The 131,524-nt window shown below is 39.9% G+C and overlaps 2 protein-coding genes and 1 pseudogene across 4 annotated transcripts; 2 read left to right on the top strand and 1 right to left on the bottom strand.

Annotated features, from left to right (window-relative positions):
• The first annotated feature begins 11,586 nt into the window (after positions 1-11,586).
• On the top strand, positions 11,587-47,455 carry PEDS1 (plasmanylethanolamine desaturase 1). Of its 2 annotated transcripts, XM_074288584.1 has the most exons (6): positions 11,587-11,896; positions 22,963-23,082; positions 42,172-42,263; positions 43,150-43,294; positions 45,181-45,393; positions 46,252-47,455. In XM_074288584.1, exons 1-6 carry the CDS (start codon positions 11,692-11,694, stop codon positions 46,371-46,373), a joined length of 897 nt encoding a protein of 298 aa, XP_074144685.1. In that variant the 5' UTR covers positions 11,587-11,691; the 3' UTR covers positions 46,374-47,455. The 2 variants fall into 2 exon arrangements, with proteins under 2 accessions (XP_074144685.1, XP_074144686.1); XM_074288585.1 differs by lacking the exon at positions 22,963-23,082 and having other exon boundaries at positions 11,588-11,896.
• An 8,173-nt stretch (positions 47,456-55,628) lies between these two features.
• UBE2V1 (ubiquitin conjugating enzyme E2 V1) lies at positions 55,629-79,244 on the top strand. Of its 2 annotated transcripts, XM_074288586.1 has the most exons (4): positions 55,629-55,745; positions 70,251-70,399; positions 74,649-74,774; positions 76,928-79,244. In XM_074288586.1, the coding sequence occupies exons 1-4, from the start codon at positions 55,724-55,726 to the stop codon at positions 77,072-77,074; spliced, it is 444 nt and encodes a 147-aa protein (XP_074144687.1). In that variant the 5' UTR covers positions 55,629-55,723; the 3' UTR covers positions 77,075-79,244. The 2 variants fall into 2 exon arrangements, with proteins under 2 accessions (XP_074144687.1, XP_074144688.1); XM_074288587.1 differs by lacking the exon at positions 74,649-74,774 and having other exon boundaries at positions 55,640-55,745.
• Positions 79,245-87,164: 7,920 nt separating this feature from the next.
• On the bottom strand, positions 87,165-99,608 carry LOC141552731 (methyl-CpG-binding domain protein 3-like; annotated as a pseudogene).
• Positions 99,609-131,524: the final 31,916 nt, after the last annotated feature.

The raw sequence follows: 131,524 nt of genomic DNA, 5'->3' as shown, positions 1-131,524 counted from the left end.
CTCACCACTTCCCTTTGGTGCCCACCTTCCTTCCTGAGAAGTCAGGGAGGGCGTGACCACCTGTGTTCTACTTGAAGCAAGGGATACTTACACAGGGTGCTTATAGTTAGCACTTAGTGATTGATGAGATCTAATTGTGCATATTTAGTGGGCTGTAATGATGTAATCATATTGAGGTATTTAAGGGCTGAGAGTACTGGAAATAGGAGACTCCATCCTTGACCATCCTTGTGACTCTCCTGTCTACTTCACCCCTCCACTAAGACCAAGGCTGGTCCTGAGATCCTCCTGAGAGCTAGTCCAGACACTACAGAAAGTAGATTTCTCTCTTCTCTCTCACTCTTACTAGCTTTGTCCTGCCCCTTCACATGTATGTATAATCATTATATTTTAATTTTAATAATTGAGTAATCAATTTCTACCATTGAGGAGTCTTAGGCAATTGGCCCCTTGAACAAAAGATAACATTCTTTTCCTGCACCAAAACTATTTGCAGTTCCTAGCAAAGATCAGCTGGCACAAGTTAAACTTGAAACCTGTAACTATACAATACAAACACATTTATCAGCACTTTAAAATATACAGTACAAATACAATTATCTGCACTTTAAAAACAAGAGGTAATCTCTCAGTATGTTGGGTAACTGATCTTGGGTAACTGACTTAGGATGCCACTGAAAGTATAAGAAAATAAATTGCAATAGACAAAGCATTATACAGCACACAGCCTGAATGGATCCTACAGTGACAACATGTCTAATTTTATAAAGGACTCAGCACAAGCATACCTCTAAAGTACATGCATATCTGTAATATATAGCAGATCAATCAAAAGCAAAACAAAGTTAGCAATATAGTCAAAAGAACATAATAGCAAAATGAGAAACAAACGTGATCAAATATTACATATGAGGCATGTTTCACATTGACGTCTTCTAATAGTATTTCATGATACATGTGTAACTATATCTTCAGATTTACCTTAGCATAACTTAACCTAGTAAACTATCTGATACTCCTCTTGTTCATCATCTTCTACCTCAAATCAAATCAACGAATATATTTAGCTGCACACCCTTCTTAATACGGCCTCTTTGAAAGCTTTGTTCAAAGCTCCATCAATCACTGCCTTCCACAGGAAGTCTATCTTGATGCACTTCCCTGTTAGTGCCTTCCCTGATTATACCTTGTTTTTACTTTGTATTTATTTTGTATAACTTTAGCTGTCTGTATTGTTTCCTTTAATGGAACATAATTTCTTAAAGGCAGAAACTTGTTCATTTTTTACTTTGTATCTTCAGTGCTTAGCCAATTTCCTAAAGTGTCTGATACATAGTAGGTATTTATTAATGTTTATTGATTGATATAATGTTCAAGGCTGAAGATATAGAGATGAGTAACAATCCTTGCCTTCAAGAAGTGTATACTCTAAGAAAAGATTGTTTCTAATTGGATGGGCTCAGAAAAGACTTCAGAGTCTCATCAAAGCTATCTTAAAAGATTTTAAGGAATGAAGAGGCAGAAAAGAGTATAGGAGTGCAAATGAAAAAGATTCTTAGAGATCTAATGGATCTTATTTATAGATGAAGAAATTGAGACCCAGAGCATTTAAATGACTTGTCCACTGTCAAATAATAATTAGGAGAGCTGGAATTCAAATTCAGCTTTCTTGGATCATAAAAGAATGTCCTAGGGGCAGCTAAGTGGCACAGTGGACAGAGCACCAGCCTTGAATTCAGGAGGACCTGAGTTCAAATCTGACCTCAGACACTTAACACTTCCTAGCTGTGTGACCCTGGGCAAGTCACTTAACCCCAACTGCCTCAGCAAAAACAAAACAAAACAAACAAACAAAAAATGTCCATTACACTATGCCATGCTGCATCCTAGGCTGGGGTGGTCTTCATAAATGAAGAGGGGTGGAAGAGGGTAGTGACAACAAGATCAAGGAACAGTCTAATTTGGCTGGAACATAGAGTGCATGAAGGAAACAGATAGTAAATTAGTCTAGTTTGGAGGCAGACAGTAAGTCTTAAACTTCAGAATAAAAAAGATAATATTTTCAACAATGAGGTATATTTCATCTAGAATCTTAGATTTAGAAACTTAATGGTACATCAGATTATTGTGTCCAATCCTCTCATTTTACAAATAGGGAAATTGAGACACAGGGAAGTAAGTAGCTTGCCTAAATCAGAAAGGTAAAAGTATTGGGACAAAGATTCTGACTCCAAAACAAACTCTTTTCATTGTGATAGTGATGAGGTTTAGATTTTGGGAACCCAAATGAAATTAGGGTTTCTGATGGTTAGGGAGTTAAATGAGGTTTTGTGGCAGGTTCGGGGTTCAGGATAGGTTTTGGCACAAGGGTAGGGAGTTTTGGGGATTCCCTTCTAGTGGCACAGAAGCTCTCTGTAAAGGAATTTACAGACTTGAAAACCTCGATTGATAAAAGAGGTTTATTATGGAAACTGGAAGTAAGATTTAAAGTCTGGTTAAGGAAATAGGTGAGGATAAAGAGAAGAGGACACTGGAAAAGAGTATTCCAGTGGGCAGAGGCTCCTTAAGATGCCAAGCATGGTATAGGTAGTATGTTTGGAATCTCTGTAAAGAGAGGATTTTAGTTTGGTTCTTTTTATAATGAGAGATTTAGCTAAAGGGAGCCTGTGAGTCCCAAGTTGGCGCCTCACTGGGTTTCAGCTAGGGCTAGAATTTGCTTGGTGGGGGTTAGGAAACCCAAGTGGATCATCAGAATGGGGGCTGGGACAACCCAAATTGGCTCAGATCCGATGGGGACTAGGATAAGCCCTGATCTCCTATTGAAATTCAAAGGGGTGCTTTTGACCAGGATTTGTGAATCAAAGGTCCTGGCATCCTGGATTGATAATGTGTCAATGGGATGAGTGTATTCCAACAAGAGATCATGTTCTTGCTAGAAACCCAAGAACTAACTCTGAAGGATTATCTTGTACTGACAGAATTACTTCTGTAGAAAGAACTACCTTGTATTCATTCCATTGTTACTTTATGTAATATGGAGATTATGGTATAGATATCAACTCCTGAGGCTATCTTGTATAAATAGAATGGGCAGACCACCAGTAGATTTACTGAAGCACAAAATTAGCAAAGTTAGCACACCTTGTGGGTTCTTTCCAGTTAAAGGTCTTACTTCTTCTTCCCTTGTTAATTTTGAGTTCATTAGGAACTTTTTCAGCTTGTTAAATTTCACAATAAAGCTTTGTCCTTTGCCCTGAAAATGGTTTGAGGCTATGAATTCATTCCAAAAGACTTCACACCTTTCTAACTTAATTGTATCTCATCAATTATACCATGATACTTCCCTTAAAAGGGGCTTCCTTCCTATATTCTTTGTTGTTGTTCAGCCATTTTAATTATAGTTGATTCTCCATGATCCCATTTGGTATTCTCTTGACAAAGATACTGGAGTACTTTTGCCATTTCTTTATCCAGCTCATTTTACAGATGAGGAACTGAAGGAAATAGGATTAAGTGATTTACCCAGGATCATATAGATAGTAAGTGTCTGAGGCCATATTTGAACTCATAAAGATGATTCTTTCTGATTCTAGATTAGGTACTCAATTGTGCCATCTATCCCCCTAATCATTTTTTTAAAAATGTTTAAATATTATTTCTCCCCCAAATATATGCAAAGATAGTTTTCAACATTCACCTTTGCAAAACTCTTTCTCTTCCCCTTCCCTCTTCCTCAAGATAGCTAACAATCCAATATAGGTTAAACATGTTCAATTCTTCTAACATATGTTGATATTCATCATGTAGCACAAGAAAAATCAGATAAATTAAAAAAAACATAAGAAAGAGAAAAATTAAGCAAACAACAACCAAAAAACAACAGCAAAAATATTATGCTTTGATCACATTCAGTTGTCACAGCTCTCTCTGGATAAAGATGGCACTTTCCATCACAAGTCTGTTGAATTTACCTTAAGTCACCTCATTGTTGAAAAGAGCCAAGTCCATCACAGTGGATCATCACATATGCTATTACTGTGTACAATGTTCTCTTGGTTCTGCTCACTTAAGTTAGCATCAGTTCATGTAATCTTTTCAGGTTTTTCTGAAATCTGACTGCTCATCATTTCTTATAGAACAATAATATTCCATTACATTCATATAGCATGGCATACAACAATTGATAGGCATCCAATTTTCAGATCTTTGCCACTACAAAAATGGCTGCTACAAATATTTGTGCATATGTGGGTCCTTTCCCCTCTTTTATGATCTCTTTGGGATGCAGACTCTTTGGGATAGAGACACTGTCAGATCAAAGGGTATGCATAGTTTGATAGCCCTTTAGGCATAGTTCCAAATTGTTCTCCAAAAAGGTTGGATCATTTCACAACTCCACCAACAATGAATTAATATCCCAGTTTTTCCACATCCCCCTCCAACATTTATCATTATCTTTTCCTGTCATCTTAACAGTGTGAAAAGAAATGTGAAGTACTATCTTAGAATTGCCTTAATTTGCATTTGTCTAATCAAGAGTGATTTAGAGCATTTTTTCACATTATTAGAAATGACTTTAATTTTTTCATCTGAAAATGTGCTTATATCCTTTGACCATTTATCAATTGATTTCCCCCTAGTCATTTTAAAGGACTTCCCTAGAACTTCCATCTCCACTATTTCCTTCATTAAGTTGATCACCCTAATAGCACATGGTCAAAACAAATTAGAGATTTCACTGCTTCTGATTTAGAGATCAAGCAGTCAATCATTAATTACACAAATGCACCATACCTGTAAAATTTTTATTCCTTTACCAAGGGCTAAAGTGATCTCACAAAACAAAACAAAACAAAAAAAACTATCAAACATTACCCTGTCCTTAAGAAACTTGTAGAATGAGTTAGTCCTGGGAAGAAGTTTCTCTTGAAATAGAAATAAACTTCTTGATGTATAAGCTCCCACTACAAAAGATTTTTATTAGTCCCTTTGTCTTCTATAAACTCTTAATCTCTTGAAAGATCAAATGTAAAATCCTCTGTTTGGCTTTCTACCTTAATCTCCTTCACATGTTCTGCTATGTAATGTTACTGGCCTCCTTGGGATTCTAACTCCCAACTCCTTCCAACTACCAAAGTTTTTTCACTGGCTGTTCCATATGCCTGGAATTTACTACCTCCTTGTCTCTATCTCCTGGCTTCTCTGGCTTCCTTCAAGCCTTAGCTAACATCTCTCCTTTGGTAAGAAACTTTCCCTAGTACTCTTTAATCTTAATGCCTTCCCTCTGAGATTATCTATTAAATAATCCTGTTTATATCTTATTTGTACACAGTTATTTACATGTTGTCTCCCTCTTTAAATTGTGAGGTCCTTGAGGGCAGGAGTTATTTTTGTCTTTTTTTATATTCACCTTGTATTTTTTTTTTGTATCTTTTTCTATTTATCAGACACTGTGTTTGCCTGGCATATAATTGACATTTAATAAATGCTAATTGACTGACTGGCTGACTTTATAGTGAAGAAAAAAAGTGAAACATGACATTGGCTAAATGGGTTTTTGTTTACACTTGATTTAAAAACAAACAAACAAAAAAAACTTTGTGTTGTTTTTTTCCCTACTGGTTTCACCAGTTATTTATTCTGACGTAGGAAAAAATAAGATTGTAACATATTACTGAATCCTTTGGAATACTTTGGGTCAATGCAGCTTTTATTGAGTTCCTACCATGAGCAAGGAAAAGTCTTGTTCTGGGGCTGGGAGAGCCAAGGAGATTTAGTTTTAAAGATCACAGAAATTTGGTATCAGAAGATCTGAGTTGGAATCTCAGTTCTACTCCCCGTATGGCTTTTGAGCAGATTCCAATCTGAGCCTGTTTCCTTATCTATAAAATGAAGAAACTGGAGGAAGCAATCTCTAAGATTTTACTCGCTATAAATCATATCAATTAAAGTCCCTTTGTCCTCATGCAAAAGGTTAGTGAGAAACTCTACTTACCACAATTCAGCAAACATTGATTAAATTCCTATTATATTTAGAGATGTGACAAAGGTGAAAACACCATGGTTACTGCCCACAAGTTGTTTACAATTAGCTGAGAGAAAGATGTATGCTTAGATTACTTTAATGCAATGTGAAATTTAAATGAATAGAAGAGATCTTTCTTTCTTTCTTTCTTTCTTTTTTTTTTTTTTTTTTTTTTTTTTTTTTGCTGAGGCACTTGGGTTTAAGTGACTTGTCCAGGATCACACTGCTAGGAATGTTAAGTGTCTGAGGTCAAATTTGAACTCAGATCATCCTGATTTCAGGGCTGGTACTCTATCCACTACGCCACCTACCTGTCCCTTAACATTTAAAAAAAAAAAAAAATTTTTTTTTTGAGTTCCAAATTTTCTCCCTTCCTTCTTCCTAAAATGGTAAGCAATTTGACATAAGTTATATATGTATAATCATGTAAAATATATTCCATATTAGACATGAAAGAAAAAATGGGAGAAAAAAGAAAGTGAAAATTGGATGTTTTGATCTTCATTCAGTCTCCTTCAGTTCTTTCTGGAAGTCAAATGCACATTTATCAAGCAACACTCTTTCTTCACTACTCTTCTAAAAAAACTAGCTAGTTTTCTTCAAAACTTACCTCAAATGACACCTCCTACAGAAAGTCAATACTATGGTAGATTTCTTTGCCATCTCTTGAGGCAACTCTTAGATATCATATTAAGAACACCTGATGTCAACAAACATCTTTATTTTACAGATGAAGAAACAGACTTTTCCTTAAGTTGTGACTTGTTCAACATTAGGCAACTAATAATTAGGGACAGGTTTTAAAACTAGGGCTTTCAGCATCCCACAATGTTGCTGTTACTGTGTAACATAGTTCTTTTTCTGGATGCAGATGGTGTTTTCTATTCAGAGTTTATTGGATTTGCCTTGGATCATTTAACCACTGAGATGATCCAAGTCTTTCATAGTTGATCATGACATAATTTTGTTATTGCTGTGCACAATGCTCTGGTCCTGCTCACTTCACTCAGCATCAGTTCATGTAAATCTTTTCAGGCTTTTCTGAAATCTGCCTTCTGATCATTTCTTATAGAACAATAATATTCTATAACATTCATATGTTATAACTCATTCAGCCATTCTCTAATTGATGGGCAACCTCTCAATTTCTAATTCCTTTCCACTACAATAAGAGCTGCTACAAACATTTTTGCACATGTAGCTCTTTTCCCCTCTTTTATGGTCTCTTTGGAATACAGACCCAATAGTGGCACAACTAAATCACAATTTCATAGCTCTTTGTGCTTAGTTCCAAATTGCTCTCCAGAATGGTTGAATAAGTACATACCAACAATGTCATAATTTTCCACATCTCCTCCAACATTTATTATTATCTTTTCCCATAGTCTTAGCCAATTTAATTTCTTTATCTGAAAATTACTGTTTATATCCTTTGACCATTTATCAATTGGGGAATGACTTATATTCTTATAAATTTGATTCAGTTCTCTATATATTTTTTAAATGAGGCCTTTTTATGGAATATTATTATTCTGTAAGAAATAACCAGCAGGATGATTTGAGAGAGGCCTGAAGAGACTTACATGAACTGATGCTAAATGAATGAGCATAATCTCATTTATATATGGCAACAAGACTATATGATGATCAATTCTGATGGATATGGCTCTCTTGGACAATGAGGTGATTCAAATCAATTCCAATTGTTCAGTGATGAAGAAAGCCATCCATCTACACCCAAAGTGAGGACCATGGGAGCTAAGTGTGGACCACAACATATTTCCTGTTGTTGTTTTCTTGCATTTTGTTTTCTTTCCCAGTTTTTTTTTTCCTTCTTGATCCTTTTTTTTTCTTGTGCAGCAAAATAACTATATAAATATGTATATATATATTGGACTTAACATATATTTTAATGTATTTAACATGTATTGGACTACCTGCCATCTAGGGAAGGGGGTGGAGACAAGGAGGGGATAATTTGGTACAGAAGGATTTGCAAGGATCAATGTTGGAAAAGTGCCCATGCATATATTTTGTAAATAAAATTTAAAAAAAAAAAAGCTTTAATAAAAAAATTAAAAAAAAAAAAAAAAGAAATGAGGCCTTTATCAGAAAAAAAAAAAAAAAAAAAAAAACCTGGCTGTAAAAATTGTTTCACAGATTTCTGCTTCCCTTCTAATCTTGGTTGTATTAGTTTTGCTTGTGCAAAAATTCTTTAATGTAATGTAATCACAATTATCCATTTTGTATTTCATAACATTTTCTATCTCTTGTTTGGTCATAAAGTCCTCCCTTCTCCAAAGATTTGACAGGCAAATTATCCTTTGCTCTCTTAATTTGCTTATAGTATCACCTTTATGTCTAAATCATGATACCTCTTTTGACCTTATCTTGGTATGAGGTATGAGATGTTGGTCTCTGCATAGTTTCTGCCATACTATTTTCCAGTTTTTCTAACAATTTCTGTCAAATAGTAGGTTCTTATCCCAGAAGCTGGAATCTTTGAGTTTAACTGTAGATTACTATAGTCATTTACTATTGTGTCTTGTGTACCTAATATATTCCACTGGTCCATCACTTTATTTCTTAGCCAGAACCAAATGTTTTTAATGACTGCTGCTTTACAATTCAGTTTTATTTTGTTATTATTTTTTCTAGCTTTATAAAATAATTCTTCAGCAGTTTGATTGAAGAATTGTCATTTTTATTACATTAGCTTGACCTATCCATGAGCAATTCATACTTTTTCAATTGTATAGATCTAACTTTACTTATGTGAAAAGTGTTCCTTTTCTGCATTTTTCTTGGCAGTTAGACTCCTAAATATATTATAGTCTTCAGCTATTTTAAATGGAATTTCTCTTTTTATCTCTTGCTACTGAGCTTTATTGTTAACATATAGAAATGCCAATGATTTATGTGGCTTATTTCATATCTTTCAACTTTGCTAAAGTTGCTAATTATTTCAAGTTTCTCTAGTTTCATCGATTCTTTAAATTCTCTAAATATAGCATTATATTATCTTCAAAGTGATTGTTTTGTTTCCTCATTGTGTACTCTAAGTGCTTCAATTTCTTTTTCTTCTCTCATTGCTAAAGTTAACATTTCTAATATAATATTGAAAAACAGTGGTGATAATAAACATCTTTGTTTCACCCCTGATCATATTGGGAATGTTTCCATTATAGCTAAAGCTTGGTGATTTCAGATAGTTGATACTCATCATTTTAAAGAAAACTCCAATTATTCCTATACTCTCTAGTGTTTTTGTTAAGAATGGATGCTATATTTTGTCAAATGCTTTTTCTGCAATTATTGAGATATTCATATGATTTCTGTTAGTCTTGTTATTGATATGGTCAGTTTTGCTGATTGTTTTCCTGATATTGAATTGGCCTGGCATTCCTTCATTTTTAACCTTAAGCCACTTAGTCATTTTATCCTGATGATAAATTTCTGTAATATCTTTGCTAATATTTTATCTAATATTTGTGCATTTATAAATGCCATTCTTCTTGCACTTTCCCTAACATTGCCAACATTTTTCTATTTCCCTGTCTTTGCAGTTGCTGTTCCCAACACCTCTCATTTCCCCGACCTTCACCTCCACCTCTGAGTTTTCCTGGTTTCTTTAGGGTTTCAACTCAAATCCCACTTTTTTTGGGAGGTCTTCCCTAGTTTCTCCTCTGCCCCACCAGGTGTTAGTTTTTTCCATATTCCGATTGTCTTCCACACACTGTAACGGTTTTGTATAAGGCAACCTAGGAGTTGAATTGTCTCTCTCATTAGAATGTGAACTCTTTGAAGGCTGGGACTCTTTTAACTGGGTATCCTTAGTCCTTACTTAACACAGAGTAAGTACCCTAATGAATTTACTTGTTGACAGTTTAAACAAGTTTAAAGAGGGAGGCAATTTTAGGGCTGAGAGAATGGGTTGAGACAATGCTGTTTAATAGAACAGGAAGAGATTAAGCTACGGAAAATCTGAGGATGGTAATCCATTTATCTTAATGAGAAGGGCGATGTAAGCTGGGAAAGAGATTTGACTTTAGAGGACTATGAAGGCCAGAACGTTTGGACGTAGTGACTCGGACTAAATTCTCGGGGAGAGGACTTTGTTTGATAGGAAACGTAGAAAAGAGGAGGAGCTGGTTAGTCCCTAGTGTGAAGTGTCAGTTTTAGTGGGAGTTCGGAAGAGACCGGAGAGTAGCACTTATCTTCCGAAGCACCGCGCCCTTCAAATATCATTCTGTATGCTATGATAGAATTACATCTAGCCCTTCTTGCAGCACGGTATCATAGAACTCACTTAGAGATAACCATTTCATAGATGAGGAAATGCGGTTCCCATCAATCAGAAACTTGTTTATAACTAAAGAGGTACTGGGGAAGAAGAGCCCTCCCTGCCATGTTCCTTGTTTGGAGACCAAGTTTGTTGTCCCGGTGACGACTGTATGATGGAGCTAAGAAAAAATAAGTTGGGGATTAGGGTTGGGGAGATAGGGGCTTTAGGTGACTTTCTGTGTCCCTTTGGATCATACTGTCGGCAGGGTTCCTGGCAAGCGCAGAGAAATGAGGGGTTTGCCATTTCCTTCTCCGGTAGATTAGATTAAACAGACGTGATGTACTCAGTCCGGGCGCACTCTAGCCGCTTCCTCAGACCCGTACCTGCCCTCTATCTGCTGGCAGACCCGTCCCTGGGACTGCTGGCTCTGGGCCCCTCTGTGTGAGATAAGGGATTGGGGCTGTGATGATGATCTCGGAATCCTCCCCCAGCTTCAGATAGTGGATTGGAGTAGAAATCAGAGACGTGCCCCCCTAAAGGAGGCAGGGGAGGACACAGGCCCTTTACAAACCGGGACTGGGAAATGTAGGGGGGCGGGGGGGGGGCTCAGCGGGCCGGGCCTGGAACCGGGAGAATGGGTTCCGTCACGACCGGTAGCGCCCTGGGCGAGTCCCACAGAAGGAAGCGCCCCAGTGTGTGCTATGGTCCCCGGAGTCCCAGAGAGTCGGACACAAGCTAGGGCAGCCCCGACAGCCGCACCAGTCAGAGACTTCCAGATTTGTTCTTAGAATCATTCTTCCAGATCTTCTAAAGCAGCCCCCGCCGATACTAGAGGGGAGCTGTTACCCAAGGTCACAAGGTAGCCGCGGCGTTCAGAGCCTCATCTCCTTTGACCGGAGAGCTAGTCGTCACAGCAATCTATGAGTCCGGAATTGTTAATGCTTTTCTCTCTCTCTCACGAGGCTGTGGGAGCCCCCCGAACTGAGGCTCCCCTAGAAAGACTGCGGGGAGGGAGTGTGGGGGAGCTTGCTGAACCAGGGGCAGGGGTGGGGGCGGGGGGCGGGAGGGCGCCAGATGTGCCTCAGGGCGGCCCCCAGATGTGCCCCTCCTCCTCCCTCACCCGAACGGGCTGGATTGGCCAGCTTTTCGATCGCGCCCCTAGCTCGCTCCCCATTGGCCGGGACCGCCCCTGGAGAGCACTCTGATTGGCTATGACGCACAGGGGTCCGGGCGAGGCCCAGTCGCGGCGCCGCCGCCGCCGCCGCCGCTTCGGCCCCTCCAGTTCATTAGGAGACGATCGCTCCATGCGGCTCTGGCGGCCGGAGCTCTGAGCTGCTAGAGAGCAGGGGAGGGGTCGCGGGGCTGAAGCCGGGACTGGGCCATGGCGAGCGGCGGGAGCGGCGGAGAGGAAGGAGGCGGGGAGCGCCGGTGTCCGGAGCCCGACAAGTCTTCGGAGCCGGGACGTGGCCCCGAGGGGGAGAAGGCGGTGGCGGCGGCGGCGGCGGCGGCAGCAGCGGACGGCGGGGGACGGCGCTGGGGAGCGCAGCACGCAGGGGCCCGCGAGCTGGCCCAGCTCTACTCTCCAGGTAGGACAGACAGTGCCGGGCCCCTTGCACGGCCCGGCGCGTGCATCCCCGCCCCTGTCAGGACCCCGGACCTAGCCCAGCCCCCCCCCCCCCCCTTCTGCATCCCCATCTCCGGGAAGCGATCCTCCCCGCAGCCTGCCCCTGTCTCGGAGAAGGGACTAGAACCTTCCCTCCGCAGCGTTCGCCCGTGAAGCTTTCCGGGACCCGCTGAAAGACCCTCCTGCCTTCTCCCCCGCATAACCCGTAATTAATCTCAGGGGGGGAGAAGGAGGGGAGAAAACGATGGATGCCCGGGCCCTCCGTAGTCTGGTGAGATTCAGCATTGAGGGTGCAGGCCGTCTCCCATCCGGGACCCCCGCTCCGAAGAGGTTTTGTGCCCGAGGAGAAGCCATTGCCTGTCCGTAGTCCGGGAGGTTGTGGGAGAGAGCGTGGTTTTTTCTTCGTTCTCTGGGGGGAGGGGCTTTCATGGCTTGTTCCCCTAAAGGCCTGAAGTTCATCCAGCATCATCATACCCAGCCCTCCTTCCTTTCCCAGTTTAGATAGGAGAGCTTTCCTCCCTAACTCCCCACCCATGGGCTGCTCCCCGGGACATCCCCCTGGCCCCTGGGCCACAGATTCCAGCCTTCCTGCAAAGGGCAGCAGCAGCATCCCCAGAGCCTCTTCAAACGCCTTACCTCACTCTTAGGTTCTTGTACTTTCCTACCCAGAGGTTTCCAAAGCTTGGCCATCATTATGTTAGGGACCCTACTTCCCTCCTCCAGGGAACCTCCATCCTCCATTCTTTGGCCTTTGCTCCAGGCCTAACCCTTTTTCCCTACTCAAAGCCTCTGGGGTCTCTGGCCTCCTCCCAGCAGATCTCAAGTGATGGAATTGTGGTACCTGAAAGGGGAGAAGGAAGCTGGGAGGTGCTGCTGGAATTTCAAAAGCTGGATGCTTACACTCCTTCCCCTGTAATTAACGAGGAGCGTGGGGTCAGCGCTTTAATAAGACAGCATGACATTGGGTCAGGTAGCCAAACTCAGTTCCTTCCCCATCCTGCCCAAAGCTGAAATCCACACAGCTGCGCTGCAGTGAGACAGTCCTTTGTTTGCAAAATGCCTTGTCATTTTTTCCCTCATTGGTCCCTCATCCAAATTAACTGAGCACCTACTGTACATGAGAGGTCTGCGCTAGCTGTTGTGCAGGAGGAGGCCTGGACGTGGGGCTGGTATCACTGACCCAGGGCCCTGGCTCAGTTAATGGCACCCGCCTCTTATTCAGCTTTGCAGCCCTGAGGCATGTTTGGACTCCCCCAAGTGCATAGGGTCACTCAGGTAGACTAATGCCAGTGTCCCCCACCTCCTGATAGTAGTTGTGACAAAAATGAGTTCTTTGAAAACAATCTAGATAGGCCAGGTTTTTTTCCTCAAGCTCTGTGAGGCAAGGGCTATGTCTTATCTCTTAATGTTCTGCACAATGTTCTGGGCATAATAGTTCTTAGAATAAATGAATGTTTGAATAAATGAGGTGGGAGCCCCCAGCTTTCTTCTGGGCTGCTTATCACTCACTACCTTTAGCTTTGAGTAGTGGAAAGAACATAGAATTGGAAGTAAAAAATCCAGGTCCTACACCCAGATTTGCTATTATCTAAATGAATGACCTTGAACTAAGTCCTTTGTTCTTTTTGAACCTCAGCTTTCTTTGTTAAAATGAAAAATTTGGACTAGATTCTACCTGAAGTCCTTTCTATCAGCAGCTGGTCTAGGATTCTGTGATCATTGGGCTGTGACCCTCTGCCACCATTCTCCAGCCTAATCACAATACTTCTTAACTCCTGCCTCTTTCCACCCTAGTGAAGTAGCAAATTTCCCTTTCCCCGGGCCAGGGCTACACACCAAACTCTTGCACTTTGGTCATCTGGTGACTGACCACTGTTCTCTTCACTTTAAAGCCTGCCTGAATTGTGATCTTTCTCCAGCCCTCCCAAAGGGAAATGCCAACTTGCTTTCTTCCCTCACCTAGTTTTCTGGTTACTGTCTGTGTTTTACTTTGACTACTGCCCAAGTACCTGGTCATCTGATTTCACCAAGCATAGTCCCTAGCAAGGGCCCAACTCATCAAAAAAATGACTCTGATGTTTTCATAAACCTCATTACCAGATCTGAAGTCCTAGACTCCAGGAACCAAGATAAATTTGGGAGAAGACAGGCTAGGGCAGAGTTAGAATGAGAAATGTGTTAGTACATTCTTGCTCCTGACTTTTGGTCCCTGGTTAGTCTGGTTTCTCTGAATTATTTTTTAGTAAGATCGCCATCCTGATAATGACTTTTTTTTTTCCCCCTGACCTTGAAACTACTTTGTGATCAAGTAGTTCTTGAGTCTGCAGATAATCCTTATAGATCAGGGTAGGAGATGAGTTTTGAGATAGTATTTCCCCATTTTCTTTAGAGCATCTATTTTTGGCATGTTTGGGGATAAGGGAAATCTATGACCCAGGAAGTTTAAAGGCCTTTGGAACACTTTGTAGTTTATCTTCCTGACATATACCAGTGGGGATGGTGAACAAACTGGATTACTCCTTATCCCCTCTCTGGGCCTCCCTGTCACCTTTAAAACTAAGAGGTTGAACCAGAAAATCTGTCAAGAGTTGTTTAAGCATTTTTTTTGGTGGGGGGCGGGGGGGGGAAGCTAGGCAATTGGGTTAAGTGACTTGTCTAGGAACACACAGCTAGTAAGTGTCAGATGTCTAAGGTAGAACTTCAGTTCAGGTCCTCCTTACTCCAGAGTCAGTGCTCTACCCATTGTGCCACCTAATTACCCCCAAGTATATTTTGTGATGGTACAGAATAAGCAGGTAGTTGTCCAGGATAATCATGGCTGTGAAGATCTCCTTCTGCACTGCCACTCTATAAGGGTAGGATATTGATCAGCAGCTGGGCCCCCACTTCAACTCTCCAAACAGTTAACATGCTGATACACAGGATTCTGATTCCACCATGGGAGTCATGGAATCATGTGTCAGAACTAGAAGAGACCGTTAGGAGAATGTTATTACAACTTCAGAGATCATCTCTTAGAATCTCGGTCTTAAAGGCTTAACTCAGTTCTTAGCTCCTACTTAAAGCCTTCCCTAAATCTCTTCCCCAGCCCTCTTCCAACTCTCCCCTTTCAGTTAAGTAGTCACTCCTCAGTTGTGGAGTTATTCAGTCTTGTCCTACTCTTCATGACCCCATTTGGGATTTTCTTGGCAGTTACAGGAGTGGGTTCCATTTCCTTTTCCAGTTCATTTTACAGATGAGGAAACTGAGGCAAGCACAATTAATGGTCTTATCCAGCATTACATAGCTATTCCAGTGCTCTATCCATAGTGTCACGTAGTTGCCCATATTATTTACCTTCTGCTATATTCATTCAAGGTAAGAGGCTAATTCATTTTGTTCTGTATCCTCAGCGGCTTTGAGGATATATAGCTTTGCATGTAAGCATGTTTCAGAAGCCCCTTTTTTTAAGAGAAGGAAATTTATTCAGTGATAGATTAAGATGCCACACATATAAGCTAGGTTTTTAGTCAAGAAAAAGGAAGAAGGTATTTAGCAAAGGGCTAGCTAGTTCTAGCCTGACTCCCTTTTTCTTAAGATCCCTAAGACGTTAGATCATTTCTGTTATAGAGGTAGAGAGGATCAGCCTAAGCTTGACCTTTAAACTCAGGCTTCAGTATTAGTTCCAGGACTGCTTTTCAGTCAGACATTACCTAACCCTTGAGAGAGGCATGGAAGTTAGAGGATGATGAGAGTGGTGATTGCCTTACTTCATTTTTCTTCTCTAGTGAGAGAATTTTCACAGGGCTAGGAGGGACATCTTAGTGGCCTGCCTGACTGGTATTTGCTAGGGTAAAGTTTGTTTTGTACTGTTTGCACAAGTCTAACCCTGGGGCTCCCAGGCACCTGACCTCCCTCCTTCCCTCTAAAGGCTGAAACTTCCTTTGCTGTCAGGCCCAGATCTGGAGGAGTTATGAGAATGCTTGGCCTCTTCAGGGATGAGAAACCTAGGCTTCAGTCACTAGGGAATGAAGAGCTGGGTTCCCTATTTCACCTTGCTTTCTATCTTCCTGCAGTAGGAAGTTTTCCTATGACTGAACCTGAGGCCAGTCCAATCCTCAGTTTCATGGGGATTTGAAACACTGGCAGGAAAGAGCTTCCAGAGGAAATATATTGGTGACTCAGCCAAGTTTCTCCTTAGGGTTGGGAGGGTTATTTATTTTTTTTGTTCAATTACCAGCAGGGTGAGACAAACTATTGAGACAAAAGTAAAGTCTCTTGTCCCAAGGTGCTACTTCTTTTGATTACTGCAGGTAGATAAATGCTGGACCAGGTGATCTTGGAGGTCCCTTCCAACCCTGGAATTATGTGAGACTGCATGTTTTAGTAAAAGAGGATTGGTTTAGTGTCAGGAGCTAGATTTAATTCCCAGGTCTGCTAATTACTGCCTGTGTTCTTGAGCAAGTAACCTCACTTCTCTGGAGCTCACTTTTCTCATCTGTTAAATGAGGGAGTTGTACTGGATGGTGTCTACTGTTTCTTCCAGTTCTAAATCAGATGATTTTTTGAATAAGTGGGTTGAGGCCAGGAAGGAGAGGGTCTATTTTGATAGAGAAGACATCAGACACAGCTTCCCTTCCAGCCTTGTTACAGTCAAACAGCTACAACTTCTTCCTGCCACCTTTCTGGCTCAGTATCTTCTTTGAAACTCAGCAGGAGGACTAACAAACAGAAATCCCATGTATATATCTCCCCCACATCCTATCCGTTGGCTCCAGATCTCCTTTCTTTGTTATTGTTGTTTTGTTATTAGATTTGAAAGCAAGATTTCTAGATGAATAGGAACCAGAAAGGGAAAAGAACAGGTTGGCGGCGCTCAGAGATGCCTTCTAAATGCCAAATGGCCCAGCCACCCCTTGGGAAATGGTGAAAGTCAGGGGTTGGGGGGGCAAATGAGAATTATAAAGCTGCCTCTGTATCCCAGAGGCCATTAGGCCCCCATCTAGCTATTCAGGTCCCTGCACCCTCGTTTCTGGCATTTCCAATTTTGTTTGTTTAATCATATAGATCCTGTTAGATTGAGGGAAAGTTAGCCAATAATCAGTCTTCTGTCTCTAGAGTCATAGAATGCCAGGATTGGAAGTGTGAGGAATGTAGAAGACCCTTACCCAAAATAACTACTCAGAGATCACTCAGTAGAAAGCAGAAAGGTTGTTTATTAAAGCCATCCCATCATGAGATAAGAAAGAGAAAGCTCTAGGGAGGAGGGCTCATTTAGATTTAGAACATAGAGCTAAGAGAGGAGACATGACTGTCTTAACTGGTGAGTAACAGCTAGAATTAGAACCCAAGCCTCCTGCTTTACCCACAGCTATTCTGTCTGTTCTTAGACACTCTCTCTCTGCTCTGTCTCTGTTTCTGACTGTCTCTGTCTCTCTGTCTCCCTTTCTCTTTTCTTTCTCCCTCTCTCCTCATCCCACACAACTTCCCCTCCCTCCAAAGAAGAATTATTCCTTTCTCTTCTAATCAGAGATGTGAGGTGTGAATAGGTAATTGTTCTAATTGTTGTTCATTTGTGTCTGACTCTATCAATTATACCACGAGTTGTTGTTGTTGGTGACCCTATTTGAGATTTTCTTGGCAAAAATACCAGTGTTTTGCCATTTCCTTCTCCAGCTCATTTTACAGTTGAGGAAACTGAGGCAAACAGGGTTCAATGACTTGCCCAGGGTCACAGCTTTTCTCAGGCTGGGTTTGAACTCGGGAAGATAATGTCCTGATTTTACATTCACCACTCCATACATTGATTGCATCACTGAGCTGTTCCATTGTTGTCATACAAGAATATAATTTTAGAAAAGTATGATGGGAATTTAGAGGTCATTGAAGCTAAGCACCCATTTTACAAATGAAGTTGAGGCAAGACAGGGAAAGTAATATATCTAAGGTATGGGAATATGGATCAGAATTATGGTTCTCCTGACTGCAGGTGGAGTTAATCTTCATTTTCTACCAAAGCCAGATTGGTGAAGACTCCCCCAGTAGATGGACACAAGCTTAAGCATAGTCAGAGATTTCTTTAGGGCGTTTTCCTCCTGGAGCCCATGTTCCATATTATCAACCTGAATCTTGGCCAGCCTCTGCAGAGTTCCATTGATAAATTGCCTGTGAATCCTTCCTTTGTCCACACTGATAAGCTGCCACCTTCAAATCAGTCTTTTATCATTCATTGTTTCTGAACTGCTCTCTCAAAAAGCTATATGGTGTAGTGAAAATAATATTGGATTTAAAAATCATAAAATCTATCTCTGCCAGTTACTAGCTATATGAGGGGTGTAGGGGATATTCAGAGAAGACTAGCACCTTTGGTAAAAAGTCCACCCTCAGTGTCTTATCTTTAAACTAACTCCCACCTGTGGCTTCAAGAAGCTGTAGCATGCACAGCAGCTATCCCCTGATAAAGCCATCTCAGCAGACGGGCCTAGGTTGAGGATATCTATCTCACCCTTTGGTGAGATAGAGGGATATCTACCCCAGGCACATGAAGACTCCCCACCCTTCTCACAGATGAAAATAATTTGTTCCAATGACCATGAAAGGCAACTGAAGCAGGTGTTATGGAGCAATTAGAGATTGGTAAGACCTAGAAAAGTCTATGGTAATATACTGCATCCCAAACTATCGTCAATGGTCCCGATTTCTGTCTTTCCTCTGGACTTTGATAAATCTCAGTGAGGCTTTTGACTTTCTGCAACTCTGCCTCACTTAGATCCAATTGGCACTTGAGTTAGGACATCACCTCTAATGCATCATTGGGTCTCATACAGCAATAACAGCTGCATGACCTTGAATCCCACTTTCTTCATCTCTGGAATGAGGAAATGGGACTAGATAATCTTTAAGATCTAAATCTTATTATCTTTTATTTACCAGAGTATTTACTGTTCTAGTTATTCTAAAACTCTGGAATAGCTTTCTATTTCCGTGTGTATCTAGCTGCCTCCTTAAATCACTTATTACTCACTGTTTCTGAGCTGTGTTCTCAGAATTATCATGTCCTTTCATAGTGGAAACTTAATCATTGATGGGAAATAGAAAAGACTAGAGTTAAAGGTCAAAGAAACTGAGACCCTAATGCTTTGTTGGAGTTGTGAACTGATCCAACATTCTGGAGAGTAATTTGGAATTATGCCCAAAGAGCTATAAAACTATGGATAGCCTTTGATCCAGCAATACTACTACTGGGTCTGTGTCTCAAAGAGATCATAAAGAGAAAAGTACCTACGTGATCAAATATGGCAACTTTTTTTGTGGTGGCAAAAAATTAGAAATTGAAAGGACTCTCATCAGTAAGGGAATAGCTGAACACATTGTGGTTTATGATTGTAATAGGATAAAAGTATTGCTCTATAAAAAATAATGAATAACTAGATTTCAGAAAAACCTGGACAGACTTAAATGAAATGATACAAAGTGAAGTGAGCAGAATCAGGAGAACATTGTACACAGTAACATTATAAATTAATCAGCTTTGATAGACTTTGCTCTTCTAGGCAGTGCCATGATGCAAGACAATTCCAATAGACTTGGGATAGAAAATACCATCCATATCCAGAGAAAAACTATGGAGTTTGAGTACAGCATACTATTTTTACTTTTCTTTTTTTCTTTTTTGTGGTTTTCCCCTTATCTGAATTTTCTTTTACAATATGATTGATGCAGAAATATATTTAACACAAGTGTACACATATAACCTATTGTTTGCTGTCTTGGGCTGTAAAATGGGAAGGAAGAAAAGGAAGGAAAATTTGCAACTCATAATCTTAAAAATATGAATGTTGAAAACAATCTTTACATGTCATTGGGAAAAAAACGAGTAAAAGAGATTCATTAAAATTAACCAAAATGACAAGTGCAAGAATTGGAGAAACTAAAAGGTGACCAAAGTCAGAAGGAATGGACAGAGCTATAGAGCAGGAATTGGGAGAACTAGGCTCTGACTAGAACTTTGCCCTGATATTCTGAATGAGCTTTCCGAAGTCTATATTTTGGGGTTAATATTTTCTCATTTTGCAAATGAGTGGGTGGGACTAGAATGATCACTACTTCTCTGGCAATTCTGGTAGCCTTGCTTTTAAGGCCCTTTCTAGCTCTGGAAAGGCATTTGGTGTGTCTAACCAGGTATACTAAAGCCTGAACCTAAGCAAGTCATTTCTTCTTCAGCTCCATTGGCTTCATCTATAAAGTAGAAATAATATTTGCCCCTCTCTAGCTCCCAAGGTTATTATGAAGACAATGCTTCAGAAATTCTATAGAAATGTACATTATTTTTCCTAGATAAGTTCCTTGAGGGCAGAATTTATATCTTGTTTGTCCTTGTTTTCCCTCACTGTGCTTTATACCTGGTAGATAATTAATAAGTGGTCTTTGTTCTTGGGGGTTCACCTTATGAAAGGTCTTGAATTTAGAGTTTAGGTTGTAGGCAGTTGGAGGGTAAATTAGAGGAAGATAGTAGAAAAATGAAAATTTTTCTCCGGAAATGTCAGTTTTGTACATCTTAAGATTTTATAAATGTTTATTAATTTGTAAAATATTTTGAGGGCTGTATTTCAGTAATAATACTGTGTTTATTCTGTGCATTTAAAAACAATTCTGAGAAGTTTCCTTAAAAAACTTTGATAGGCATCCACACAAAAAGTTAACAACCTCTGGTCTGGTTCATACTCCTTTTAATATGCTGTTTTTATTTTCAGTTAAATGTTTTGTTGGTGACTTTTTAATATTACTGTCACTTCCTGTTGATACTCTTCCTCTGCATCCCCTATCTTCCCAACCCACATACACAACTCAGTAGAACTCTACCAAGTAAAGAGAAAGTTCAGGAAGCAAAACAAATCCATACATTAGCCATGTCTGACATCATGAGCTCCATCCCACATTTCTGCTCTTCTACCTCCTCTCTGAAAGGAGAGAAGCATGCAACTGCATCAGACCTCTGAAGTCATTAGTCACAGCCAGTGGTGTGTGACAGTTCCGATTTCTTTCAGTGTTGTTTCCTTTGACATTGTGTGGATCATTGTGAAAATTATTCCACTAGTTCTGCTTACTTTCTTGTGCTGTAATTCATACCAGTTTTCTCTGAATCCTTCATTTGTCATTTCTTACAATCTTAATATATTCTGCTATGATCATATGCCACAATTTGGACAGCTGCACCCCCTCACATTCTGCTTCCAGTTGCTTACTACCACAAAAAGTGCAGATGGGACTTGAGGTATACCTTGAAGTGGTTTCCCTACATCAAAGGGTAAATACTTTTTCCTTATTCTAGTGTTCAAACCCCTCATTGCATAGAGGAGGAATAGAAGGAAAGTGACCAGAGTCTCTTGGGTAGTAAGTCAGTATTTGAACCTTTTTAGGAAAACATGTCTGAAAGTATTGTTTTAGGGAGACCTCTGTTAGGCATCTATCAAAGTGGTACATACAATCATGGGGTGATGAGGGCCTGGACAAAGATGCAGCTAGTGGAACAGGAAAAAAAGAACCAGTGGAGTGACATTAAAGGACACAGTAGGAGGAGCAAAAAATTCCAATTCAGTTTTTAGTTCAATAGACACCTATTGCATGCAAGAGGAACTGGAGAATTAAGTTGCAGTTGACAGAAAAGGTCCAGAAGGAGAGCTCTTTTTTTCTTTCCTGAGACAAGTGGAGTAAAGTGACTTACCCAGGGTCTCACAACTAGGAAGTAGTTTTGAGGCCAGATTTGAACTCAAGTTTTCCTGACTTCAGGGCTGGTACTCTATCTACTCTACCAACTAGCTTCCCCAAGGAGAGTTCTTTTTAGGGGCCTGTGCATGAGTTTGAGGTCCTGGTGGGATGGCAAGGCAGAAATATCCAGTAGGCATTTAGAGATAGAGTAATAGAAGTCAAAACAGCAGTCAGCTATGTGGATATAGATCAGGAGTCACTGCTGGAAGTGGCAATGGTTAGTGAGATTGAAAGAGGGAGATAAGGCAAAAATAAAAGGGCCAAAGACTGCATTTTGGAAGCTGTCTGCATTTATTCCAAGAAGTAACAGAACAGGCCAGAAAGGAGTAGAACCAAAAGGATGCTTTATCACTCAAAATAGGAGAAGGGATGGTCTGTACATATAACCTGAGAAAAATGTTTTTGGATGTGATCAATAGCACTTGCTTTCTAGAGAGAAACTATTTTCAGAAAAGTGGAGTTCATAAGAGCTTATGATTTAGAGCTTGAAGGACCTCAGAGATATTTAGACCATGCACTTATTTTGCATTAGGAGAAAGTAAAGGTCAAAATAGAGGTAATGATTTACCCACAGTCATGAGTAACACATAGCAGAGGCAGGATTTGCATCCAGGAACTGACTCCAAATTCAGTGCTCTTTTTACTACCTTACATCGATGCCTCCTGGAAGCCAAAGTGTAAAGGGTTAAGGTATAAAGTGAGAAAGTAGAAGCAGTTAATTTTGGACTTCTTTTTAGACGCTTCATGGCTGGACTGTCCAGCGTCTTTTTACATTGAGAAGAAATAATGAACATAACAACTCCTTAAGTCTTTAAAGTTTATTAAAAAATTATTTATCACAGCCTTCTAATGTAAGAAGTACTTGTAACTCCACTTTTCAAATGCAGAAACTGAGACTCAGAAATTGATTTGCCTGAGGGAGGTTACACAGCTGGCAAATATCAAACCCAGGTTTCAAACCAGTGCCTGCTAACCAAGTCCACTATTCTTTTTTCCACGGGGGCAGGGTAGGAAGGGCAGTGATTTCTGTCTCCGTCTGACCTCTCCATGGGAACACCCAGTTCTGTTCCAGCCTCCAGAAGCTACAGTGCACCCTGCTCAGCTCCTAGCCGACAAAGCCTGCCAAAAGTCCTCCCTCTGACATAGGGGATAACCCAAAACTCTGAGGGGGAGAGAGTGCTGGCTGAGTTCCCACTGCAGTCATCCCCAGCTCAGGTCTGTGTCCCTAACGGGAATGAGCTTCAACCTGCTTCAACAGCCTCTCCTCTGTGCCCCCCACAGGCAAGCGGCTCCAGGAATGGTGCTGCGTGATCCTCTGCTTCTCCCTCATCGCCTTCAATCTGTGCCATCTCCTGCGGCTTGCCAGCATGGAGCACACACACCTGGTGCTGCTGGGAATATGTGAGTGTATGAAGAAATCAGGATTTTTTATGATCTGAGCAGGGGAAGAGGGAAGGGAATGTAATTTTTGTGGCTTCAATCTGTGTGCAATGTTTACCTATAAAACTGTATAATGGATCATGTGACACTAAGCCCTGGGAAAGGTGGCTAGGGGAAGGGATAAAGAAACATATTCATGGAAAGGTCAGGGTGGTGTGGTAAAAAGAACATTAGATTTGTCATGGATCTTGGCAGTGACCTTTCTCCCTGCTAGTTACTGTGTGACCCTGGACAAATCAGTATACATCTTTGGACCTTCTCTTTCAGAGAGAAAGTGATCACCTTCATTGAACTCTAAGGATTCTTCTTGCTATACTGATGATTTATGTAACATGGTCTGCAAAGTACTTTTCCTCAATTGTGTAATGTCATCAAGTTATGTGGGCCAGAACAGGAACCAAGAATCTAAGATTTTTTTTCTAGATAAGATAGATTAAGAAAAGCTGTTCTGAGTAATTTCTTCCCTCTAGCTATTTCATTAATGTTAGTCTCAGATTACTTCTGAATTTAGACTTTTTTCCTTTATAAATCAAGATAAATTTAAAAAAATTAAGATGTCTCAGCTGTGCGTGAGGGAAGGAAATAAAAGATTCTAGTGGTTTGGGTTGTCTAGCATCCAACCTCTAGAGAGTAAGTAGCCAGGCTAGATAAGAGTTCGGGTCTGGGAGCCTGAGAATGGGGGGGGGGGTCAAGTTCCTAGTTTTAATATGTATTTATTGCTTGGAAAAGGGGTGTCAGTATGGTATAGAGGAACGAGCCCTGGATTCAGAATCTGGTCTTAAATTTCTGCAACTTCAAACAAATCACTTTAATTTAGTGCCCTAGAAGTTTCCTAACAGCTTTTGATCCTGTGAGCATTCCTTTGGGAAGATATATCTTGCAGCAGGGCATAAAGCAAATCAGAGGGAAAAGGATCATTGAAAGGCTTTTGCATTTGTCTGCGTATGTGGTGATGAAGGCCCAGACAAGAGTTGTGATAGTGGGTTGAAAAGGAAGTAAGAAATGTGGAGTCATTATAGAAGAATTAACAGGACTTGTTTGGGGCTCCTGGAAGCCAGAAACCAATATGGCATAGTAGAGGAATGAATCCTGAATTGGGAAAAAGGGAAGCTTTTAATCAAATCCTATCTTTTTTTTTTTCCCCCCATTAATTTGGTGTTTTTGGATTAGTCACTTTTTTCTCAGTTTCAGTCTAAGAAATTGGGCTAGCTGAATTCAAAGATCTCAATAGAGTTTTGAGATTTTCTGATTCTATAAGCTTCTTCCCCAATGTGGAGAGGACAGGGACTCACGGGCTAACTGCCCAACCACAGCCTCCCAGGCATTCACTTCCTCTCATCTCCCATGGATACTATGCTGGGCCTTTAATGCATGCTTTTTACACCTCTGGGGCTTACTGTCTATAGGCCTTTATGTTAAACCACTTCCTGCCTCCCTCTTTTTGAAGGACATGATAGGACTGCTGGTCCTAGCTCTATTAAACTGAATAGTCGACTTAGGTGCTGTGTTGGAATAGACCAGGTGAGAATTGAGATGTTTGGTGTGGGGCTGGGAGGAGGTTGTGTTTTCTCTTTAACTCCAAATTGGTCTGCTTGAGTTTTATGACCTGGGGACTTAGATAACTAGATCAGGGTTCTGTCTCTCTTGTTCTGTAGTCCCTGTAGAATAAAAATTGTGGTTGTCAGAGTACTGGAAAAAGACTTCTCTCATTCTGATAAGCTGACAGGCAGGAATTTCCAACCTGAGGTTAGAATGCTGGCTCAGCATAGTTTAATGGAACAGAATCTTGGATTTAGAAGAGCAATCCTGGTTCTGCAAGCCATTTAATTGTGGAGGGCTCAATATCTTTCTCTGTCCAGTGAGGGGATTCTCCTAGATTCCTTCTAACATTTTGGAGAACAATCTAAAACTATACTAGTATCTTGAGGCGATTCAGAGGTCTCCCCTTTTTCTAAACTCATTTTTAAAAGTTCATTTTTCTTGAAGGAAATTATTGATAATAGATTGCACTGACCCCAATATTTACAATATTACAAGGAATTTAATCTAGAGTAGGGAAGCCCTTGTCTAGATAACCCTAGACTTCTAGTAATCTGAATCTTAATCTGTATATAGTTTGCTTTGTTTTTTCTTTTAAATCATTTCTTTACATTTAACATTCATTTTAAAAAATTTATTTCTAGGGGTAGCTAGGTGGCTCAGTGGATAGAGCACCAGCCTTGAATTCAGGAGGACCTGAATTCAAATCTGATCTCAGATACTTAACACTTCCTAGCTGTGTGACCCTGGGCAAGTCACTTAACCCCAGCCTCAGGGGGGGAAAAAATTATTTCTAAATTCTCTTCTTCTCTCTTGCCCCTTCGGTCCCACCCATTGAGATGGCAAGCAATATGATATAAGTTACACCTGGGAAATCATGCAAAATGTATTTCCATATTAGCCATGTTACAAAAAGTAATAATAAAAGGCAAGAAACAAAGTTTTTTTAAAAAAGTATGTTTCAGACTATATTCAAGAATTCGTTAGTTTCTGGTAGAAGCATTTTTCATCATAGGGCCTTTGGAATTATCTTGGATCATTGTCTTGATCACAGTAGCCAAGTCTTTTTTGTAATTGATGATTGTTACAATATTGCTGTTACCATATATATACAATGTTCTCACTTCAGTTCACCTCACTTTTCATTAGTTCACTTAAGTCTTATAAGGTTTTTCTGTCACTATCCCCTTCACCATTTTTTAATGGCACAATAGTAATCTATCACAATCATATCTCCAATTGATGGGTAACCCTTCAATTTCTGTTCTTTTGCCACTATAAATATTTTTATACTGCCTTTTTTAAAGGTTCAAGAGACAGTTTCAGGGTAATTTTAATCATTAATTTTCATTATTAATTATTAATAAGGCCAGAGGCTTGTTAATAAAAGGATGGACATTTGCCTTTCTCTCATAGATCAGACAGTCTAGGTGATTCACAGCTTACATGTCCTTTGAAACAATCAGTGGTCAATGGAAAATGACCCTTGCTCAGAAAGTATCTGTGTTCAGATTACTCCCAAAGTCTAGGGTTATTTAGACAAAGTGATCTGTCTATAGAAAACAATGGACTTCCCTACTCTAGATTAAATTCCTTGTAATGTTGGGCGCACCATTGCAATCTCATTATCAATAATTTCCTTTAAGAAAAATGAACTTTTAAAAATGAGGAGTTTAATAAAAGGGGAAGCCTCAATCTCCCAAAGATGTTAATTATTAATAACCATTTTTCTCAATATCAGTTCTTTTCCTTTTTCTTTGATCTCTTTAAGATACAGCCTAGTAGCGATATTTCTGTATCAGATTGATTGCACAATTGTATAGCCCTTTCAGTACAGTTTCAGATTGTTCTCCAAAATGGTATATTGGCTTGGTTTTATATATATTTGTTTGCATGGTGAATCTTAGTTTAGATTATAAGCTTCCAGAGGATAAAGACTGTCTTTTACTTCTTTTAGTACCCCCAAGTACTTAGCATAATGTCTCCTATAATAGTAGGTACTTAATACATGTTTATTGAATTGAATCTATTTTAACTCTTACTTTTATGATCCTGTGACCATCCATCAGGTCTCTGACCATTGTGAACTTTATGCATTAAGGACTTTAAAGAACCACCTGGAGATGAAGAAAGGTCCCTCCAGCTCCAAACACCTGCTGGTCTAGAACTGTCCCAGCTGACTATAGGGTTGACAATAGAGAGTGGGGCAATGAAAACACCCTGGGCTACCTCACACAGTTACCTGGAGGTTTTCTGGATTCTTATTCCTGAGCGGATTATTAAAGGCTTATCTTGTAGGGGAGAAGTCAGAGGCTGAATACATGTCCCTGAGGATAGCTTTCTCATGTCTGCCTGCCTACTACTAGCAGCCCTGGTACTTAGGTCTTTTGAGAAAGTGTGAACAACTCCATCATGGTGTAGTTGTAAAAAATAAAAAGTAAAACTCCCAAAACTGGTTTTTAGAGTCAGAAGGCCTATTCAAGTCACAGCTCAGACACTTTAATAGCTATGTGACCCAAAGCATACACTTCACTTCTACTTTGTGTTCTGATCTATATTTGTACCTCTTGCCTCATGAGGGCTGTGTATTTGTGTTTGTGTAGTGACAGCTTGGTACAGTGGAGAGTGTGCCCCAATTGGTATCAGAAGGCCTGGGGTTGAACCCCAGCTTGACTACTCACTGCTTTTGTGTCCTTGGACAAATCTTCCTCTATAAAATGAGTGTTGTACTAGATGGCCTCTAAGATCTCTTCCAATCTTAAGTTTATGATACTATATAAATGTGAATTATTGTTGTTCATGTTATTGAGGTTGAACTGTTTTCATAGGAGCCCCCTGGAGAGTTTTTCCCAGTAACCAAAAAAATTCTCCCCAACCTTTAGCTGTTCTAAGCAAAGTTCTGAGGTTTTTGAATCTTAGAATGGCAAAACTGGAAAAGGCTTTAGATAAAGCTCATCTGGCTCATTTTCTTCATTGATTAGAGGGAGAAATTGAGACCCAGGACAAGAGTCTTCTGATTATAAGCCCAACATTTTTTTTTTCCTCTTTAGTATGTTGAGGAGGTATTGGATTCAGGTAGATCTTGACAGTCCTGGTAATATTTAAACCTCTTGGCCTACACTTCTGGAGTTAGCTATTTGCTCCTTTTCAAAGGGTCCACAGCTTCATTGATGAGAAGGTGCCTGTAAAGGCACTTATGGAGCAATTGTTGGTATCAACCCCTCCTTTTTCCCCCCCTCCTCCCACTTGTTTTGTGGCCATTGAACTCTGCCCTTCTGGATCCCATTAAAGAGCTTCTTGTTAACCTAAGCCGATACCACATAATCCGACTTATTTAAGCTGCTGGGGCCTATGCCTGAGCTTTAGGAAGGAGGGTAGTAGAATAGGGAGGGTGGGAGAAGGAAAGACCTATGTCCTTTGGAAGTTTAGCCTTTTCTGGATCCATGACTGCTCTATTCCAATCCATCCCTGGTTGACTTTATGGTCTGTTTTTAAGTGGCCTATCATAATTCCAGACTGTGTTGACACAGAATCTCAGGGCAGCTATTCTGATTGATTAGGGCCTATTCAAACAGTATTATCAGTGAATTGTCAAGCCTTATCTGAGTAGCTACCAGTATTAGCTGGATGTGGAGGAAGGGCAGGTAGAGGGAGGCAAATTTCTGCACTCTCCAGAGAAGAGTCACTAGGTGCTTTTCAGAGTCTGGGCGCTCTGCCAAGCAGAGGTGCCATACTGAAGCCTCCTCTGAAGCTAAGGAATGCTGATAATCTTGATGTGAGATTAAGGACCTCACTCAGCTCTGTTGGGTTGAGGGTCCACAGGACCCTGCCCTAGAGAATGATCGATGGAGTGGGCAGGGACCTTTAAGGCCAAATGATCTACCTCTTCCTCTCAGAGTCTCTAGAGTACTTTTCCTTGGGACCCAGATGGGGTAGTTCTAAGGTTCTCAAAGAGCAAAAAAACCTTTCTCATTGCTGAGGATGTCTCTAGTTCCAAGTACTCCCATTTCTATGGAGCTTTCAGATTTACAGTGCACATTCTTCCCAACAGACTGGTGAAGGAGAGGGTATAGAGATTTTTTTTTTTTAATCTCCATTTTACAGAAAAAAATGAATGAATGAAGCCCCAAAAGTTTGTTATTTACCTAAGGTCACACAGCTAGTAAGTAATGGGCCAGAGTTCAAACCCAGATCTGCTATTGCTAGTCCAGGGTCCTTTTAACTGTACTAGACTGTCTCTAAATGCCTCTTTCTCTTTTCCAGGTCTGCCCCTTCCACCTCTATCTAATCACATTTCTATATGGCTTTCAAATTTACAAAGCACTTCCCTCCCCAACAACCCTGTGAGATGGGTATCATAAAGGCCATTGTGCCCATTTATAAAAGGTAGAGAAACTAAAGCCCAGAATTGATTTGATTTGCCTGAGATTATCTGGCTGGTAAGTAGCAGAGCCAGAACTTCAAGTAATCCCTGAGTTAGCAGGACTTTTGTACTTTCTCCTGGGCCTCTAACATTATTTCTCTTGGCAGGAACAGTCACATCCCTCCACCAGCAGCAGATGTTCATTTTCTATTCTACAAAGTACCTATGCAAGCTATAGATGAGATGCCAAGGTTCTAGATGGTGCTCCGTGTGTGTGTGTGTGTGTGTGTGTGTGTGTGTGTGTGTGTGTGTGTGTGTGTGTGTGTGTGTGTGACTAATTCAGGTCCTGGCCCTGCAACTAGACCTATGTGACATCAGCTAAGTCTTTTCCTTGTTTTGAAGCTGTTTCCTCATTTGTAAAATGAAGAGGTGTTGGACCAGATGAGCTGTAGATGGGTGATGGGACTAGATTAATTTGGAGCACCAGCCCTTGCCACTAGAAAATTCCATCTCCAATCTGTTCTCTGCCCAGTCAGTCATTAATGGAAAAGAGGCTTGAGCTGCTGATTTGAACCCACTGTCATCTGGCTTCTAGTCCAGGGTTGTTTTTTCTCTCTGCCAGAGTTTTGAAAGTATTTAGCAGCTTGTAGCCTCACTAGTCTGCCTTTCCCAACTGCTTCTCCCCTCTTCCTCCCCGCCCCCACCCAACACACAGACATATAGCTGCAATCTGAAGTCTCTAAATTGTTTTGATTACACAGTATAGCTTTGTTCTACAAAGTTAGGGAGTCAGAGAAGCAATATGTAAAGAGTGGTATAGCCTGAACTGAGTGGAGGTTAATCAGTATGTCCCTGGGGTTCTGGTGGGGAAATTGGCCATGGATAGCAACAGGTTCTACTTGGGTCTGGGTGAATCCAATGGTACCTGTCTCCCTCTCCTCCTTTCAGCCTCCCCACCTCTTTTGAATGGGTAAGAAGAGAGGGCCTACTCTCTAAATCACAGGAGAGGAAGTTCTTTCTGAATTGGAGTGTTCCAAGAGGCCCTGAGATGCTCATTAATGAGTATGATTTAAATAGTCAGATAATGAAAGTTTTACACTGGGCAGCCTTCTGCAGAAGCAAGGCCTGGCCCCTGGCCATCTCCCAGAGGGCTTGGCACAGGGAGAGGCCTATTTGGTGAGGTCCGCCCTGCCTTGGCCACTCTCCCGGCTTTGGGCCAGAGTCCTGCAGAACCATCACCAGTTTATCTACCTGTATTGAAGGGACAACTCCAGGCCTCCTTAGTAAGATTTAAGTCAACTAGGTCAGAAGTACTTTCCAATGCTTATAAATTACAGAATTGAAAATCATCTGGTGCCTTCTCATCTTATAGAAGATGAATCTGAATTCCAGAGATGTGTTGCCCGAAATAACACTGCAAGTTAGCATTAGTGTCAGAGCCAGAACTAAAACAAAAACAAAAATAAAACAAAAACCACACACTCTTTGACTCTAGTAGTCAGGAAAGGCTAATGAATCAGTACATCTTTGTACTACCAACATGTCTAGCCCTGTCCTGGGTACCATGGAGGGAACACAGAAGAGAAAATGTCATTGCTCTCTTGAAGCTCATAGTTCAGAAAGAGGGAAAGATTTATACTTTCACCTACATTTATATTATCTTTTAGAACTTAATGATGAATGAGAGGTAGTGAAAAACAAAACAGAACACTGGCTTGGTGGTCTAGAGAGCTTAGTTTGAATCCCAGCTGTACTTGAAGATACTTCTGTGATTCTGAGCCCATGAATTCCCCCTCAGTTTTTGTCTCTCTCTTTAGTCTTTGTCTGTTAGTGAATGGATCTGACTGGATCACTTTTATAGTATAGTGGTATGGGATTAGGTCTGGATTGGAAGAACTCTCATCATTAGCTGTGTGACTCTGGGAATGCCTAATAATTTAACCTCACCAAGCTTTTGTTTCCTCATCAGTTAAGTGGAACTAATATTTTCATTACCTACCTCATGTCGTTGTTATAAAGTACTTTGTAAATTTTACAACATTTTAAAAATGTAAACTGTTATTTTTACAGTTTTAAATGGATGGGGAGTCTTAAGAGATTTTTGAATGTTACCTAGGCATAATTGGACTGTTTTAGTAAATTTAATTAAATATCATATTCAGGGTGGAATTGAGGGGAAGAGAATGATGAACACTCTGTTTCTGGTATTTTTGTCTTCTTCCATTCCTAAAGTCTGCAGTTCCATATTTGGTAGCTAGAGGACTTATTTTTCCTACCCCGCCCTTTCCTGGGGCTCAGAATAAGGAGACCAGCCCCCAAATCTCCCCACATCCACAGAGGTGGGGTACTTCCTTTTTGGGGTATAAAGAGCCCATTGAAGCTCTTTTTCCCTGCCCCCTCATTTTAATATGGCGCCCTTTTGGGCTACTTTCTTCCTGGGTCCAGGATCCCCAGCACTCACCGTCCTGGTTTTGATTTGACTCCTCCATGCTAGAGGGTGAGCTGAGAAAATGCTAGAGACAGTAGCACCCAGGACTAGGAATCCCAAGATCAGGGTTTCCATAGCTCTGTCATTATTGCATATGACTCTGAGCAAGCCATTTTCTTTTTTCTGAGGATTAATTCATCACTGGATAAGTGACAGTTGGGAGAGCTTTAGGTGTACTTTCAAATCTACTGGGTAGCCTTTGGGGCAGAAGCCCTTGAGAACATTGACTTTGAGAATTGGAAGGCTCCTTAGAGATCCTCTAAGCCAATTCCGTTGTTTCACAGAGGAGAAATGGATTGCCCCAAGTCACCCAGAATTAGTGGAAGAGTTGAGTTCCAACATTTCCTGTCTTTCAACCTCTGGTCCTTGGTCTCCCACTCCACCCCAACCCCTAAACAGGTGTCCTGTAGGAGGTTGCTGGATATGATGGAAAGGCCAGACCTTAGCAATCAGAAAAGCCACTGGACCTCAGATGCCCAGTCTTCCTTGGTTGTAACTGTTTGCATTGACTGTGCATTCTATTTACTGCCCCCAGTTGGGGACAAAGAAAGGACTGTCTGCTTATCTTCCCTTCCCCCCTTAAAGGGACCATGGGCATTTTGTAGCCTAGGAACTAGCTTTTTTTCCTTTCCTTCTATTTTCTTTCTTTTTTCCTTCCTTTTTTCCTTCTTTCTTCCTTTCTTCTTTTTGTTGTCATTTAAAGCAAGATGTTTCTTCACAAGGCTGAAAGAGACACTCCTAGATCAAAAAACTGAGAATAAAAATGATAATAAAATAACTAGTATTTATAAACACTTAAACATTTGCAGAAAGCTTTGCAAATACTAATTGATCTTTAACAACCCTGTGAAATAGATGATATTATTGGCCCCATTTTACAGATGAGATAATTGAAGCAGATATTGGTTAAGTCATTTGACTAGCTAAGTAGCCAGTAATTATTCTGTGTCTTTATCTCAATTAATGCAAATATAGAAGGGCCATACTCTTTGGAACTTCAGATTTTACCCTTTGGTCCAGTTTGTTCCTTAAGAGTGAGTAGTGTCTTCTGTGAGGTATGTGTCTGTGTATGAGGAGGCTGTGTTCCTGGGGTGGGGGGAGGGGTGTGGATATTTCTGTAACAACTATCCTTGCTATATTTGTTTAGTAATTATCCTTTGTAAAAACTGATAAAATCTAGCTTGGGTAGAGCCTTTTTTTAATTTTAATCTTATTTTTGTTTTACTCTTTCCTACAAAACTCATAAATTTCACAGTTTAGCAGTTCAAAATCCAGGACACAAACTATATTGTAACTTATTATAAATGTATCAACCACTCTGGAGCTACTTCCCCTGTTCTCACTCCCACTGGCCTGATCCCCAGAGGATAACTGACTCCTCTCCGCTGAGATCTAAGGGGTAAAAACCTAAGAGGCTGGGGGTTTCAAGTATTATTGCATAGGAGTCTCTAGGCAAAACAATTAGACTTACTGAGATGAACACGTTCATGAGGAGGGTGGGGGGGAGCAGTTTGAGTGGAGAGAAGGGGATATAGGAGAGAGGTTATGCAGGTAGACAAGAGAAGACTTGACAACAGATTGGATATATGGGCAGAGTGCAAGTGAGGAGTTAAAGTAGATCCCAAAATGGCAGACTTGGGTGACTGAGAAGGGACTTCCTTTTCCTTTATAGTAGTAATTTCCGTTTGCTGGGGTGCTTTAGATTTTTTTTTTTTTTACAAGGCTGATAGCAGTGTCCACATTTAGCAGATGAGGAAACTGATCTACAAAGGTTAAATAAATTGCCTGATTTCATTAAGTAGGGTCACTTTCCCCCTCCAGGATTGAATTTAGTTATCATATGTTGAGGGGATTAGTCTCCCTTCCAAATTTTAAATATCTTGAGCTTAAGTCCGGTGAAATTATTCTTTCCTTCCTTCCCCACCCCAGGCTCCCCTCCTTGTCCTAGCCCTAACAAATGTCTCAATGACTTACAATAGCCAACTTCCTCTTTAGTGTTCTAGACTTTGGAGTAAAGAAGCAACTTTCACAGCCAACCTCCGCGTCCCTTCCAACTAATGATTTTAGAGACTGTTTTAGACTTTTTCCCTTTTTCCCTGAAGACTTGTCAATCTGTCATCTTATGATCCTAGTTCTTAGCAGAATTGAGGGCTTGCTTTGCCAATGACCAGTTAATCAGCAAGTATTTATTAAAAGTGTATCATATGCCAGGGCATTGTACTATATACAAAGAATATATATATGCAATGTAAGTGTAAATTTTATCAATACAAAATTATAAAATAATTAAATAGAGAGAGGGCAGTACTTCCAGAGGCAATCAGGAAAGGCTTACATGTAGGAAATGAAATGATGTCTGAGCTGCATTTTAAAGAAAAAAGGACTCTGAGTTAGAGGAATTCTGGTGAGTCAAAGCTTCTGATATTGAAGCCACTTGAATCCTCCTTCAGATGAGCATCAGACCCTTGCCAGTTGTCTTTCTTGACTTTTTAATCCCAACAGTTGTGGTATTGAAAATCCCAGATCTCTAGGGATTTGTGGGACAGAAGTAGAAGTGGAAAGTAGTAGGGAGAGAAGTGATAAAAGGAGGGGAAGGGTTAGGAAAGCTCACATTTTTATCTCATTTTAAAGTTTGCAGAATGCCTTCTTCCTAACAGCCCTGGAAAGAAGGTTGTGATTTTATTATTGTTTCATTTTACAGATGAGGAAACTGAAGCTTGGAGAGATGTCAGAGTTTGTTCTAAGTCACACAGCTGAGACTTAGTCTCAGTTCTAAGTGCAGTGCCTTTTCTAAAAAAAAAAAAAAAAAAAAAAAAGTTTCTACCCTGACTTACAACCCCTTTCAATAGAGGAAGAAGAGAAAAGATTTTATATCCCATTGTTTGTTCTATTTTATTTTTAAAATATACTTTTATTTCATGAAATATTTCCCAATTACATGTAAAGCATTTTAAACATTCATTTTGTTTGGTTTTTGAATGCCATTGTTTAGAAAACCAGCCTCCTTAGGAGGATTAGAAACTAGGTAGCCCAAAGACATGCATGTTATTCTGAAGTCCTGGACCTGTCATCAACTCAGGTCTATTAGCTGGGCAGCCCATTCTTAGCAATTAAGCTTAGCTAACTTTTAAATAATTATATATTTTTTTTCCTCAACTCCATGTTAAAACAGTTTTTAAACTTCTTCTGTTGTTGTGAATTCCAAATTGTATCCCTCCTTCCTCTTCCCTTCCCTGAGATGGTAAGCAATCCAATATAATTTATTCATGTGCAGTCATGTAAAATATTTCCATATTAGTCTTTTTGTACAAGAAAACTTTTTTTTAAAATAATGAACTAAAATGAAAAATAGCATACTTCAGTCTATATTCAGACAGAATCAGTTCTTCTCTGGAGGAAGGATAACATGGTTCATTATAAGTCTTTCAGCATTGCCTTGGACCATTGTGTTACTGAAAATAGCTAAGTCATTCACAATTCTGCATCATACAATATTGCTATTACTGTGTACAATGTTATGTTTCTGTTCATTTCACTTTGTATCAGTTCATGTAAGTTCCAGGTTTTTCTGAACTCATCCTGCTTGTCATTTCTTATAGCACAATAATATTCCAACAAAAATAGCTTGTTTAGCTATTCCCCAATTGATGGGCATCCTTTCAATCTCCAATTCTTTAGTTGACTTTTTCAAAATATATACTTTGATTTACTTTGCTAAATGTTGCCCACCATTACATGTGAAACAATTTTTAAGTCATTTTTTTAAAATTTGAGTTCCAAATTCTCCCCTTTCCTTGAGAGGGCAAGCAGTTTGATATCAATTGTGCATGTGAAATCATGCAAAACATTTTCCATATTAACTATATTGCAAAAGAAAATTCAGACCAAAAAACTAAAAATCAAAAAGTTTAAAAAAAAAAAAAAAAAGGTTCATGAAGAGGATTTTGGGTTTCCCTGCTTTCCTGCTTCCTCTGCATTGGCCCTCTGGCTTCCCATGTTTCTAAACCAGCCTTTGGTATTTGTTCAGGTGTTCTCCTCAAGAGCATTCAGCTGGAAAGAAAGTCTGCCTGGGGTCTCTCATCTGTCATTAACTTACTCTATGTTCTTGGGTGTGTCACTCTGCTCCTTGTCTATGAAGCAGTCCACTAGATAATCTCAGTTTCAACCAGTCTGTACTTAATAAGTATTTGTCACGTGGAATTGAATCAAATGAAAGATCATTTCTAACTTTACAACTGTGTGCTTGAAGCAATGTGTTGTGATGGATTAGTCTGAGATCTAAATTTGAATCTTTCTCCAAATGTGATAACTTATCTGTGATATACTCCTCTCACTTTACTCATTTTAAAATAGGAGTGATTCCTACTGGTAAACTTGTAGCAATGATTAAATGAAATAATATCTAAAGGAAGACATCTTGCAGCATTATTTTTATTTTAGAATATTTTTATATTTTTAAATTTTTTTAATAGTAGAGTTTTTCCCCCAATTATGTGTAAAGAACGCTTTCAGCTTTCATTTTTGTAAGATGTTGAGTTCCAATTTTTTTCTCCCTCCCTTTTTTCTTTCTTCTCTCCACTTTAACAAGAAAATTGAAATAGGTTATATGTATACATTCCTTTTTAACATTTTCCATGTGAGTCATGTTGGGGAAAAAAAAATCAGAACAAAAGGGGGGAAAAAGAAAACAAAACAAAAGGGAAAAAAAGGTGAAAATAGGGGCAGCTAGGTAGCTCTGTGGATAGAGCACCAGCCCTGAAGTCAGGAAGACCTTCAAATCTGGTCTCTGATACTTAGCTATGTGACCCTGGGCTAGTCACATAACCCCAATTACCTCACTGGGGGAGGAGGAAGAGGTGAAAATAATTTGCTTTGATCTGCAGTCAGTCTGCATAGTTCTCTCTCTGGATACAGATGGCATTTTCCATCTCAAGTTTATTGAGATTGCCTTGGAATTACTGAAGACTGCTGAGAAATGTTAAGCCTATCACATAATCTTGATATTATTGTGTACAGTGTTCTTCTGGTTCTGTTTACTTCATTTAGCATCAGTTCATTTAAGTCCTAGCTTTTCTGAAATCAGTCTGCTCATCACATCTTATAGAATAATAATATTCTATTACATTCATATATCATAACTTAATTCACCCACTCCCCAGTTGATGGACATCTACTTTTATTCAAATTATTTGCCACCACAAAAAGGGCTGCTACAAACATTTTTGCACATGTGGGCCCTTTTCCCTCTTTTATGATTTCTTTGGAAAACAGACCCAGTAGTGGTACACTAGATGAAATGCACAGAGAGTATGATTTATTATAAAGCTTTTAAAATTTTTTTCATTTTTTTATTTTTCATTTTCATTTTTCAGTATTTTATATATAGCCATGTTTATTGTGTAGACATTTGAATAAACCAGTGGTCTTGACTTTCCTGACCCCCAGCTCCCTCTTGCAAACAAAATACACTGAACATTTATTTGGACTTCCAGCTAACTAGTCATAGAATCTTAGACTTTAATGCTCAGAAGGAACTTAGAAATCACCTAGTCCAAATATTTCATTTTATGTAGAAGGAAACTGAGACCTATTCATAGTCGTATAGCAAATTGTTGGCACAGTCAGGATGTGAATTCAGGTTTTCTGACTCCAGTTTTATTTGGTTTTATTTTCCATGCTTCATTTGTTGGCATTCTGCCTTTGAGTCTGAATCCCCTGGGTTTAGCTCTCCACTTTGTGGGTTGACTGAAGGCTATGAATGGTGGCTTATGGGGAAATGGTATATAAAGTCAGGAACAGCCATAATACCTTGTCCATCAAATACACTGGAGGGGTGCAAGGAAGTGTGTTGTGGTTTCTTCTGGTTTTTTGTCAAAGTTTGGCTACAGTCAGAAATATTTCAAAAATATGCATTACAGCTTGTGCAGTGCCTGCGGGAGTCTGCTAATTGCCAGTAGAAATAGGGACAGAAGTCAAAGAAAATGGTTTTGATACTGTACACTATCTAGCAATGAGATATCTGCTATTTGCTCCAGAGCCAGCAGACAGACTTTTCTCTTGATTTGCTCAAACTTAGCACATACCCCTACCCTAACCCCAATATGCATGATGTAGATACTTTCCCTTTGCCTGACGCGCCTCATCTCCCGTGTGGCCCTCTGTGATCATTCTTGGGCTTCTTTCCACCTACATGCATAAATCATTTGCTCCCACAAGGGGAGCTACCAGTGGCAGCAGGTGTTCTAAGGCTTTGGTTATACCTAAAATTGCCACTTCTTGGTCCTGCTTCCACATATAGTACCTATCTTCAGGGACTCAAGGCCTTTTGTTGTCTAAAACAGTGATCTTTGCCCAAACCATCGAGTAGAATGCTGGACTTGAAATCACCCTGTGTGACCTCAGGGAAAATACTCAATGTCTCTCAGTGTTTTTAGTTCTTTAATGGTCTTATCTTTGAATTAGGTATCATAACACCTGACTCATTGGGTTGCTGTGGAGCATAAATAAGATCTATAAAGCAGTTCCAGACTTTTTATAAAAAGGAAACAGGTCCTAGCAAGGCTTTTGCCATGAATATCTGAGAAAGGCTCTTGAGTAAACTGAGGCTTCCAAGAAATGTTCTTTCAGAAATCAGAGAATCCTAGAATTATCAGGAATTTAAAAGAGGTGCTTTCATCCACATTGCCTGAACACTGTCCCTTGAGGACTGCAGGAAGTTGGACAGCTCTAATTATCAGAAAGCTTATATTATTGAGCCGAATTATGACCCCTTGTAATACTCCTCTCCCTCCCCTAATTCTGCTCCCTCCAAAGGACCTCATTCTATCCTCCAGGGCTACTCAGAACAAATCTGCTTCTTTTTGTCCTGTGACACTCATCCTATTTTGACAGGTGGCTTAGAATAGCCTTTTATTTGGAACAATCAGAATTTCCAGTGACCCAGAGGGTAAAAAAGAGACATGTAGTAGATGAAAGTAGATAATGATTCGTCATTAGTGCTATTTCATAAGTATATTGATTAAAAACAAAAACAACTGCCATCCAGGATAGATATGATAAGAAAAGGAGGTTGGTAGGTCATATTGCAAAGCTTTAAGTACGTCAGATGAACAGCATATACACTTCATATGGTATTTACAAAAAAATTTTAATAGGACTTTAAGATATAGAGCCTGAAGAGAATTTAGAGGGCATTTTGTGTCTTTATTTATATATGACAGAAACGAGACCTAGAAAAGAAATCTTGTGTGTAAGGTCATGTGGCTTATGAAACTAACAATTCATATTTAAATAGTTTTTCAAGATTTGTAAAGCCACAACTATCCTATGAAGTAGCAATCATTTTTATGAGCATTATTGATCCAATTTTATAGACATAAGCAAACTGAGGCTCTTATAACAGCATATATCCCTCCATAATTATGCTTCATACATACAGTTGACTAATATACTCATACACATACACCTCACCCCAGTGTGGAGTTAAGTAACTATCAAAAAGCTTATGATTTTATTGTTTTCTCACTAGGAATTTCCAATCAATGTATGAAATTGGAGGTTTAAAATTGGAATTTTTTAAAAAATACATTTATGAACAAGAATCTCCCAGGCTGGGGACATTCAGGGATCATCAGCTTACAGAGATAGAATGAATCATAAAGTGAGATCAGCAATTAGTGGGCAGTACTTAAGAAAATCTGTTTGATAGATTAATAGATCTGAAAATCTTCCGGGGTTAACAGGTGTCCTAAGGAGAGATTCCAATATTAGAAGGGTTGATATGTGACTATATTGGACAGCCAGTCATAACTCTGAGGACCTGGGAGTTCCTTATATGCAACCATATTCTCCAAGGAAGTTAGCACATTCCTGAGAACATAGAATCCTACCGAGAGTACTGGACTTTGTATTTTCAATATACCATACTCCACTCACTTCAAATACTGAGTAACCACTCCAGGTAAACTGTAAAAGCAATTTTTGATTCAGAGTATAGTTCAGACTTGATGGGGTCCCTCCCAACACTGACATTTTTTGATCTTGTGGTACCAGGGAGTTTCCAAGACAAAACAAATTTCCAAAGGTGGTTGTCTTTTGTGGCTTCAATATCTGGATCTCCTGAGTCTAGTGAGAGAACTTGGTCTAGGGAATAGCAGGAACAGATCAAATAGAACATCAGGAACACTGCAAACTGAGAATATCCTGGTGGTCTCTGCCAAGCTAGACCAAACCAGGGGCATTAGTTGCCAGACTCCTATTATGAGACAGAGATATACTAGAGTGAGGGGGGGACAGTGCTAGAGACTGTTACCTTTCCATGGTTTCCTCTTTCCCAAGAACAGGCCCTTCATTGGGTCATATACTTGGAAGAAAGGGGACCTAATGGGGGAAATTGGACACATTCTATAAAATTCTTCCCTTATTTCCATAAAATCTGTATGAAGATATGTGTAAAATCTGTATGAAAATAATCTCACTCAAAGGAGAACAGAATCTCACCACTGGACAGGACCTTGGAGCAAGGGTTCTTAATTATTTTTGTATCATAAACCTCTTGGGCAGTCTGGTAAAGCCATGGACTCCTCAGGAGAAGCTTCTGTCTGCATCATTCAGAATTCAATTAGAGGTTAGTGAAAATGAAAGTGCAATTTTTCCCCCAATCTAGCTTTATTTTTTATTATTTAGCCTAGATCCCTCAAGTCCAGGATAAGGAAACTAAAGCGATCACCGTAGATTATTAGCAGCAGATCCCAACTTTCCCACTACAGTAGTACCCCCATACCCAATACCTTCTCAAAAGTGTGTGTTTAAGGCACGTACTCCTAAATCCTGGGCCCCACCCTCCTGCACTAGCCTACCTCCTGGCTAGGCCCACGCTCCTGGCGGTTACACACAAGTATTCATGCATGAAGGCACACCCAGTCTTGATTCTATACAGACCCAGGGTACCCACAGACTCCTGGCCCCAGGTTACCAAGTCAGGAGCTAGCTTACTAGCTGGGACTGTTCAAACACTTCTCTGTCTCCTCCCCTTTCCTCCCCGCAGCCCAAGAAGGCTGTGAAACCAGAGCCCACTGTTCCCTCCCACTGGGCACAGCACACCAAGGGCAGCCCCCCGGCAGCTTCAGCGCTCAGCGCTAGAGGCAGGATTTCCTGGGCATGGCCCCCAAGCAGCAGCTTCCTTCCAGTTCCGCTTGGGCAGAAAACAGCCACACAGGGTGTGGACAGGGCATCGTACTGAAGGGCAGGCCTAGGAGGCAAGGGCTCCCCTGAAGCCCAACCCACCCACTTCAGGAGGGTGTGGAATGAGTCTTCCCTATATGCTAAGGAAGCTCCAGTGACATAGAAGAACCTGTTTGTGCATCTGAGCCACTGTGAGAAGTAGCAGCTTACTGCGCTGTCGCAGGATCTGACCCTCATGCCCACAGATGGCAAAAGAGTACACAATAACCATTTTCTCTTTTGATCCTCAGCACAGCCTTGTGAGGAAGGAAATATAAATAGTGGTATACTCTGCTTACAGATAAAGAAACTGAGATACTTGAAATAGGTTACAAGTAGTACTCTTTCCAAACCAAGCCTGCTCTTGGGGAGTGAGGACCCAAGTAGATTGTACCAGGTACTCTTTTCTCCCGAGTGGTACTAATTCTAGCAAGAGCAGAGGTACTGTGCCCAGTGGGAGGAGTAGTCCAAGAGTCGTAGCACGGACTCTTCCTGCTGGACAGATGCTTCATCAGGGCTTCCTTGCTAATTAATTGACTGTGTCTCCATTTCACCTGGGGATACCATTGCCCAGAGAGGGATAGGCACTAGTACAAGGACTTCACACAGGAAGTCAGGATGAAATTAGAGTTGTAATAGCATATGCTTGTTGGAGAAACGGACTATCATATCTGCTGTGCCTGGGCTGACTAGGCCTTGGTGCCCTCTTCGTTTCCTCCTCTTCCTCTTTCTCCTTATCCTCCTCCCTCCCATCTCTCTTTTCCTTCTCCCTCTTTACTTCCTCCTCTCTCTCCTTCATCCTTTTCTCCTCCCTTTGCTCCTTCCTTCCTCTCTTTATTCCTCACTCCCCATCCTTTTATCCTTCTCCCTCTCCATCCTTTTATCCTTTTCTTCCTCTCCTCCTCTTCTTTACCCTTCTCTTCCTCTTCTCCCTCCCCATCCTGTCATCCTTCTCCTCCTTCTTCCATTAGCAGGAGGAGCCACACCATACCATATTCTCCCCAAGCCCTTTCCTGGCCTGGGGGAGAAGGAGGCATGGAGAAGCCTCTGTGTGCACAGGGATTTCTAGACTTCACAGAATTATAAATCATGGGCTGGAAGAGGTCTCAGAGACAATCTAGGTCAACCCCCTTATTTTGCAGCTGAAGAAACTGAGGCCCACAAAGGTGCCTTGTTCAGTCCCAGTTAGGAAGTGGCAGTTTCCCTGACTCCCCTTCCAGTAAGCTTTCTTTCTGTAATTGACTGCTGGGTGGACTGTGTGGTTGCTGCCCTGATCTTTTGCTGGGAGGGGTTGGAAGAGACAGCAGAATGAGGAAGAGACTTCAGGAATAGAACTTGGATTGGGGGGGGGGGGGTCTAGTAAGTTCCTAAAGTTCCAAGTAGACATCCTTCCCTCCTCTGCTTCTCCCATACTTATTCCCCTCTCTTTTTCTTTCAGTTACAGGGGCGCTTATTGCTGACTTCCTGTCGGGACTGGTACATTGGGGAGCCGATACCTGGGGCTCCGTGGAACTGCCTGTGGTGGGAAAGGTTTGTACTCCAGCCTCACTGCTAGCTTTTAGGCATGGCCCCGGGGGCCATTGTCCTCGGCTAATTTTTTATGAAAAATAAGGTCCTGAACTTCTAAAGGCGTGGGACCATGTCTCCTCTTTGGCTGTCCTACTATATAATACCTAGCCCAGGGCCACACTGATTCACTGGCAGAATGGATAGTGGACATTCTCTCCCTGTTTAGAGAGAAGGCAAATGTGCAGAGGCCTCCGGGCTTTCCTGTTGGCCGGGCTTCAGGCAAGTTTATTCTGCCCACCCAATTAGTGAGATCAGGGTAGAACAACTTTATAACCACAGTCAGTAGCTTGTGGCTACTGGAGATTGAAATCTGGAGACAATTATTTCACTTTCTTTCCTCTCTTAGAGGGCACTGGCTGTAAGCCAGGGGTATTTATTAAAGCCTACTTTTTGACAGTTTTGTGGGAGAGACCAAGAAGTATGAGCCTTTGGCCCTGCTTTGGGGAGGCAAACTATATGGGAACCTAATAGAGAAAAACACTAACCATCATAGATTCAATGATAAATCATGTTTGATAGTTTAGGTCTTCAGAGGAAGAAGCAAATATTGGGAGCTTGGATGATCAGGCAGGTGTTTCTGTGATTAACCTTGAATACTCAGCAGGATTTGAATAATGAGAAGACTTTCTAAGCAAAGGAAATGACATGCAGAAGTCAGATGATCTGAGTGAATGCTCTGGTGGTGTTGGGGGGAGGGGAAGGTAGTAAGGAATCCTATCTGAGAGATCAGTTGGAAATTGGCAATTAGGGGTAGTAGGCAAGGTTGGCTGGGCAGGACTGCTGGGGCTGGGAGTTGGGGAGGGAGCTTCACCCTGGTGCTGATAGAATGTTGTATCCCTTCTTTTAGGCTTTCATCCGACCCTTCCGGGAACACCACATTGACCCCACAGCCATCACCCGGCATGACTTTATTGAGACCAATGGGGACAACTGCCTCGTGACACTGCTGCCTCTGGTGAACATGGCCTACAAGTTTAACACCCTAAGTCCTGGTGAGGAGTGTGGGCGATGGGATGGGGCACAGATTTAAAATCAGCATCAGGATAAGGTGGAAAAAGAATTTCACTGGGATTCAGAGAGGGAATCACAGAAAAGTAGTCCTTGAAGGTTGGGCAATATCCATAAATGAAGTTCTGGTATCTAGAGCAGATGGGGAGGGGAGGGGGCACATAGCATGGAAAGAAGGTAGAGACCCAAGACTGATTGTGTCCTACCTCCTTGTTACTCATCCCAGATATCCTTGGTTTTATCACCAGGCAGCACATGAGCATTATGCCCCATAGTGTACGTCCCCATGATAGGATACTGAGACTTGTGGAGTGGAGGGGAGTGTCCCTAGGTCAGGGAGTGGAGAAGAGATCACAATTCCTCCTTGTGGTCTTCTGCAAATGCTCTGGGACAAAGCCCTGGTCACCCAGTGTTGCTTATGACTCCTCTGGGCAAGGTGTGAATTATGGGAAGGAGACCAAGAACATTCTAAGCATAGAGGACGTGCTAGGTGGCACTGACAGGTGTCAGTAAACATGGTGCTTGAGGGAAAGTGGAGGTCCCAGTCTTGGGATTTAAAGTCTGCCCTATAACTTTTTGTCTGTGAAGTAAAGCCATCATGGTGGAAAGAAAAGAACATTGGGCTGAAGTTAAAGACCTGGTTTCAGATCCCAGTACACATTTTCTAGCATTATGGCCATGGGCACACTATGGCGTTCTGAGCCTCAGTTTCCACATCTCCAGAAGTGAGCATTATACTTTGAGAATCTGTCTCCTAGAATTCAAATAAGAGAAAGGAGAGGAGAAGGTAAAAGGAAGAGAGAGGGAGAGGAAAGGAGAGAGTGGGAAGGAGGAAGGGAGAGAGAAAATAAGAATGCATGTGTGAAATTATCATCTCTTCCTACCTGACACACACACAGAGAATGTAAACTCTTTTAGATGAAAGTTTTTGTCATTTTATTTATAGCATGCTGCACAGTGCCTTATACACACAGGCACTTAATACATGTTTATTGGATTGGATTTCATTGATGTTAGTAAAGTCCTTTGCTCTTTCCTGGGCTTTCATTTCCTCCCCTATAAAATGAAGGGGTTGGACTAGACCAGTAGTTTTCAAACTTTTGTTCTCGGTATCTTTATACTATTAAAAATTACTGAGGATCTGTATAAAGAGTTTTTATTTATGTGGGTTATATTTATAGATATTTACCATATTAGAAATAAACTAATTTTGAATCTGTAGATTCTCTGAAAGGGTTTCAGAGATACTTTCTCCCCCTCACAGTCATCCTAGGATTCTCTGGACCATACTCTGAGAACCACTGGACTATATGATCTCTTCCAAATCTTTCCAGCTCTAAATCCTATGGTACCTTGGATGTCTTAATGAGCATAGCCACCTCCTTCCTGCTTTGGGGGAAGGGTGGGGAGTAGGAGTGGGAGTATTATGAAATAGAGAACATCATGAAGGCTTTAAGTTTGTTCTAAGGAAAAATTTCTAGCCTAGAGAAGCTTTCTTCTACAGATGACCAAGGAGTCAATGATACTGGATCTCTTCTTTAAAGGCTTTTCATTTCTGACTTTAAATAGGACAGGACTCCTCTAAACTAGGTCCCTAAAAAACACTTTTGGCCACTATCAGGCTAGCAGTAGTAGGGGAGAGGAGAGGTAAGATCATAGGTCTTAAAGAGATGGAAACAATCTTAAGAGATCATATAATTTGGTCTCCTTCCTTATGTAGGAAAGAAATGGGTATAGAGAAGTTAAATCGTGTCCAAGATCACATAAGTAGTAAATTTACAGAACTGAGATTTGAACCTTGGACTAGAGCATTATCCCATGACAAACCCTATGACTAGCATGGTGTCTGTGTTTCTTTGCCCTTCCACAGATGAACTTTATCAGCTCTATCCTTGGGAGTGTTTTGTCTTCTGCCTTGTCATCTTTGGAACCTTCACCAACCAAATTCACAAATGGTCTCACACTTACGTTGGGCTTCCCAGATGGGTCACTTTCCTCCAGGACTGGCACATCATCCTACCCAGAAAGCACCACCGAATCCACCATGTATCCCCCCATGAAACCTACTTCTGTATCACCACAGGTGAGCTGTTGGATTAGACACTGGAAAGTTCAACAGAACCCATGACTTTAGGGGGCTTCTAGGTTAAGGAAGGGAAAGACCACAGAAACAGGTGAAAAGATCATTAACAACCTGGTATTAGAGGAGAAATACTTGTTAATGATTGTAGGATGAAGGGAGGAAGAGAAGATTGGGAATGGAGGAGGGGGAGAGATCAGGAGAGACTTCCCAGCATAGAGGGAACTCCCTCTGGTCTTGAAGGGCAGGCAGGATTTGGATAGGTAGGGAATGAAGGTGTTATAGGAAGGAACAGGGTAGTTCAAGCTGTTGAAGTACATTGAGACAGTGAGGAGACCAGACTGACCCAGAGGGGAATTTCTGTACTACAGTAATGGGAGATAGGACTATATTGATGGGTTGGAGCCATATTAATACACTAGTCAATCTAGAACAAGAACTGAAAGCGTCCTTAAACTATAGGACATCAATTTCAGATTTCATTCCTCTTTGCAAAATGAGAGCTCTCCAACAGGATGACTTTGACTTTTAAAGTCTTTTCTAGCTGTGTCCTTTGGCGAATTCTATTCCATTGTGATACCTCTCAGCATGTGAAAAGCCAGGCTAAGAATTTTGAACTTCAGAAGTTTTGGGCAATTGCCTATAGCAGAATACTGATTTCTTTTATGTGAAATGGCTTAGAAAGAAAGGAAACCTCCTTCTCAGGAATATCCTTTCCTGGTGTTCAGGGCTGACCCACTGGGTCAATGAATTTGAATGAATTTTGCCTTATCCTCCTTTACTGAAGAACAAATTGGATTTTTATTTGGATCTGAAGAAAATAATCCAGGCTTTTCTTTCTTTCTCTTCCCTGACATTCAGGCTGGCTCAATTACCCATTGGAGAAGATCGGATTCTGGAGACGGTTAGAGGACATTGTTCAAGGACTAACTGGAGAAAAGCCTAGAGCAGATGATATGAAGTGGGCACAGAAGATAAAGTAGTCCCCAACAGCTTTCCTATGAGCTCTAACCTTGTTGCCAACCTTTCCAAACAGCCTCTCTCTCTCCCTCTCTCTTTTTCTCTTACACACAAATACCCCATCCAACAAGTGCCAGACTTGAAGTGAAATTTCTTGGAGACCTGCTCCCTAGATGGGCAGCACTTATGGCTTCTCTCTTTGAAACAAAGATGCTGATTGACATGTAACAGATTAGCATGGGAGAGGGGGAAAGGCAGGGCCCATGTACCTGCTGGCCAGCATCCCTGGGGGTGCCCTTCATTTTTGGGAGTAGGGTGGCCCCCTCCTCACAGAAGCAACTCAAGGAAGCTTGTGGAGACGTAAGAAAAAACCTGCTCATGAGGCTTGGTTGGCACTGTCACCATGTTTCTGTACTGCCTGGAGAGCCTGAGTCCAAATGGAGACAGGAAGAAGAGCACACGGTGGAGGGTTTTCATGACTGACTCTGGTCCATTAAGGTTTTTAGTTTTTATTTTTGAATGCAGTCCCTCAAGGCTGCTCTGCATGAAAACAGCCCACAGAGCCACAAGAGCCCACACAACAGTCAGATCTTCATGCACTTAGTGGTCCATCCACCATAGTGTCTCCTTTGTGCCCTCGGGGGTGGAGGTCATCTACAGGGCTGATTGACCTCTCTCATTGGACCTGGAAAGCAAGGGGAGAAGCGTCCCTAGCTCAGTCCCCCTCTGCCAGGATTGAGGGAAGTCAATATGGAACCTGTGCTGGCCCCCCAACTCCCTACTGAGTTCAGGAACCCCTCCTCCTTACCCACCCCTAGGAGCAGACTTGAGCCGGACATTTCCCTTTTCATCCGAAAGGTGATAATTCAGTTGGTGCTAGAGATGTTTCTTTGCACTTCTGAGAGCCATGAGCTAAGGTGATGACTGGATGGGAGGGAAATAATAGCCCTTTTGAAGAAGGGTTGTCAAGAGAGGAGAGTGTTGTTTTTTAAAGGTGCTTGCTTGTTTAATGTAAATAATATAAAGCCTTAATATCTTTTCTGTAACATGGAATAATATTTTACGGTGATGTTTTGAATGTATATAATATATTTATAACAAAGCAGTCGAGAATACTAACTTTGTTTGCCACTTGGTGTTTCTAGATTGGGAGGGAGGGAGGGATGAAGTGAAAAGATATTTGCTCCTCCTGGGTTAATTAAGGCTTCACCCTGTCTTCTAGGGTATCAAAAAGGTTAATGGGTTCTGTTGTCTGCACTCTAGGGAATACATGTTTCAAAAGGATAATCAGTTAAGGTGAACCTACTTGCTCTTAGATAGTAGAGTTTATTATGATGGATAAAAATAGATACATTTCTTTTGGAAACACATTTATTGATCAATTATTGTGTGCAAATCAATGATCAGGGAGCTAGTACTCTCCATGCATTTCAGCAGTCAGAATAGATTAAAATTCATAAGCCACTCAATATGGAGTTTGAGATGACTAACAAAACTCTCACCTGAGACAATAACTTAAACACGACCAGGTGAAATCCTAATTCAGTCTTGGACTGAATTATTAGAAGTGGAGAGCAGATTTTAACTCAACACATGAGACAATTTTTTTTGACATTTCATAATTAGAGCTGTATTCAGCAAAGGAACACATTCCTCTACAAATAGAGCTCTTCATCACTTCAAGTGTTCTGTTCAATCAGATTGTTAAATCCATTATTCATTGTTATGAATGAAAGGTAGAACTAAATGACTTCTCATATCCCTCCCTATTCTGAAATGCTATATAAATGATTGGAATATAAAAGCCATAGTCACGTTGTCTTTTGCCCTTTGCAGATACATCTCCAAGGTTGTGTTTTAAATCTAAGCACCACATTTATGATTAGAAATGTTGACCTATCTGGAGCATTTTTAGAATATGAGAACTAGGTGGAAAAAGAGATTTAAAATACCATGCTATATCAGACAAACCAGGAATGAAAAAGAGAGGATTTGGGAAAGACTGATCAGGGTTTTTAAATATTAGAGCTGTCCTAACAAACAAGAAATAAACTTAAATAAACTGTGGGTAAAAGTAAACAAAGAAAGTTTTGGTAAGCTTATGCAAGAATTTGACTTCTTTCCAATTCCAAACTTAAAATCCTAAAAAATGTCCTATACATTAAGAATTGTCCTGCAAACAGAATGGGCTTCCTTATTGGATAATGAATTTCTAACACTGGAGGTATTCAAGATGATTCTGGCTAACCACGTATCAAGTATTTTTATCTGGGATTCATGTATCCTACCAGGGAGTTTGCTGTGCCTTTGATGGCCTCCAAGATTCCTTACAATTATGTTAGTGATGTCATAGGTTTGAGGTTCAAACAAAGTGAGAGAGCCCAGCCTGATGTCCATAGGTCAAGGATAGCTCCCTTGCCTCTTAAAGTCTATACATAAACAGATGATCTTGGTAGCTGGGCTCATATTTAAGGCAGAAGAAAATAGGCCAGTGAAAGCTTTTGACAGCAATTTTGAAGGCCTGGGAGATGTTGTCATCCAATCCAATCAGGAAGTGGATTTCCCACATGACAGATCATCACCATTTTACAGGAGACAAAACGGGGCCAGAAGTGTGGATTGTCTTGCCTGCACTCACACAGCTAATAAACAGCAAAGATGGGACTTTCACCTAGGTTTTCTGACTAATAAAAAAATCTAAGTCTTTCTTATGGAGAATGTCAGTAATTACCCAAGGACTTTCAGGAGAAAAGTGGGTCAGCTTGGCAAATTAGGAGCTTGCTTTATGGGGTGGCTGCCTGAAGAGAAAAGGAGGGACACAAACATCTTTAAAAAAGTTACATAGATGGTTTTGAATTAGGGAGGGTTCAAAAATACCTAGGATCTTAGTCATTGTTCACCTTAATATTTCTTGGTGAAATTCAGAATACTGGCACTCAGAATAATTAAGAACCATGGAGAGGCCTCAGCTGGCTCTTTATGTCCTAAATTTTAGGGAAAGGGCATCCTCTTAAATCGTGGGCCAGAATAGAACAATCTTATTCCCCCCAAAATACCCAGCCCCATCTTTCACAATTAAAGAACCTTAAGACTTTTAAGGGGCTTTAGACTCCCCCTACCTCAACTCAAAGGATGGTTGCCTGATAGAGGGTCAAAACCATGTTTTATCTTGTTTAAACCAACTCCATTCTTGCTCCTACAATGTGCTGCTGACAAATGCCCAGGTCACTAGGCATAGAAATGGGTCACTGAAGCTGTTTGATGCAGTGCATTGGAATTTAGATTCAAAATCTACTTCTGCTACTTAATCCTTTCATTTTGGGTATTACCTTTTCACTCTGAGAAAAGGGAAACTGGTTTCCTCACCTATAAAATTGTTTGAATTTCAATAGTTCTTTAAAAGCACTTTTATCATAATCCTTGTGAGGGAGGAAGGTAAATAAATTCTTTTTTTCTGTTTATAAAAAATTTTAAGAATAAAGGGGGAAATATTTAGCAACACCACATAAAAAAAATTAAGAAAAAAAAATTTCCTTGGGTTATTTTTTTCCTTAATTTTTTGACCTTGGTAAATCCATTCTGTTCAAGTATTGTCCCATAGAGTCAAAGATAGGCAAGTTTGGCAGGCTGTCCCCACTCTATAGCTATAGCCATTTTCCATCAACTCCAGTAGTCTTCCCCTGACTTCTAAATTATGTGACCTTGACCCAATTGCTACATCTTAAAGATTAAGATATGCCTTCTATAAAATGGGAATAATAAAATATGTGATACCTCCTTGGTGGTATTCAATTAAAAACACAAACCATTTATTAAGAATAGGCTATGTGACAATCGCTATATTTGTCCCTGGAGGTACAAACTAAAAAGGACATTCCCCAGCTTGAAGAAACTTCCCGTGCCAGTTTTTAGATGGCTATAAAAAGAAAATTCAATCCTAAGTATAGGGATTTGGCTATTTTAAAATGTGTGGTTGTCCTGCCATCTAGTGGGAACAAGCAGGTCATAGCGTAACTATTGGATCGACACTGGAGAGGGTTGGAATACTTCATATCTTCCAGCCCTCAGTCAGGAACAGCTTCCTTAATGTTTAATTACTAGCCCTTACTTCAATATGATACAGACTCTGAAAGGGTTCAGGAGTAAAGATCCAGTCTTCGCTTCCTTTCTCTCACTATCTTCCATCCCATTCAATCACTTAGACTTATCCATTCTTGCTCAATCAATGACTGTCCCAGATCCAAAGCTCATCACTCCAGTGGTAGCACTTCCTCCATTTAATTATGACTACAAGAATGATAATAATGGGCATTCCTATAATGCTTTAATGTTTATGAATTGTTTTCTTCATAGCCACTGCTGAATGCCTAGGTATTATTTTCATTTTACACATAAGCAAACTTAAGAGTGACCTGAGTGATTCACTTAGTGTCATACAGCTAGTAAGTTTCAAAGTCAAGATTCAGCCAGTCTTGTGGATCCAAGAGCAATATTCTTTATTATATCCATTTCATAAATGAGGATTACATCAATCTCACTGATCTGTTTCTTCCTTTTCTGATCCTCCAATCTAACCCCATGCTTCAAGAGCAATTTTATGGGATAGCAGATCATGCATATTCTTTACTCAAAGTAGATCTCCATTGCTTACAGAGCAGACATAATATAAATCCAAATGATAATAGCTTAAATGTCTATGGTGTTTTATGATTTGTAAAGTATCTGCCTTAATGATTAGAACTAAGTCAAGTTTCTAGAGCATCTACAATTAACAAATTTTGTTTTCCTAACAGTCATTCTGCTTGATAGGTTGTAAAAGTAGAACTTTCTCCATTTTACAGAAGAAATTGAGGCTATGAGATCTAGAGTGACTTGATTTAGGTCAGAAAACTAATAAGTCCCAAAGCTGGGACCAAGGCCATTGGCTATTGGATTTATTTTCCAGGACCCTCAGTCTGGTCCATATTCACAACCTTCTACAATCGACTTTTCCAGCCTTATCTCCCACTGGTTCTCTTTATGAACTTTGTTCTACCTAAATTATATTCACTATTCCCCAGATATTTTCTGAACTTTCCCACCCCTGTGGCTTTGTACAGAGGGTCTTTCTCCCTCTGCCTACAGAAATCACATCCTGCCTTCAAGGCCCAGTTCAAACTCCATGGCTTTCAGAAAGCCTCTCCTAACCCAGTTGGCCAAAGTAATTATAGTAACTTTAGCAATTAATAAACAAGCATTTATTAAATAGTTACTATATGCAAAGTGCTAGACACAAAAAATAGTTCCGCCCTCTAGGAGCTTATATTTGATGGGAAGACAATCTGGCCATGTGTTATGTAAGACAAATATAAGAATTATAAGATCCATAATGAAGCATGTCATCCATTTTCTGACCAAGGTGATGAATCCAAAGTATGGATTGAGACATTTGATTATAGCTAAAGTGGAAATTTATTTTTCCTGCCTATGCAGGAAACCACTTCAAATGGTTATCTATGTCCACAACTCTCCCCCAGCTCTCCTCTTCCCCATCTTCTTCACCGTCCTCTCAATCCACCCCAAGGAGAGAAGTCAGTGGAAGAGAGGAAGACTTATTTATATGGAGGAAAAAAGAATTTTTAAAATGTAAGAGATAAATGCAAAGGACAGGACATTAGCAACTGGGGAATCAGCAAAGTTCTCTTGAAGGATGTGGGTGATTGAGTTGAGGCCTGCAGGAAGCTAAGAGTTCCAAGAAGGAAGAGCATTCCAGTCCTGGGAGTAGGCATGAATACAATTTGTGATGGCATGTTAAACTCTGTCCATGACATCTTAAAGAGCACCTGACTTTTCTACTAGATAGACATCCCTGTTTATGTTTGGATACAAGATCAGAATCATCTTCCCTTACATTTCTCTAAGCTATTCCACTATATTTCTAGCAGTTGCCTTTGCCATACAGCACAGGTAAGAGCATTTCTGTCAATACAAAGTGTTCGTTAAATAAGCCTGCAAACTTCTTCATGCTGCTAGATCAGTTTGGCATTCACTTTAGGCATGCCTCATTGTCCACACCTCTACCAGCCCCCTCAAAATTTGGGGGGCTTCCCTCTTTCATACACGATTTCTGGCTGATTATATTGTCACTGGTCAATCCCTAAGCACTCATTCTCAAGTCAACCTTCAAATGTTGTGGAAAGAGTACTAGTTTTGAAGTCCAAGAACTGAGATTCAAATCTCCATCTGCTACTTATTATTTCACTAACTTCTGTATATATTTCTTAAGTATACTGGGTATAAATGAAGTTCCTGACCTCAGGGGACAGTTTCAACTAATACACATTTATTAAACATCTATGTGTTCCTGATTGGACCTTCTGCTTGGAAGGCAGAATCATAAGCTCCAAACTTCCATTTAAGGAGGGGGCTCTGGACAATCATCTCATCCTTCCCTACTTGTTGGAATACACGGGAGCCACCTGACAGTGGCTGCTGGAGATCCAAGCCAGAATGGATCTCTTATGAGAGGAGGGTACAAGGAGACTGAGAGGCAGTTGCTGTTCTCTGAACTCTCCGACTGAGAGCCCGGCCTCTCTCCTCCTCCCTCTGCCTCCAATCTATCTCATTCCCAGTCCGCATCACCTGTCATGCCCTGCCACTCCTTCAGATGCTGTGATCCATAGTTGTGGAGGCTCTCGGGGAACTGACCTTTCCCTTAACACCTACTGGCTGCCCTGCTTTTGGACTTCCTTCTTATCCCTAACAGCTGGTACCTTTTTCTTTCCACCCTTTTGATTTTTCAGCTTTTGCGTGCTGTCTTTTCCCATTAAATTCTAAGCTCCTTGAGAGCAGGGGCTGTTTGTTGTTGTTTTTTAATTTGTATTTATACCCCAGTGCTTAACCCAGGGCCCAGCACATAGTAGGAATTTAATAAATGTTTGTTAATGTGACTGTGCTAAATGCTGGCACTAAAAATACAAAAGCAGGATTAGTCGCACTATCGAAAAGCACCGACAATAAAGAGAATGAGAGCTTCCAAGAGGCAGAGCTGAAGAAGGTGAGCATCCCAGGCATGTTTGCAGCCTAGGAAAAAGCATGGAGGTGATTGACCAATTTGTCTAAAATGTGGAATGAATAAAGGAGAGTAATTTATAATCGACCTAGAAAGGTGGTCTAGAATAGACTGGGTGGGACTTTAGAAGCCAAACGTAAGAGTTTGTATTTTATCCTGGAAGGAATGAGAAGTTACAAAAAGTCCTTGGGCAGGAGAGTGATATGATTAGTCCTGACCTTTAGGAAAATCACTTTAGTAGCTTTGTGGGAAAGAGATGGGCGATGGGAAAGGATAGACCAAATAGGACTATTGTAATAGTCCGGGAGGGAGGGTACCTGTACTAGGATAATGGTGGGAAAAAGCGAATTATAGAGAGAAGCCAAGTAGGTAGAATTGAATGATTATGAGTTTTTTTCACTTTCAGTCATATCCAACTCTTTGTGATCCTGTTTAGGGTTTTCTTGGCAAAGACACTGGAGAACCTTGCCATTTCCTTCTCCAGTTCATTTTACAGATGAGAACACTGAGGCAAACGGGATTAAGTGACTTGCCCACGGTTCAGTGTGTCAGAGACCGGCATGAACAGGCCTGTGTGAACTACGGGGACCCAAACACCAGACTGAGACATGAATAGAAAAAGCCACCCTTGGCGTACTAATCAGGGAAGTTCAAATAAAATGTTAAGGGGGAAAGTCATCTGCGGGGTAGCTGGAAGGGCTTGGCGGGGCATTTGGCAAGGCCCAGAGATCCCTATAATAGTGTGGGAGTTGGGGGGAGGCCGGGTGGTGCGGGCTGGGGGTCCTCGCTTAAGGCAGCTGCTTGACACTGTATCTATGTTCTCCAGTTTGGTTTGGGAGGGGGTTGTCGTTGAGCAATCTCGCCAGCTGCCAGCAGGACTCCGGGGGGCCTTCATCCTTCCAGATCCTGGGCCCTGGGATGGCTCAGCCGGAAGGATCGCTGCGTCTTTGTGTTTGGGAGTAGATGGCAAAGCAGTCATGACTTTCTGTAGGGAAGTTCTTCGGGAACGCACGCCCTCCCTGCCTGTATGTAAAATGTGCATGTGTGTGCATAGATACACACTTGCATCCACAGGAAGAAGTAAAATTTCAGCCTTCACAGTCAAAAGGAAGACCACTTGGCTTTCTCCCTTTCTGGGACACGGCGATGTTCATGGCCGCGGGACGGTGGGATTTCAGGCCGGAAACTGAGGCAGTCTGATTGGGCTCCGTCATTTCGCGGGGCCCAGAGTAGTGACCCGCACCCGTGGGCCTTTCCCGATGCGCCCAGGGGTTTAAGGGCCCACTTTGTCTGCGCCCCTTGAAGTGCTTTTTAAGTCAGGTTGTACTGCTCCGGGCCCCTGTGACGGCTTTAGTTCTGGTGGCGGCTCTCGGCAGAGCGCTCTCTCCCGCTCTCGTCCTCTCTCCCTTTTCCTCGGATTCACTCGCCCGCGGAACGAACTAAAGCCTCTCTCTCACACACTTATTTACTGGGTTAGAAATGGGAGCTTTCTTTGCGTCATTTTTCAGCGAGAAGCGGAGCTGGCACAGGCCTCGGGTGCCGGCGGGAAAGGCGGCTCGCGCTGAGGAGGAGGGGGCAGCCCCGAGGTGCGCCCCGGGTTAGGACGGAACCCTGCGGGTGGGACGGACGGACGGAGACGAGAGGCCGCGGCGGCCCGCGCCCCGATGAGCCGGCGGACGCCGGTAAGTGCCGACGCTCTCCGGGCCCCCGCCCCTCGCGCCTCGGGGCGCGTGCTGCCGCCGCCCCGGAGTTTCCTAAAGCGCCCTCCGCTCCGACGGCTGCAGGCCTGCGGATCACCTGGAGCGCCAGGGATGCGAACCCTGCCTCCTGGTGCGCTCTGAGCTGCCCGCCCAGTCGGTTACCTCCCTTAGCAGAAGAGGTCATAATAATATACCACAAGGCTGCAGCGAGGATCCAAAGGTATGTGGGGCGCTTCCCAAGCGAGAAAAGCCCTCCAGCGGTGTCAGCTAGTCACTCACAAGGTCTTTTAGGGAGATCTCTCTCTCCCGACACAACTTCACCCGACCAAGCCTGGTTTTCCCTATTCTTATTACCAAGAACCTCAATAATTCATTTCCCAGAACTGTGTCCGCTCTACTTTGAATTTGAAGGTTGCCGCGCCCTCCCGTAAGCTTAATTTTTTTTTCCTCTCCGTGACCTGGTTGAGGGCTGCGTCGCCCTGCCGTGCTGATGTCATGCGTGACGTCATGGCACGCCGAGTCCGCGGGGCGGAGAAGGGAACCCCGCTCAGGGAGGGGGATAAGAGAAGAGGGAGGGGCGGACGGAGAAGAAGGGGCGGACTCCGAGCGGCAGCGACGCAAGATGGCGGCGACCACGGGCTCGGGTGAGCGGGGGCGCCGGGGCCCGGGCCAGCAGCTGGGGTCCCGGGGGTCGGCCCGGACGGGCTCTGTGCCGCGGGGAACGCGGAGGGCTCCGAGAGCCGCCGCTTCGGGAAGGCTGGGGTCGGGTTCGGGGCCCGAGCGGCCGAGGGGCCGCGGGCTGAGGCGGCGCCCGGGCGCTGGGGCCTCGGCTGTGGTTCCTCGAGCCCCTCAGCCCGGGGCCGCGCACGCTCTGGGCAGCCCGAGGAGAGGGCTGTCGCGGGCCCTCGGGCGCCGGGGGTGTGCCGGCCCCCGCTGGGGCAGCCGTCCGGGAGGCAGGGGCCGGAAGCGAGGGGCTGAGGCCGCGGGGACGGAGGTGGGGGGGCGGGGAGGATGGAAGCGGAGCCGGGAGGGGGGCGCTGCAAGGCGCCGGGGAACGCGGGCTGGAGTCGGGGTGCTCGGAGGGACTGTCCGGGAGCCCACCGGAGAGAAATGTGGAGGGGGGCGGAGACCTGCAGGGGTCTGTGTGTTGGGGGAGGAGCGGAATCGGGGCATATGTGTTTGGGGGAAGGGACTGTGCAAAGGGCTGTGTTTTGGGGGTTCTATTTAAGGGGTACCATGTAGCGTCCTGTCTGTGTGGGGGCGACTTTTAGTGGGGTTTGTGTTTGGGAGCAAGCTTCCACAAATCCGGGGGCTGGTCCGAGGCCTGTTTAGGGGGAGAACCTTGCAGAGAGCTGTGTGTTTGGGGGAGGGGGGACCGTGCAGGAGTCTGCGTTTAGAGGGGAACTTTGCAGAGGTGGGGGGGAGGGGAAAACTGGGAAACTGCTTGGGGTTTGCGTTGGGGCCGGAAGGAGTCATGAGGGGGTTAGGGGGTCTGCGCTCTGGCGAGGGGTGGAGAGAGTGGGGGGAGGGAGGAGGAACCGTGAAAGGATCTGTTCGGAGTGGAGAGATGCTATGGGAGACTGGGGGGTTCTGAGAAATGAGATGGCCTCAGATTAGCCCTTCCACCGGCAGTCTTCCGGGAGTTTGATGTTGGGACCATTTGTAAGAGATGGAGTTGCTGGAATTTGCTGAAGAAGAAAGAAAAGAATACAAGACATTTATTAAGCACGGAATTACAAGGCACTAGGCTAGTGCTTTTGTAGCTGATGATACAAAGCTTAAAAACCACTCCAAAGACTTAGAGGGGTAGGAGTAAGGATACGTGTGTCTTTTAAATTTTTTAAAAATAGTAATGCAAGGAAGAAAAGACAGTGACTGTACAGGTAACCCGGAACGGCTTTCACAGGTAGCGCTCCACCTGAACCTTGAAGAAAAACAGGGATTGCAGGGAGGTGAAATGGAAGGTGGAAGTGAGGAAGTGGAGACGTTTGTGCTCTGGTCTCCCATAACCAGGATACAACTGCCCTTTCACCTTTCCATAGTGTGCTTTATAATAGTTTACAAGGCACTTTCCTCTTGCGAGGGGATTTGTGAAAATTTTCATTTTCACAGCTTCCAAATAAGGTAGCTAGGGCAGATAGCATCTTCATCTTAGAAATGAGAACCTCAGAATGAGAAGTGGCTTGCCTAGGAACATCTCCGTAAAACCTGGAACCTGAACCTCACTCCTCCTCCTCCTCCAATGACTGTCCACATCAGACAGAACACCAGAGTTGCAGTAGAATTTTACTTCTGAAAGTCCATTTTATCTTAGAGCTAGAAAATCTCGTGCTGGTTGCATCTTTAATAATGATGTATGAATCCACAAAGCTTCTGCAACAGGCACTCCTAGAAGAGAATGGCTGAGTCAGGCCAGCCTGCTGTGGGAAACCAAACTAGAATAACATCTCTGCCGGATTTCCCTGAATTGCAGTGTATTATTGTGAACCCAGTAGCTATTGGTGTCATAGTATTACCGCCCTGTTGGTAGTTTCTTATAATTATGTCTTCATGAATTCGTTTCATTAATAACCACTTAATTTTAACTTTGAGATGCTGTCAATCAAAGGTTTTTTAATGGTGATGATAGACTAAGATAAAACGCTTTCTGTAGCTGTTAGATGAGGAGACCCTTTTTTGCCCATCTGTAATTTGAAAGCTGTTAGAAGCTGGTTTTGATTAATTATATTCATATTGGCATAAATATTAATCTGTTACTATTGTTTTGACGGTGAAAAGCAGTTCACAAAGTTATGGATTTTATATACCATTGTGTTGTTTAGCTAGTTATGAAAATGTCATTAATGTGAAGTCCATACTTAAAAACCTGCCCTTCCCACCTCTGGAAAATAGACTCCATATATTAATTTCTCAAAGGAGTAAATATTTCTTTTTATGGTTATTGATTCTGGCTATAGTTAGTAATCCTCCTAATCTCCTTCAATTCTTAAATCATAATTTCAGGAGAGAGTAGGAATTGGACTTCTGAAGTGAATGTTAAATCCCTTCAGAAAGTCATCAACAACTTGGCTCATTCTGGATGTGTTAGTGATGTGTTCCTGCTAGTTCAGTACAAATTATAGTGGAACAGTGGAATGGTACTGGACTTGGAATAAGAAATCCTGGATAGATTTAGATCCATTTAATATTTATATGACCTTAAGGCGATTAACTTAAGCCCTCAGTTTCCTCATCTGTAAGATGTAATGGAGAAATTATGCTAGATAACATTTAGAATCTCTTCCAGTTCTGACATGTGGTTATAAAACTCTAGCTGTACAGGCTGTTTATCTCATAACAGAGCTGTTACATTATGCATAGGTACTTAATAAATATTTGTAGAATTGGACAGCTCTTTGACATAGATTGCTTCTAGTGAGATTTAAGTTTGAAAGGGTGTTTAGAGACATTTAGTCCAAACTGTCCTCCCCAACTCTCCAGAGAGAGTGTGAAGTAGCTTTTGAGTCACATATCAGAGATGAGTGCTGTCTAATTCTAGATAGGTCTGGAGTAGAAAAGGGCTACTAGATGGATTTAATTACACAATATGATCATATCTGTTGATACCTATTTGAAATTTGCAGGCCATTAGTTTAAGATCTAGCTTGCTAGGATTTCTGAGGATTTAATTTGCCTTGAAATGATAACTGAACCATGAGCTACTAGTCAAATAATATTTTTTTAAATATCTAAAACTGAAGAATAATGCTATATCATATTTTATCTGATTCTTGATCACCTTCTATAACAGGAAAAAAGTTTTCAAATCACTTTCACAGCCATTTTCATTTTTTCCTTTACTATGATGATATGCTTGAGGTAGATTGGAGAAGAGATCCTCTTTTTCTCTCTCATCTCCAGATGATAAAACTGAAGCATGTAGAAAGTGAAGTCACTTGTCTGCAGATTTTCTGATGCTTCTTTTAGGGTCCTTTCTACTCAGCTGTGCTCCATTTGGAGATATAATGTGCAGATTGTAATTATTACAGCATTCTACTTATTTTAGGCTTAGTGGCCCTTTGGTTAAATGTGGGTGGCATGCCAGCTTATGGACTGCAGGCTACTCACTAATGGGGACATAGTAACATCCTCAAAAGATCAGAAGGGTTATATTTAGGACTCCTAGGCAGAGAGTCAGAATCCCTGTAATAAAACCAATCAACATTTTTGTGAATCTCATATTTGATAGGAAAAAGGCAAAAATAGCCAGCCTTTGGAAAATAAGAGAATCTTCTCATAACAGTAGCAATGTGCACCTTGGTGCCTTAATTTCCTCATATGTATTAATAATTCCTATTTCTATAGAACTTGAAGGCTTATAAAGTATTTTGCTTGTGTAGTCCTGTTCTTGAGGTAAATGCTGGTGATAAGGTGATACTCCCATGACATTATCACTAGCATCCATCTTGCACTTCAAGGTTTCCAAAGCATTTTAAAAATACTCATTTGATTGTCATTACAACCCTAGGAGGAAGGGGATAAACCCCATTTTACAGGTGAGGAACTTGAGGGACATAGAGGTCAAGTGACTTGTCTAGAGTCACATCTAATATAGATCTGGGGCTGATCGGAATTTAAGCCTTTCTGACTCTAGAGCCAGTGCGTTTCTATTGCGCCTCCTAGCTTCCTTAAGATGAATACTTAAGTATCTAGCCTTCTATTCCCTTCGCCACCTGCTGACTGATGATAAAAGAGCACTAGATTTGGAAGTAGGGGACCTGGTTTTGAATCAAGGCTTCACTATTTGCATTCTTTCTGACCTTGAGCAGACCTTGCCCTCTCAGGGTACAAATTTCTTCATCTATAAAACAAACAAATTGGGCTTGTAATTGGGTATTTGTAAGTTTCCTTCTGGGTCTAATGTTCTGTGATTCTAGAAAGGGTTGGTACATTTTAAAAGAATCAGATTGCCCTCTGCTTTCTCATTTATCTTGGTTACCCCTTCCTCAGAGAAGCTCTAGTTTTGAGGGAGGATTTTTTTTTTTTTTAAATCTGTCAATAATAGCACAAAATCTCAGAAGCTTTATTTTACTGTATTTTATGTCTTGCCCAACAAAAAAATCTGCCTGGTGCATTGTACCATGTCTGAAAAAGTAATTCTAAGAAATTATGACACTTGAATGATTCTAACAGGATGTGCTGTTTATGAACTATGACTTTTCTAGTCTCACCTAACGGGGCTTCTTAATCTTGGATTCATGAACTTGGGTTTTTCTCCCCAGTAATTTTTTTCATTCAGTAGTATTTTATTTTTTCCAATTTCATGTAAAGATAGTTTTCAACATTCATTTAAGATTTTGAATTCAAAATTTTTTTCTCTTCTTCCCACCCCAAGACAGCAAGCAAGTTGATATAGGTTATACATGTACAATACTTTAAAACGTATTTCTACATAGTCAGTGTTGTAAAAGAAATATCAGAACAAAAGGGAAAAACCATGAGAGAGAAAAAAGCAAAAAGAAAGAAAATGGCATGCTTTGATCCGCATTCAGTCTCAGTAGTTTTCTCTAGATACAGATGGCATTTTCTATTCTGAGTTTATTGGAATTGTCTTGGACTAATATGTTGCTGAGAAGAGCTATGTCTCTCATAGTTGATTACCACATAATTTTGCTGTTTCTGTGTACGATGTTCTTGTTCTGCTCACTTCACTCAGTGTCAGTTCATCTAAGTCTTTCCAGACTTTTCTGAAATCAGACTGCTTATTATTTCTTATAGAGCAATAGTATTCCATTACATTCATATACCATAATATATTCAGCCATTCCCCAATTGATAGGTATCCCCTCAATTTCTTGCCAGAACAAAAAGAGCTATTAGATATATTTTTGCACATGAATCCTATCCCCCTTTTTATTATCTATTTCCCTCATTATTTTGACACAGTTTCCTTTGTGAACCTATATGTTTTAACTATTTTAAAATATTCTTTTGACTTAATGACACAAAAAAGATTAAGAATCTTTGATGGAGTATTAACATTCCCAGTGAATATCAGTTGATCTATTGCATAGTATTTTTCTCTCTGATCTTGCCTTGCAAATTCTGTGTTACTACTGAGATGTGGTAATTCAAGATTCCCCGGATCAATTGGCATTTGCATAAGACTTCTCTTAATGGGAAATCAAACCAAAATAAATTTTAAGTAGTATATGTGTCTTAGGAGAAGTCATTTTAAATAAGTGAAGGCCAAAGTTCTTCCTTCCCCCGTTTTTGGCAGTACTATTCTTGTGTAGTCATCCCTTGATGATTCTTTTTTTTAAAGACACTGGTATTTGTGATGCAGCAAAGCTATTTTATGCATTACTGTCTTACTGAACCAGGTAGATTAAATGTTATCCCATGACATACTATTTATGAAACACATCAAATTCTCATGCACCTTTCTTGTGGTTGCAATATTTTTTCTCTGCTAATTGGTAAATTAGCATCTATATCTATCTATCTATTTTAAATAAACACTTCCAGTAATTAATTTACAGGGAGGAATTAGAGCAAGAACAAGCATTTTCCAAGACAGAAAAATGTCTTATGTTACTATAAGTCAACAGATGCATAAGATTACAAAGGAAAGCAATTATGCTGGCATACTTTTATCAAAAACAATTTTAAGTTCTTGAACTCCCTGAAATTTATCCATGCACCTCAAGTGTTACAGTTACAACCCCTGGTCTAAGAATGATTTTGCTCCACAGAAGACATTGTAGTACTATATATGAAAGAGGTTTTTTAGCTGTTTTGTGTGTGTGTGTGTGTGTGTGTGTGTTTTATATAGATGAATATACATATAACATAGTTTTACATGGGAGTTGTGGTGCATGGCTATTTTTGATGCTGTACTCAATTTAGGAGGAAAAAAAATCCTGATTTCACTTAACAAGACCTCATATATAACTTAACATTTTAATGGTAGAGTGCATACTTCAGTGAATTTACACTTAGCCTTTGAAACCAAAATGGGTTTTAGTTAAGCTCTTTATCTCTACAAATCCTGTAGGTCTCATGGATTTACAAGATTAGCAATGGTCAATTTTTAGTTTGAGGTGATTTTTTTTTTAAGGGGTTAAATATTGTTTCTCTGAGATTACCTTTTTGTAAATAAATAGAGGGAAATTTCAGATTTTTTCATGAATGAAATAAAATGCATTAAGAAATAAAATATCTTAGTAAAATATTTTTTGTGACTTTTATATTAGTGAGAAAAGAAAGTGAAAGAAGAAAGAGAATAAGAATTTGCATAGCTCTATCTCTTTTGATCTTCACAGTTGTCCTACAAGGTATATGCTTTTATTTTATTTATTTATTATAGCTTTTTATTGACAGAACATATGCATGGGTAATTTTTTAACATTGAGCCTTGCAAACACTTCTATTCCAACTTTTTTCTTTCTTCCCCTTCCCCTAGATGGCAGGCAGTCTCATACATGTTAAACATGTTAAAGTACAAGATATATGCTTTTGTTATCTCCATTTTACAGTTAAGGAAAGAAACTGAGGCAAATAGAATTTAAGTGACTTGCCCCGGGATCATGCAACTAGTAAGTATCTGAGAAACAGGTCTTCTTGATTTCAGAGAAACACTATTTATCCCCTTTTAAAAATCACCTCAAACCAAAAATTGACTGTAGCTAAACTTTCTTTATTGAATTCAGGTGCTTCAGTTGGTAATTTTTTTTTTTAATATTACCATTATATTAGGTAGAATCTGGGATAGAAGAGCAATACATATGATGTTCTTAAAGAAATTTTTAAAAAATTTTTCCCTTTAAACTCGCTTTTCTTGGATTGTCAAATTTTGATGCATGAAAACACCATTATGATTTTTGTGATTCTTGTCTGAGAATAGGTACCTTTTTAATAGCAGTAAGTTTTTAAGCTTTGTGTTGCTCTGTTTTACATTTTATAAATGTTAATTTTAGAAGGTTCAGTGAGTAAAGTGCTGGGCCTGGAATCAGGAGGAGTGGATTCAAATCTGTCTATAGACATTTATTAGCTTTGTGATCCTAGGCAAGCCACTTTATCCTTTTGCCTCCTCTCCTCATCGAGATTTGCTGGAGAAGGAAATGCCCAACCACTGTTCTCTCTACCAGAAAACCCCCAATGGAGTCATGTGGAATCAGATACAACTGAAAAATGACTGAACAAGAATGCTGGATTTTGAAAAACACTAGACTGAAAAAGAATTTCAGTCCTAATTGAAATGGTACGACCTTTGAAAAGTTGCTTTTACCCTGTAAGCTCCAATTTCCTTATCTGCATAATGAGTCAGAATTAAATAATTTTTAAAGTCCTTTCTAGCTCTTAAAATCTTATATATTGCACTTGGTACATAGGTGCTTATTAAACACTTGTTGATTGATTCAATTTTCGGATAATAAAAGATTATTCAAGCCTGAAATGAGGTGTACTTAAAGGTGTACTCAGATTTGTTGGGGGTACTTTAGGGGTTGAGAAACGGACTGAGAGGTCTAGTAGTGACTCTTCCAACTGTTTGTTCTAGGATTCTAGGTCTGAGGCACAGAAATATTTGCTAATATTTGTATGTACACCTTAAGAAAATAGTGTATTTTAGTGGATAGGGGTCAGCAAAACTTTTTTTTTTGTTAATTTAAGCCTGATCTGCAAAATCTTTTGTAGTTTCTATATAAAAGGTACTGTGCTTGATGCTACAACTTAAAGCAAATGTTGTCTGTCATTGTAAAAAAGTAATCATAGTTGCAAATTAATACAGTGCTCACACAGATTTCTTGTCATACTTCCAGCTTCAACTTCAGGCCCATAAAGAAATTATATAGTGAGCTCACTTTTTAAAGCAGTGTTACCTCTCCCCTTCTCTCCCCCCCCCCACCATAAATATGTTAGCAATTTTGGGGAGGTAAATTTAGAATATATTTGCTCTAACCTATGTTTCTGCTTTATATCCTAATGATAATCAAACTGATTTTTCTCATCAGTTCATCCTGATTTAAATAAAAGCAGTGTTTTGGAAAGGTGGATGTTATTCCCTGCTGAAAACCTTCCATGGCTCACCATTATCTTCAGGGATAGAGTCCAAACTCCTCAATTTGATTTTTTTCTCTTTTCTATAAATTAACTGCATCCTAGCTTTCAATCTTATCTTTAAGTTCTTTAAAATAAGTAATCAATCCTTAGAGGTAAGCTAGTCTCATTGTTACTCTTTAATACTCTTTGGTACCTTTAGATGATTTTACTTTGTATCTAAGAAGTCCTGGCAAAGCTTTGGAACTATACTTTTTTTTTTTTTTTCTTTAAACTTTGAAGGAAAAGAAAGCAGAAGCTGGAGAAACAGCAATAATGTTGCCATAGAGTAGGTGTTCAATTTAGGACCCCCTTGGGGGGAGGGGTCTGAGAACTTGGATAGGAGAGAAAAATTACTTTTTATTTTTATTTTTTTTTTTCATTAAGGTCTAATGGAAAGCTAGTGTTTCACCAGACTGCCAGAATCAAAATAAGTTTAAAAACCTATATTATAGAGTTTTGGTTCTAAATTTAGACAGAATCTAAAAGTGGAGCTAATGGAAAAGTTTGAAGTATTTTTGGGAAAATTTCAAAAAAGGAAGCCAAACATCTGAATTAGGGTATTTTTCTCTGGTGGCCAGTGGGTTATTTCTCCCACCAAATCCACAAGTGCTACCTTCTTTTCTCTCTTCTCTCCTGAAATGTCCTCAGGGAAGAGCCAAAGCTAAAACAGGTGCATTGGTGGGGAAGAAGCCCAGGACTACTTTTTCATTTTTCATAGTAAGTTATAAACACCTTTGAATGGAAAGAATAACTCTTCTTGGTCAGACTAAACTGAAAATACTAGTCATGATGACTAGTTCTTTTTGTTTACTCTGTACCTAAATTGTCAGTGTTTGATACTTATTTTGTAACCTCTGCAGCACTTGGCATAGAATGGGAAACATAGTAGTTGCTAAGTAAAAAAAATTTTACTTGAAAGAAGATATGAGGGATGTTACTGTTAAATTTGACTGTTGGTAATAAAAATTGATGATCATGTGAAACATTTAACTTATCTGAAGAATCCTATGAAGACATTTTATCTAATAGTGTTGCCCATAAATCTAACTGTTGTGTCTAAGGCATTGTACTAGGTGCTGGGAATATCAACATTAAAAAAAAAAAAAAAAAAAGACAGCTCTTTCCCCTAACTTTCTACTGTGCAAAGAAAAAAGATGTATGTTTTATGAATATCAGTCAATCAAGAAGCATAACTATGCGTCAGGCATTAATTTAAATATGATGCATTATTGGTCAAGATGGAAGAAAAGAACAACACACAGTGTTTTAGCAAAATCTGAGGCTGTAGGAAGATGCTTGGAAATCTTTATTCTTGAGTGAAGTATGCTATAAATGTTAAACTCATGAATGAATGGTCCTGCTACTAAGCAACTTGTTCTTAGGCACATTATAATTTATTTACTAGAACCAAGGGACTTTACCTTTTTAGCTATAGGAAAAAACTTTTAATGAATACTTAAGCGTTTGTGAATAACAATACTTCACTTGAAATCTTTAGGTTTCTATTAGCTATTGCAACTCAGATAAGCTTTTAATCAGTTTTTAAATTAATACAAAATCCTTTTTATTACTTAGAAAAATAAACTAAAAATGAATAATATGCTTAGGGAACCATCCACACACGTGATCCTTATTATACATTGAAGGACCTACCTACTCTCATCTGATTGGCAGGGGAAACCTTAGAGATAGTGATCTCTACCATTCTTTCTTTCTTTCTTTTTTTGCTGAGGCAATTGGGGTTAAGTGACTTGCCCAGGGTCACACAGCAGCTTAAGTGTCTGAGCCTAGATTTGAATTCAGGTCCTCTTGACTTCAGGGCTGGTTCTCTAACCACTGCCACCTAGCTGCCCCCTCTACCATTAATTTTTACAAATAAGGAAACTGAGACTCAGGCAGAGTAATTTGTCCAAGGGCACACGGCAAGTGGTGAACAGATCTGGGACTTCAAGTCAAGGTGGTTTTGCCCTAAAATGTCTATGGAATTATGCTTGGTTTCATAACAGGGAAATGAGTCTTAGTTCCTTGGAATTAACATAGCATTTTTATAGTGCAAAACACTTTACAAATGTTATCTTATTTTTATCCTTACAACAAATCTGGGAGGGAGGTGCCATTATTAACCCCATTTTACAAATGGAAAAAGCTGAGACTGACAGGATGCCTTGACCAAGGTCACACACAGTTTGTAAGTTTCCAGTATAGGATTTGAACTTGATTCTTCCTGTTTCCAGATCCAGAATTCTTTCCATTGCACCACAAAATTCAGATCTATATGATGCGTTACAGATCTTTAAACATTTTCCTTACAGTAGCCCTACCAGTATAGAGCAGGCTTTCTCCTCATTTTATATATCAGGAAACCAAGGCTCAGAAAGCTCAAGTATTTTAGACAAGAAACATTTAAGGTATGTGTCAGATGTTGTGCTAAGAGCTGGGGACACAGTTACACAAAAAATGTAAGCTCTTGATCTCAAGGGATTTATAGTCCAGTGGAGGAATACTACACACAACAGAAAGCAGAAAAATTGTGGGGAGGGAAAGAATCCACAGGTACCCAACAAAGAGACATGGAGGAAAAGTCCCAGAGTAGTCAGCCGGTGAGAAATAAGATATTCTGAGTTCAGGATCCCAGCCTTCAATCAGAGACAGAAGTAAGTGATGAAATGGAGTATATAGGCTGATTGGATCTTGCAGAATGATGTTTTCCCAATAATAAGCTTCCACACCCAGTATTAGAACTAGAAGAGACCTCAAGGTTCAGCTGGTCTAAACCCTAATTTTGTAGATGAGGAAATTGGCATCAAGAGAGGTTGTCATTTACCCATAGTAAATAGCAAAACTGATTCAAATCCAGATACTTTTGACTCTGGGTCCAGTACTCTTTCTTTAGCATCACACTGCCCACAGTCACAAAGCTAATAAAAATGAGAGAACTCACACTTGATCCCAAGTCATCTGATTTCAAATATTACATGCTTTTCTTTGTAAACGAGTGGTTTTCAATGAATGCATTTGGGTGAAAAATAAAGGAATACTTTTTGTGACAATATTATATTTTTATTTATTGCATACCCATTCACACAATGATCATAGTGTTTTCATATTTGCCTCCATTCCATGTCTTCCCTCCTTATTCTCAAATAAAAGAAATGAGTGGTAAATTTACTTAGATTCTTTAAATATTTGAACTGGCTTTTTAAGCTGTTCATTCTATACCTTATACACTAATAATCCTACTCTTATTCTCTTGCTATTTTGAAGTTTTTATATTGTTGAACATCTACTTGGGATTTTTCCAGCCTACTTAAAAGGCAATTATACCAAGTTTTTCTGCATGTTGAACTATTTCTAATGCATGTGTTGCAACTTGAATCAAATTTGAATCATGTTTTAAGATGGAATGTTCTTCAAAGTAGTTATGATGAACTAAAATCATCTGTTTTTTAATAAAAATATTTGATTTACCATTCTCAAGTGCATTGTTTTAAGATTTGTAAAACATGTTCCTTACTATCAAGAAGTATCGATAGTACAAAATATACTCACGTCATAGATGAGGAATCTAAGACTCCGAGATTATGCTTTGCTCAAATCTATACAACTAATGAATGGTATAATGAGTGACAAGGTGCAGGTAACGTTAAGTTCATTAACAGGCAATGCTAAGTGCCTAAAAGGAAAAGCAGCAGTGACTCTGGATTTCTTCCCAAATGGATGGTTAGTATTTCTGCATAAATCCAATTCTTATTACCCTAATTCAGTTCCATATTATCTCTCCTCTATACTGATCACAGAATTTGAGGAGAGTTGGAAGAGATTTCAATGGCCATCTACTCAAATCTCTATGAGCACTCTTCTTTTCTAACCATGTCATTTCTTTGTTAAAGAAACCATAAGTGACTTTCCATTGCCTTTCAAATAAATCCCTTAGCCTGGCATTCAAGGCCCTGCCTGTCCAGCCATATTTCCTACTACTTTGCTCCTTGTACTATTTCAGCCATAGCACATTGATTAATGTCAGTCAGTTTTGGACTTTACTGCCCCTACCTTTGTGTATGTTAATTATAAAAATCATAAAACCCCATCTCTGACTTATAGAAATCATCATTCCCCCAGCCTCCAGAAGTCGTTTGCACATCACCTTCTCCATGAAACTTTATCTCAACTATAATGTATAAAATTTAAAGCTAGTAGGGAGTTTAGAGAAAATCTAGCCAAACTTTTCATTTTGTAAATAAAGAAACAGACCCAGAAAAGTGAAGTGCCTTGCCCTAGGTCTCAATAGCAATGTGAATCTTTCCCTTTAATCTTATGTCACTATTTTGGATCTTTTCTTTGTACTTACAACTTATTGTTGGTCTTTAAACTTACTAGTTTGGAAGCTCCTTAAGGACTATTTTATTTGTGTATCCTTAGGACCTCACACAATGCAGGGCTCCTGAATGCTTGTTGAATTGAATAAAATTTCAACAACCTGTAAAACAGGTCCCTATATATCCCATTAATACCTCAAGCTCAGCTTTTCCAAAATTCATCATCATCTTTCCTTCCCAATCACTCAGGCTCAAAACTCATCTATCTCCTCCTTGCTACTCTCAGCACTCTAGTTACTGTCCTCATTACCTTTTCTCTCCTGAACTGCTACAGTAACTCCTAAGTATTTTCCCTCTTTCTAGTTTCTCCTCTCTCTGGTCCTATTCTTCTCAATGTGTGCCCAGTTGAACTTACTAATGTACTGTCACTCATCAGTAACTCCTCAATTCAGAGATCCATACAGTGGCTTTCCATTATTTACAGCCAAAGTTCTTAAGTGTTAGTCTCTTTGTGTGTGTGTGTGTGTGTGTGTATGTGTGTGTGTGTGTGTGTGTGTGTGTGTGTGTGTGTGTGTGTGTGTGTGTGTGTGTGTGTGTGTTAGTCTCACAGACTTTTGACAATCTGGTAAAGGCTGTGGACCCCTTCTCAGAATAATAAAGTTTACCCATGTTTAAGAATCTTGGTTAAGAACCAAAGGTTAAAGACCCTTTTTATATAAACCAACTTCACCCTTCTTTCCAACCTTATCTCATGCTGCCTATTTCATATAATTGTGTTCCAGGCAAATTAGAGGACTACTTATTTGCTGCTTTCATACTACCTTTTAACCCCATGACTTGTCTCTCATGTCTTCAATAGGGACCCCCCTTTCCATCTCTTACCTATTGAAGTCATTTCCAAGAGCCAATTGAGCCACTTTTCCCACACAGTCTTCTGTGGTCACTCTAAGTATCGCTAAAAACATCCTTGTGCCTTGCATTGTAATTTATATTGTGGCCAAGGCCAGAAAGCACTAGACTTGAATAGTAACCTTAAACACCAAACTCACATTCATTTCTATCCTAAACAAGGATAATTTTGTTAGAACACCTAAGTATGTATGTCTTATATCTTTTTTTTTGTTGTTGTTGTTGTTGTTGTTGTTGTTGTTGTTAAATAGAACAAATGTAGTCATATCACTAATTGGTTCTATATCTAACTTCAAAAATTATATATTCCTATAAACTCATATAGTATAAAACTATATGAGTTTATATATATAAACTCATAAGTATTACATAGAATCTGAGCTGAAAAGGACCTTGGAATATAGAATATCAAAGTTGGAGGAACCATCTAGTCCAAGGAATAAGAAGCCTGTGACCATCAGGCTAAGGTTAGCTTTCCCCGATTGTTTTAATGCCACCTTGTTTCAAATGCAAACACACTGAATTATAGTTTGGATGAACACCCCTCCACATTGTTTCTATTATATTATTTTAATATCCTAACCTCAGTTGTAGTTCCTAGTAATTTGTCCCTTTTACCTTCCTCATTATTGAGTTTAGAAAGGAATTTTTATGAAATAGTGTACTCAAAAGTAGCTTCCCAGTTAAGAAGAGAGAAATCATCTCAGTGCATTGAGACAATAATGTAACACTCCCCTCTTTCCCCCAAATACTTATCTCTCATAAGACTCAAGAAACAAACATTCAACCTCAAAAATGCTGTTGGCTTTATCAGTATACTAAATTTCTTTTCATTCATTTTAGGAGTAAAAGTCCCTCGAAATTTCCGACTGTTGGAAGAACTTGAAGAAGGTCAGAAAGGAGTAGGTGATGGAACAGTTAGCTGGGGTCTTGAAGATGATGAAGATATGACACTTACAAGATGGACAGGAATGATTATTGGGCCTCCAAGAGTAAGCTTTAAGCAGTAACTTAAGATTTACTTTGCTTTACAAATATCTTAACCTTGTTATAGAAAAGTTCAACAATAGTTTATTTTCTAAACTGAATTTTTTTTTTTTTACTATTTTGAGTTTATATATACAATATTCTTTCAAATGTTATTAATCATTAAATGATAAGGAAAAGTGTTTATTATCAGCACTCTTGTTTAATTTCTAGTTTGATTTGCTTAATATAAACAGTGAAGTTTGAGGTGATTGAATATCACATCTTAGGCAGAAATGCTTATCAGTGGATGGCTATCATAATTTTTGAATCACCTACAAGTTTTGGGGTATTTTTGGTTTTTGTTTTTTTAGCACTTGTCATATCCAATTCTGTCACTTTGTTGTTTCTGAGAGTATGAGAAAATTCTATCATTTCTGAGTGACTCTTCCATAGGTTGTAACAAAAAGCTAGCTTTATTTATATTTGCATTTTCATTTGTTACTCTCAGAAAAAATTCGCCAGAAGGACTTAGGCCTCAACCTCAAGAAATATATAATCTTTTGCTATTGTTGTTATTGCTTGTAATGTTGTGCATGTCAGTGTGATAGGGATAATTCTCTGTTTTCCACTAATTAGCTGTCACTCTGCTTCCCCCATCCTTTCCCATACATATAAAATGGAGATAATCCCTGTCATTCCAACTTCTATAGGTTTGGTGAGGAACAAATGAGATAATATAGGAAGAAGTACTTTGTAAACTAAAAACTATGAACTATAAGATTTATGGAATAAAAATTACTCTCCCACTTACTCAAGTTAATCTTTTCAGTATTAGATTAATTGCATACATATTGAATACTGGTGATTTTTACATTTAAAGTAGTATCCTCTGAGTTTTGAATCATTTTTAACTTTGGTAGATGTCTGATCTCATCAGGGTGGTTAGTATCTTTGCCTTTTATCTCAGCAACATTAATGTAGTCTGTCTCACTCTTGTCTTTCATTTATTGCTACATTATCCTTTTCTGGTTATTATGCTACAGTCTGCTAAGTAGGTGGGTATCCACCATTAGCCTTTTCATTGCCTTTTTTTTTTTTTTTTTTTTAAAGGCAATTGGAGTTACCCCTGGGACATACAGCTAGTAAGTGTCAAGTGTCTGAGGCCAGATTTGAATTTAGCTCCTCCTGACTCCTGAGCCAGTACTCTATCCACTTGCTACCTAGCTGCTCCTCCATTACCTTTTAAGTTATTTGTAATTTTTGATTCTTTGGTGATCTTTGGTGATAAAAGTCACATGTGATTTTTAACTGAATCACTTAAATGTTGGCTGTTGGAGATGTAAGGTGTTGCAAAGAATATTTGATTACAGATGCTTTTGTGACTTAAGAAAAACTTTTTAAAAAATGTTTGACTTATGGACATATATTGCCTGCATATAGTATTAACATCACTGTTAAGGAGTAGATATAGGGTACTTGCTTACTTCACCTTTTCCTCTAAGACATTGTCTCAATCATAAAGTTTTCCTCAAAAGAAAGTTGTTCAAATCCCAAAGCCAGGAATCACTTTCTTACCTCTTTAATGTAACCTGTTTACGAAATGCTAACAGACATCCGACTGGCTCCACCTTGATTGAGGGAGAAAGAGCAATGAATTTTTCTGAAAATCCATTGGCTGAGAATAATCAGCTTTCAGAAGACATCTCTGCTGGTTTCCAACTAGTGATTACATTTTTACCACTTACAGTAGCATGTTTTCACACATAGTTTAATCCACAAAGAAATTTGTTTTATCACTAACTTTTAAAATGCATCTTAAAAGAATATCCATTACTTTGAAGCACAATATTTTATTGGTTATCTTTAGGGAGACTTTTATTTATTTCAGAATTTTCATTAAGTTTCTGTCGTGCTCATAAGAAATAAAAATAAAACCCCAAAATTTTCTCTAGTAGTGACCTTATCTCTAGCTTTTATTTTATACATATAATAGATATTTTTAAATATCTTATATGTTGTTGTCCAACAAAAAAGATGATTTCTGTACTTGATACTGGATATAAAAACATTGTTGCTGATAACTGAGCAGTGGACAACACAGCCATTTCTAAATCATGAAATTAGTTGAATTCCTAGGATAGAGGAAACCTAAACTGTACCTCATGTCCATGAGGATATTGGGACCTCATCATTTTTCCTTATAGAATTAAATACAACAAAACTCAAGCTAGATTTTCTTGCTCTTTCTTCCCCCCTCCCCCCCCACATTGGATTCCTGGCTTGATATTTTATCAACTTTTATGAAATATAAAAAATGACAGGTTACTCAGTGCTTTTTCTGTATCAAGGAGAATTGGAGTAATTTTTTGTTTAGATGACCTCAGATCATATAGTCTCTTCCTATTTTTTTTTTTTTTAGAACTAATTTATTGTATTCTAAACCTAAACATCAAATAAAAAGGGTGTGTCCATAAAAATAACAGAAAAAAGGATTATATATAAAACTGCAAATCCCTTTTATGTACAGCTGCTTTTCTTTTAAAATGTTTATTAAATTCAGCATTTAACTTTCAAAGTTCCTCTTTTTCTGTGATTATTTTTTACCTCCCTTTCCTCTATGTATTTAAAAAAAAAAATTTTCAATGGCCCTTTTCTTTTGAGAGGGAGGCTGTACCTTATTCCTATCTTTCCCCCTTCCTTTCCCCCCTCCCCCCCCCCCCCCCCCCCCCCCCCCCCCCGCCCCAGTTCTACCCTATCTCCAGCCCTACATTGGCATAAAAGAAAAGCCCTTATAAACAAATACTTGTAGGCAAACAAAGCAAATTCCCACTTTAGCCTTGTCCAAAAATGTATATCTTTTTATCTTAAGAGCCTGAGGGTATGAAGTTTTGTGCTTTATCATTTATTGATCCTCTGGAATCATTGGTCTTTCAGAGTTTTTTTTCCTTCATAATGTTGTTATACAAATTAGTTCACTCTGCATTAGTTAATGCAAATCAGCCCAGGTTTCTCTGAAACCATGTCTTTGTGATTTCTTATAACACAAGAGTATGCCATGATATTCATATCTGTTTCTTATTTAAAGAGGAGGAAATTGAAGGCCCAGAAATGGGAAAACTCTAGGTCAAGATCTCTCAGAAGGTTTAAGGACAAGCTGGGACTAGACCCAGACCTAAGCTACTTATTTTCTTAGTTTTGTTACCTTGAGTGATATTTTTCTGTTTTGAATTTTTTTTTTTTTTTTTTTTTTTGAAAAAAAAATTTATAATTCTCTGAAAATCTTGTTAAAAAAAAACTATACATTATGTCTTAAGTTTCTATATATACTTAAAGAGTACTTGCTGAATTTTAAGCCATGCATTTTCATTTATTTGACAGACTAAAGTTTTTAAGCATTTGTTTCATGTATTTTGTGGTATATTTTAAAGGTTTGTCTAAGATGTGTTGTTCTTACCTAAGCAAAAGTATATGTGATTTGGGCAGAAAATTTTCTGTAAATGTTTTATGTACTTGATTATTCTGTCTGGCCACTAGATGTCACTGTTGGAAAGGAAGCCACCAAATGAGTGTAAGGCTGCTTAGCTGGACATGAGGGTTTACACAGCTGGAAGTGAACTTAGAAGTCTTTAAATTCAGTCCCTTCATTTTACAGATGAGGAAACTGAGGCTGAGAGAGGTTAAATGCGTTCCCAATAGTCACACAGATAATAAATAATAGAATCTGAATCCAACTCCAAATCCACTACTCATTCACTGTACCTACCATGTTTGCCTCCCCTACGTGGAGAATATACATGGTTAGCACTGGAAAAGGATCTCAAGCTTTAGAGAGCAGGAATGCATGAATCTAGAAGAGTTCCCTCTTGTTTTATAGATGACTAATCTAAAGGCCAGAGAAGGAAAGTGCAGGTCACACATTGAGATGGTTTATCAGGTCTTAAAGTAGAAGTGTAGTAGAAGACACACCTTATCTGGTTGGTACATAAATGATTGGACTGCTATTCCTTTTTCTGAAATTCATTTAATAAAAGTTGTAGCATTCATATATACCAGATCAAAAACTAGTTCATGCTACCATGCCAAATAGGAGAATTAGTTTTTTGGTGGTTAAGATAATAATACATAACTAATTTGAAACCAGTATACTTGATTCCATAAACAAAAGCATTATTTCAGGTGCTATGTTCACTGAATGTTTCATGTTCTAAGATGTTTACTATCATGATCCAAAGTTGATTGTTGATTGTCTATATGCCCCTTTTCTTTTTCTAGACAATTTATGAAAACCGAATATACAGCCTTAAAATAGAGTGTGGACCTAAATATCCAGAAGCCCCCCCATTTGTAAGATTTGTAACAAAAATTAATATGAATGGAGTAAATAGTTCTAATGGAGTGGTAAGTTGTATTTTTCCCTCTTATCTTCACTTATATTCTTCTAGAATAAGAATCACATAGTATTAACTTGAAAGAATAATTTTAATCATCAGAACTTTTAAAAAAGAAAACTTAGCTTTTTTTAATTGTAAAGATAATAGAGAAAGAAGAACTATGTTAATTATTACAAATTAGTAGATCTCTGTAAACCTAAATCTACAATTCCATGTCATTCAGACATTGGTTAGCACTGAAGAAGCTACAAAGACAAATAATATGCTGGCCATTTTCTTTCCCAGCTGTCTACACTATACTTCCAAGTTACATGCATTTGGAAAAGAGGAGTGATACTAGTATTTGTAACAAATCTTTTGTGTTTTCCTATGTTCTTTCTGTGCAACAAACATTTGGAGATGACTGTGAAAGGCAAAGGATAGAGAGAAAGATAGTGGCCTTGGAGTCAGAAGAACTGGATTCAAACCCCATCTCTAACACTTAAATTTTTGGTTCTTGCTTTTGGATCCATGATACCTTACACATACTAAAGACATGATAAATGTTTGTTAATTGTTGTGACTTTGGACAAGCTACTTCCTTCTCTAAGCCTCAGTTTGTATATCTTGTGCACTTTTTCTGTGTGAAATAGATTAGGTTGGACTAAATAACCTCTGAGGTGCCTTCTAATCCTAAATCTGTGGTCTAATGATCTGTAATATGGGGTTAATGCTACTTGTACTAATTTCCACAGATTTGTTGTAACACTCTTTAAAACATTATATAAATTATAAGTGTATTGTAATTCAAGGCAATAAGTTTAAAAGTTAAGGTTTATGACTATATCTCTGTAGTCCCAGGCTTTACTATTTATGAGTATCTCTGCTGCATCATAAATTTCTTTAGGGTCGGGACTTTTTTTTTTTTTTTTTTTTTTAATCTTTGTATGCTTCTCAACACGGCACATTGAAGATAATAGGTAATTTAAGAATGAACCTGCTAGATGAGGCAGATTGATGTAAAAGGTGAAGAACAAAAAGACTTGTAAAGAAGGATCAGTGGCATTAGTAGAGAGAAAGGGACCGCTAATCCATTCATTCTGGAGTATAGGTCTATTAGGAACAAAATAGAGTCTCAAGTAGTTTGGTCAGTTGTTTGGCTATGAGAACTACCCTCCCTCTTCCTTCAATTTTTTTCCTTATACAACCCATTATAACTGTTTTCTAACAATTAGGCAACCTTCCCAGACTAAGAATATCTCCAACAGAAACAAAAGTAGAAGACGACTCAGGATTTTCTTCCCCTCAGTAATAGCAATTTCAAAAGCAGAGAGGTGAAAGCTGGAAGGAATGGTAGGACCAACACTGCTACCTTCCTATAGAGTAGAATATCTCAGTTGGAAGAGGCCTCAGAGGTCTGTCTGTTCAACTTATTCCTGTAAGAACTCCTTCCTTTACAACATCCCTGACAAAGTTTCTCAATCTCTTCTTGAAAAGATCAGCAGTGAAAGTGAACTTGCTTCCTCTTGAAACTGCAGCCCATTCTACTTTGGGATAGCTCTTATTGTTAGGAAATTTTTTCTTACATCTTTCCAAAATCTACCTTCTTGTTACCTCTAACCTTTTGTCCTAGTTTTGTGCTTTGAGGACAAGCAAAATCTAATCTTTTTTCTTCCACATGACAACCTTTCATGTATTTGAAAACAGGTACTATATCTTATCCCACCAGTCCCTGTTCATAGTCTTCCCCTGAAATCTCTACTCCAGGCTAAACATTCACAGTTCTTTCAACCAAATATCTTATTTTGTTTCTGTTTCTCTGTTCTGGCTGCCCTCTTCTGGACAGTTTCCAGTTTCAGTGATCTTCCTAAAATCTAGTCCTCCACCTTGAACACAGTATTCAAAATGTAATTGGGGTAGGACAAAATATAAAAGGAACTATTACCTATCTTGTCCCAGACACAGCACCCTAAAATCTGGTTAGCTTTTTTGCCTGGAATATCATATGAAAGTTAAGATTAGTGATTATATTGTCAGAAGACAAATTTGGAAGAAAAGGGTAAAAAGTATATTTTTCTTAGAATTACTGCTTATAGCATCTGAATCCTAATACACATTATCATAGATGAGAGGTTACAGAGCTTTATAAATTGATAAATTTTTTTGAATTCTTTTTTTTAGGTGGACCCAAGAGCCATATCCGTGCTAGCAAAATGGCAGAATTCATATAGCATCAAAGTGGTTCTGCAAGAGCTTCGACGTCTAATGATGTCTAAAGAAAATATGAAGCTTCCTCAGCCGCCTGAAGGACAATGTTACAGCAATTAATCAAAAAAAAAAAAAAAAATCTTCCCCCTTTATTCAGTTTTAAGCTGTCTTCATTTTCCACAGTAGTAAATTTTCTAGATGCATCTTGTAGACCTCAAAGTACTGGAAAGGAAGTTCCCATTCAAAGGCGATTTATCTTAAGATACTGTAAATGATACTAATTTTTTTCATTTGAAATATAAGTTGTGCTATAACAAATAATCTTGTCATGTGTAACCACTGTCCATTTAGTTGAACTTCTGGTATCAAGAAAGTCTATTTAAATTTATTACTGTCATAACCAGTGTGGCACATCTAACTCAACTGTGAAAGAATATATCACACAATCACCTTGCTGCTTATATGGCCAAGGATTCCACCACCCTTCCCCTATCCTTACCCTTTTGCAATAGCATTCCAGCACTGAGCCATTTATTAAAGTAGACACAAAGGTTTTAACTTCCCGTATGACACAGGAAGCTTAATGGACTACTATTGAGGGTGTGTGCTAATCTGTCACCCCTCCCTTTGTGCTAGCTTTAGTAAAGGCTAACAATGCTGGTGTCTTTATTTTTATTATTAAATACTTTCCATTTTAAATGGTGCCCCTGCAAGCCATTTTACTTCCCCACAACCTTTGGCCAATGCATAGATTGTATCCCTCTCCCACCCACTCATTCATCTTCTCTTACATGGGCCTTTGGTGAGGGATTCAGGGTTCTTTCAGTGTCTTCTCTTTTCCCCACCTTCATCATGGGGTGCTGCTCTTTCCTCTTTCCTAAAATCAGTCTCCCCATTTCAGTGATACTTCCTTGCTTCTGGCCAGTAGCCAACCCAGGTAGGGTTGGAAAAAATCCCTGACTCCTTTTGCTTCTCATTTTTGGAATTACATTTAATCATCACCAGCCTGGGAAATGAATATCTAAACTGTTTGCAAACCTGGATCACCCCCTCCACCAGCCCTGTGCCATTCCAGGATGCTGGCAGCGGGCAGTGTTTTTAGCTCAGCTTTTGATACAGTGACAAGAGCAGTAATTTCCCAGGATTGCTCAGATCTGCCAGCTTAGCAAAGGTTTTAATAGTTAAAAGGAAGGGCTGCCTGAAGACTCTCTAAGCACACACTCCAATTGAAAGAATCGAACTTGTTCTTGAAAATTGAAGAAATGTGACTTGACAAGCATTGCGTTCACATGATTGCTCTATGCCATAGCTTAATAACAGGTTTGGAATTCAATGGCGGGAACAAAACCTTCAATTTGAATTTGGTACTGATTTAGTTTTGGCACTTCCTCCTTTCAAGCTTTTTAACAAAGATTGAAAGGGGAAAAAACCTGGGTGTATTGCAGATCCCAGAATTTGGCTGGCAGAACTCCCTGGCAAATCACTGCCTTTTCTGATTCACTGTCTTGGACCACTAGCTGCTGCGATGTGGATACAAGCTTAAATAAAAACAACTTATTGTGTCCTGAGGCTTTTTTTAAAATTCAGTATTTGTGTAAATCCACATAAAAAGCAGCAGCTGTCAAGTCAGAAAAAGAATTGTTTCCATTAAAACTCTTTTGGGGAAAATATTCGTTGTAAGGATTTCATATCCTCTGTAATTAAAGTTTAACATAACAGTATTCCATAAGCAGCCTTTTTATTGTCAGACCATTGCCTGGTTTTAATATAATAAAGTGTGCGTTAATATTAAGAGGCTGCAGTCTTATTCCTCTTAGCTTATTGATTTAGGAGCAGAACTGCTCTGAGCTGTGGCCTTTAATGTCCTGGATGCTAGAAAGAGAGCCTTCTGTGCCTAGCTAGTTCATAACCTCTTTTGTCATGTGTTCAGTTAATGTAGGTTTTTCCAAGTAAGTTCTCTCTAACCACTGTATTTTCTGCCCTGATGAAACTTGTGGCCAAACAAAACAAACACTAGGATAGTGGGAAAGAATCCTTTCTCCCCTCGTCTCAGCAACTCTTGTTAACTGTTATGATTTGTTTGTAATATCATGCATTTCTTTCTGTTTAAAGTTGCTAATCACAACTTCCTCCAAGAAGTTGTTCTTCTCTTGATGAAAGTAACTGATAGCTTTGCTGATTTAAGCTCCAGAGGTGTTTATCTTGTTGGATTTTAATTGTTTGAAATGAAACAATTTTGATTTTGAAGAACTGAAAATTGGGTGACCAAATAAAGTTTACTTGAATAGTTGAGTGAGGTGATGGGGTCAAGATGTTACTGAAAATGTACAGACTGTATTTCTTAGGGAAGACTACCTTCACCATGTCTGGAAAGTATTCTCTTTATCCTCTTCCAAGCATCTCTTTGGTTTTGTTAGCTTTCCAAAGACTAGAGCGGTTTCATTGTGTGCCTTCCAAGAAGGAGGCTCCTGGGCCATCCTCAGCCATGTAGTACCTATCTTTAGACTAAGCAGAGAAACTACCACTGGAGAAGAGGGAGTGGGATGGGATTCCTAAACAAGTCCCCACAGGAAGAATGACTTGAATTTCTGCAAAATAAACCTTATTTGGGGCTATCAATGTGTTGCTTTTAAGATAGAGCTAACAGTAACCCCACAAAAACTTTTGGATTCTGGCATTCCCAAATGAAATAAAATGTGGCTCCAGCTACTTTTTTTAAAGTTTAGATTTCTTTCTCTTGGTACTTTGCTCAACCTTAGCATAGGGACACTGATACCTCCTCTTCTTTCTTTTATATGCAGCCCGAGCCAGCTAGATGAAAGGAGAAGACAGATCAACCTTTGGAAACAAAATTTTACTTTCAAAACAGTTTGAAAGGTTTAGCTGTCGGAAAAGCAGACTTAAGTACAGTACAGAAGAGGTGGTGAACTTCATTCTTATAGTCCATGATATCTAAAAGCAGAGGCTCAGCCCATATTTCTATGTCCTGTAGTTTATAACCCTTACTTTCTTCCTGCTAGAATTTACACAACCTGTTTAATAATATTTCTGAAAATGTCTTCAATGAAGTCCTCATTTAGACTTAAAATGTGATTGGTTTGATTTCCCTGTCCCTACCTTCCACCCTTTTAGGGAAAGGATCGGAGGCAAACAGTGCTCTGCTTATTGATAAACTTTGTAGATGGATGTACTTTGTGGGCAGAATCAAAAAGATTTGTGAAGGCCTACACCTAGCATTAGAAGTATTTCAACTTTCCAAGCATCAAAGAAAGCCTTCTGTGCCTGGCAATGTCATAGCCTTCTTTGTTACTTATTTGCTTATTAGGGTCTTCATTGACACCTCCCTCCCTATGTTTTTTATCTTTACTCATGCAAAGAGATTGCCATGTGAAATGTCACTGTATTTGAATCAAATGGGATACAAAAGTGACTTGGAAATTATAATTGCTGGGGGGGGGGGGTGAGGGTGGAGAAATTTTCCCCTTGTTGCTAGATCTGCTTTCAGTCTGTTACCGTATTGGTCCAGATATAGGCTACACTCTTAAATTAACATCTTTTTGAAAGGAAAAAAAAAATTCTAAACTGAAAAAAAATACTAGAGTTCCTTATAAAAATACATTTACTGTGAAAGGCTTTTAAAAACATTTCTTTAGATTCAGATACATTTTTTAAAATTCACTTTATCATCACTGCTCTTTGTCACTTTCATTGTCATTCTCTTTCTGCTTTCTGTAATGTGTAACTTTAGGTGGCATTAAAGTTTCTTATATACCAAAATTTTTAAGGGGAGAAGGGAGAGTGGAGGAAGTTCAGCCAATATTGGAACCAATACGGTAAATTTGCATTTGCAAAATCAGGAAATAAGACATGAGCAATGTGTTAGAGCTGCCCTGTGACCTTTGCTGCATTCCTGAAACTGAGTGAGGGCAGGTATGTAGGGTTTTTTAAGCAATATCTGTATGGATTGTTTCTGAGGCTTTAGACCTATGGGTTGATTGGTGTATGTGCCACCTCAGGCAAGGTTTAGTGTTGTCTAGCATTGTGAATGGTATAAAAATAAACAGTTATGCTATTTTTTCATTGCCCTATGGAGTGTCTTCAGTGATCTTGTTTGTTGTCCTGATGGATACATGCTTAATATTTAATCTTTGGAAGACATAAGAATAGAAAGGAGACTTTTCAATGTTCTCCTAAGTTTAACAGAGAACCTTGTAGTTTGGGTTCGACTTAAGTATGTAAGATGCATATAGATTTGAAGTGTCCTTCTAAAGAAAGATTGCAACTTTGGCAACAGAACCTTGGTCTCAGTCTCTTGGAATTACAATTAGTAAATTCCAAAGGATCAGTCATGTGTTTTTGGCTAACTAAAATGTTAAAAACAAACAAAACCAAACACTTTACTTGAATACAGGATATGGACCATCAGTAAAAGTCTAGGAATTTGTTACACAAGGATTTTCATCAAAAAAGAATTTGTTGTAATACAATTCAGTCTGTAATAGATTTGGAGACTTCTAAGTTCTCCCTTATGATTTGATGTGTGATCAAGCTAAATTAATGTATACCATTATTTTTACTCTCCTTGATCTTGAGATGGTACTTTATGATCTTATAGATTATAAAGGTTTCAGAGGAAGGTGCTTGGAGCCCAGAAGAACACTGGATGGTGTCACCATTGTCATCTTAGGAACTATAAAAATAGATATTAAATGAGAATATTTACAGTCTTATAAAGGTCACAAAACAGAGATGTGCGTGACTCATGAACCACATTGAGAGAAAATATGATCCACCAGATCAAAGTCAAGCAAGTCACATCTAACCTCTCTGGATGTTTCCTTCAGGGTCCACATCCAGTTCTTAAGGTTCTATTATAGCCTTTCTGGCAGCATGTCAGAGAGCACTAAATTTGCACTTGGAAAGCCTGGGTTCAAATCTTGCCTCTACACCATAGTACTTATGTGACCTTTTAGTCATTAAACCAACCTCTCTCTATCCCAATTTTCTCATCTGTAAAGTGACTAGATGATATCAAATGTTTTGTTTCTAAGTCCTATAATTCTACAGTTGGTAGGTCCATGATTATAAGATCAGAGAAATGGCTTTTCATTTGCATTGGCTGTGATTAATAATAGCTAAATGACTAAAAGACAAAAGGCATTAATGGAACTTGAAAATGTTGCTAGAAGTTCCACGATTTACAGTTAGTTAGAAGATACCTTAAGGATTCATCTAGTTTTAATCTCCTAATTTTGCAGGTAAAAAAAAAAATTTGAGGCCCCAGGTGGTTATGATTCACACACAGTTGTAGAAAGTGGCAGAGCCATAAATCAAGCCTTGACTCTTAATCCAGTGCTCCTGCCCATGCATTGAGCTGTTTCTGTATGACTTCAATATAATCAGGGATCCTTAGAACAAGCAGCTGACAAAATTCTAGGTTTTTTGGGATCCATAAAGTTGGAAAAATTTTAAAACTTCCAAGAAAATTTCTTTCCTTTTTAGTTCTGTGTATCTTATTTTTATTAATTTAAAAAGATGGTTTTGGGAAGCACTCCATAGATTTTGCTGGACTTCCAAAAGGGATTATGACCCCCCCAAAAAAAACTTTAGAACTTTGGATCCAATTTGAATCCCTCTCAATTTAGAGAGGAAATGGGTTTAGAGATGTTTCTGTCAGCTATTGGAACCCAGATTTCATGAATAAAAGTACTCTGAAAACCATAAAGTGTATAGAGATAATGGGAGGGGTGGGGGTGAGGGAGCAGGGTAGCATTTCTGGGTGTTGGTCTTTCCTCAGCTTCCTTTCCAATTCTTCAGTTAATGGTAATGTTCAGCAAGATGCATCTGTTGGTATTCTCAGATAGGTCTCCTGTTTTGTTTTCTTATTGTTCCTTCAGAAAAACAAACAGGTATTTGAGGGTTGGGCAAGGAGAGCCTAATATGTAATCTCAGTTGTTTCTATCCTGATAAAGATTGAAGGGAAAGGGGGGAAGAAGAGATTAACTGTTCAGGTCAGGGTATTGTAAAACTGTAGGATAATGCAGGGGGAGGAGAAAAACTTTATTTTTCCTGCATAACTCGGTAACTTTTACACAGCCTGGAAGATGCCTTCTTATGTAGTGTGCCCACATCAGAATCATCTCCCAGCAGAATAAATTGATTTTCCTTTCCATGTTGCCCCAAGGATAGAAGCCTGAGCCCTTGATCAGCTATAGAAAGGTTATGTCAAAGAAAGATATGAAGGGAAAAAAGATGTTCTCTCTGTGCCTCCCACTCATCGTATTTCTGGGAGTTCATTTCAGTATATGTCGGAGAAATACCTTTTTTTTTTTCAACCCAAAAAGGCCCATCCCTGGGAACAACACAGACCAAGAAGTAGAACTATAGAAAGCTAGAAGAGACCTTAGAGCATGAAATGTTAAAGCAAGAATGGATCTATACCAGTCCAGGTTCTTAATCTTTTTTATATCCCTTTGGAACCTCTCACCTTCACCAAATAATGTTTTCAAATGTATAAATTGAAACACAAATTAGAAAGGAAACCAATTTTATCAAAGTATATTTATCAAAATAAATTTAAAGGCAAGTGTGCAGATCCCAAGTTTAGAACTCATCTAATCCAAACCCCCTAATTTTTTTTTTTTCTTTTTCTGAGGCTGGGGTTAAGTGACTTGCCCAGGGTCACACAGCTAGGAACTGCTAAGTGTCTGAGATCAGATTTGAATTCAGGACCTCCTGAATTCAAGGCTGGTGCTCTATCCACTGCGCCACCTAGCTGCCCCCTCCCCCTAATTTTATGATGAGGAAACAATTCTCCCAAATCCAAGCCACAAGCTAATGGCAGAACCCAAACTAGAATCTCCGGAAGTCTCCATTAGTTTAATTATTCCAACATCTTCCCCTATTTTAGACAAGGGGATAGTTTGTTCAGACCTTTCTGCTATCCCATGGGATTGATTTAATTTCCCATTTTTTTACTCAAGCAGATGTAGGTAAGTCCTGAGGGAATGAAGAGGGAGCCTGCCAACCCCTCTCCTACCCTACCCCTGGAGTCAGCTTCAGGTGTGCAAGGACTCCTTTGCCTAAGGTCCTCCTCTCTGGATCTTTCCAGCTGTTGGGCCAGACCCTCAGGAGAGGGAGCCAGTGAGCTGTGGCAAGAATCCGGACTAACATGAAAAATGACCCATTGACTCTGCAGCTCATCCTTCCTTCTTACCACGGAAGCACCTGGCCTTTGTGGGGGTCACTTGGCTTCTCTGTCTAGGTCCACTCTCTCTCTCCTGTCAGGCGACATCCCCACACTGGCTGACAAGCTATCGCTGCCACATCTGATCCATTCTCTTACTCTGCCCTCCCAAGAAATCTTGAGCATTGGAGATAGCTGGGTCTCCCAGAAAGGGGACTCATTTGTGTTAAGGTTCCAGCCTAGGAAATTTTCCATTCTTAGGCTTGTATATGCATCTGCTCCCTTGTCAACAAAAGGAAAGAGAAGGAAGAGAGAGAAAGAGTCATCTTTCCCTGAACACTGTCCCCTTAAAGCTCCTGGCTGAAGAACTAGCCCATATTGGGAAACTGGGTTCTGGGAAGCTCATGAGACACTAAAATCTAGTGCAAGAAATCCTGGGTTGAGCCCCAGATCTGATAATGAGAGTCATTTTCCCTCTTCAACTCTTAGCTTCCCCCATTTTAAAATAAGAATAATGTACACAGATTTTGAGCAGGAAGGGATCCCCCTCCTTTTACAGATGAGGCAGATAAGATACAGAGAAGCTAAATAATTAAGCAGGAGACACATAGTATTTGTGGTATGATCTGAATTCAGGTCTTCCTGACTCCACGTCCAGCATCCTGTATACTATGCCAGCTAGCTGCACAGCATTAATAGAGCACTTACTGTATGCTAGGGACTGGGTATGTAAAGTCAGAAGTAGAACAATTCTTATTTACAAGGTGCTTAAATTCTAATGGGACGGACTAGATGGACTTCTGAGTAGGTACAAAACACAAAGCAGATACATTGTAGCTTTGGAGGGGGAGGCAAGGCCTGATAGAGAAGGGGGCAAGGAGCCAGTTCCTACAGGAGGCTAGACATTGCAAGAAGCAGGGAGAGGAGGAAGGGTATTCTAAATGTGGGGGACAGTCAGTGGCACAGAACTCAAAGATGGAGTGTGTCTAGCTCTGGGAAACCCTAGAGGGTGTGTATGAGAGTAAAGAGTAAAAATGAGAAGCAGGTGCATTTTGTTTTCCTTCTCAAGTTTTTTTTTTTTTTTTCTTTCTAGATTGATTTTTCTTGTGTAAATAAATATGTATACATATATTGGATTAAACATAAATTTTAACATATTTAACATGTATTAGACTACCTGCCATTTTCGGGAGGGAAAGAGAAAAATTTGGAACAGAAGGTTTTGCAAGGGTCAATGTTGAAAAATTACCCATGCATATGTTTTGTAAATAAAAAGCTTTATTAAAAAAAAATGAGAAGCAGGAAAGTGTTATGTTGTGAGGAATTTGAAATGAAGGCCCTATATCTCCCCCAGGGCCATTGTAAAGGGAGCATTTTGTTACCTGTAGAGTGCCATAGAAAGGGGTCTTTTTTTTTTTTATCAAGAATACCAAGCACCAGGCTGCTGGGACATCCTTGTTTCTTGTTCAGTGATTTAACTACAAGACCCAGCCTTTCTCCTCCCCTAATTTCTCCTCCTTTGCTCAGAGCCCTAGGAAATCTGGGAACAATTTTCCAACTCTGTTTATGGTTGGAAAGTGTCTTGTTCAGTAGTCCCCATGTTTGGAGGATGACAACTTGCCACTGTGAGTTCAGGCTGTCTTGGCTTTTCCATTTCTTGGGGAAACTACTCGGCAGCCAGCCTCCCTCCCAAACCCCAGTGAGGGAAAATCTGGAACTTTCTGGTTTGAGTGTGAGGTGCCAAATGTGGAGTTTCCCTTGGGGATGGGAAGCAAATACACAGTCGGTGGCTAGGAGGTTATGGGCCTTTCTATAGGCCCAAGACCCCAACAAAGCCCCATTTCACTGATTCCTGGCAATCCTTGCTTATCAGCAGGAGCTGCACAGTTCTTCAGTCATCCACCCCAGCTATACAAACAGCCAGGTTCTCGAGATGGAGGATACCTATGCTGGCAGGTACAAACACCTGCTTGGTACAGTGACAGAAGCCCTGGATTTCCAGCCAGTGCACTCACTGCCCAGTGAGCTTCCTGTCCCTGTGGGGTTCTCTAAAATGAGAATACTGACAGAGCTAGGATTCCGACCTTCCAACTTCCCAAACTCAGACCCCCTTGGTTTGTCTTTGCAAGGAAGCAGAGTTCTGTGCCCAGTCTAGGTCCCAGGATGCTACAAATGGAGTCCAGAGAAATTTGGTTCAACCCGTTCTCCCTCCACTGGACAGCCTTTCTTAGCCATTGCAGATTCCGGTGTTGATTCCTTCTTCCAAACCCCAACCACGCTCTCTCGCTGATACTTATCACAAAGTTAGAGCTAGAAGAGACCTTATGGGCCGAGTTCCTGGTTCAGGGATTTATCCACCAGCCCTCTTTCCACTTCACCACCGTTAAGCCCCCTGTCGCTCTGAGTGTCCACGACAGTTCTCTGACAGGAAGCAGCCATACCCGTGATGGATTGTCCCTCTCTAGAGCTGCTCAGGCCCTTGCACAGGAGATAATACATTGCAGGAATTGTTGGATGAGATGGGAAGAAGACTGCACACAGAAGGTCTGGCTTTAGCTCTTGGCCAAACTCTCCCAAGCTGTGTGTCCTTTTCCTGTTCAAAACATCTATTGCTCCATCTGTAAAACAGGGATAATGGGATTTGCACTGTTTCACTGGGGTGTTGCAAGGATCAAATAGAATCCTAAAACTTTGTAACAGTTAAATGCTATATAAATGTGAATGACTCATCCTTTATTAGTTATTTTTTTATTTATAAGTATTCTATTTATTTAAAGTGTATTATTTATCAGTTATTTGCTTCTCACTGAAATGTGTCCCAAGATCCTGAACCCATTAACACTTTTTTAGGGGAAGGCAGCAAATGGAGAGCAGAGAACGCAGCTACAAAAATTCTCCCTGTCCTCTCCTCCCCCACTCTCTCCTGCCCCAGCCCCTTCCTGCCTGACCAGAAACCCTAAAGAATCTGTGCTGGCCACAACAGCGTCGGCATGGGCAAGGGGTGATTCCAAAGGACGGTTTGGGTTATGATGTCAAGGCCCCCTCAACACGGAAAGATCTGTGGCGCCCAGAAACCCGAGCAGCCGCGGGGGGCAGGGGAACCTCAGCCCAGAGAGCTGCCAAGCTGCATTTCCTGCCCCGCACCCCACCCCCACCGCCCAGAAGCTGAGATCCTGAGGCACTCGCAGCTCTGGCGGCTGCGGGTGGGTTAAGCTGCCAGATGTTTCCCAGCTGTTGGACCTGGGCCTCCAGCTGAGCCTCAATGAGCAGGCCCTGTAGCTTGTAAGTATTCCTATAAACAGTTTGGGGGTTGATGAAGCCCTCACCTGGGGTGGCCACAGAAAAACTTCCCACGGTCCAGGCAGGGAGGTGGGCTTCCTCTGAGATGGTGGTGCGCGTTGGGGGGCAGGGGGGAGGGCATCCTGCTTGGGTCAGGCCTGGGCCGCCACCTGCTAAAGCAGGGCCTGCCTGGCCCTGCCCCCCTCCTGGTCTTCTGGCGCCAGAACCGTGTGGTCCCTGGAATTTGATTATTTGTCTTAGCAGATAATTCAGGCCAGAAGGCTCAGCCTGCCCTTTCCCTCTCATTGCTGCTCAGCACCCTCCTAGCTTCTCTGACCCTCTCCCAGTCACAAAGACCTCTTCTCACTCAGCTTCATAAAGCCCCAGAGTAGTTCCTTTCAAGGACCCTGAGTTCAGTCCCTTCCTCTCCCCCGGACATTTTGCCATCTCTGTCCAGATCTCAGTTTCCCCTTCTGTAAAACAAGACGGACAGGACTAGATGAGCTCTGTCTCCTGCGGTCCCTCCCAGCCTAGACATTCTGAGCCTTGAGGTCCCTCCTACTTTTAACCTGTTAAGCCAAATATTGTCAATTCAGGCATGTCTGACGGGGACCACTTGGGGGCTTTCCTGGCAGAGACACTGGAGCGGTCTGCCATTTCCTTCTCCAGATCATTTTACAGATTGGGAAACTGAGGCAAATGGAGTTAAGTGACTGATCTAAGGCCACACAGTCAGGAAGTGACCACTTTTAGACTCAGGAAGATGAGGCTTCTTGATTCCAGGTTCTGCGCTCTGCGCTAAGGCACCACCCTACTGTCTTTGATTAATCTGAGCATTTCTTACATCACACAGACCGGAATGGAATAAGACATTTCTTTAGCACTTACACAGTTCTCAAAGTGCCGTACTCACAACCCCATTGTGGGGTAGGCGGCACAGATACTGTTTGTCCCTATTTTGTGGATGAAGCCCAAGGAGATTAAGTTATTTGCCCAATATAATACAGCTAGTAAGTGGCTGAGTCAGAACTTGAACTCAGGACACTCAGTGCTTCTTTAGTAGTCCCTCAAGGAATAACCAGTGCGGTGGAAGGAGGAAGGAGCACCACTTTTGGGGTCTGAACAGCTCACCTCCAGAGTTACAATACTTAACTCGCTATGTATTCTTGAACAAGTTATTTGTCTCCTTCAGCCTCAGTTTCCACATCTGTAGAGTGATGATAACATCCATACTGCCTACCTCCCAGAGTTGTTATGGAGAGAGTGATTTATAAACTTCACAGCCCTGTAGAGATGTGATTTATAATCATGATGTAAAGCCGCCCGCGGGCTGTTCTGCATCACAAGTCTCTCAAGCTCACTAAGTCCTTCTGAAGTTTGCTCTCCTCTCAAGAACCCAGAGTTACTTCCACACCACTCAAATCTTTCATCAATGATCCTGATAATGGCAGTAACCCATATGGAAGAGAAGTGAACTCAGAGGAGTGGAGGAAGGGCTTTAAAAGAAACAGGAAAGGGAAAAGGGAAGAAAGATAAAGAGGAGCCCTTTTCTTTAATAAACAAGAGTTACCAGTCGTTTCCAAAGGCATGTTCTAAATCCAAATCCCATGGCCAAGCTGGTCTGACAGTGTGACAAAGGGAAGATCAGACGTAATCCTGCAGACCCCCGATAAAACATCTTCATGGGTATGGTTTTTGTTACTGGGCAAGTCATGACCTTGGCAACCAAGCTCAATGCCCTACGGAGGCTGCTCCCTCATTAGAAAGTACAGGTGCCCAAATACCAGCACTCCCCATCCAGGAAGAACCGAGAAGCCCAAGCTAGTCTCTTGGATATTCAGCAAACATTCGCTTAATCCCCATTACATGCTCTTCTTAGGATAGGCAGAAATGGATAAACCCTAAAACATCAAGAGTTATCAAGATTTAGAAATGATCGGGATCAATTCCCTCACCTTACAAAGAAGAAAACCGAGACCTTGTAAAGTCACACGATGACTTAGTGGCAAAGCTAAGATGATATCTCAAAGCTGTTCTAATTTGCATTTCTCTAATCAATAGAGTAATTTTATATTGGCTCTGCCTATCTATGAACAAGAATCCATTTCTTTTAAAAAAAAAAAAAACTTTTTATTTTTAAAACATTCGCACGGATAATTTTTCAACAATAACCCTTGCATAGCCTTGTGTTTCAGATTTTCCTCTCCTCCTCCCCTTCCCTAGATAGCAAATAATCCAATATATGTTATATATGTGAAAATATATGTTCCAATATGTGTAAACATATTTACCCAATTCTCTTGTTGCACAAGAAAAATTAGATCAAAAAGGAAAGAAAATGAGTAAGAAAACAAAATGCAAGTGAGTAATAACAACAAGAGTGAGAATGCTATGTTGTGATCCACACTCAGTTCCCACAGTCTCTGGATGCAGACAGCTCTCTTCATCACAAGATCATTGGAACTGGCCTCAATCATTGTTGGAAAGAGTCATGTTCATCAGAATTGATTGTCGTATAATACTGATGTTGCCATGTACTATGATCTCCTGGAAGAATCCATTTATTTTGACTCCTAGTTTAATATACTTTCCATTACTGCACATTCTTACTCCCAATATCTTGGATAGTGTATATCAAAGGATATCTAATAGTAGGGGAAATAAGTAGAGGATAGAGGGGAAATAAAAAATTACTATAGTGCCATGTGGTCTGCTAAGATTACAGACTGTATTGCAATTAAATCTTATTGAATTTGCACAGCTCTCTGGAAGATACGGACTTGAATAATAGAGTGGATTTGGAGAGGCAGAGAGGATCCAAGAAGGGAGTTATGCTAGAGGCAAAAACATAGATTTACAGATCAATTAAGAATCAGCAGAGGTCTAGAGGAAGAAAAAAATTGATGTTTTATTTGGGGAGTGGGGAATAGAACATATTGGTTGGAATAAAGATTGCCCATGGAGAAACCATGAAATAGTTCTGGAAAGAGAGAATTGGAATGCTAAAGTCTAACATAGGACGTTGGACTTTGTTCTAGATAATGGGAGCCATTGAAGCTTCATGATGTTCATGGCCATTGAGCCCCATTGGGTGCCATATGAAGAATAGCTAAGACCAGTAAAAGACAACCTAGAGTCCTGAGTGGTTGATTTCAAATTAAATTTAACAAAGTTATTTTTTTTAATTTAATTTTATTTTCAAATCTGCATTGTCACTCTCTCACCTCCCCCCAGCTTATCTTTTTTTTTTTAAATACTAGTTTATCTTTCCCCAATTATATGTAAGAATAATTTTTAACATTCACTGTTTTAGGGGGGGTTAGGTTTTTAGTTCCAAATTTCATCCCTCCCTATTTCTCCATCTCTCTCCATGAGATGGTAAGCAATTGGATTTAGGTTTTACATGTGCAATTATTCAACAGACTTTTATTAAGCCAAGTCTTATCCTTCTAGAAGAGGAAAAGAGAGAAGGAAAAGAATAAAAAGATGAAAGAGACAGGTGCTCAAGAATCTCACAGTACAAAAGAGAGAATGAAGTACATCATCCCACTGGTAATTTTTTTTAACAGGCAAGTATTCTTTTGAATTGGTTTTGGGCATTTTTTGGACACTACAACTGAGTCTCTGACAATATAGTATTGACAGAATGGATTCCCCACACTCATCAGCATCTTTATCCAAAGAACTCAGCATTGCCTTTAAAATCATAGCAACTTAAACCAAAAAAAAAAAAAAATTAGATGAGTTTAAGGGGGGAAAAATATTCCTCCCCTTAAAGACTTGGAACAAGGAAGAAGACTGGGTGATTGAGGAGAAGGAGGGAAAGTTTCCATTGATTTCAGGGGCTCTGAAGCATTCTCTCAAGAACGATGATTAATTAAACCTAGGAATCTGGAATCTCTGGGGGAGAGGCTCAGTCTCAGGAAGGACTATAATCACCTGTCCAAGGATTTTTCCAGCAGAACAAATAATCAGGGAGGAGTGAATAAGATTCTGGTTTCATTTCTGTCTCTGTCATTAAATTACTTGGTGACCTTTGGCAAATTGCTCCCCTCTCTGTGCTTAAGAAGAAAATGAGCTAACAGCTAAAGTTCTAATTCTAGCATTTAAAAAAATATTTTTAAAAATTAGATCTTATTTGTTTGTTACATTTTAAGTTACAAACTGTCTCCTTCCTTCCTTCCCCTTGCACTCCACACTAGAGAAGGCCACCATTTGACATATGTCTGTATGTCTGTAGGTATATGTGTATTTATATCATATATACATACATATATAAGGAAAACCGTGTCATGCATACTTCTATTCATCAGTTCTTTCTCCGGAGGTAAATAGCATCTTCCTTCATAGATGCTTTGTAGTTGATTTCTAAAATCAACTTGCTCATCATTTCTTACAGCACAGCAATACTCCATCACAATCATATTCCACAACTTGTTTATCTATTTTCCAGTTGATGAGCATCCCCTCAATTTCCAGTTCTGTCACCACATAGAGCTACTATAAATTCTTTAGAACATGTAAGTTCTTTTCCTTCTACCTCTCAGCCCCCCTCACGTTGAAAAACAGACCTAAAAGTGGTATTGCTCAGATCAAAGGATATACACAGTTTTATAACTCTTGAAGCATAATTCCAGATTACTTTTCAAAATGGTTGGATCAGTTCACAGTTCCACCAACATTGTATTAATGTCCCATTTCTCCACATCCCCTGCAATATTTTTCATTTCCCCCTAGTATTTTAGCCAATTTGATGGATATGAGGTGATATCTCAGTTGTTTTCATTTGTATTTCTCTAATCAATAGACTATTTTATTATATTGGCTCTGCCTATCTATGAAGAATTAATATTCAATTATTTAAATCTGACTTTGTGTAAAAAGTGTTTAATAATTATGATCAAATAATTTATGTAATTGTCTTGGCAGGTATACATCTAGGTTATTTATGCTATTTACAATTATTTTAAATAGGGTATCTCTTGCTATTTCTTCTTACTGGGTTTTTTTGGTATAATATAGAAATACTAATGATTTGTATGAGTTTATTTTATATCCTGTTACTTTGCTTAAATTATTGTTTTCAGGGGCAGCTAGGTAGTGCAGTGGATAGAGCACCAGCCCTGAAGTCAGGAGGCCCTGAGTTCAAATTTGACCTCACGAACTTAACACTTCCTAGCTGTGTGACTCTGGGCAAGTCACTTAACACCGATTGCCTCAGGAGGAAAAATTATTGTTTCAACTAATTTTTTAGTTGACAATTTAAGAATTCTCTCTCTCTAATACATACATATATATATATATATTGGTTTTTTTTTTTTTTTTTCATCTCAAGCCCATCCCCACTTTAGGATCTAATGTCTCATTCTTCTATGACTACCCCATTATTCCTCCCTCGACATTTACCACTGCCCCCACCCCCAGCATTTCACTCCCTGCACTGAGGCTCAGCTTCTTTACTAAATGCAACATTTACTCATTTGGTTTTTCCCCATATTTCTCCCCCACCTCTCCCAAGAGGGGATTGATGGATGCTTGTTAGATTTTCGGAGAACCTTCCCTAAAAATGTGGCTTTAAAACCAATGTTCAAGAAAAGAAGCCAGAGATGGCTGGCTAAGGGCCTACCTCCATTTGCAGATGGACAGATGTGTACACATAGTGGTTATGTCTGGGTGCACCTGCACAGAACGTGATTGTCAGCTCCCTGATAAAGCGTGGTCCCTTTGTCACCCCAGGAGACAGTCCGAGCCCAGAAATCTGGAAGGCAGATGGAGGCAGCCAGGAACCCTCCTTCTCTCCGGTGCTGACACATTCCCATCCCCCCTAGCGCTCATGATTTCTTCTCTCTCTCATTTCCCATAGCCATCATTATTGTTACTAATGAGATGGATGATTATTCTTAGCACCCTTATTGTTAGCCCCCATTTCCAAGGTACTTTAAGGGTCTGTGGTTGCTTAGTTAACCAATCATATCTGACTCTTTGTGATCCCATTTGGGGTTTTCTTGACAGATTGGAGCAGTTTGCCATTCCTCTTCCAGCTTATTTTACAGATGAGGAAACCGAGTCCAGCAAGGTTAAGTGACTTGACCAGGATTACATTTGAACTCAGGGCCAATGCTCTATCTACTGTGCTACCTGACTGCCCTGATTGGAGGTTTACAAAGTGCTTTAATCAGTACCCTTGTGAGATAGTCTAAATATTGTTATCCCCATTTTACAGATGAATACATTAAGGCCCCAAAGTCCCCTAGCAAGAACCAAGTTTCTATACCAATAATTGGGCCATAAGGATGTACAGTCCAGCATTGTTTATTTCTTTTCCATATGTATCTGGTCTCCTAAATAGACTGTGAGCCCAGGAAAGAAAAGGTCTGTATTTTTTGCCTGTTATGTACCCTAGAGTTTATAGTACAGATTGAGACATACAAGGTGTCCCAAAACTCTTGGTGCAGTTTTAAGCTTTATTAGTAATGTCTTAGTGCTTTACTAGCTCAATCCTGCTCTAAGACTTTTGGGAAACTGCTTACGGATAGCTTAACACCTACTTTGAGTGTCACAACAACTTGGTGAAGTAAATCTTATTACTTCTACATTAATGAGGAGGAACATGGGGCTAAGAGTTAGTGACTTACTCAGGCTCACATAGCTAGTAATGAGAAGGGATGCAGGTCTCTGATTCCAAGTCCTATAATTTTATCTGCTAATGCACACTACATCCTCAAGGACTTTTTTTTATTATTGTTATATTTTTCCAATCATAAGCAGGTTTATAAAATCCTAGAGGGTAAGTCTCTCATCACTTGATGGCTACTAGCTGAAGAGTAAAACTGCCACACATGATTTATTTTACTTGATTCTTTCTTGTTACTACTCCCTTACCCTTTGCCCCTGCCCCCATCTTTAAGTAAATATCATCCAAAGAATTCAATCAGATGTTAGGGGGAGCAAATGCTAATGAGTTCTCCTCTTGCTCCCCTCTCCTCCCCCTGCCTCCCACACATATACACCACTTCTGGTATGGGAATAAAAGGAAATAAAGCATTAAGAAAGAATTACTGTAAATATATTGTATTTAATTTATACTTTAACATATTTAACATGTATTGGTCAACCTGCCATCCTGGGGGGGGGGGAGGGGCGAAGGAGGGGAAAAATTAGAACAAAAGGTTTGGCAATTGTCAACATTGTAAAATTGCCCATGCATATATCTGGTAAATAGAAACTATTAAAATAAAAAAAAAAGAAAGAAAAGAAAAGAATTACTGAACAGTTATGTTTTAGGGATATCTATTAACTGGGAGTTATAAACCACTGGGAGATCTTTGAGGGAATATAAGATAATAGGGAAAGTATTAAGTAGGGAAGATAACACCATTGGTATATTGGGTGAACAGTTTAAAAATATGGAATTTTCTGGGGTCTTTAGAAGGATATGCAAAGTTGGGGCTATTGACTGGTGAGCACAAAGGCACCCTTGTATAATTTGCAGAACCTGAATATTTTTTAACTAAGGGGAGAATATATGCTCAGTTATATTCCAAAAGAAGTTTTACCTTCTCTACCTTTTCCTGGACATGGTTAATTCTTACTCAGTGAGTGAATTTGCTTTGTTATGGGTACTTGTATCCATGTTGTACCCATAATATATATCCATCATAAAATTAATAGCTAGTTTATACATTTGAGATGCTAGGAGTTTGGAGAGCTTAAGAGGGAAAGAGATAAAGAGGTCAGACAGAGCAGAGAGTTAGACTTTGTAAAAACATGGACTCAATTTCCTGGTGGGAGGGCTATACAACCATTTACTTCTATGGATTACAGGGGTGAAGGCATCAATGGTGCAATGGGAGTTTGAAACATGGAGCAATAAGGCACAATCAAGTCAAATCATATCAAATCAAAGATAATAGTGAGTCATTGCAGCTTATCAAGTAGCAGCAGGGCATGGTCAGACCTATACTTAATGAAAATCACTTTGGAAATTGAGGAGAGGATGGATAAGAGTAGGGAATGATGTAAGATATAAGGTCCAATGAAAAGTGACTGCAGATTCATTCAGAGGAACAAAAAAGTGAAATCATTAAAAAAAAAAAAATTAGGAATGAGATAATAGCACTTCTAAATTTCAAACTATATTACAAGTAGCAAAAATCAATTATTTGGTATCCATGGAACAGACTAGACTAAGGAGAATAGAATTAATGAGACTCAATAACCCAGTTTTTAATAAATCCCCAAACAAATCACTGGGGAAAAAAGTCTATTTTATAAGAACTGTTGGGAAAACTGAAAAGCAGTCTGGAAGAATTTAGATTAATTATACCTTCTATCCCAGTAAATTCAAACTGTATATTTGACTTGATTATTTAAGGTCATATCGTAAAAAAAATTAGGAGAAGCAGATTTTATATACTTTGTAGCTTCTGAAAAGATGTATTTTTTCCCAGTTGATATCATCAATTTATTAAAGAAAGTTGAATTTCAAAAAATAAGAATGAGACTATCACAGTTTCAAGTGAAGGTGAACAAATAAACTAAAGGTTAACACACTTTTTACTGGCAGGCTCTTGCAGGGGTGGAGGACATCTCTTTATAGATGGATTTTCTGCTTTGTTTGGAAGCATTTCCGGAATCTCACTTGTGATATCACTGAAAATTTCCCAGATATCTCCTTTCTTCTGCTACCACACCTAAGGGATGCTAAAGAGCCTGGGGTGAAGCTATTTTGGGAGACTGTAATGTTGATGGCTTAGTTCTGCCATGCAAAGTAAAGTAGGGTCAATACAGAATTAGGATAAATTTGAAAAAACTTAGCATGAAAGGTGAATCTGATTCCTGTCAGATCTTCCTTCTTTATATTAACTTTAATTCTGAATATATCGTAAAGGAATTCTGGTGTTGTGTTCAAATAAGGCATGTTGGAAGAGAGTATCACATTTTTATTTTATTCTTCACTCTTTCCAAGATGAATCTGGGCATGAAATTCAGTGACCTGAATTCAAATATAGGACAACAATTCAAAACAAAAATGGTCTGTTAGATTTGAGTATTGTCAAGCAAGTAACTGGGAATATACAGAGAAGGGAAGAAGCAACTCTTTTAATCTTAAAAAAAAAAAAAAAGCACCAGCCCTGAATTCAGGAGGACCTGAGTTCAAATGTGATCTCAAGACACTTAACACTTCCTAGCTGTGTGACCCTGGGCAAGTCACTTAACCCCAGCCTGGGGGGGGGGGGGAAGGATAGAGAAAATGCTAAACTTTGGTCAAAAAAAGGTAAATATAGTATTGGTCAACCTGAGATATGGGGGAAGGGAGTGGGGGGAAGGAGGGGAAAAATTGGAACAAAAGACTTGGCAATTGTCAATGCTGTAAAATTACCCATGCATATATCTTATAAATAAAAAGCTATAATAATAATAAAAAAGAAAACTATCTTTGCATATATTTTGAAAATACAAAGTTATCACTTGGAAAAAAAAAAACCCTAAATAAGATATAAACAAACACATGCAAACAAATATATTCTCCACTCTTGGTCTTGCCCCTGACCCTTTTCTTCTCCTTCATCTTCCTCCTCTTCTCCAGCCCTTTTTCTCCAAAGGCTTATTTCCATCCCTTGCAATCTCTTCCACAAGAGCAAGCATGTCAATTATTCAGGCTTCCTCCAACCTCTCTCTCACCTGCTGTTTCCTGATCCCTTCATCAGTCATTACTGTTAAATGCTTTGGAAAATGCTTGGGAGTAACCCTCAGCCCAGAGTTCTCCCACAGCTGTTGAGAGGTGCCTAGTGATGGGCACTGAACTCTTTTGCAGAGATAATATTGTCAATGGTGGAGAGAGCAGTTTCTTTGGTACAGCCTGGTCTGATCACTTATAAACGTTTTGGAAGATCCATTGCCTGACTCTTCTGCAGCCTCAAAGGCATTCAATCCATTTAGTTTCTTTCCCAGTTCCTGCATCCCACCCCACCCCACAAAAAAGCTAACCAGACTGACCCACAGCCTTCTGTGTGTCAGTCCTTACTTTATTGGTGGGATGCTTAGTTATCTAAGTACCAGCTATTTAAAGATGGAAGCTGTCTGGTGGATGGGGTGCAGAGGGCTGGGGAAAGGGTTGTATTAAATCTGGTTTTCCTTTGGCTTGGTTAGAATAGCCATAGTGCATCCTTTGTCTACTCTTGTTCATCTTGCTCGTGAATAATTTTCCTGTTGGAAAAAAAAGTTCTCAGGAGAATAAGGAAGAGTAGATTAAGGGAGGGATCAGTTCTAATCAAAATAAACACTAAAAAGAGTAGATTTCCAGGAATAAGAACCTGTTGTTGGACTAAATAAAGAGAACAGCTTTAGAGGAGCAGAAGCAGACTGCATCAAACCTAAAGCATTGGTGCTAAGAACACTCCTCTCTCACTATCCTCTTCTCTTTTATAGAAGAAACAAAAAATAAAGAGAGGGAAAGTATAAAATAATACAATGTGGAGGAATAATAATTTCTTTTTTTCCTATAAGCTTTTGAATTTCATGTAATCAAAATTACCACTTATTTTTTATGATAATTCTCTCTTATTTGGTTAAGAATTTTCTCCCTATGGAAATACCATCCACATTCAGAGAGAGAGAGAGATGGACACTGAATGTGGATCAAAACATAGTATTTTCACTTTTTGGAGGGTTTGTTTATTTTTCTCGTGGTTTTTTTTCTCTTTTGGTCTGATTTTTCTTGTACAGCATGACAAATATGGAAATGTGTTTAAAAGGGTTATACATTAGTGGCTAGAAACTGGAAAATGAACATATGCCCATCAATTGGTGAATGGTTGGGTAAATTATGGTATATGAATATTATGGAATATTATGTTCTGTAAGAAATGACCAGCAGGATGAATACAGAGAGGTTTGGAGAGTTACATCAACTGATACTGAGTGAAACAAGCAGAACTAGGAGATCATTATATACTTCAACAATGATACTGTATGAGGATGTATGCTGATGGAAGTGGATATCTTCAACAGAGAAGAGCTAATCCAATTCCAATTGATCAATGATGGACAGAATCAGCTACAACCAGAAAAGGAACACTGGGAAATGAGTGTAAACTGTGAGCATTTTTTGTTTTACTCCCCAGGTTATTTTTACCTTCCGAATCCAATTCTTCCTTTGCAACAACAACAATAACAACAAAATTCGGTTCTGCACATATATATTGTACCTAGGATATACTATAACATATTTAATGTGTGTGGGAAAGCCTGCCATCTAGGGGAGGGGGTGGAGGGAAGGAGGGGAAAATTCGGAACAGAAGGGAGTACAAGGGATAATGTTGTAAAAAATGTTACAATTATAAAATGAATAATTTTTTTAAAAAGGGTTATACATATTTAACCTATATCAGATTGCTTGCTCTCTTGGGGAGAGGGAAGTAAGGAAGGGAAGGAGAAAAACCTGAAACATAAAGTCTTACAAACATGAATATTGAAAACTATCTTTACATGTATCTGGAAAAATAAAATACCATTGAGAAAAAAAGAAATGACATGGTAAATATGGAGAAGTATGAAAATACCACAGTGAAGTGAGTAAAGTTAGGAGAACAATAGTTTCAATAATGTAGATGGAAGGAACCACAAAACAATACTGAATTTTATTAAATTACAATATTGAATCTTGGTTCCAAAGAAGAGTTATCACAAGACACTTCTTGTCCTTCTAAAGATATGGGGGAAGGGAAAATAAATAAGTAACTGCATAAATTGTCAAATTTTTTGACAAGTTGATTGGATTTATTTTTTTCTCTTTTTTCTGTAAAGGAGAGTATTAGTCAGGGAAGTGAAGAGAAGCATGGAGAAATGTAGGTGATAGAAAGCAGAAAATATCAATTACAATCTATTTTTAAATTATTTATTAACTTTAAATTCTATGGGAAGAGCCAATATGGTAGTATAGAAGCAACAAACCCAGTCAAACTGTCCCAAACAATTTGAAGATAATATATCAAAATTCTAGAATGAGACATTTTTTTAAGCCCAAGACAACTTAGGACATCAAAAAGAGAAGTCTGTGACTGGAGTGGTGACCAATCCAGAATGCAATCTACATACACCATTACCAGTAATGGGCCTTGGAGGCAATGACAGGGGCAGTAGTAGCTTCAGGAGCTTCCAGCCCAGAGACATTAAGGAGTTGGACATGGGGAGAACTATATCAATTAACATAGAGTGAAATGGGCAGAGCCAGGAAATAATTGTATATAATAACCATTATATTATAATGATGATCAACTGTGAAAGACTTAAATACAATGATCCAAGACAGTTGTGAAAGACTCATCATTTAAAAAAAAAAAAAAAAAAAAAAAAAAAAGTTATCCACTTCCAGAGAGAACCAATAAACTTTGAGGATGTTTGTATGTATTTCTCTCTCTCTCTCTGTCTCTCTTTCTCTCTCTCTGTCTCTCTCTCTCTCTCTCTCCACACACACACACACACACACACAAACACACACACACATATATATATATATATATTTCTTTCTTTTATTTTTAAAAAGTAGCTAATATGGAAATATGTTTAGCATGAATTCACATGTATAATTGATGCTATACTGTTTGCCTTTTCAATGGGTGGAGGAAGGTCAAAGGGGGAAAGAATTTGTTTTAAAAGATAAACAGCTGTTACGTTCTGACCTATTTTAAAGAATTATCTTCCTTGTAATAGTTGTAAAAGGAAAAAAAATAGTTGTAAAAGGTGCTTCATTCCATTCTCTAATTTTTTTATGATACAATATATTTAAGGCTAGTATCCACTTAAATATTATTATGGTATACAGTACAAAATGCTGGCCTAAATTTAATTTCTGCCAAAATCATTTCCAGTCTTCCTAGAAGTTCTTGTTAGAGAATCCTTCCTCTGGTAGCTTATCTTTCACTGTAAAAAAAAAATTATAAAAGCTCTCACTAGAGTGAAAGTATTTTATTGGAGAAAACAAATATCAGCATTCAAGCTTTCTGCATTAGGCAATATATATATAGCTTTCTCACTAGGACATGGTTGTACTACAGGGTATAAAATTTAGGGGCAGCTAATTGGTGCAGTAGATAGAGCATTATCCCTGAAGTCAGGAGGACCTGAGTTCAAATTTGACCTCAGACATTTAACATTTCCTAGTTGTGTGACTCTGGGCAAGTCACAACCCCAATTACCTCAGTGAGAGGGGGAAAAAAAAGAATATAAAATTCAATGGAAGCTTAGTATTTCCAATCTGGGAAGAACCATGGAGAACTCAAATTATTCTCAGATATTCAATAAATATTCACTGAGGCTTTCCTATAAACTCAGCAATGAATACTAAAATTTAAAAAAAAATGCTTAAAACAAACATCAGACATCAACTGATCTAATCCTCTCATAGTATTTGTAATATTGGACATTGATGCAAATCTGGACTTACTAACTAGTGATGTCCAAGTTATTTCCTTTCTCTGAACCCCAATTACCTTACCTTGTAATGCAGTTATACTAAAGCATCTCTAGAATCTTCTTCTCTAACTCTAAATGTTATGGTCTTATTGGTCTTCAACAGAGAATAAAAAATTCAAAGTCCCTATGCTAGAATTGAAGAAAAGAAGTTGCTCAGCTTGGTGAAAAGGGAACTAACTGCAGAAAAATTTAGATACACTTTTTAAAAGGGGACTAAATCCCAAATGCTACTTAGAACCTCTGAACTATCTAAGAAAATGGGCCTGTCAGACTCAGAGATGGGAAACACAAATGCTATTGATAATGCTGTTTTGATCTTCCTTCCCAGATAATATGAAGAGAAGGGACCGAAGTCATCTCAGCTCTAACAAGACTCTCAATTTTAAAACCAGGATGAGATCAACACATTCCTAGAATAGCCCAGGATTGGAGGTTAAAGACAAAGGATAATAGAGTAGCATCCTGGGATAAGGAAAAGAGCCTTATAAGGCAGTCATGCATTAGAGTAACAATTCTGCAGCTGCCTCCTTTGTGTAAGCTTGGACAAGGGAATTCTCCACTTTGGGCCCTAATGTTTTCCTCATAAAATTAAATTCATACTGTAGCTCTGCTGTGCAGAGACATTGTGCGACTGAGAATAATGTGAAATAAAGATAGAAAGGTAGATTGGAACCAGATTGCATTGGGACTAGAATGGCGCCTCGACAAGTATGTATTTTATCCTAAAGATAAATGGACCCATTGAAGGTTTTTGAACAAGGGAATGACACAATCAACTCTATACCTTGGGAAAATCTGACAGCAGTGAAGAGAATGAACTAAAGAGAAGGAGTCTTAGAATCATGGAGACCAGTTAAGAGGCTACTCCAGAAGAGAGGTGATAAAAGCCTGGTAGTTATGTGAAAAGGGAACAAATGTAAAAAATGTTGTGGAGATATCCTCATAGTAAGAAAGAGGAAAGAGTCAAAGATAATGATAAGACTGTGAACCCAAGAACAGAAAGGATAGCAGCAGAAATAGGAATGTTTGGAAAAAAGACTGGTATGGAGGAGAAGATAAGTTTCATTTGGATATGATAAGTTTGAAATGTCAACATAACATGTCTGGGAGTCAACTGGGGATGTGACTCTGGACTTCAAGAGAGATGTATACCTAGATATACAAACTTGGGAGTCTTCTGCTTGGAGATCATAATTGAACCAAGGGATGTGATGAGATCATTGAGAGAGTGAATGAAACAATAGATGGATTATGATCTGGCAAATAAGAACAAGAGAAAAAAATGGATAGCTAGGAGAACTGGAGAATTGTGAAATTCAGATGGAAGAAATAGTTGACTATGCTAAAAGCCTCAGAGAGGTCAAGCAAAAATGAACCTTCAGAACAAGGTTTGGATTTAGCATTTATGAGATGATAATTATATTGATAATAATGACAAAAGTTGGAATTGATATAGGCTTTAAGGTTTGAAAAAGAGCCTAACAAATACTCATTCAAGGCTAAATATCCCCATGAGGTAGGTACTACATACATTGTTATGCCCACTATTGGTGAGGAAACCAAGGTTAAGTGATTTGTTCAAATTTATACAACTTGTGTAAATAGAGGCAGGATTCAAACTTTTCATCTTCGGTAGCCTTTGAGAGACTAGTTTCAGTGAAGTTGTGGGATTAGAGTTGCAAGAGGTTGAAAAATGAGAAGAGGGTAAGGAAATAAAGGCAGAAATATAAGACTTTGATTTTCAAAGGGAGAAAAGACATGGTGATTGAAGGTATGGCAGGGAAAAGTGACGATTTTTTTTAAGGATTGGGAAGCCTTGATCCATGGAAAAGATACCAGTAGAAAAGGAGAGATTAAAATTGAGGTTGGTAGGTGGGGATAAGCTCCCAAAGGAGATGGGAAAGGATGCTATCAAAAGCACAACCTTGGTGAACAAAAAGATTCCAATCTTTTCCCAAGAGTCAAGACAAACAAGGAAAAACTTGGAGAAAACAAAGACTTAGAGGTGTTTTTTAGGTGAAACAAGGAAACTTAGGAAAGATTGCCTTGATTTTCTTAGTAAAGTAGGAGATGAGGTCATCTACTGAGAAGTGAAATGGGAGCAAAGTTTATTGAGAGCTTGAGGAGAGGAGAGCTGCTTTCTAACAGCTGATATGGAAGATATGATAGATGGTCAATGAGGGAAGAAGGAAAGAATCACTATGTAGATATGATTATATGGAGTTCAGATTAGCCAAACTGAGACCTGTTTAAGACCTTAGCTTAGAATGACCAAGGTCTCCCACTGCATCCAGGAGCATCTCCAGTCGTCCTGATCTCCATCTGGCCACTGGGGAGAACCTGAGGCAGGTGACCTTGCCCAACCCTCCCTCACTTCAACTGCCCCGCCGTTATGGCCTCCCCTCCCTGCTGCCATGGGCCTCCTGGAGAAGGAAAGACAAAGAACAACCTACATCTGTAGTGGACCAAATCAACACATTTGCCTGACTTCCTCCAGCAGTGTTTAGGCAGAAGGAAGATAGTGAATATAACCCAGGGTTCGTTGGCAGAATGAACGAGTGAGGGATCAAAGGCAGAGGACAGTGGTAAACAGCTGAATCCGGTGGCTCTTGAGTCAAGACTGTAGAGGGGAAAAGAGCAGGTGAGGTCCTGGAGCCACATTGAGGACAAAATAAAGGTTTGGGCTTGAGACAGCGTTAGAAGGGCAGGCGGGGAGCATTCTGGGCAGGTAGTGGAGGAGGCTGGCAAGTTTAAGGCTCTCCAGATTTCCCCCACAAATATCACAAATTTGTGAACACAGACTGATGAAAACTCAAGAAGACTTGGGGCAAAACAGGGGTCCTCCTGTACAACCCAAGAAGAGCCGAAGAAAGTCCCCTCCGGGGATTAATCCGTGTGACGTGCAAACACCTCCGGGCAGCTAGGAGCTACCCCAGCTTCTGAAGAGCCACCCCAGAAACTCCAGGGGGGAGCCCTGGGGGGAGCTGGGTGTGGCTGGAGCCTCAGCAGGAGCCACAGAGACTCACCTCCTCGGATGTGTGTGGAGTCGGGATTTGGGTCCAGGAAGACAGAGCAGGGACTCTGCTGGCTGTGGGCACTTGAAGGAGGGTGGGGCTCTTGGTTTGGGGTTCCTGGTCAGAGAGGAGAGCTGAAAGGAAGCTTGAGGCACATCCCCCTCATCCCACTATTAAAGGTGCTTACACTAATACCTCTTATTTAAAAAAAAAAATGAACTGGCAAAGAAGAAAGAACCTCACCTTAGAAACACATTTAGGGCAACACAAATCTGGGGTTCATCTTCTTAGGAGTAAAAAAGTAAAAAAAAGCTTCTACTCCAAAAAGTGTCATGAAATGGCTCCCTGCCCAGAGAAAATTTATAGAATTCAAAAAACAATTTAAAAATTAAAAAAGTAAAAATAAAAACCATCCAAGAAAAACAAGATGATGAAAAAAAAATTACCACCTAGAAAAAAGATACATCAAAGATGAAAATAACTCTTTGAAAATTAGAATTGAGCAAAGGGAAGCCAATGTAGCTACCAGAAACCAAGAGATAACAAAATAGATTATAAAGAATGAAAAAAATAGAACAGAATGTGAAACATTTTATTAAAAAAAAAAAAAAAAAGACAGACCTAGAAAACAGATCAAGAGAAAATATAAAAATAATTGGACTGCCTGAAATTTGTGACCAAAAAAAGGAACTTGACACAAAGTTATGCAAAAAATAATCCAAGAAAATTGTTCTGGAGTGATAGAACATGAGGGGAAAGTAGAAATAGAAAAAATCCACTGATCACCACCTCAATAAGATCTTTTGTGGAAAACACATAGGAACATTATTGCCAGATTTTGAAACTCTCTGATCAAAGAGAATATTTGCAAGAAACAAGAAAAAAAAAAAATTCAAATATTCTGGAGCTACAATTAGAATTGTACAGCACTTATTGGCAGCCACAATAAAAGACCACAGGTCCTGGAATCCTATCTACTGATAATCAAAAGAACTAGGCCTGCGGCTCAAAATGTCATATCCAACTAAATTATCTATAATATTGGATGGAAAAAAAAAAAAGATATTCAATTAACTTGCAGGTTTTCAGGACTTTATGTCAACCAAACCAAACTTAGAAAATTTTAACAGATAAAAGCCAATATCAAGATGTTGCCAAGATCAATTTTAAGGAATTCAATATGGACAAATTGTTTGTTTTTTTTTTTTTTTCTTTAATATGTCATTGTTTAAGATTGACATCAACAAGAAGGCAGCTCAAAAGAAAGAATGGGGCAGAGTTAAGGTAAAAATAGTAATTATGTTATACAAATAAGGTGCAGAAGAATAAACAGAGAGGCATTGGACGGGGAGGAGGGCTCATAGTTCTGAAAACCTCACATCGGGAATGGATTAACTAAGCAATACTACATATATACTTTGAAGGATAAAGCACCTTCCAAAATCTATAAAGAAATAAGGGGAGACGGATGAACAGACAAAGAAGTAAAAGGTGAGGGAAGAAGACAAGGGAGGTGTCCTTGGGTGGGGGGGGAGATTAAGTAATTGAAAGGCAAATTAGAGAGCAGTGATAGGAATCAGCAGAGATAGGAAAAATATGTTTGTGTATGTGTGGGGATGTGTGTGTGTATATGTGTATATATATATCTACATATGTATATATAAATATATTCTTTCTAACTATACTTGCTTAGGGGTGGTGAGGATGAAAGAGGGAAAAATAAAGTAAAAAAGATGAGCAGCAGAGAACAAAAGAACAATTTACAAGGAAGTAAAGATGGACACTCATTAATATAATTTATTTTACTAATATATATATACTTTCTTGATCTGGTAATTTGTTGTTATATATTTTGAATCCTTGATGTTCTTCTGGGCACATGACAATATTCTCTTTTATTTCATTTTGTTTTGTATTCCTTTTCTGGTTTTCTTTTTTTTTATTCCATTTTTCTAAATAATTTTTAAAAAGGATAGGTGTTTATGATCTAAGAGAGAAATTTCAGAACTCAGTATCATGGAAAGTGATGGACATGTCTGAAAAATTTCTATCCCCATGTATGACTGAAATAGTGAAGCTGTAGGTCATGGAACTGAAAAACTGAGGTTATTGATCTAAGAGCCCAGGTGTTTGAGACAACAGTATGAAATCACCAAGGATAAAATCAGGGTGGAGAGGGAGATTGTGAGCCAAGTATTGAACCTGAGAAAGAAGGGAAAATGACCTGAGAACCATTGTATAACTACAAGATCTGCCAGTAGGTAACATAAATGGATAGAATACACCTGAAAAGATTATAAATTTAGAATTAAAAGGAAGCTTATAGGTCACATAGTTCAATTTCTCAATTTTACAAGAGAGGAAAATGGGGTCTACATGTAAGGTCATACAGGTTGTAAGGAACAGAGTCAGGATTTGAATCCAGGTCTTCTGACTCCAAATATAAATATCTTTCCACTGTACCATACTGATTGATACGTATTGCCCCTGGAAATGTAAGTAGAAGGCAAATAGCTTTCAGACTTCTCTTTTTGGCCAGGGAAGAGGTATTTCAGGATGAGGTAACTTTCAGAGAAAATCAGTTTTCCATGAGTACAAGACTGAATGAATATGGGGCAGCTAGGTGGCGCAGTGGATAGAGTACTAGCCCTGAATTCAGGAGGACCCGAGTTCAAATCGGATCTCAGACACTTAACACTTCCTAGCTGTGTGACCCTGGGCAAGTCACTTAACCCCAGCCTCGGGGGGGGGAGGGGAGGAAGATTGAATGAATCTCTTTAAAATTAAATTAAGGATGAGGGAAGATTCATTAATGGCAAAACTGGGATTCCAGATGGTACAACAGAAGAAGAGAACAATAACTGGATAAAACCAGACAAGGTAGATGGGGATTCAGTTGAGAGTATGAGGAGTGATAGCAACTGGAGATTCTACTCAGACAAGATTGAATCATGGGATTGGGGAAGCAGGAAGTGGGAATTTAGAATCATCAATTGATTGGGAATTTAATTTACCAGAGCAGAGAATGAGAGGGTCTGTAGTGAAGGCAAATGGAATGGTCATGCAGTAAAAAAGGATGTTGAGCTCCGGCTCTATTTAGTAGCATAGCCACTTGACTCTTTTATTCCTTTCTTTTTAAAAATTATATATATTTTTAATCAGCAAAAATTTACTTTCTCTCCTTCCCAATTCTGTTCATCCTTATCCCAATTGAGAATGAAAGAAAAACAAAACCACTATTACAAATATATATAGTCAAGCAAAATAAATTTCCACACTGGCTATGTCCAGAAAAAAAAAAAAAAAAAAAGTCTACACTCTCTATCTGGAAATGAATAGCATCTTTCATCATGAATCTTCTAGAATTGTGATTGCTCATTATGCTGATCAGAATTTTTGATTTTTTCAGTTGTTTGTCTTCTTGACCATATTGGTGTCCCTGTATAAATTGTTGTCTTGGTTCTGATACGGAATATTTCATTCCGTATCAGTTCATAAAAGTCTTTCCAGGTTACTTTGAAAACATCCTCTTCATTTTTTGTAGCACAAATTCCATTACATTTTTATGTGATTAAAATGTGATATAAGTGTGAGAGAAATTATAAAGGGTAAAAGAAATAATGAAGAGGCTAATTTCAGAAGAAAAAAAACTTTTATGAATTGATATAGAACAAAGTGAACAGAACTAGAAGAAAAAATTATATAATTACAACAAACTTATAAGAATAAACAACTTTGAAAGATTTAGTAACTCTGATCAATACAATAACCAACCACAATTCCAAAGGACTCATGGTGAAATATGCTATCCACTTCCAGAAAGAGAACTGATGAATTCAGAATACAGATTAAAACATATTTTCTTCCTTCCTTCCTTCCCTCCTTTCTTTCTTTCTCTTTTTTCTTTCTTTTTTGCTCTTTCTATTTTCCTTTCTTTCCTTCCTTCCTTCCTTTCTTTCTTCTTTCCATCATTCTTCTTCTTCTTTTTCTTCTTTCTTCTTTTGCTTCCTCCCCCGTTGGATTATGTCTAATGTGAACTTTTGTTTTCCATAGCTATGTATATTTGTAATAGGTTTTCTTTTTCTTGCTTTCTCAAATGATGTGGGAGAGGAAGAGAATTTGGAATTGAAAACAAAATTTAAAAAATTGATCGAAAACTATATATACATATACATAAACACATATGTATATGTTTATATATGTATATATACACACATACATGTATTTGTTTTGCCATGGGTACTCCCTCAGAATCTCATGTGCCATAAAAAAAAACTATAAATACTTTTGCATATTTTTAGTTTGTTTTGCTTAATACTAACCCTTCCCTTAAACTACCCTCTTACAATTTCCCCTTTTTCCTTTCTCCCATTTCCCAATTCCCTGTAAGATACATGTTTCTATCTAACTTTGTGTGTGTGAATATTCTTCTCTTCTTTGAACAATTGAGATTGAGAGTGAGATTCAAATGTCAGCAGCATTCCCCCCCCACAACTCCTCCTCCTTGTTTGTATAAATGTCTACTTATACAATTTGACTATCTGGGATCATTTTCTTAACCTCCCTTTCCTCCCATCCCCCCCCATTATATTTATTGTATTTCTTTTCTCCTCTCTTTCTATTCTTCTCTTAAGAACAAGACGTGCCCCAAACTATAAGCTTCCATTTAATTAGACCCCTTTTGTGATGCTGATAGAATTCAGTGAGTGCACACATATCTCCCCATATTAAAATGTAAGCAGTTTATCCTTGTGTAATGCTTTGCCATTATATATTTGTGTTTACCTTTTTATATTTCTCTTCATTCATATTTGATCTTCAAAACTTCTGTGCACTTTTGATCTTTTCATCAGGAATGTTTGAAAATTCTCTAATAAAGGTCCATTCCCCTCTCCCCCATTAGAATTAAATTCAGTATTTCTGGGTACATTATTCTTTACTATAAGCCTATATCTTTTGCTTTCTATAATATGGTATCTCAAGCTCTCTTCTCATTTATAGTTATGGCTGTTAAATCATATAAAATCCTGACTGTGGCTCCTCAGTACTTGAATTCTTGCTTTCTGGCCACTTGTAATATTTTTTCATTGACCTGGAAGCACTGGAGTTTTGTTCCTGGAAGTTTTTATTTGGGAATTTCTGTCAGAAGGTGACTAGTAAATTCATTCTATTTCCACTTTGTCCTATGGTACTAAGAGTTCTGGCAATTTTCTTTAAGTTTTCTCAAAATATGATTCCTAGGCACTTTTTTGTTGCTATTGTGTTAGACTATCATATTTGTATGATGAGTCATAAATTTTTTCTTCTTGAGCTATTTTTTCAAATTGTTGTTTTTTTCTATGAGATACCTTACATTTTTTTCCTTTTTTTTTTCTAATCTTTTAAGTCCTGGAATCATTGATTTCTATTTTATCTTTTCTAGTTTTCAGAGAATGTGTTAATTCTCTAATTCTTTCTTCCACCGATCTTATTTCTTTTCCAGTTTTTCCTCTACTGTAGCGAGCTGTCGTCTCCAGAAACTGCTGGATCGCTCTCTGGGAAGAGATCTGCTGTGTCTTCTACTCAAATCTCTCCAACAGATTCTTCTTCCTGTAACGAACCGTAGTCTCCAGGCAGTTGCTGTTAACTCTTGTCCAAAGAAGTGACTTCCCTTCCTGCAGAGAGCCCCGTCAAGCCTGATGCAATTCAGTCTTCCTCTTGAATACTGGCTCTGAATCTCCTCCAGCTCTTATCCTTCTCCAGGCTGATCTGCTCTCCAGGCCCAATATTGTGTCTTTTATCCTCCCAGAGAATGGGCGTGGGATAATGCAAGGGCTTCTGGGAAGAACCACCCCAGCCAATGAGCTTGCCCCCTCTATCAAGTCAACCTGAGTTCTCACCTTCTAATTGTCCAGTCTGAATTCTCACCTTGTCACTATCCAGACAACCTCAGTTCTCACTTAGTAATCCTAACACTCTACTGTTCTCATTTCTTAAAAAAATAAATAAATAAATCTTGTTTCATGTCTTCTAGGAATTCTAGTTGAATTTATGGCCAATCTGTCTCTTTCTCTGAAGCTTTGCTTATAGATTTTTTTTTAGTTATTCTTTTTTTCCTAGGTAGCTTTTTATGATTGGATTTTTTTTTTAATTTATTTACTCATTTTTCCAACCTATTTTCTGACTTTGTATTTGATGTTAGAGCCAGGCTCTCTACACATTGGGAGGAAAAGTATGGGCTCGTCCTATTGTTGCTTTCTTATGAGTATTGAGGGTGTTGTTGCTCCAAGATCTCAGGACTTAAAAGCTTTTAGTGCTCCCAGAGTGGTCTGCTTGCTGTCTTTTTGGCCTGAGTTCTGAAGTTCTTGACCTGGATTTGTGTCTGAATTTGACTGCTACTGGATTCAGCCCCACTTAGAAAGTAAGAGGGCTGTTAACTTCTAAAACACTTAGAAGTAAAGTTCTGCCAGTTAAAAGTCATAGAACTGCAAGTTCTCTTTGGTCTGGGATTCTATGTTCTATAGACTTCTGAGACATACCCGCTTTTCACTTCTAAACCTTCTTCTCTGAACACTGTCCAGAGTCTTCCTGCCCAGGAATTAGCTAGCACAGAATCTCTCATCACTCCACTCTAAATCTGTGATCCAGAACTGGGTGGTAGATGACAAAACCCCTGGTTGGCACTTGTTCCTATTGGCATGAACTGCAGTGTGCCCTAGTAAGGGTCTGGGACCTCTGCTTATTTTGGCTGAATAGCCTCTTACTGCATTGAAATGGTCCCCACATGGTATTCCTGACTTGTTCCTGTCCCCAGTGTCCATAGATCTCTTTGTATTCACATGCCAACCTGGACTAGAAAAAAAATGTTTCACTGTAATTTTGCTTAGATTTTCCCATTACAACTGTCTGGAAATTTTTCTACATTTGTTTGTAGGTGTTTTGGCAGAGTTGGGAGATCTCACTTTACTGCTTCCTTATGCTCTGAATCTTGGTTCTGTCTTTTCTGCCCTTCCCATCATAATTGTTGAGAGAGACTAATGTGGAATAAAGAGGTTCAATGATAATACGGCCAATAGGATCCTGAGGCAGAGGCCTAGCTACTAGGTAGTATGTGGCCCTTCAGAAGCCAGAGCAGCAGTCTGGCGCAGTAGATTGTGCCTTCTTCCTCAAAAAATAATGGCCCTAGAACTGGAATGGAACTGGAAATTGAGTGGATGCAGAATAGATGGATAAGTTATGGCATATGGATGTAATAGAATCTATAAGAAATTCTATAAGAAATGATGAGCAGGCTGATTTCAGAAAAGCTTGGAAAGACTTAATTGAATGGAATGAGTAGAATCAGAGAATATTGTACACCACCACCACAACAAGATTATGTGATGATGGACTGGCTGTTTTCAACAATGAGGTGATTCTAGGCAATTCCAATAGATTTGTGATGGAGAGAGCCTTCTGTATCCAAAGACAGAACTATAGAAATTAAATGTGGATCAAAGTATAGTGTTTTCACTTTTTTTGTTGTTATTGTTTGTTTACTTGATGTTTTTTTCTTGTGTGTGTGTGTGTGTTTTTTTTTATCTGATTTTCCTTGCACAACATGATGAATATGGACGTTTGGTTAGAAGAATTAACCTATATTGGATTGCTTTCTGTCTAGGTGAGGGGGGAGAAGGAGGGAGGGAGAGAGAGAGAAATTTGGAACACAAATGAATGTTAAAAACTATCTTTACATGTATTTGGAAAAATAGAATACTATTTTTTAAAAAGTAATGGCCCTTGGTAGTGACAGAAAGCTAAAGGTAATGTTTTCTCACATGTTAGTGGTGGTCAGCAAGAGAATAGATACCTTTTCTATATCAGAAAGGTAGGAAATCAATTTATCCAGAAGGTCTCCAATTCTATTTAATGATGGCACCTGGAGGTTGAAGTCTCTTTTCTTTCATAATGAATGGTAGAATAAGCTTTGAGTGGGAAGTGAAGCAAAGGAGGTATTAGAGTGCAAGAGCTTCCAAGGTCCTTTCCAGTGCTGACATTTTTTTCTTTTATTTTTTTATTCTTACAAAAAGTGTATGCATGCGTAATTTTCCAGCATTGACAATTGCAAAACCTTTTGTTTCAAGTTTTCCCCTCCTTCCCCCTACTCCCTTCCCCCAGATGGCAGGTTAACCAATACATGTTAAATATGTGAAAGTATGTTAAATACAATATATGTATACATGTCCAAACAGTTGTTTTGCTGTACAAAAAGAATTGGACTTTGAAATAGTGTACAATTAGCCTGTGAAGGAAATCCAAAATGCAAGTGGGCCAAAATAGGATTGGGAATTCTAGGTAGAGGTTCATAATCATCTCCCAGAGTTATTTCGGTGGGTGTAACTGGCTCAGTTCATTACTGCTTTATTGGAACTGATTTGGTTCATCTCATTGTTGGAGAGGACCACATCCATGCTTGTTGTTGAAGCATATAATGATCTCCTGGTCCTGCTTATTTCACTCAGCATCAGTTCATGTAAGTCTCTCCAGGCCTTTCTGTATTCATCCTGTTGGTAATTTCTTACTGAACAATAATATTCCATAATATTCATATACCACAATTTATTCAGCCATTCTCCAATTGATGGGCTCCACATAGTTTCCAGTTTCTGGCCACCACAAAGGGCTGCCACAAACATTCTTGCACACACATGTTAAATACAATATATGTATACATGTCCCTTTCCCTTCTTTAAAATCTCTTTGGGATATAAACCCAGTAGTAACACTGCTGGATCAAAGAGTATGCACAGTTTGATAACTCTTTGAGCATTGTTCCAAATTGCTCTCCAGAATGGCTGGATGTATTCACAATTCCACCAACAACTGACATTTTTTCAATAGTATTTTTCCAAATACATGTAAAGATAATTTTCAACATTTTAAAATTTTTATTTTATTTTATTTTTAAATTTTCAATGGTATTTTATTTTCCAAATACATGTAAGAATAGTTTTCAACATTCATTTTTTTAAGACTTCGTGTTGTAAATTTTTTTCTGTTCTTCTATTGCCTTTCCCCTCCCCAAGATAGCAAGCAATCTGATATAGATTAAATATGTGAAATTATTTTAAACATATTTCCATATTTGTCATATTATGCAAGAAAAATCAGAACAAAAGGGGAAACCCATGAGAAAAAAAAAAAAAAAAAGAAGGTAAAAATAATGTCCCTCAATCCACATTTAGTCTTCATAGTTTTCTTTCTGGATGTAGATGGTATTTTCTATCCCAACTCTACTGGAATTGCTTTGAATCTCTGTTGAAGACAGTGCTGATATTTTCTGATTATTATGGTACACATATAAATTAATATTTATGATCATGATATTTTATGACATGATAAGATTCTAGAAATGTCAACTAAAGACAATTGTCCTCAAATACATTCATTACTAGTGAGATTCTCCCTTTTTGATTTGTGGGGTAGCCAAGGCTCAGGGATGATGAATGATTTATCCATTAGGCTCACATATTTTTCCTAATCTCCACATTCTGGAGGTGTCCCTTTCCCTTGGTTTTGATAAACCCATCCATTTATTTCATTATATAGCCCAAGGCTGTATTGGTGAAATCGATCCTACTTAGTCTTTTGTGTCTAACCCCTTGATCCTTGGGAAGTAGGGTTCATTTCCCTTCAAAGGGGATGCTTATCTCCTTGCATGTTTGGCAAAGAAAGAAAAAACACACAACCGCATGATACTAGATCTACTCATAAGCAATTTGGAAATCATAATGCTGTAGGCCAAAAAAAAAAAAAAAAAAAAAAAAAATCATCCTAGATGGGAAAAAACGATGTTCTCTGAACAAGAACTTCTCCATTCATTCAGGACTTTAGGAGCACTTTTGGAAGTGTCCATCCCTGTACTAGACCCCTGGGAAAGTATTATGTTATAACAGGAAGAGTACTTGGTTGAAAATCAACAGATTCAGCGTTGGTCATGGCTCCTTAATTTAAATCGGTCCTCTCTCCTCTTGAGGACTCAATTTTCTCCTATGCAATATGAAGGGATTGCACTGGATGCTTCTTAAATTTCTTTCTTCCTTAACTATCTCTCCCCTTCCCCAAATTCCACCCCCTTTCCCTCACAACATATATTTCAAGGGTCAGCTATACAGCAGTGTCCCATAGTGAGGAGTAGCTCTGAGATGACTGGAGGGACTATATTTCTTATGTTTCCTGTCTTATGAGTGGAATTTTCATGCCCTTGTCCCTAAGGGACAGATAATGTAAGACTATAATTTCATGCCTAAGGCACATACACCCTGCCCTGAACTAACTTCAAAACCTGCTGTGACTCAGAAATTGTTTTAATTTCAATCACTTTTATAGGCGTGAAATCAGGGTCCTGTTTACTCAGAAGGCATAAGTGTATGGGAGATGGGGAATACAGGAAGAGAATTTTGTGGGTCACAGAATGATAACATCAGTAAACACGAGCCTAAAATTTCAGAATGGGAAGTGGGCCCCTGAATATTGAATGTTAGAATTGGAAGACTTTCAAATGGAGACTATTGAGAGCAAGATATGAGCTTAGCACATAGAACAGGGAATGTTAGAGCAAAAATGGAATTGAGAGGTTATTCAGTGTAGCACTTCATTTTACAGTTGAGGGAATTTAAAGTAGTCCATAGTTACCCAGCCAGTTAGTCACTAGGTTGTACAAGAATCCAAGTTTCCTAAATGTCATTTTCTTAATGCATCTATAGAATTGGGTAATCAAGTATCTCTGTGATGTTCAACAATTTTTAGTAGAGTTAACTAAAAGGCATCTTTGTTATATTTATAGTTAAGCTGGAATTTCCTCCCAGCTAATACTTTAGATGGTATAGTCAGCATCCAAAATAATCTCAAGTGGCTAGAATAATAGGATAAACTTCTCCCAAAACTCCACATGAAGTCCTGCATTTAAGTTACAAAAATGAACAGCTGAAATACAAGATCCAGCTTGATTGTGATTTCCTTCTCCAATGGGGCCCTCCACCTGGTAGTGAGTCCCTTAACAATGTTTTTTTGAATTGTGTTGAATTCCTGATAAGCTGTCACCCAACTTCTGTTTGAAGACTTCCAGGGATAGAAATACAGTCCTGAGACAGCTAAAGAGCAGCAAAACAGAGATAGAAGCAAAGAAGAATAACTGGAGACATTTCACATAAGAATGACCTAGGTTTTTGGTGGATGACATTGCCAATTAAAAACAAAAAAGTAGAGAAATTTCAACTCCATTAGCAGAGGCCTAGTGCCCTGAGCAAAGCACATCTGGAGTTCCTATTCAGTTCAGAGCACCACATTTTAGTCAGTAAGTCAGTAACATTTCTTAAGTGGCTGCTATGTGCCAGCTACTGTGCTAATGTGTTCAGTCATATTTCAGTCCTGTCCAACTCTCTATGGGGTTTTCTTGGCAAAGACACTGGACCGGTTTGCCATTTCCTTCTCCAGTTCATTTTACAGATTGGGGAAAGCGAGGCAAACAGGGTTAAGTGACTTACCCAGGGTCACACAAATAGTTACTCTCTGAGGCTGAATTTGAACTGGGCCCTTCCTGACTATGGCCCAGCTTTCTATCCACTGCACCACCCAACTGTTCTAGGCCCTGTGCTAAGCTTTGGCTTTTGCTTTTTGTTTTTTTTTTTTCTTTATTAAAGCTTTTTTTTTTTTTTTTCCAAAACATAGTTATAGATAATTCTGCAACATTAGCCCTTGCAAAATCCTGTGTTCCAATTTTCCTCCCCTTCCCCCACTCTCTCCCCTAGATGGCAAGTAGTCCAATATATGTTAAACATACTAGAAATATATGTTAAATCCAATATATGCATACATATTTATATAATTATCTTGCTGCACAAGAGAAATCAAATCAAACCAGAAAAAAATGAGAAGCAAAACAAAATGCAAGCATACAATAACAAAAAGAGTGAGAGTGCTATGTTGTGATCCCTATTCAATTCCCACAGTTCTCTCTCTGGGTGTAGATGGCTCTCTTCATCATAAGACCATTGGAACTGGTTTGAATCATCTCATTGTTGAAGGGAACCACATCCATCTGCTTTTTATTTTTTTTAACATACATTATCTCATTTCATCTTCACAACACCCTATGAGAATGTTGCTGTTATTATCCCCATTTTACAGTTGAGAAAACTGAGGCAGCCAGAAGTAAATGATGTGCCCAGAATCATGCAGCTAGTAAGTGTTTGAGGCAAGGTTTGTTCTGAGGTCTTCCATTGCTTTGTCTACTAAGCCACCTAGCTTAGATTTGTTCTGCTGGATGCAAAAGGTCAGACCCAAGAGCAAGGGACAGAAGTTCAAGGAAAGGCAGATTTCAGCTCAATGTAAGGAAAAGTATGGGTACTCAGACAATAATCGAGGAGAGGACAAAGTAATCAAAAAGCCAGAACTATTACGTGGAAGAAATATTGGAGCTGTTTTACAAGGTGCATCCTGACTAAATCTGGGTCAGCTGATTGGAGCTTGAAGGAAGCACTTCTAAATGGTCAGTTGTCCCCAAGTGCAATAGGCTGCCCCAGGAGCAAGTGGGTTTTTCAGCAGAAATTCTCAATTCACTCCATTAAATATTTTAAGCATCTACTTTTATGTGCAAGGCTCTGCAGTAGGAGAATTCTATGGAAGTAGGGTTTGGACTGGGTGATCTGAGATCCCTTCCAGCTTCATCCCCAAATGGACCAGCTTCATTAGGAGTTTGGACATCACAAGAGGTTCAAAATGGAGGTTGGATAATCACTTTCCAGGGATGCTCTTCAGGTGTGGATTGGATGTCTAAGGTTTCTTCCCAGCTCTAAGATTCTGTGTTGATGATGATTTCTTTGAAGGAGATTAAACATTGAAAACCCTTTTCCTAAAGGACCCACATGTGCAAAAATGTTTGTAGCAGCCCTTGTTGTAGTGGCAAGAATGGATGCCCATCAATTGGAGAATAGCTGAATAAGTTATATAAATCTTATGGAATATTAAAGTTCAGCTGCTTGCTCTTGTCTTTGGACTACTCTCTTAGATAACACAAAAATACAACTTAACATTATTTTTCTTCCTTTATTGTGTTTCTCCTTTTCTATTCATGATATGGGTAGTTTTATACAGCAAATACAATAAAAAATTGCTTTTGAAAAGTTACTTCTCAACTAAAATTAATTTGGACAGATAAGATTATTGGCCAGTGAAGTTCAACAGATCCCTAAGCATAGATCCTAACCTCTCAGTCTTTTGATTACTTTATCACTTTCACCCCTTCTTTGTTAAAACAGAAATGAACTCAGAAGTCTTATAGTTTTTTTTTCTTTTCTTTACATTTTGGTTTTTCTTGAGCAGCATGATGAATATGAAAACATATTTAGAAGAATTGCACAAGTTCAACCTATATCGGATTGCTTGCTGTCTTGGGGAGGGGGAAGAAAGGGAGAAAAATTTGGAGCATGAGGTTTTGCAAAGGTGAATGTTGAAAACTATCTTTTCATATATTTGGATAAATAAAATACTATTTGTTTTTAAAAAGAAAGAAAATCCATTTTCTCTTTCCATACCATTCTATATCTGTATTTATTGGGGAGAGAGGAGGAAGCTACATATATATCATGTGCATATAAATATCCATGTTTGAATCTGTACATAGGTTGTGTATATTTTCAAGGCAACATGATAAGATAGAAAAGGCATAAGACTAGGGGTAAGGGAACCCAGGTTCTTGTCCTAACTTTGTAGCTAACTCACTGTAGGACTGAGTAAGTCACTTCCCCTCAGGTTCTTTCTCTACAATGAGGATTTTGGACTAGAGGACTCCTTCCAGTTATAGAATCATAAGATAATATATTTAGAGCTAACAGGGATCTTAGAGGTCATGGAATCCCTCTTATTTTACAGATAAGGAAATCTAACATTCCGTATTTTATAAAGTTAAGACATGATAAGGACTTCTGGCCAAGATGGCGGTGTGGAGGCAGACAGCTGCTTGAGCTCCGTGTTTTCTCTCAGGACTTACTTCATGACAAGCCTCAGAGTTAATGCTTGACCAGAAAAGAAACCCACAGATAATCACCAAGAGACGACATCCTTGAAATTCGCCAGAAAAGGTCTGTGTTTGCTCGGGGGAGGGTCGAACAGACTGGGCGCTGATTGAGGGCAGGCAAGCCAGAGGGTAGGGTACAACTATAGCAATCTAGTTTTTGACAAACCCAAAGATACCAACATTTGAAATAAGAATTCATTATTTGAAAAAAAAAAACTATTGGGAAAACTGGAAATTAATATGGCAGAAAATAGATATAGACCCACATTTAACACCACATACTAAGATAAGATCAAAATGGGTCCAAGATTTAGGCATAAAGAACGAAATCATAAATAAATTGGAGGAACATGGGATGGTTTACCTCTCAGACTTGTGGAGGAGGAAGGAGTTTGTGTCCAAGGAAGAACTAGAGACCATTATTGATCACAAAATAGAAAATTTTGATTACACCAAATTAAAAAGTTTCTGCACAAATAAAACTAATGCAAACAAGATTAGAAGGGAAGTAACAAATTGGGAAAACATTTTTACAGTTAAAGGTTCTGATAAAGGCCTCATCTCCAAAATATACAGAGAATTGACTTTAATTTATAAGAAATCAAGCCATTCTCCAATTGATAAATGGTCAAAGGATATGAACAGACAATTTTCAGATGATGAAATTGAAACTATTTCCGCTCATATGAAAGAGTGTTCCAAATCACTATTGATCAGAGAAATGCAAATTAAGACAACTCTGAGATACTGCTACACACCTGTCAGACTGGCTAAGATGACAGGAACAAATAACGATGAATGCTGGAGGGGCTGTGGGAAAACTGGGACACTGATGCATTGTTGGTGGAGTTGTGAAAGAATCCAACCATTCTGGAGAGCAATCTGGAATTATGCCCAAAAAGTTATCAAAATGTGCATACCCTTTGACCCAGCAGTGCTACTACTGGACTTATATCCCAAAGAAATACTAAAGATGGGAAAGGGACCTGTGTGTGCCAAAATGTTTGTGGCAGCCCTTTTCATAGTGGCTAGAAGCTGGAAGATGAATGGATGTCCATCAATTGGAGAATGGTTGGGTAATTATGGTATATGAATGTTATGGAATATTATTGTTCTGTAAGAAATGACCAACAGGAGGAATACAGAGAGGCTTGGAGAGACTTACATCAACTGATGCTGAGTGAAATGAGCAGAACCAGGAGATCATTATACACTTCAACGATGATACTGTATGAGGATGTATTCTGACGGAAGTGGATATCTTCAACATAGAGAAGAGCTAATCCAATTCCAATTGATCAATGATGGACAGAATCAGCTACATCCAGAAAAGGAACACTGGGAAATGAGTGTAAACTGTGAGCATTGTTTTTGTTTTGTTTTGTTTTGTTTTGTTTTGTTTTGTTTTGTTTCTCTTCCCAGATTATTTTTACCTTCCGAATACAATCCTTCCTTTGCAACAACAACAACAACAACAAAATTCGGTTCTGCACATATATATTGTACCTAGGATATACTATAACATATTTAATATGTATGGGAGGGGGTGGAGGGAAGGAGAGGAAAAACTTGGAACAGAAGGGAGTACAAGGGATAATGTTGTAAAAAAAAAAAATTACCTATGCATATGTACTGTCAAAGAAAATGTTATAATTATAAAAATCAATAAAAAATAAAACAAAAACAAAAACAACAACCAAAAAAAGAAGACATGATAAACTGGAATAATATCCTTTATAGTGCCCTGAAAAAGCAGCATACATTCCCACTTATATGTTACTTGTATGTGCATTCACATGTGTATAAATATACACACAAGTAAGTACATCTTGTTTGCAGTTGGGCCAGGTCAGTCTTTCCCCCATGGCTCAGATAACCCCATGGCCCTGGACACTAGCGGCAGGGACTTGTGGACAAGTTGAAGTGTGTCTGAGAGGTGGCTCTCTCAGAGGCTGTCATCTCCTCCCAGCTTCACTCTGAGGGCCACCAGATCCTAAGCAGGTTCCCTGCTCATCAGGGTGCCTTCCTCCCTGCCCTCACCTCCCCAAAATAAGTTCAACCACAGCTGGTTCTGCTCAGGCCTTCTTTGCATCACACTTGCTTCCTCCCACATTACAGCAGCCAACATTTTCTCTTTCCCTTATTCCCTCCCCATTATAATCCCAATTCTCCTCCTTTCCTTGTCCCCTCTTCCTTCTCCATTTCCTCTTTACTGTCACACTTCTGTATGTCTTTCGCCTTCCTATTTCATCCATCATACTTCTAAAGTCCTCTTCCTTATCTCCTTATTCTTGCTTCTCCCTCCCTTTCCCATTACAACCCACCACATCACACCTTTCCCCATAATACTCATCTCCTACCCTCATTTGTCCACATTTCTTCACTCTTCCTCCCCCTTTCCTATCTCCCTCCAGACCTGAACCTATTTCTCCTTAGTCCTCCCACCCTAACCAAAACTGATTCTTAATATAGCAAGAGTGATCTGGTAGGACCCCTTAATGGTTAGTCTAGGGCAGTGGTCCTCAAACTTTTGTTCTCAGTATCTTTTTACTATTAAAAGTTATTGAGGATCTGTCCAGAGAGTTTTTGTTTATGTGGGTTATATTTATAGATATTTGCCATGTTAGAAATAAAAGCTAATTTTGAATGTGGAGACCCTCTGAAAAGGTTTCAAAGATCCCACCAGGATGCTCTGGACCACACTTTGAGAACCACTAGTCTAAACCATCTCCCTTGGGGATGGGTGTGGGCTCTGGCCCTTGGCTGAAGGACGAGCTTTGTGGAAATGACCACAGCAATTCCCTCTGGTCACCGTGAGTGGGGCTTGTGTCAAAGATGATTGTCAGAGGGACAAAGGATGGGCTTTTCTGGAAGAAGCACTCCTCAAAGGGGTAGGAGTGAGGATCCACCCTACAGATGCTGGGCTTTCTCCCAGCACTTCTCTCCAGTGACTTCTTTCCCTTGCACTTCTAACCAGTGGGAAGAAAGGATTTCTATCCCTTCATTCCCCTTTCCCCTAGTAGCAAGCACAGCCAGAAGTACACAGCAAAATGACCATTTACTTGCCTAAACGAGCCAATCCTTAGTGGTTTTCTTGTGTTTTCTTCTCTGGGCAGAGACCAGCCAGTAATACTGGAAAATGGATATTTTCAGCCTTGGTTTTCTAGTGGGAGGCGATTTCCTGAAAAAATGCCTCTTCTCAGAGCAGGAGGGTTCTGTTATTACCAGGAATCAAAATTATGCTTGGTTAAAGACAAATTTTATGATTAGATCAGTAAAGCGTTGAGACGAGTGCAAAACATCCCAAATATCTGTTCAGAAATTCCCCCACAGTGGTCGTAAAATCAGAGGTTTAGACCTACAAAGAGCCTTTGAGGTCTTGAATCCAATCCTCTCATTTTACATATAAGGAAACTGAGACCCAGAGAGGTTAAACACAAAGCTAGTGGGACTTGAACAGGTATGATTCCAACTCCAGCGGTCTTTCCACTATCCCACAGAGTTTCCTTGTCTTCTCTTTGTGTGAGAGGGGTCATTGGTTAATGCATGCTTATCGGGTTCTTGTATTTTAAGCATTTCTTCTGTGAGGGAAAAAATAAATTGCTGCCCTGTATCTAATATATACTTACAGAATATACTTATCCCTTCTACATTACTAGATTTAGAGATATGGTACCCCCTGGATCTGGAAAAAAAAAAAAAGAAAAAAAAACAGCATAAAATTTTTGTTCCTCTCTTCATACCAGAAAAGAAATCTTAAATAAATGATATAAATGATAAAATGTTAATATTCTACAATATTATAAATATATTTTATGCATTTCTGAGTTTCTAAACTTTTTGTGTGTCCTTTGCTGGCCTTCATGTTCATCAGTGGATTCCACAAAACTCTCCAAAAATTCCTGTTTAATTTCTTATGCCCAACCTACAATATATTGAAACCGCAAAGGGGAAAGTCACAATATGGAAGGGACAACTGTATTTTTTCTAGAAAAGAAAGACACTGTTACCCACTTTTTGAGAGAAGCCCTAGACACAAACTATATTTAACATTTAAAGATTTCCCCAGTTACCCCTGAATTGGGACAACAAACCAGAAATCAAGAGAAACCCGACTCCCCAGTCACATACACCCCTTTTTGTGATCAGAGCTCCTCAGCATAAATCTGATCTGTGTGATTATAGAGCCAGGGTTCCTTAAAGAAAGAGGGGGCCCCTAGGTCATGGATAATACTAGCATATGCCTTAAGGGAGGAGTTCTACACTAGAATCACAGAAGAGCAAAGTTGAAAAAGACCTCAGGGGGCACTGAGTTCAATTTCTAACTGAAGAGGAACCCCACACTTCAATGTCCCTGACAAATGGTCATCCAGTCTCTGCCTGCAGACTTCTCTAATGACAGGAAATCTTAAACCTCCTGAGGCATCCTACACCACTGTAGAGCTTCCTACACCAAGAGAGCTTCCCTCTCTTTCCTCTAGGAAAATAGGGGAGTAACAGAGAGAGGGACAAAGACAGAGAGAAATGGAGAGAGGGAGGAAGGGAGAAAAAGAGATGAGAAGAATTTGGAAGTCTCAACTTTCAGCTTAAAGCAGAGTTTTTCATGGTGTCTAAGGTCCTTTCCCACTAATCCTATGATCCTACCATTTGGATCTTTCTCAACAAGATGAGGGTAGATGCCTTAGGTTAAAACACAAACAGATTCAATTTGCCTGTTCTCACTAACACATTGATACAAACTGGTTCATTCACAAATTCACTTGTACCCTAATTTGCTGGAACTCTGTCTTCCCAGAAATCAGCGGGAGTCAGGATCACTAAAAATCTTTATTCTTGATCTTTTACGGTCAAGATCAGGGGCTTAGGCCTAGTAACCTCACACACACCTTCCTCCCTCAAACGCGGGGAGAGACTGACTCAGCATTCTCAACTCAATTCCTCTTCCTTCTCCTACTCCCCCCACACATGTCACTTCCCCCTCTTTGTCCCACCAATCAAGTCAGCACAGAACAGCTGGGGAGGGTCAACCTTCAAACAAGTTAATAGGGAACCGTCCAATTGGCAATTAGTCTCCGTGCTTCATTATTCAAATACATTTGCTCAGTTCTAGCCCTTTACACAAATTAATTCATTCACACTTTGATATAAAGTACATGATCACCTTCCCAAAATACTAACATAAAAAAGTACATTGACAAGTACAAAGACATCATAACTTCCTGGGCCTCTGACTAGAATACCTAGGGTTAGTTCTTGGGGCTGGGGACCCTTCTTTCTAGGGAGATTGGGTGAAAGAAGGCCCTATTTTTTCCTCCTTCCTCCACCCCCCACCTCAGGCCATGTTATTTAACAAATGGTTCCCATTGACTTCAATTAGTGCATAATCTTAGTCTCTGATTTATAGGATCTATTAAAGGGACATATTCTTCCCAGTGTCCATTTCTTCCCAATCCACAGAGTCCTGTTGTGCTGTGAAGGCAGGCCTGGCCTAGAAAGGCTTAGAAGGACCAATTGATCTGTGGCTCTGAAGGGGTTGGCCATAGATTAGCACAATACCTGGTACACAGTATGCATTTAATAAATATTTACTGAACTGAATTGACAGACCAACTACAAATGCTACAATGAAGTTTCTCTTAACACAAATCTTAACTATTTAACTGTTAGGTCTAGTACTCCGATTTCTTCCTTAAAATCAAGCCACAAGTTTGCATTTGGATCTCTCCACCATAATTGGGATGGGAGTCTCCACTTTCAGTTTAAGGCAGAATTTTTGAATTTTTCATGATTTCTAAGATCGTCTCCTACTCTAAATCCCACAAGCCTATCACTTGAACTATTCTCAGCAAGATGAGGTTAGGTAACTTAGATTAAAACCTAAACACGGATTCAGTTTGACTGCCTCACTAACACAAATATACAAATAATACAAACATACCCAATCACAAATTCATATGTGCCCAAGGAATTTCCTCACACGTGTGTGCATATGTGTGCGTGTAGAGTATATATACATATCGTAGTACATGTAAAGTATATACACTAACATACAAATTTATATTCTGAGGTTAAAAAAAAACATCTTAGACTTAGGATAGTTAGGGGAGCTGAAACCGGCCTTGAAACTAGACCTCAATGTGGGACCACTGGGACATTGATGCATTGTTAGTGGAGTTGTAAAAGAATCCAACCATTCTGGAGAGCAATCTGTAATTAGGCCCAAAAAGTTATCAAACTGTGCATACCCTTTGATCCAGCAGTGCTACTACTGGGCTTATATTCCAAAGAAATACTAAAGAAGGGACAGGGACCTGTATGTGCCAAAATGTTTGTGGCAGCCCTTTTTGTAGTGGCTAGAAACTGGAAAATGAACGGATGCCCATCAATTGGAGAATGGTTGGGTAAATTATGGTATATGAATGTTATGGAATATTATTGTTCTGTAAGAAATGACCAACAGATTTACATACATATATTGTATCTAGGTTATATTGTAACACATGTAGAATGTATGGGATTACCTGTCATGGGGGGAGGGAGTGGAGGGAGGGGGGGGATAATTTGGAAAAATGAATACAAGGGATAATGTTAAGAAAGAAAGAAAGAAAGAAAGAAAGAAAGAAAGAAAGAAAGAAAGAAAGAAAGAAAGAAAGAAAGAAAGAAAGAAAGAAAGAAAGAAAGAAAGAAAGAAAGAAAGAAAGAAAGAAAGAAAGAAAGAAAGAAAGAAAGAAAGAAAGAAAGAAATGACCAACAGGAGGAATACAGAGAGGCTTGGAGAGACATCAACTGATGCAGAACTAGGAGATCATTATACACTTCAACAATGATACTGTATGAGGATGTATTCTGATGGAAGTGGATATCTTCAACATAGAAGATCTAATCCAATTCCTATTGATCAATGATGGACAGAATCAGCTACACCCAGAAAAGAAACACTGGGAAATGAGTGTAAACTGTGAGCATTTTTTGTTTTTCTCCCCAGGTTATTTTTACCTTCCGAATCCAATTCTTCCTTTGCAACAACAACAACAACAACAACAAAAATTCGGTTCTGCACATATATATTGTACCTAGGATATACTATAACATATTTAATATGTATGGGAATGCCTGCCATCTAGGGGAGGGGGTGGAGGGAAGGAGGGGAGAAATTCAGAACAGAAGGGAGTACAAGGGATAATGTTGTAAAAAATTACTTATGCATATGTACTGTCAAAAAATGTTATAATTATAAAATTAATTTTAAAAAGAGGAAAAAAAAGAAATTGGACCTGTCTCTCTCTCTGAAAAAGATGTCCAAATGATTTCTATGTACCCTTCCAGCTACAATATTCTAGGCTCAACTACTTGGCCAGTCCTAGACTGATTTCATAAATAATACCCATAAGGGAAAAGTGACAATAGGGAAAATGAGACCCAGAAAAAACATTACTCATTTAAAGTCCCACAGTGATCCACAGAGAAGGCCTGAACCTAATTCAGTTTGAATACTTGCCAATCACATAAATCTGTAATCTGGCTCCAGATTGTGCCTTCTTTCTGAGTAGTCCAGATCAGGAACAATATAATCTATCATCCTATAATCAATTAACAAGTACTAACAAGCCAGTCATTGTGCCAGATGCTGGGGATATAGACAACACTGAAATAGTCCCTGACATCAAGTTAGATTTTATCAGTAGAGACAACATGTACATGTGTACAAAACAAATTCAAAATAATATTTGATAGATAAGTACTAGCAGTTTGGGGTGAGAAGTGTGGAGGATAATCGGAAAAGGCTTTGTGTGGAAGTTTTGAAGGAAAAGAGATTCTAAGAGGCAAGAGTGAGATTGTTAATTGTTTTGAATGTAACTGCGGAAAAAAATAGATATGGAATCAAGAGATTGAATGATGTATGTGAAGAATTAGATGGCTGGCTGGGCTGCACTATAGAGTGCCTAAGTACTGTAAGCCTGGGAAGAAGGGTTGGAGTTGATTGAAAAGGGACTTTAAATGCCAAACCCAGGAGTTTGCATTTGATCTGAGAAATAAGAAGGTACCACTAGAATTTCTTGAACAGTGAAGTGATGTAGTCAGACTTAAATACTATAATAGGTATTTGGCAGCGGTGTAGGGAAGAGATTGTTGTAAGGTCCCTCCCTCCCTAACATTCTGTCCTCTAATGTTCCTTCCAGATGTGATAGCCTTTGTTGTTCTGGGGTCCTCCTGAGCGCCAACATTTTACATTCTGCAATCTAAGATCTCTCCAGTTTTGACATTTTATGTTCTGTCTTCAATTCTTGATCCCGAAGTGCATTCCAGTTGTCTCAGGCCAGATTCTCTTTCTCTCTAAAGACAGCAGCAAGTCAGGAGAGGCTGATTTGGGAAAAACAAAAACAAAAACAAAACTGAGGGGGATGGCTCCAAAGGTTCTCCAGACTCAGAAACTGCTGTGTGCCCTCAAGGATAAAGAGACTCCCAAGTCTGTGCCAACAGACCCTTACCCAGAACTAGTCCCAGACTGATCTTATGGATAATACCCAAGAGATAAAATAGGGAAAGTGAGGCCCAGAAAAAAGTTACCCATTCAAGGTCCCACAGAGAGAGGACCTAATTAACTCCAATCCCATTAGTCTGTCATTGGGCCTTAGGTTGTGCCTTCTTTCTGGGCAAGGATGTTAAAGAGTTTAGCTGTGTTTAGGTCAGGAACAAGTATAAATTCCCTTTTCCACTGGACTCAGCCCATCCAAATGCTAAACATAAAAACTCAAAACTGGGCAGTACCTCAGGACCTAGTGTCCCACGGGAAAGAAGCCATCTTAGCTAATTATCTCATTCTACTGATAAAAAGGAGGAGGGGTGCTCAGAGAAGGATCATTACTTGCTCAAAGCCACTCAGTGAATTCTCATTAGACCAGGGCACTCACTATACACACACCATTCATTCTTCAGTACCCAGGACTAGTTGTTACAGGCTCCCTCTGTGACCCTGAATAAGTCCATTTACTGCTCTAGGTCTCAATTTTCCTGCCTGCAAAATGGGACTAATAATGCTTGCATAGTCTATTGCAGATGGTGACACAATGGATAGAGAGATACTAGTCTCGGGAAGATCTAAATTCAAATGTTGCTTCAGACTCTTAATGGGTGACTCTGGGTCAGTCACTTAAGCTGTCTGCTTCAGTTTTCTCCACTGTAAAATGGGGATGATGATAATAGCCCCCACCTCAAAAGGTTCTTGTGAGGATCAGATGGGTAATTGTTAAACGCCCTTAGCGCAGGGCCCGGCACACAGGGGTCCCTTCATACACGGTCCTCTCCCTCCCCCCGCCTCCCCTGCACACATCGGCCTGAGGAAGGCCCTTTCCTTCGGACACGGAGGCAGCAGTGGGAAGGTGCAGCACACCGGAGGACCCGCTCTCGGCCCCACAGCCGGCTCTCTGCTCCCATTCGGACATCAGCCTTTTAAGGCCCGGCTCCGGGCGCAGGGCTGGGGACTGACTGGGGTAAGTGACGAGTCCCTCCCCCGTCCGGCCTCAGTTTCCTCCTGACTACGGGAGGGCTCGGGGAAGGGGCTCTTCCGGCCCGGAGTTCCGAGAAGGAGACGAAAGCAGCCCCCCAGCACGCACCGGGAGCAGGACCTGGCAGCCCCCGCCCCCGTCCCCTGCTTCCCCAGGCCCAGCGCAGACGCTTTTGATAAAGACTCTCTGTCCCGGGACGAGTAAATCACGGCACGTTACTCCCCCCGCGCCAGCCCCCGCCCCCCTCCGCGGGGGTGGCCCCGGCCCAGGACCCCGGCGCGCGACCCGCCTCAGCCTGGCTGGAGCCAGCGCACATCTGGAGCGCGGCACAGGCGCGGAGTCGGGTCAGTGCCCGCCGGGCTGGGGAGAAGAGGGAGGGCGGAACTGGCTGTGGCGGAGAGGGGGCGCGGACACGCGGCACCGCCCCGCAGACACACGCGCTTCCTTGTCCAAACAAGGCTACCCGCGCGTCGTGCCCGCCCCCTCCCCCCCACTCCCCCTTTCCTTCCCCCTCCTCCACTCCTTCTCTATCCTCCCCTCCATCCTCTCCTCCCTCCCCTTGCTCCTCCCCCTCCCCGCCGGTACCCCTAGCCGGGCCGCACAGTGCAGGTGCCGGGGTCTCTCACCGCAGCAGAGCCTTCCCTAGAGCCGGGGCAGCCTCCGTCCTGGGCCTACCTGGACCCGCGCCCGACGCCCGGGGAGGGGAGGGCTCGGACATCCTCCACATTGCCATCCTAGGGGCTAGAAGAGCACCGCGCTTGCGGACCCAGCCCGGGTCTTGCTGCGGAACCCCCGTGTGCGTCCTTTGGGAAAAGTCCCCTCCCTTCTTGTGAAACTGTTTCTTCTGTAAAGTGGAGATGGAAACACTTACCCCGGTTCCCCACATGATTATCCTGAGGATCAAAGCGGGGGGGAAAGAAAGGCAACAAAGTTCATTTCAGACCTAAACCCTGTAGGCCCCGGAGCTCGTAAATCGGGCGGAGATTCCAGAGCCGCCTCGGCCGCCACGCTTTCTAAGGTGTGTTTGTCCCCTTATAAAATGAAGGGCGTTATAATCAATTAATCCCTCTCCAGGTCCCACATTCTCCGTTCTAAGGCTCAGCTCCAAGCTCTCCCTCCTCTTAGTCCCCCTCTCCATCCCCCTTCCCCCGGTGACCCAGGGCCCGAGCCCTGCCCGCCTCCATGCACTGGACCCTCCTGCTGACATCCCAGCACAGGATATCCTAGGGCAGTGGGTGGAAGGGGGGCAGAGGGGAGGGGGGGAAAGGCACTGAGAACTGAACTAACAGGAAACAGACGATTCCAACAGGAGACCTGGGCCACTGAGTCACTCCGAGACCTCGGATAAGTGACTCCTTTCCATGTCCCTCAGTTTCCCCATCTGGAAAATGAGGGCTTGTGAACTTAGATGGTCTCTGAGATCCCTTACAACGCTCACTCCTAGGCTTTATGACGGCCACTTAGGGAAAAAATCCCCTAGCTTTGGAAGGGAATGATAGCCAGGAACCAGCTGTTTTCCTGCTTTGGGAAGGGGGGGGGGCACAAGGGGAGGATGGAGGTGAGAGAAACCCAGCAGCCAGCCTCTGTCCTTCCTGAAGGCTGACCTCAGCTGCTTGCCTCATCCAGCCACTTTCCAAACACCTGGGGTAGGAGTCATCTGGGCCTTGTCGGGCAAAGGAGAGGGGAAAGGTACAGACACACCTCTGCGTGGGATGTCGCTTCAGTGGGGGCCACTGGAAAGATTGTTGAAATAATAATCTATTCCTGTTGGTTTTTTTCAGCTCTTGCAGTTTTTAGTCACTAACTTCCAGGCTGAGAGATTATCTGAGTAGTTTAAAACTATGAAACTCAACACAGGGCCACCTCCCCAAATCTCTGCTTCTGTGTGGGTGCTGTGCAGGCCCACATGGCTCTGAATGCGCCTTTGGGGGTCTGTGAGCATCTGTGTCCCTCGGTATGTCTATTTGAATCTGAATGTGTGGGAGGTGAGGTGTGTGTGTCTGAGGATGGGGGGATATTAGGGGTTTTGTGTTTTTGTATGCATGTGGAGGGGATGTACGTGTGGGCATTTGTGTGTGAAAGTGGGGGGAGGGCTGAGAACTTCACTAACAGGAAGCAGAACCGCTTTAGGACATCTGGGTTTTAGCCCATGTGTGAATGTGTATCAGAATGTGTCTGAGTATCTGTGAGAACATGTCTGAGTCTGTGTGTCTCTCCCCTTATGTGTCTCCAGTCCCAGAGTCTTGGAAGAGACTTCAGAAGCTGTGGTGGGCACTCCCTCCAAAAAAGGAACCCTCTACACCACTGCTGGCTCAGGTCCGCTGGCCTCTGCTTGGAGACCTTCGGGGCTGGGGAGCTCACATCTCCTGGGTCAGTCCTTTCCACTTTGGGTCTGGCTCCGATGGGTCAGAGGTTTCTCCTTACAGTCAGCCTGAACCTTTCCCTTCACAGCTTCTACCCACTGTTCCTAGGACTTGCCCCTCAGAGCCCCACAGAACCATCCTAATCTCTCTTTCCCCATGACAACTTTTCAGATATTTGGAAGCAGCTGCCATGTCCCTCTTGAGCTTCCTCGTCCCCAAACATCCCCAGTTCCTTCACCCAGGCCTCATATGGCTTCATTCCAAAGCCCTTCACCATCTTCCTCTTAATTGTCAGCCATTTCCAGTTTACCAATGTCCATTCTTAAACATAGTATTCAGAAGTCTCTGTCAGTATATGAGATATGGTGCAAAAGAAAGATGGTGCTCAAAGGAAATTCATTCAGTCCCACCCTCTCACTTACAGATGAGAAAACTGGAACTGAGAGAGAGATTAAGGGCTTGACCAAAGTCATACGGCTCAGCTGGGATCTAGACCTGAATCAGGGGGTCTGGGAGCGACTGCCTAAGTGCTTCTGCTTGTGTCCATATGTAAGGATGTGTCCACACGAGGACCTGTTTGAGTGACTGTCACTACGTGTCTCTGGGAGCCTCCAGAAGAGTCCCTGGGAGAAGAGTTAGTGTCCCTGGGCTGGGGACACCTCTGGCTGCTTGGTAGGACGCATCTGGGTGACAGAAGGGACACATCCCCTGGAGCCTGGGCTCCCTGGCTGTGCCTGCAGCTGAGAGGAAGTTGTTTTTTCCATGAATTGGTACCAAAGCCCCATAGCCTCCACCCAAAGCATGTCGAAAACTGTGAGTAAGGGCCCTGAGGGCTCCAGGGTCAGATGCCTAGAGGGCAGGGCATGTGCTCACTTCTCCCAGCAGGAGGTATCAGGGTGCTAGAAGTATCAGGTTGGGGGGGGGGGGCTGGGAAAGTAGAGCCACCTGGAGCAAGGGACCCAGACTGCCATGTTGCTCACTTGGCCACCAGCTAGCCTTGTGGAATGTTTGCTGGGGAATAAAAATGGCTGCTGCAGCTGGTGTCCCTGTGAGGTGCAGAAGACCTCTGTGTGATTTACACAGGTCATTTCCTTTCTGTAATCCCTCAGTTTCCTTTTCTGGAAATGGGGAAAATGAGTCACATCCAAGAGAGAGACAGACAGACAGAAAGAGAGAGAGAGACAGACAGACAGAGACACAGAGAGAGAGACAGAGAGACAGAGAGAGAGAGAAAAGAAAAAGAAGGAGAGAGAGAAAGGGAGGGAGGGAGGAAGAGACACAGACATGGAGGCAGAGAGAGACAGAGAGAGAGGGAGGGAAGGAAGAAGAGAGAGAGAGAGAGAGAGAGAGAGAGAGAGAGAGAGAGAGAGAGAGAGAGAGAGAGAGAGAGAGAGAGAGAGACAGAGAGAGAGAGAGAGAGACAGAGAGAGACAGAGAGAGAGACAGAGAGAGAGAGAGAGAGAGAGAGAGAGAGAGAGAGAGAGAGAGACAGAGAGAGAGACAGAGAGAGAGAGAGACAGAGACAGAGAGAGAGAGAGGAAGGGAGGGAGGAAGGGAGGAAGAGACACAGACATAGAGACAGAGAGGGAGGGAAGGAAGGAAGAAGAGAAGAGGGAGGAAGGGAGGAAGAGACACAGACATAGAGACAGAGAGGGAGGGAGGGAAGGAAGAAGAGAGAGAGAGAGGGAGGAAGGGAGGAAGAGACACAGAC

The sequence above is a fragment of the Sminthopsis crassicaudata genome, chromosome 2 (genome assembly GCF_048593235.1).
Source record: "Sminthopsis crassicaudata isolate SCR6 chromosome 2, ASM4859323v1, whole genome shotgun sequence".
In the NCBI taxonomy this organism is placed as follows: Eukaryota; Metazoa; Chordata; class Mammalia; order Dasyuromorphia; family Dasyuridae; genus Sminthopsis; species Sminthopsis crassicaudata.
The sequence above is the reverse complement of the archived record's forward strand: the minus strand, read 5'-3'. Positions and strand labels throughout refer to the sequence as shown.

Excerpts from the sequence above, each read along its gene's own strand:
- UBE2V1 (XM_074288586.1), top strand. The coding sequence starts at position 55,724 with ATGGCGGCGACCACGGGCTCGG. Across the intron at positions 55,746-70,250 it reads GGCGGCGACCACGGGCTCGG|GAGTAAAAGTCCCTCGAAAT; the intron begins GTGAGCGGGGGC and ends CATTCATTTTAG. Across the intron at positions 70,400-74,648 it reads TGATTATTGGGCCTCCAAGA|ACAATTTATGAAAACCGAAT; the intron begins GTAAGCTTTAAG and ends TTCTTTTTCTAG.
- PEDS1 (XM_074288584.1), top strand. The coding sequence starts at position 11,692 with ATGGCGAGCGGCGGGAGCGGCGGAGAGGAAGGAGGCGGGGAGCGCCGG. Across the intron at positions 11,897-22,962 it reads GGCCCAGCTCTACTCTCCAG|GCAAGCGGCTCCAGGAATGG; the intron begins GTAGGACAGACA and ends TGCCCCCCACAG. Across the intron at positions 45,394-46,251 it reads CTACTTCTGTATCACCACAG|GCTGGCTCAATTACCCATTG; the intron begins GTGAGCTGTTGG and ends CCTGACATTCAG.